The 104,720-nt window shown below is 36.8% G+C and overlaps 4 protein-coding genes and 1 pseudogene across 9 annotated transcripts; 1 reads left to right on the top strand and 4 right to left on the bottom strand.

The window, feature by feature from the left end:
• Positions 1-730: 730 nt before the first annotated feature.
• On the bottom strand, positions 731-24,739 carry LOC117412892 (type II inositol 1,4,5-trisphosphate 5-phosphatase-like; annotated as a pseudogene).
• Positions 24,740-28,794: 4,055 nt separating this feature from the next.
• LOC131699707 (mucin-21-like) lies at positions 28,795-38,152 on the bottom strand. 3 transcript variants are annotated; one of them, XM_058997486.1, is made up of 9 exons: positions 38,018-38,152; positions 33,996-34,042; positions 33,123-33,521; positions 32,379-32,422; positions 31,860-31,958; positions 31,182-31,347; positions 31,050-31,105; positions 30,127-30,222; positions 28,795-30,012 (listed from the first exon to the last, which is right to left on the bottom strand). In XM_058997486.1, exons 1-9 carry the CDS (start codon positions 38,041-38,043, stop codon positions 29,752-29,754), a joined length of 1,194 nt encoding a protein of 397 aa, XP_058853469.1. In that variant the 5' UTR covers positions 38,044-38,152; the 3' UTR covers positions 28,795-29,751. The 3 variants fall into 3 exon arrangements, with proteins under 3 accessions (XP_058853469.1, XP_058853470.1, XP_058853471.1); XM_058997487.1 differs by having other exon boundaries at positions 28,796-30,012; positions 32,379-32,419; positions 38,018-38,151; XM_058997488.1 differs by lacking the exon at positions 38,018-38,152 and adding an exon at positions 36,577-37,206 and having other exon boundaries at positions 28,796-30,012.
• A 3,155-nt stretch (positions 38,153-41,307) lies between these two features.
• Positions 41,308-49,584, bottom strand: LOC117412998 (splicing factor 3A subunit 3). The gene is made up of 17 exons (XM_058997485.1): positions 49,341-49,584; positions 48,718-48,765; positions 48,252-48,304; positions 47,802-47,907; positions 47,472-47,544; positions 47,275-47,366; positions 46,848-46,930; positions 46,301-46,439; positions 46,129-46,197; positions 45,899-45,966; positions 45,545-45,652; positions 45,276-45,345; positions 45,005-45,169; positions 43,204-43,314; positions 42,392-42,482; positions 41,882-41,937; positions 41,308-41,595 (listed from the first exon to the last, which is right to left on the bottom strand). The coding sequence occupies exons 1-17, from the start codon at positions 49,434-49,436 to the stop codon at positions 41,518-41,520; spliced, it is 1,506 nt and encodes a 501-aa protein (XP_058853468.1). The 5' UTR covers positions 49,437-49,584; the 3' UTR covers positions 41,308-41,517.
• Positions 49,585-50,362: 778 nt separating this feature from the next.
• On the top strand, positions 50,363-67,810 carry LOC117413656 (centrosome-associated protein 350). 4 transcript variants are annotated; one of them, XM_058997482.1, is made up of 9 exons: positions 50,363-50,592; positions 51,135-51,270; positions 52,197-52,253; positions 52,487-52,601; positions 53,742-53,923; positions 55,052-55,187; positions 55,657-55,846; positions 57,971-58,210; positions 59,788-67,810. In XM_058997482.1, the coding sequence occupies exons 2-9, from the start codon at positions 51,193-51,195 to the stop codon at positions 59,843-59,845; spliced, it is 1,056 nt and encodes a 351-aa protein (XP_058853465.1). In that variant the 5' UTR covers positions 50,363-50,592; positions 51,135-51,192; the 3' UTR covers positions 59,846-67,810. The 4 variants fall into 4 exon arrangements, with proteins under 4 accessions (XP_058853465.1, XP_058853466.1, XP_058853464.1 ...); XM_058997483.1 differs by having other exon boundaries at positions 51,129-51,270; positions 55,052-55,175; XM_058997481.1 differs by having other exon boundaries at positions 51,129-51,270.
• Positions 67,811-69,986: 2,176 nt separating this feature from the next.
• On the bottom strand, positions 69,987-79,984 carry LOC117413441 (ribonuclease ZC3H12A-like). Its single transcript, XM_034022642.3, has 6 exons — positions 79,830-79,984; positions 77,413-78,045; positions 74,307-74,446; positions 73,420-73,654; positions 72,784-72,890; positions 69,987-72,392 (listed from the first exon to the last, which is right to left on the bottom strand). Exons 2-6 carry the CDS (start codon positions 78,000-78,002, stop codon positions 71,314-71,316), a joined length of 2,151 nt encoding a protein of 716 aa, XP_033878533.3. The 5' UTR covers positions 78,003-78,045; positions 79,830-79,984; the 3' UTR covers positions 69,987-71,313.
• Between the last annotated feature and the right edge of the window lie 24,736 nt (positions 79,985-104,720).

The raw sequence follows: 104,720 nt of genomic DNA, 5'->3' as shown, positions 1-104,720 counted from the left end.
CATATAAAACCCATCACTGTGCCATTTGTCCTCTGTCTGTTTACCATCAACAACATTATGACAATTACATTTTCATGAAACAGCCTGAACCTCACTACAGTCAGATAAACCCAAGGTCTAGAACGCTACTGAAAAAGCATTTGGATCTTAAGTTTTCTACACCATCAGAAAATTAAACTTTTTTCAATGCCAGCAAATACAGTTGCTTTTGACTAGTAAACAACTCCCGTTTCTGTTTCAGATCAAGCATGCCATCATGTTTTTGGATGCACTGTACCATTCCAGTCATCTAGGAAATATGACCTTCCTCATACAGAAATTACTGTAAAGGGGCTCTACAGAGCATTAGTATAGGAGTTTTCTGCTCCACTGCTGATGTGTTTTCACTGTAATTCGATTGCATTCAGTTAACAATGGGGTCATTACATCACCAGTGGGATTAATAGGACCAATGTGGTTTTAAGATAGCAGAATAAACACAATTGTTTTACTGCAAAGTTTCTACTAATGTATATCTTTGATGTTGGGTTTAAAGTTATGGGTGAGTATGCAGAATAAACTATGACCAAATGTATCACTCCTTCTATAAATGAGTTTCAATAAATTAAATAGTGAATAAATATTGTCCTAATTCTTTATGGTCCCATAGTAGTTCTCTATATCAAATGCAGTTTTCATACAATAAAAGATATGTTATGTTTATGAAGTGTACATGCTGGTTTTACATCAATACATTCACATATCTTTAATTTCACAAACAAAATCAAATTAATAAAAATTGTTTATTTTTTATTAACCGATCAATATTTCCTAAAAACTTCTAAAAATGTCTGTTTTCTTTAGATGCTCCATTACTGATAAACAGGCTTACACACTACTGGCAATACAATAAAAGATAAAACAAAAAAGTAAAAATTATCCATCAGGTATAAGAAGAACCACCTCCATCATACACCCCACCCCCTTATTACATTTTATGTATATATAAAAAAAATACTTGAGAGACACTCATTTACATTGTTAAAATGTCAGTCTTCAGAATGACTCTCCCTCCCTGAGGAGGAAATGCTGTATGAATTCCTGTGCTTTCCTCTTCTCAACAGGGTCTTGTCTGGAACTCGAGGGAGGATGCCTTAACAGCAGGCCTCCAAATACACTTCCTGTGAAAACAAAAGTCATTAATAACTGAACAACTCTCTGTACAGAATGGATGAATATATACATACCACTTTGCAGTTATCCATATACCGGTACTGAACGGAAATCCAACATGAAATACTACTATTATGGCTTCCGGTAGACTTCTGCAATATCATTTTGTAGTTACTTTGATTACACAATGTTAAATAAAATATCTAAATTATGTTCTCATAGTTTAAAAATTATAATAATAATAATAATAACTAACGTCTCAATCCTAAAATTCTAGGTGATACAAAACTTTTCGCCACAGCTGTATATACTGAATGAAAAGGTTAGCATTTCTAAACTTATAAACATAAATCGCAGTAAAAAGAAAACTCTGTACTGTTGCTGTCATAATCTAAAGCTGCTAAATAATTCATTGTTGTCTATATGGGCCAGTGAGAAGGGATAATAACATCAATATGCGAGTACAGCTACTGTGCAGCACATTCTACAGCTCTACATCCCTCGAAGATAAATTCTAAGATCTTTTTTTTCTGTCCTGAAAGCTTTCTCAAACAGAACAATCAACATTAATATGACAAAAGGTAGCACTTGCAACCTGTTTGTTTTATACAACAGAGTCATCACGGTTTAGTGTTTCTTTATTTGACAAGTACTTAGTGATCCTTAAATGCAGAACAATATAAATACAGTGACACTTTCTTACACTACATTGAATATTGCTTTCTTTATTTCTTGTGCTCTTATAAAACGTTTCCTAAAATACAGGTAAGTCTAAAATAATGTATTTGTTGTTTCACCAGAAGAAATGTGACTAAAGAAATATTTGTATAAGTCCTCTAGTCTGTATTCAGCTGTTGATCTCTCTGCAGTCCTACATACAATAGGGTAGGCTGGTTTTGGAAAATAAATTTCCTAGGGGAATGCTGCATTTTAGAAATCATTATATAGGTCTATAAAGGTGGTCCTCTGAAACAGTAAAACCCTTTATAGCCTTATGGATGCAGCCTCATTTATTCCATCAAAACAGCAAAGCGGTTTTGTTCTATTGGTTATAGGCGGTTGGTTATATTTAGTTTTATTGGTTATTATAAATGGTGACCAGCAATCCCTTTCCCTCAGGACAGCCTTGAAATAAAAACCATCTCTGCTTACTGAGAATATCGACATCCAAGTGATTAAACACACAGTTTTTCAGAAGCTCTCGAAGGAATGCCATTATATAGTTGAACGTGTTTTCATGGCACTGAGGTAGCATGGAGACAACCTGCAAAAACAGGAACCAAAAAAAATATATATGATTAATAAAACTTGTAATCCCATCCACCTCCTGGAAAGTACGGTTTGTTTTGTATTTCATTTGTATGCACAAATGGTCGGCATTTAAATAGGGTATTTTGTGTACCACGGCTATGAAAATCAAACATCATTGTGCCCGAGTATCAAGTAAATCAACAGAATAGATCCCATAGATGTGTTTCTCACTGTAACAGGATCGGCTAGTCAGGTTGACTACTGAAGGAACTCAGGAGACTTGGTTTAAGCATTAAATGGTGCATTTCTATTTTTAACTATGGTGTAAAATGCCCCAATAGTCTTGTAGGCTCTCTGAAATACACTGCTGCACTCGTTTAGCGTTCTACAGAGACAACACAAGGTTCTGTCGCTTCCAGCCAAACACCATTTACACTGTGGGTGGCAAGGCAATTGATTAACTGAACAAGTGTAGATCCAGTCATTCTACACATTCTCGTGTGGGGATTTGGCAGATACAGGCAGGGAATTAACCCTTTATCTACCAAATAGTCTGCAGGGTCTTTCCACCCTGGGCCGTCTCCTCTTGTTTCATTGCTCTGCAGAGAATTGTTTTCCCACAACATCAGTGCAAACCAGCCAAATGGTTTTTACAGCACAACCACTTTGTACAACAATGGATTAAACACCGCCCTTCGTTTATGTAAAATCTAGGGACCCAAAACACAAAACTGGAAAGTATTCAAAAGCTGCCTTTTTTCTTTTCTTTTGTTGAAGTTTGTTGTTCATGAATCATAAAAAAAATTATGAGCTAACTGCACTTATGAATAAATATATTAATGAGCACATAGAGAAGAAAAAGCAGCACACAGCAAGTATAGAGTTTGGGTATTCTGTGATGCTTTTAGCGCAGCATATTCCATACCTTTTTGCAAAGTGTAAAACTACCCGATGCATCCAGACTCTGCTGGTAAAGGGAATAGCAGATGACAGGCTCCGGCAGGGCATCCAAGAAGAGCAGCAGAGCTTCAGCTACGGAGTGATTGCTGCCAGCTGGGCGGATTGTACATTAAGGATAATTACATTCAGTGATCTTCTTTGCTATGCAAATACACAAAACTGCAACAACTACACAACCAGTTATAAAATGCTGTGATAAGAACAGCTAACGTGATCTTGCAAAGTCTGGCTACTTTTTTTTTTTTTTTTTAACCCCAAAAGCAAGAAATACAATTATTTATTTATTTTTATACACATGAAGGATACGAAGAGAATCTGGCATCCCTGTGTCTATGCAGGCCCTTATTTCTTCAAATTCGGCTCTCAGTCCTGGCTGTTGAAAGAGGTCCTCCTACACACACAAAAAAGGAATAGCTACTTAATCTTTATAATCCTTATAAGGAATCATGCAGGGTATTAGTTTGCTTGCTAATCATTATTACTAGTAAAAGGGTTAACATATAAAGTAAAAATATAAGGCCAACAATTTGGGACAGTAGATCTTGGCATGTATAATTAATGGAAGACCAATTTTTCTTTCAGATAATGGCTCTGTGTCATGCACACTGCTTGTGTGAGCGGGTGGTGTATGCAGAACAAAAGCAACATTTCACCCTGGCCTTTGGTTTGAAGAGAGTTTAGATGCAAACCTGCTGGCATGCATTGCGGTATAGGTGATCCACCATCATCCAGATCTCTTTAGGGATTTCCAGGGGCTTTTCTGTTACAGAACTGATTCCACCTTTTGGCTGCAGAGGCATTAAGGTCTTTGTAGGGTTTAAGACAGAGAAGAGAGAAAACAGAAGTGTTAAATCTCTAGGAAGGAAATAGAACACTGGCACTGGTACTGTTCTTTTTACCATTTATCTTGCAAGTGGCATCAATGGATTGGTAGTAGTTTACATTGCTATTAAACCTAAATACTGCAGTAACCTTGATAACAAATAAACTGATTGGGGGGGGTTGAAAGATAAGGAACAGATTTATTCATTACGACAGCTGCTGTAGCCACTGCCTGCCTTTCAGGAAATGCATTTATTTATTTATTTATGTATGTTTTACAAAATATACTGTGTTAAGAACTATGTATGAAAACTGTACAAACTCCAGTAAAAATGTGGCCCAACATCTATTACTGTACCTAGAAGATCTGACTGCTGTTGTTACAAATGCAATACTAGAATATTCCACTGGGAAGATTCAACTATTTATCCAAACTAAGCCATCTATTGGTCCATATAATACTGCAGCTTGAGATTTTGATACATACATTACAGAATGTTGTAATGTATATGGTAACAACCACCCAGTTGTTGGGTCCTGTCCCTTTAGAATGTGGTCAACTAAAACACATTACATTGAGTACTGCTTTAATCCCCAAACTACATTACTGGGCCCAAAGCATACTGGTAGATCTCTCATGTACATTTTCAGACAGATTTGTAGGGTTCATTTGGATAATTATAACAAGGACTTTGAAGTGCTTTCCATGACTTCTCAAAGGATAATTTCCAGCATCCTTCCAAACAACGGCCTTAGCTAATTACTGTTGCATTTAAGAAAAATATAAGGCTAACCACTGATGCTACATGATTGAAGCTTTGTTGCCCAAATAAAATATAAAGTAGAAAGCAGGGTTTTTCAAGACCGGATTTTATCAAGCACTGGTATGCAGCCCGTTTTTAATCAAGAAAAACTGACCGAGACAAATGTTGCTTTTCTGCAAGCTTACCAGCTGACGTACTGTTTCTTCAGGCATGTCTTGAATGTGTTCCCTCATGTGGCACAGCGTTTGTATTGAGGCTCCAAAGCAACTGGGGAGATAGTTGCCTGACACAGCCACGAAATAATCTTTGCCCCTCTCCAAGTGGAGAATTAAAATATCCTCGAGTTTTTCTTCTCCTGAGTTTAATGCCGTAGCAGTGGATCTATTTACAAACATTTCAAGCTCAATGTCCACTTTACCTCCTGAAAAATGCAAAAAAAAAAAAAATACTATTAACCTCTGTAAAAGATCATCTCTTTGCAAATTCAGCACAATTTCCCTTGCAGTAAAGTAACAATAAAGTACATACAGACGTGCTCAAATTTGTTGGTACCCCTCCACAAAAAACGAAGAATGCACAATTTTCTCTGAAATAACTTGAAACTGACAAAAGTAATTGGCATCCACCATTGTTTTCTTCCATATTTAATAGAAATCAGACTTTGCTTTTGATTTTTTATTCAACATAATATTGTAAATAAGAAAACAAATGAAAATGGCATGGACAAAAATGATGGGACCGCTAACCTAATATTTTGTTGTACAACCTTTAGAGGCAATCACTGCAATCAAACGTTTTCTGTAGCTCTCAATGAGACTTCTGCACCTGTTAACAGGTAGTTTGGCCCACTCTTCCTGAGCAAACTGCTCCAGCTGTCTCAGGTTTGATGGGTGCCTTCTCCAGACTGCAAGTTTCAGCTCTTTCCATAGATGTTCGATAGGATTCAGATCAGGACTCGTAGAAGGCCACATCAGAATAGTCCAATGTTTTGTTCTTATCCATTCTTGGGTGCTTTTAGCTGTGTGTTTTGGGTCATTATCCTGTTGGAGGACCCATGACCTGCAACTGAGACAGAGCTTTCTGACACTGGGAGGTACGTTTCGCTCCAGAAAGCCTTGATAGTCTTGAGATTTCATTGTGCCCTGCACAGATTCAAGGCACCCTGTGCCAGGCGCAGCAAAGCAACCCCAAAACATAACCGAGCCTCCTCCATGTTTCACTGTAGGTATGGTGTTCTTTTCTTTGAAAGCTTCATTTTTTTGTCTGTGAACATAGAGCTGGTGCGACTTGCCAAAAAGCTCCAGTTTTGACTCATCTGACCAAAGGACATTCTCCCAGAAGGATTGTGGCTTGTCAATATGCATTTTAGCAAATTCCAGTCTGGCTTTTTTATGTTTTTCTTTCAAAAGTGGAGTCCTCCTGGGTCTTCTTCCATGGAGCCCACTTTTGCTCAAAAAGCGACGGATGGTGTGATCAGAAACTGACGTACTTTCACCTTGGAGTTCAGATTGTATCTCTTTGGCAGTTATCCTTGGTTCTTTTTCTACCATTTGCACTATCCTTCTGTTCAATCTGGGGTCGATTTTCCTCTTGCGGCCACGCCCAGGGAGGCTGGCTACAGTTCCATGGACCTTAAACTTCTTAATACTATTTGCAACTGTTGTCACAGGAACATCAAGCTGCTTGGAGATGGTCTTGTAGCCTTTACCTTTACCATGCTTGTCTATTATTTTCTTTCTGATCTCCTCAGACAACTCTCTCCTTTGCTTTCTCTGGTCCATGTTCAGTGTGGTGCACACAATGATACCAAACAGCACAGTGACTACTTTTCTCCATTTAAATAGGCTGAATGACTGATTACAAGATTGGAGACATGTGTGATACTAATTAAAGAAACTAATTAGTTTGAAATATCACTATAATCCAATTATTTATTATCTTTTCTAAGGGGTACCAACAAATGTGTCCAGGCCATTTTAGAATATCTTTGTAGAATAAGCAATAATTCATCTTTTTTCAAAGCTTCTTTGCTTTATTCTATGACATACCAAAGGCATGCAAGTATACATGATAAAATAGATTTTAATTTCATCGCTTTTCAGGAGGAATGAAGCATTATTTCAATGAGCTGTAAGGGTACCAACAAATTTGAGCACATCTGTAGCTTGTGCAACCTGAAAAATAAATAAGAAAAATATGCATTTTATATGAAAGGAGGTGTTATTTGGGGACCAGTGTTTCCTCTACAGAGAGATTGGATTTCCTTGAAGTATAGGTGTATTATTTCCGCTAGGCTCAGTACTAGACAGAAGACTTTATACACAGTAGAAAGGAGTTTTTATTAAAACATCAGATATCTTACCCAAACATTTCTCCTTGATTGCTTAAGATTTCCGAATACTTTTGATAGTGTAATACCTTGTAAATGTTTATTCTGGTCTGTTTACAAATCCAGTGTATTGTAGTAGTGCATTTGAATGAAACATTCAGAATGCATTTAGAGGTATAGTCTTGTCTAACATTTTAAAAGAATTATGCAAGGGCAGAGCAAAGTGATCTATTAGCTTCCCAGGTTGCCACAACACTAAGTATGATGTGAAGTACTTGGTCTTCTCTCCATATTAAATTCCTGCTATATTACAGGTAACAGGAGCCCTCTAGAACGAGGCTCAGGTCCTATAGCCTGTAACGCCGGAAGGAAGTAAAAGATAAATAACAAAAGACTTGTGATACGGTTGTTACGCTTCTAAGAGGCAAGAACATTATTTTATTAAAGCCAAAAGGGTTACAAATTTCAACTGGATGAGAGAGATTAATGTGATCACTAAGCAGATGCTATAAAGAAAGCTAACACCATATGCCGGTATATATTTTCATAAGCAGGGTATTTTCAGCCATTAATAACTCCACTGGTGTGCTCTGTTTGGTTTATCAATTAGAAAACTGAATTGGTGTAACTTTGTCGGCATGTTCATGTTTAATTCCTACCTTCAGCGAGGAATCCCTTACAAGGATTTGCACTGAGCCATGGTTTACAGTAGGCGGTCTCCTCCAGTTTCTGTATGAATTCAAACTGACAGGGAACCTGTCCGTCATTGTGAATGGTAAATGCTGCATAAACTTCACATCCTTAAAACAGAACTGGAAATAAAAAAAAGAGTTGGATTACCAATATATTAGTATTATTTCATTCAACGTATTGGCCAAAAAAACCAAAAAACAAAACCTTTAGTATGCATTGGATTTTATTATTGCATTTGGAATGTCAGCATGTTCTATTTTAAATGTCACCATGCATAGCGTCTGTCTTGGCTTCTAAATGATTCAATAACATTTTGAAATTGCATTTCCTTTCTTATGCAGTAGTAGTTCCCTGACACAACTGATTCATGGGCCTGTCTAAGCAGCTTGAAATCAGTTTTCTGTATTTTGGGGTTTTTAATAATAAATATATATATTATATATATATATATATATATATATATATATATATATATATATATATTGGAATTTCCTTGCACAAAACATTTCAGGAAAATCACAAATGAAATATTAGCCTATATAAGCTTAGTTACTGTATCTTTTTGGAATTGTGTGTTTTTTTTTTTTTTTTTTTTTTTTTTAATAAAAACAGTAGTTTTAACACAGCACTTGATTACTAAGCAATACAGTGAAATGTAATGATACATAAATTCAAAACACAATCAGTATAGACCACGTGCAATTCCATACCTCTCTTTCAGAAAGTGATACTGAAGGAATACATTCATTTTCCATTTTATCTATTGACCGCACAATCTCTTCAAATGTCTTCCGGTACAGCTCATCATTCACAACCTTTATCTAGAAGAAAACAGTATTAATATTCTATAGTCATGAAAGTATATTTTTCTATACAAAACAGAAGCACCAGTTTGTTTTTTAACACCTAAAAAGGTATAATTACAGTACATTACAGAAAGCATCATTCAGTAAAAACAAATTAATCTACTGCTATGGCCAAAAGTTTTGCATCACCTAGAATTTTAGGACTGATACATAATACAAAATAAAATTATTATTAATAATTATTTCAGCAGGTTTCATTCAACTTTAAGAAGCAATTCTTAAATTTAATTCTATAGGGTGGTGCAAAACTTTTGGCAATAGTAGAACTTAATATAACCTCACTTAGCATCCAAACACTATTCGGACTGTATTACTAGATGGCGTGTGTTGTATCCTATAGTACCGTCCCTTTTCTTACCCCAATCTCAAAATCAGAGCTGACAGGTTTGTGATCACTGGTTTTCAGAGCCATGTGACACTGATAATGCAACTGTTTGATGAGCTTTCCTTTCCACAAGATCCGATCACACCAAGCCAGGTCTCTGCATTTCTCACTTTGAACAAAAGTGAACAATGAATCAAGTTGCTATTATTATTATTATGAATTGGTCAGTTTGCAGATGCTTTTATCCAAAGCGACTTACAGAGACTATAGGGTGAACTATGCATCACAACTGCTGCTATAATTTACAATAGGACCTCAGCTTTACATCTCATCCGAAATACGGAGCACAAGAAGGTTAAGTGACTTGCTCAGGGTCCCCACACAGTGAGTCAGTGGCTGAGCTGGGATTGAACTGGGAACCTCCTGGTAACAAGACCCTTTTCTTTAACCACTGCACCACTAAGCCTCTTCTTTTTGTCAGAATATTTTGTTTGCATTGTTCAGTTACTGCACTCTCCCCTTTTATCAGCTCCAAACCAAACCAAAAAAAACGCCATCTACCTTGTGTCCCACTGGTCTGATCCTGTATCATACCTGTACGTCGGCTGAAACGTGATTTCTCCCTCTGTAAAGCCTTCAAATACTGCCTTCTCCTCTATTTGTCTCCTTAACTACAAAGAGAACATGTGCGCAGTTAAATAAAAAGCATGCAGGTACATTAACTACACTGTAATAACAAGCTGAGCAATGCAGCAATAGACACGTTTAATAATGCTTTTTCTGCACTAGGCGCGTAATCAACGTTTTTACCTGATCATACTTATAAAGTGTCTGAAAGTCCTTATCCTTAATGAGTTGTTTAACCCGTTCCACCTCCAAATCGCTGATTCTGTAGTTTAAGTCACCAAGCCACAAGACCACACTAGAACCAAAAAAAAAAAAATGTATCCACATTAACATTTATATTGCCTGCACTATTTTTTTAAATTATTAAAGCTGAATCATTTACATTTGGTAATTCTAAATAAATACTATTGTGCATTTCATTAATCATATGAACTTACATGTTCCCAAAATATTTCATTTTAAAGGGTTACAGTCATCCAGAGTAAATCTGTATCCTGATCCCTGGCTACAAGTTGTCATCAAACTAAGCTCAGAGCCACAGAAAATTATGCATAATATTTGACCTTTTACAGTTATTGATATACTAAGCTGTCTATATTTATGTTTTATTTATTTCTAACAAAACACCATCAAGTGTCCCAGGTAGAATCAATGGGTGAAAGCGTACCTGTGTTTCATGATTGGAAGGGGTGGTGACATGGGATCTTGCTGGCGAAACAGCAGCCGTGTACAGATATCTTTGTAATCCTGGTTTCGTCTCTCAAGCTCTTCTATATGAGCTGCCAGGTGAGAGTTCACAACACAGATTGTGGAATTGTGGAAACTAAACCTTATAGCCACGGCACCTTTATTACCCTGGAAATACCACAAGAGAAAAAAAGACGACATTAAACCTGGAGAATATGGGGAACAGAGACCCAGTAAATGACACCACACAACCCATAACCTGAAACATAGAATCGTCTTTCCCTTTACTGTTAGTTCCACTTTTGTTTAACCCTTTCATGCTTGAAATAGCATTGCAGACTAAAAAAGCACAGTATTCAAATATGCTTACATGCCTAAGCTTCACTGCATTAGTTGGAAAAAGCTTTATTTGGCCAATTTCCTTCCAACTCTAATGCACATCACAAAGCTAAAACCATAATCAATTTGATTGACAGAGGTCATTAAAACATAGCAAGAGGCAGCTGATCTATTCAGGCACTTTTACATTATGTTGTGCATACTGTTTTATTATGGTATTTAACAGCTGTAATTGAATAAAGCCTAATTTTATGTTCAGGTTAAGCTAATATCAATATGGTTGACCAGAGTCAGGGGAATCAAATAAAATGTAGACAACAGCAAAAAAAAACAAAAAAAAAAAACAGAAAGAACAGTTTACTGCACAGAAACAGCTAGTTTATTATCATGACAATTGTTCTGCAATTCGGGCTCAAAGATAAGTAGTACAATATGTTCTCTCAAAATGAATGTGGGAGCTGTACTTTTTCTTTTTGACATGAGACATTTAGGTCAGATTGGAGCAATATCACAGAACTTAAATAAACTATTTTAACACCGTACTCTCCTCACAAAACAATTTCTATACAGATTTATGGATTATTTCTCTCTCTACATATATACAGATTTTGTTTGAGGCCAAGCTTTCTAACAATTGCAACACGTCATCTATCTACTCCAGTCTTACTGTGAGAAATTATTATCTGCCCTCACATTGCCATGCTTTCTCTTTTGTGTTCCATTAATCTGTGAAGCAGAGGTAGCAGCTGAGTTTCATTGAAGCTTCACTGTATATTGCAAAACTGGTTTAAATTCACAGATAATCCCTGTGCCGTACAGAACTTCAAACCACAACGTCTTTGTGGCTTTGGGGGTGGAACACCAGAAGAACTTTAAATTCTAAAGCATTAATAAACTCTTCAATGGGTGCTACAGCAACGTGAAGAAATTTAAAGAAAGCAATACAATAATAAAACCCACATTAGAAAGACATTTGATAGTATAAAAGACTTTCAACAACACGCAGTTATGCTTATACAGCTAAAGAAATAATTGAGTGGGTTTGAGTCAGTATCTGGGGTTAATGACAGGCATATTGATGTGCACAGCACACACAGCCACTGGTGGTTGAATGTTGTAACTCTGGTTATTTCAAAGATTTCAACAAAGTGCAAACTGCCACCTGATGACCAAATGGAGAGAATCTTATCCAGACAATACACAACTTAAAGTAGTGATGAGAAAGTCAAAGCCACATTTTAGCATAGGAGGTGCATCTCTTACCATTCTTCCCATGATTCCAGTCCCTACAGATTCTACCTCAACGTCTGAGATGTACTCTGCATGCTCCTTCCTCACGTAAAATATCAGCATGATTCCAACCAAGCGGATCAGCTTGACCTGTAACAAAGCAACAGCCTTTTCATACAGGGAACAATGAAACAGAAGCAGTAGACCAGGGGTTCTCAAACTAGGGGGTGCAGCCAGGTTTCAGGGGGCGGTCGTGAAACAACCACCTCACAAGCAGACCACTTATTTATTTCTTTGTTAGTTTTAGATTTGCCAAGAATATTCTGTGGATAGTTGTGTTAGAAAAGTCCTTCCAATTAAGAAAAATCTGTTTGTTTGTTTTTCTCAACACAAATCTACATAGTTATAGGTGTACTTCTATATTGATATATTAAATTAGGGGGTGTCCCAGTTAGAACACCTTTGAGAATCTCTGCAGTAGACCAACAAATGTCACAAATCACAATAATGTTATTGCCATGCCCTATTGTTAATCAAGCTTGCACCCAATTTACAGAACTAATGGGGCGTCTGCTACAAAAATAATGCCTGCTAAATATGGTGCATCCAATTGTAAATCCACAATGCGTCCAAAACTTGCAGAAAACATATAATTACAATTGTATTTTTCTAGGAAAGAACGGCAAAGAAAGGTTTCACGGTTGCATTTGTGCTGGCTCATTCTACAGAAAGAGGAGTACATAACAGTGTGAATGAAAGTCTTTTTTACCATGGCGTACTTGGCACCCGGATGGAGAGCCTCAGACACAGCTTTGGACCACTCCTGCTCTTTGGGGGTGTCATTAAAGAAAAAAGCTTCTTTACTGAGGTCCAGCTCCTGGAAGCTGTGATGTAAAAGAACAGTGTCTTCAGAATACATTGCCACTGTTCTATGAAACACATCAATCCACTGGTAAACTACAATGCATAAAGTATTACAAATACTGTGACGCTGTTTCTATACGTTGTCCTGTGACAGATTGTGCTTCTTAATAATATGCAACTGACAGGTTAGATTGATTTGAAAATATATGTACAGTATGTCTTCATCATGAAAGCAGTGTGCAGTTGTGGTTAGGGCTCTAGACTCTTGACCGGAGGGTCGTGGGTTCAATCCCCGGTGGGGGATACTGCTGCTGTACCCTTGAGCAAGGTACTTTACCTAGATTGCTCCAGTAAAAACCCAACTGTATAAATGGGTAATTGTACATTAAAATAATGTGATATCTTGTAACAATTGTAAGTCACCCTGGATAAGGGCGTCGGCTAAGAAATAAATAATAAAAATAATAATAATAATAATAATAATTGTTATTATTCCAGCAAAGCTTTCTCCCAAAACACAGGAAACACCCATCCACTGGAGATTAATAGATCTAGGGGCACATTAGTCGGATTTCTTGTGTTAGGGAAACACAGCATTAGGTATTACAATCATAACAACTGTAATTATATTTGTTTCCATGCTTCAGGCGTCTAACTTCCTGCCCTCTGCTTATGTACAGTCATGGTGAAAATATGTGTTTGTTCACCAGATATATAAAAAGATTGATTTTCTTTTATAAAAACACCTACCCCACACAGTAGACATCTGGAGGATCAGTGCCAAAGCTCAGCCATGGCTGTAGACTGTCCTTTGGACACTGGCCATTAACATTGTAGGTACCAATAAAAAACCTGCAACGGAAGCCGACAAAACGGGAAGTTGGTGAGGTTGAAGATTTCATGCAGAACCTCCTACTGCTTCAATTAGTAGAAGGAAAATGCCTATTTGACTCACATAGTTTCAAGGTAGCGGGGGTGGTTGTAATGTAACTGTCAACAAGGCCTACTTTCTAATAAAGAACATCACACAAAAAGTCATATTTCAGTGCAAGATTTTACATGATTGTAGGGCTCTGCAGATTTAAATTAACATAACATTTCTTTAAAAAAAAGTCTGTATCTCTAAATTGCAGAGTAGCTTGGTGGTTCTAAATAAAGAGCTAGTAGATCATGGGTTAAAATCCCAACTCAGCATCTTGACTTGACCATGTGACCTTGAGCAAGTCTCTGTATCAACTTGACCTACAGTACAGTTCCACCCAACTGAAACAATGATAACATGCAAAACGTGTAAGGAAATGAGATGCAGCATCAGGAGCACGTGGATGAATTCAGCACTAGGACTGCTGGTACAGGAAGACCTCAGTCAGTTGTCATTAGTAACATGGTATGTAGATAAAATTCTTCTGCCAGCAGAGGGCATCATGTGTAAGAGAGGTTGCATACAGTACTGTATGCAGTATGTGGTAGCTGGTACTATGCAGAGAATCACAGTAGTGCACAGTATAAAAAAAGCATATATTACTCATTTGTCTCATCCTCTATCACAATAGCTACATTTTTGAAAACAGTGGTGGACAACTAGAACACATTTGCATACTGTAGCTTGTTTCACTTCTGTACCCATAGACCTACCTGAAGTTTCTGATGTAGGTATAGGTCTCTTCCCTTTTCAAGAGCTCACACTTGATAATGTTATCTCTCAGTCCAAACTGTGGCATGGCAAGTATCTGCGCTTTGTTTGAAACCGTGTGACTTGAAGATCGCACCATATCATTCCGTGCTTCCACTTTCACTTTTCCCTGCCTTTATAGCAAAAGAAAAGGGTTATATTCATTATCAATATGAAAGAGACAGCAGCACAGTTAATGCTGGTCAGTAGGTGGCACTGTGGTACTCCCACGGGGAATGAGACAACATTCTACTCACACCTTTTAAAAGATGGAGATTGAGATTTCGTGAGATATCAGCAATTTAGCGAGAATGTGATTTACAAAAAAAGTTTTCTAGTTAAAGTGTTTATATAAATGATATACTGGATTCATGCTATCCCTGCAGTGGTTACACTATTGTCCACCCTGCATTATCTTGCCTCTGGGTCCTTTCAGGGGACTGTGGCAGCTGTTGCTGGCCCTTCCCAGTCCGCGTGCGTTGCCAGTTGTACACAATGCATTTTTGAGGTGAACACCCAAATACCTATTTTTTCACTAAAAGCAGGGTGTACTTATAAGCCTTGAAAACAAATTCCTATGACATTTCTGGTTTCCCCAACGTGTTGGGAGCAATAGACTGCACACATGTGCCACTAACCCCTCCAGCTCATTCTGAGCATCTGTATAGGAATAGGAAACACACCTATTCTATTAATGTGCAGGTGGTTTGTGATTCACGGTTACTAATCACAAATGTAGTAGCCAAGTATCCAAAACACTTGCCTCTGTTCGAAAAACACTGTTTCAGGTAAGAGTGGTGTACACGTTATCCTTTGGGCACCCTCTAATGCAGAAAAGCACAACTCAACTACTGCTATTTAATCGAAGAAATATCGCACTACTCTCGCAATGTTAGAGATTTCGCTAAGATGACACAACAAATATTTAAATTAGTATATTGCGGCTCTCTTCATTAACATATTTTCTCTTAGTACATAAAACAAAATGTATAGTTTGCGACTGGCCCATCTTAGTACATCTACCCCTCAAACAGGAGTACTACATCTAAAAGAAACATGTTTCCTTAGAAATGTATCTGTGATTAATCTGTTTTACCTGTCGGCATTATTCTCTGTATTGTCGTTGATGTGTCTGTGATGATTTGACTGTTCTTCAGTATCCTTTATTTTTCCGTCTGTTGCAGAATTTCCTGAAAAAAGAAGACAGATACTGTAGAATAATACAAGCCACAGAGTCGGGCCATCTAATGAAGACACTGAGAACAGAGACAGTGTGTCCCAGTGAATCTCAACTACCAGGGAAATGTCTACAGTATCTATGAAAAGGCATGCAAGTTACAGTAAAGACAGTGACCAAAATAAACCTCCAGGTCAAGTCTGAGTTAGCAACAATGTATTATGTAGTACACAGAGAGCAATGATATTACTGTAACATAACAGATACTGTAACATAACAGTGCTGCAATGCAACATTCCAAAAAATGGGTACAGTATCACACAGGTTGAAACCACAATATGTTTGTCGGACAGCTGTTTTTTCATAGACAGAGCTAAAACAAATGCAAATCACTGCAAACGCATAAAAGACTGGCCAATTCAATTTCACATGCATTAAAAACCAAGGTAACCACCGATACGAATGAACACCCAGTAAATGGTTACGATACCACACGTTCCAGATAGTGATACTCTGGAGCACTACTGTTGGGAAGTTCCTAGAGACCCTGAAACAGATTGGAAGTATTTTAAAAGTCTCGTTGGAGAATGATTGTACAGCAAGTGCCAGCTTGTTTCATTAACAGCTTCCACACAGAGAACTAGAGTGTTTGTGAACAATAAGGCTCTAATTTTGTCAGATGGCAACTCCTCCCTTCTCAGACTGTTTGCTTTTCACAGCACACCTTTCTACCCATGAAACAATCCTGATCAATTATTTTTCATCCATCACAGCAATGACAAGTATTCATGACACATCTAGTATTAAGCCAATAATAATGTTCTCATGCGTCATTCCACGTTATTCTTCTTTCTGCAACAGTAAAGCCCACCGTTCTGCCAAACCATTTAAAATAAAAGCTTGTGATGATAAACTCTGGCTACGAGACTCATTCTATTACATACACTGTACTTTCTATGTATAGTGCAGCACAACATTACCACAAACACACTAATACTGGTGAGAATCACTGGCTCCCATGCAGTATTATTATTATTTGTTTATTTAGCAGACGCCTTTATCCAAGGCGACTTACAGAGACTAGAGAGTGTGAACTATATCCTACACCTTCTCCATTTTGTTCAAAGTTGCAAGGACAAGGGCAGGAAATAAAAGTGGAAATGACTGCCCCTATGAAATATGCATACCAGAAAACTAGCATGCCTTTGATAGCCTTACTAAGCATTTCATAGTGCTCCTGCTGTAGTTGTAGGTATGATTGCAATGTGTATGGGTAGCTGGTGAAAGCAGTCCTGCCTTACAGGCATGGACCAGGGATCTGCTTGATATTTTGACACTGAATAAGATTTCAAAGTCAGGTGCAGAACACTGTTAGTTGTGGGGTTTCTGTAATGGAGCAACAGCACATACTGTAGGTCTACGGTACACGTTTGCACAGCAGCGATACATCAAAACTACTGTCTACTAATGGTTAGTATTACTGGACAACAGTGTTTCAACAATACCCTGTAATTACTGCATGTCGTACCATCACAATTAAACCCTGTGAGTTATTAAGCACATTGCCTTTTAAATAAGAGTTGTCACACTAAGGTTTAATGTTTAATGTTTGAAAATCTAGCCGGTATGTTAATGCCCAAGCTCTTAGTGTACATACTGTACAGTTACATGCTACTTCTGTGACTTTTTCTCCCATCATATAAAACAAAACAGGGTTACCCTTGCACAACTGCAGAGCAAATGGTTTGTGAAGCTCATTCATTGTACAGTAAATGTAATAATTCATGAATACCTCTAACTCTCCTACACTGTAGCATATCTAAAAGATTGACTTTATTTCTGTGTATTTGTTTAAAAAAAATAACATTTATATTAGGTGAGCAACTTTAACTAAAAATACGGTTACTTCTACCAATATTTTATTTATAAAAGTTACATTCTGACAACAAAAGTGACACACTACACTTAGTTGATGTGGGTTTTATACTACTGTTATGGCTGTAATTAAAGTATCGAGCTCAATTTTATTTTAGCTGAATAAAGCGGATTCTAATAATCCTGTGCTTTGCCCAGGTCTCTCCCTTTGGCAACACAGCTCTGACCTAAAACAACCAAAAACTGCTGACAGTTTGAAATGTTGTTTTGGAAAACTAGAAAAGCACTATATAAAAAAACCTTAATAGGATTATTTTGTACATGTCGACAACGGATTGAAAACAGTGCATTTTTCTTTTCTTCTGTGACGGGCACGCTGAGATTCAGGTTTTTTCTAAAAACGGGTCCCAAGATTATTCAGCTTAGCCTATTTGTGACACTAGATTCCATGCAAGACATTTAACGTTTTATACCATGTTCAGTTAGCTCCTGTAATTCAAAGCTTCAATGAACTAGTGACCTGGATTTGCAACTTTCCATTATTAGGTTGTGCTTAAAATAACCCAGTTTCAAGGGATAAGCAACATAAAAATAAATGTAATGAAAGGAAAATACAAAAGATGTGTAATTACAGAAAGTGTGAGTATAATTACTGCACGGTGGAATATAGGGGCCTGTATCCAATATGATTATTAGCTTGTAATTTCAAGTAGAAAATATATACTGAAAAAATTCTGCATTTAACTTGTGTTTTGCTTCCCCAGCAACGACAAAGCTTAGAAAAACCTACTGCTCTTAGCAGAAGAAAAAGCAAGCCTATTTTCTTCCCATACTGTCATGGAAAGTTCTGCCCGTTTCAAGGGAGGTACAGCTAGAGCTTCTGCGGGGGAATGTAAAACAGAGCTGTCAAAACGGTTTCTGATGGAGTGCCCAAGGCTGTGGAAGAATGTAATAAACAGATACCAACGAATTCGATTTTAGTGAAACAAGACTGAATGGCACCCTTTAATAGGTTCACCTATTCCAACTCTCCAATTAACCTTTCCCTGAACAAGTTGTAAGTTATTTTACTGTACATTACATTACATCTCAAGCAGGCCAAGTTCTGTGGGGGCGTTTCCTCCATTTGTGACTGATGATACATGAACCACACGTCATGGACTCTCAGTGTTTCATTACAGATGCTAAATACATTCCTTAATACACTTTCATAATTAGACAGCTATTGGGCCACTTTTTTGCCATGAAACAGACCAGGTACTGTATAGTAATATCCATGCATTCTGAATGTGCTAGTAACCTAGTCAAAGCCAATATGCTTGAAATGAGACCAAAATACAGTAATGAGCTACACAATGTTTGCAATTTCACTGGTTGACTTAGACTTCCGATGCTACTGTTTGAGAAAAAGAGTGTTGGAAGTTTTTAGGTTAATGTGTAAGAAACACAAAGTGGTGACTCATAACGGGAAACTACGTTTGCTGGCACGGCGATATGATTTCCACAGTGAAGGAAATCAGAACGTTCAAGAGGGAATTCCAGAATAATAAAAATAAAAAATTCTGATTTTTTTTTTTTTAAACCCATATTCCCTGCTTGTTGTACGGAAGCTAAGAAGTAGCCTAGCCACAGCCTACATGGAACTTACAGAACACAATAGTCTTTTCTGGGAAACACAATCAGCTTTCGCGGACGAAGTCCAACCCAGTTTCCTGTTGTAAAATGAAATGGAAAATGCTGTTAAACAGCCTTTGCTGATGAAAGAGTCACAGCATATTTGCTAAGGTAATCCTCAGTTGTCTTGTCAATAAACTCAACGAATACCCTTCCACTTTTAATAAAATCAGTTAGCAGGCACGTGGTCAGATTTAATAAGAACTTGCTCAAGAACAGATCAGAACAAGCAAACAAAAAAATAAATAAAACGCCAACTATGCTGTGTCCCGTCAACTCAAAACTCCTGTAGTGTACTATCAAATATCTGGTGCAAACTTTGCATTAGAGTACAGTAAATTCTTAATGAACTAGGTCTAATGAGAATTGTTTAGTGGCAAAATGTCTGTTTAAAGGAATTCTAACCATTATAGATAGAAATAGACCTGTTTATTTGTTCTGTTGACTATTTGCTTTCCGCATTTTGCATGGGGTGAAACTGCACTGTGGGTGCAGGATACATGGATTTCACCCTAGACAAAATAAAAATGAATTCTGGGAAACTTAATGATCTACAGGATAATAATTAGGCATACTTCAGAATGGTTTTATTTAAGCCTTGGTTATAAGCCTAATTCAAAACCTGCTTCCTCCTACTGTAAAGTATTAACATCTTCTCTGTTGATAACACACGAACACTGGAAAAAGCTCTGTAGTGGGGCATGTTTCATTTGATTTTATCTGACAGGTTTGTACTTCATACAGGACATATTGTAGTCACTGCTGGCATTGATTGACAAACCACAGCGAACGTCTAGCGAGCGAACGGAGGCATGCATTACAGCAAAACGACTGGAAGCGGTGCGTGGAAAGATGTTTGTGGTTACAAGTGCCAGGGTTTGCCTGCATAATATAACAACGACGATGCTTGTACACTTTAGAAACGATATTGACAGTTTTATTGGAGCAGAATGGAGGAGGGCTGGTATTTTCTATTTGCCATACAGTATGTATCCTATGGAAACTCTTCTTTCAGACAATTTTGAAGTAATCCTGTGAAGTGTTACCTGTGTTTATCAGAAATATAAAGCAGATCCATTATTTTATTATCCGGTGGAGACTCCTGTGTTGAAATAATTGCTTCCATCACTTCCACTGGCTAAGTCATATAGTCCATATTTCTATATACAGAAATCAGTGAAACCACTATGACAAAGAGGCTACATGTAAAGTACCAGCATAATACAATTCAGAAAGGAGACATCCGCAAGATTTGAAATAAACAATTCTTTATTGCATTCTGACAACTGATCATGCCCATAATGAAACGCAGCATAATTTGACCCATGGCCACTCCTATATGCCGGCCGAACTATGATGCACTGTAATGTATATTGATTGATTGTTAAGTAATGCCAGCGGGCAGGACAAGGTGCACTGCAAGGTGGAGGCGAGAGGTCTATTTATAGGAACAGTTTGATTGCGTATGTGAATAATGGGTGGATTCCTCTTTCAGAAACACAACCTAGTTTCCAAAGCAACAACACAACACTGACACTGACATTGCTGGAATTGCAATAACAATTACAATGCTATTCTGTGCAATTACAATTACAATTACACTTATACTAAAAAGACTAACATAAACAACAACTGCCTGTACCCACATTAACATGTAAACTCTATTTATTCTAATTATCCAAGCAATAACCACAGGTACAAATACAGGAACATGTATTTAGCCAGTGCTGGTTACCTGGGGAACTTCCCTATTGGTCATGCATGTAGCAAAAGTCAGGCTATGCAGTCAGCAGGCACACCTGCATGATCAAAGGGTTGCCCTATCCAGCATTTGCCATGCAAAACCTGAAACCTGTTTTACTCACAAGTTCAGGTTTGGAGTTTTTTTTTTTTTTGAGGAGAAACAAAGTCTTATAAAATGAACTTACAGAGTCAAACTATTGCAAGTGCATGGGGAACATTACAACACTAAAGCATACTGCTTAGAACAAATTCATAATAGCACAATGTTTGATGAGAACCTTCAGTTAGCCAAAACAAACAAAGTCAAGCATAGGCGTTAAGGCCCGATGGCTGACTTACGTTTTGATTTTACATGTTTAAATGCTCAGAACTAAAACGTTTGTTAGTTGTTGTGCTTTCAGTCAACAACACAGATTAAAATGCAAGTCTAGTTTTACACTACTTACATAAATGAAAGCAGAATTCCCCCTCGATGAATCATCCTACCACACCATTAAATTGTGTCAGAATCCTCTGCTACAGTTAATTTTATTAACCCCTTAAGGACCACTACATCTATGGGTTTAATATTTAATGTTTTCTATTTTTTTAAAAGACTGGAGCGGAACACGATGCAATATAGAACACAGAACTGTTGATTTTGGCATATCCTGGATCAATGCAAGACATGCAGCAGGAGTCCACAAAAGGACAGATGTCTTTGCTAATTGTATGCAACTGCTGTACATTTCAACCACAAAAAGAGGGAACTCGAACGAAACCATTTGAATTATTGTACATGGTTATTTGTGCTGATTACTTGCTAAGAACTTGTGTTTTCTGTACTGATTAAGCCATGTCTCAGTACGTGCCTAACATGGGATTATTTTTATTCTCATCTCAAGTCTGCAAGAGTATTACGTTTCTGGCAGGAAATCACTTGGTTTTAGGCTACAGGCAGAAGTGTGTTGTGTTTACTGTATGTCTATGCTGGGCCAACACCAGGATTGACAGAAACCAAAACCCCACATATGTAGTGAACTGCTCAAATCTTAACCTAAGTTACTACTGAAGTTGTGCTAGTCAGAAAAAAAAACAGAAACCACTGAAAATAACGAAAAATACTTAAGTGTCTTGCGAAATAAACACCAGGTACAAACCTTAAATCTGCCAAACTAAACCCTCATTTGCAAGCTAAAGCTGTTAATCTGAAGGGAAGGGTCTTTGAATCACTGTACAGTGTTTCCAGAACCAAGCTCATGTTAGAATTTTGGAACATCATGTTCCTACAGTTTTACACCCAGCTGTTTCCAAAGTCACTGCAAAATCACCAAAAAATAAATGAATAATGGAAATAAATAAGTGATGTTTGAAAAACGTTCCAGTAATAGTGCCTACTGTATACTGTATTGGTAGAATGTATTTGCCCGATCCTTTACAGTTCCAGCCTATGTAAACACATTGTCAAAATTAATCACTGAGAATCCTCTGATAACAGCTGTATATGTAGTACTCCTGTTTGTGCCAGAATAACCTACTGTACTAAGTACAGTATTCCACGCTCAGTAAACCCTACTCTGTATTCACTTGGACATAGTTTCATGTACTGTACCATTTTTGTTTGCGTGGTAAACTCGTAAAAAATAACCTGCCAACATCAACATTCAGATAGAGGATTAGACGATAAACTAATTGAATCAGTCTAGTATTATAATATATATTACACGTGGTGTAGGCTAAACAAATTGTAGGCGGTTGTTAGGTTTTTATTTTATCGGTCGTGACTTTGAAATAGCACAAAGGTAAACAAAAATTAAATAAATAGGCTGACTAAGTAAAAGTTTGCTTGCAAAATCAAAACATCTCAATTAAATGCAATGTATAATTGTCAGGTTAACCAATTACACAACATACAGTTTGCAAACTCACGAAGTGCTGTAATACTAGTCAGTATTTTTAAAAGGGAAACTTTCTTATAAACGAAAACGAGGCACGTAAAAGAAACAGAAATAAAGAAAGTATTTAGTTACCAGATTCCTTGTTTACATGATACATTGCCCAGTTCTCACCCGCATTTTGTAAAGTTTTTCCAATCGAGGGACCTGTTCCTGCTATGTAAAGATTTCAGTGACATCACACCACTCGCCGAGGAAAAGTAAAGCACAACCTGACCAGGCCAGACCAATCAACTGACAAACTACAGTATATAGGAGATGTTAAACACAGACAGGAACTTGCTTTTAAGAGAAACGAAACCCGCTGTGGTACACACAAGAAATTTCGAGGCTAAAATGTTCTTGAAGTACAGTATCTATCTATCTATCTATCTATCTATCTATCTATCTATCTATCTATCTATCTATCTATCTATCTATCTATCTATATATATATATATATATCAAATGTTTGCTGAAAATCGAACTTATTAAGTCATGCATAGTGATATGCTTATCTCTGGTCTCTGTTGCACCAGCCTATAATAAACATATGGTAACTGTGATCACAGAATCAAACAGACCCATTAGCCAGCCATTTCATTAACAGCAATGTTTTTAGAACAAATATTGCACACTGGTGCTAATATTCCACTACGGTGTTGAAATGAATTACCTGAGTGTACTGGCTCATATCATTGAGATCCAATTGTATGTAATGATATCAATGTGTTGATATTCTACTATACCAAGGGCCTAGTAAAAGCCACAGCTTGTGCTACTATAGCCCCTCAGAATACAACCATTCCAATGACACTGCATAGCCCTTCGGAGATCATTTGATTTGGGTTTAAAACCTGTTTTTCAGTTCCAGTGCTATTTTAAAGTCCCAGTGGCTCACAAGTGACTCTGTATATTGTGTACCAGCTCTGTATACAGTCAAAACAAAGCGAAGTCAAAGCTGACAAAAACAGCAGAATGTAATTTTTATTTATTGTTGCTTAGAAGAAGATAATCTAAAAACAATGTATCCCCATTTTTTTTAAATTGTTAGCATTTAGGTTCATCTGAAGAACACCGATAAACCTGCTTTTGTCCTTCCTGTGCAGGTAGCCAACATCGCTGTGGCGCTCCTGGGTGTAAAGAGGCAATTGGTTTGGGGATCAGAGGACCCCCACTGACCTTCAGTACTTCTGAGCTGTTGTGGGGTTATATATAAAAGTAAGGATGGGTCCAGTGATAATATTAGTAAAAAAAACTTTTTTATAGAGAAGCTCAATTGGGCAGTGTTATATATGGAAGAGTGAAAATGTTGGGAAATATATTTCAAACCCTTAGGTCTATATGTTAAAGATTACAAATACTGTACAGTGTCACACAGCCAACTAAACAAGGGCACAGACCACTGCTTTATCAGCTCGACTTCCTTGCACACAGCTCCAGAAGATGCTATCTTACAAATTGGTGATATATATATATATTGCATTAAATGAAGCTCACAGTAAGAAGCACAGGATTTACTAGACTAGACATTATAAACAAAAGTGTAATTCTCATTCCTTTGTGTTCATATTCCAATCAGAAACTAGACATGGCACTTTAGAACATCAGAACTATATCTGTGATATGCATTATGAGGGATGACAATGATAAGCAAGCAGTTATTACTAGAATCATGACCTACCTTCTTCAAAGGTAAAGTCCTCAGTAATAGCAATTACTCGCTCCAGTGAAACATCATCTCCAGAAATTGCCATTCTTCTGTGAGTAAATACAAATACACTACAGAAAGAAATGTATAAATAGTTTATTTTCTGCTACCACAGAACATCCCTGTACTATAAGGTGGGCCGCAGTTCTTTATAGTCCCCCTCCAATCCACAGCCACTTGGGCAAACACTTTAGTTTGAACTAATTAAGCAAATAGCCTATGTGCAGCTAGCATTAAGCAAGCAAAAACACCAGCTGTGCATCTTTTGATACAGGTAATTTACATACTGCCAGTATTAGGAAGAACTACAGAAAATGACAGAACACACACTGCATAATTGCATACTAAACAGGCAAGACGGTAAGTTAGTACATGAGCAAAAACAACACTTTGCATGCTTGTGTTGTATACCAATAAACATTAAAAGGAAAGAAAAACAGGTTTGCTGCTATGATGCAGGAAGTTTGACAGCTATCTGGCGACTATTTATAAACAATCAGATAATACTGTGGTAAGAGCTGATATCTTCCCATGTCATGCACTACTCAATTCATAAGGCTTTTGTGTTAGGAGTTGTATTGAGTTGGATCAGTCTAATAAAGAATACCTACGCTTTTTCATGTTTGCATTCCACTAGCCCAAGCAGTCTGCTTTCTGTAGCATTGTCCAAGATGAGAAGACATTGAACAACATGGTTTTAGTTTTTTAATTAATGAATAAAACAACAGAAGGTTTGATAATATACGCTATTTTGATAGCCCAATTGTTCACACATTGCACCAGAAACCACAATATACTGTACATGGTTAAAAGCTAACACTGTGTTCTGTTGAACGAAAGGTGTGTTCTTCACAGTGAATTGGTGACTGCATTCACCCTCCGTTACTTGTATGGGCACTATGCAGACATTACTGTCTGTCCAGTTTGTTTCTATGTGTTAAAGGTAGTTTCAGCTGCAGGTACCTTAACGTGGTAGAAGTAGATTGAAAGTTGGAATATGTAATGTATTATTGACACAACACGGTTAAATTATTACAGTAAGCAAAGCAAAGCGCTGGTATGATGTTGCCATCTGCTGGATTAATTTCAACACTGCACATAAATCTGCTGGGAGTTAACAATTCTGATGATGTGCTACTGTGTTTACTGAGCACGCTCACAACACCCTACTTAAAAACTAATGAAGTTTATATATATATATATATATATATATATATATATATATATATATATATATATATATATATATATATATTATAATATTATTTATAGAAATGTAATTAACACGATTTACAATGCACAAGCAACAAAGCATGCGTCGTTTTAATAATGACATGTCTATCCATAGCTCATATATGAGCGAGATCTTTCGTGTAACTTAAACATCGTAGTTGGTCTTTGACCAGAGGCCTAGGCTGCAACTTTTTGTAACTACCCCTACAGAAAACCTGCTATTCCTCGCCAAATAAAACCTGCCAACTCTGCAGGGATTTAGCTGCATTCGTTGCTGACTGCACTTAAAATCTTTAGAATCGTTTCTTGCCCAACTAGTATGAAGAAAAAGTAAGGATACTGTACTGCAATTCTCGTCCTCCGTCAGGGTCTCCTGGATTGCAACAGACTGATCAATTTTTAAAATCGCTTAGAAAGTGTAAAATGGCAACGTTTTCAGTAGCAGATATTAGACAACATGCACTAGCCACTATCAATTCAACCAGTTCTTTTAAATGATAAAACTCGCTAACAAAAGGTTCCAGTTGCTTTCCGCTGTACATTTTGCAATATCCCACTGAGATGCGAGATCCAGATGTTCCGGTCTTCAAGTTCCATACGCCCTGCAGATGCCACGCTGGGGTTTGTGCAGTGACGTAACACAGTGCCGATAAGCATTCACCTTATTTCCAACAACATGTTTAATTGACTTTTAATGTAGGTTAATTACGTCACCTACCATTTGGGGTTTGCCACATCTAGATTCATATGCAAGTTTGCAACGTTGGAAAATCAGAAACAAGATTTAAAAATGACGGAAGCGCTACCAAAAACAAGAAACTATTGCGTTTGTGCAAATAGCCTAGAATTCACAGAGATTAAAGGAAAGGAAAGGACTATTAAAACTGTTATTGCAGACACTTTTTATATCACTTCACATATATTACATGTTTTAAACTAAAACAACAAACGTCAGTTTGAAAAGTTGCAAGTAACTTCACAATATATTACATATATATTTTGAAAAACGTAGTTTTTTTTTTTCCTGCTAGTTGCCAAAACAGCTACCCTGTTCGTCTTGAGCCTGGAAGAATTCATTAAGTGAAGACAGTGGCTCACAGACCTAATCTGCTGCTGTAAAATTAGAAGGGCGGGTATAATGGATAAAGAGTCTAGTTTATTTGCATTATCCAAAAAACTTTTAGCTATAGGCACATTAATGTCTCCCCCTGCTTGCCAGTCTGTTACTCTGTATAGCCAAATTATTATTATTATTATTATTATTATTATTATTATTATTATTATTATTATTATTATTATTATTATTGTATTTATTTATTTATTAGCAGACGCCCTTATCCAGGGTGACTTACAATTGTTACAAAATATCACAGTACAAATTTTCCGGCTACTACTGCTTTTGTTATGCTCATAACATTTTACAGGGAACACAACTAGGACTTGACTTTGCAACAATTATTTAAAAAGTCCTATCTTTATCCTATTTCAATAAAACAACATAGCTGGCCTGATAATAATATTTTTTAGACCAAATAGTCTTTTGCATTGTTTTATCTTTTTAAAAGAGATAAACACATACAAGTAAATAACTCTAAGTAATTCATTCTTATAATGAGCTGTGTGATGTCATTCTTTGGTGAACATAGGGTACAGTTTAAAAATACAAATATTGAATCTACTGTATTATAAATATGTTTTTATATAAATTGTGTTTCCTTTTTGGAAAGGCTAGTAAAATGTTTTAATGGGTGTTATTGAGCCATTGCAATCCAGTCAATGCAGATACAAAATTATTCAGTTAATTTAATTCAAGACTGCAGTAAACAACATATTTTTTTTTCCAGGTAAGGGATTATGCAATTGGATCTCTAGAGTTACTGGGTGCAGTTAAGAGTGCTTATCATTACCATGGTAGCACAAGCTAGTTTTATTTTCCCAGCTAAGTGACAATTAGCTGGCCCTGCTACTGTCAATCCCCATGCGTACATGTATTCTGTGGTCTGTACAGTGCTTGGGTTATTACTTATTACACACATCAGAGGTCCTCTGCAGCCACAGTCTTCCAGTATCAGCCACCTGTCGCTTCTGACTGAGGTGAATGATCTGTGGTTTAAGCTGCAGTGTGGGACTGTTCAGAAAAGATATTGATAAATAGGTTGTCTAATATTTATTAGTGATTTGTGAATGCTTAGTCAGGCACTCACTGTCATTCTACAAGTCTTTGTTGCTACCCATTTTACTGCAAACTAACTGCTCCAAGCCTTATATATGGTGCTGTCAAAGTCACACGTGACTTCAGAATAATTCTAAGGACAGGACTACAATGTGTTGCCTACTTCATTGAATTGCATATTTGACAGTGTTACAGAACACAACTTTTCCAGGTGGGATACATATATATATATATATATATATATATATATATATATATATATATATATATATATATATATATATATAAATAGTAACATGCATTTTTATAATGTTTGTAACCACTCTGCATGGGATCCAGGTGTGTCTTCAATTCTTTAGAAAAGCAAGATCCAGCGCCATCTAGTGGACTACCACTTTTGATTTTTAAGGCAATAGCTTGGCTAAGTTAGTAACTGCAATGGGAATTACCTAGACTGATAGCAAACATCATTAAAGTATTAGCTGAAATATAGGCACTTAACATTTACTATTGTTTTACCTGCGCAGCGCAACAGCACTTCCATTTATATAACAACACACCTGTTAACTGAACTACAATTGCAGCCAATGGAAGCAACCTTTAATTGAGCAAGCACATGACTTACAGCAAGAAGCAAAGACAGCATGCATAAGGGAAACATCTCTTGAAATTATAGATGGTAATTAACACTCAGGGGATTCAATATTCACAGCTCATTGCTGGTAGTAAACATGTTTTTTTTCCCCTAGTTTTCATTATCAAACTCATGTATTCACACTAAAGGTAGAATGGAACCCTGCCCACACACATGCAAGAATGGGATTAGTTTACCATTCATGGAACAATTTGATTTCACTTTTGTTTTTTTTAAACAAACTGGATTTGAAAAAGGCTGTGAACATCTCATCTGGAGACTATTTGTCTTCTAAATCATATACTTATTTTTAACATCACATGGCAGACACTTAAATAAGTCACCACATACCAATATTAAATAAAAGTTTTATTATTTAATAATTATACTCTCTTTAAAATAGTTCACTTCATTTTATTTCACAATTGCATTACAAGACAACAGTATTTGAAAAAGGCAATTGTCAATTAAATATGATAATGTAACAAATAATAATGCATAAGGCGGTACCATAAGAATGTATTTTTTGCTAAGTCATTAAACATTATTATTATTATTTATTTCTTAGCAGACGCCCTTATCCAGGGCGACTTACAATTGTTACAAGATATCACATTATTTTTTACATACAATTACCCATTTATACAGTTGGGTTTTTACTGGAGCAATCTAGGTAAAGTACCTTGCTCAAGGGTACAACAGCAGTGTCCCCTACCAGGGATTGAACCCACGACCCTCCGGTCAAGAGTCCAGAGACCTAACCACTACTCCACACTGCTTGGGGTATAAGTAAAAACATTTGAAGCATTTTCTGGATGCCATTGTACATAGACGTCTATAGCTTGTATCACAGTAAGATACAGGTAGAGAAAGTATCATTTATATTTACATATGTAATTAATATATTACATTTAAAAGCAATAGAAACTTTACTTTAGAAACTCCAGAAAAAATGCCCTATATATCTTTTTCTTAGTCACATTATTGCTTGCAAAATAAATAAATAGGACATGGACTGGTGTGCATCTAAAACAGCGTTAGTGGAGCTGGAGACTGCTGGAAATGAAAACGAGAAAAGCAACGGTTAGCAGGTTCATCAGTGGTACCGTGCTGAGCGTATCCGCGGCACCTTTGATGTTCACAGTGCCATCGAGTTTGAGACAGACTGTAGCAGAGGCATCGCAGCACTCTTGGAGGCAATCCGTGGCGGTGGAGGTGCAGCCGCTGGCTGTGGCTTGACAGGTGCTGCTGCAGCCTGCAGTCCAGGTTGTGGTGACGCCAGAGACCTTCTTTTTCAGCTGTAGGGTGGAAAGAAAAAACACGGCGAAGTAATATCTCAAGGCAATCGAAACCTTTTACTCCACTGAAGTATCGTCAATGTCAGTTCATGGACTTCCAAAGCTAGTTATTACCTCACAGTAGTTCATCCCAGTCTGACAGAATTTCGCATCGGTTTTTCCTTTGTAGCACGTGTCTCCGTTACATGTGAAGGACTGACAGCTCTTTCCCTGTTAGGTAAGAAGAGTGTTTGACAAGGTATTTCACATCGTTGTCTACAGGGACTCATTTTGACCATGTTTAATGATTTAAAACAGGAGTTTGTAGCAATTCTCCAACCAGTATACAAGACAACGTCTCCCTGGAAGATTGGCAACTGTACTATCCAAAATGGAACATATTTCCATACAGTTAAACAGCAATTGTGCATTCGTACATTTGTAAGCACAAATGTACAAAGGCCTGCAGCCTTATTTGATCAACTTACTGTTTACCTGCCAGTGAATAAGCTAAAATCACCCTGGATTGCATCAACTACCTTTGTGGACTTCCTATAATAAGTGGTTGATGCAATCTAAATGGATTCCCCAGAACTACAGTATGAAATATTCCCAAAAAAAACCTGCAGCATAATATCAAAGTGGGTTATAGATTGATCAAATCAACCGTTACTTAAATAATTATCAAATGAAAATGAATGTCTGTTTTTATTTAACAAACAATAGTGAATCAGGTCCACTGCTAATAAATAGTATTGTGATTATTATTATTAAACACATTTTTAATATGACATAATTAAAAAGCAATGGAGAAAAAAGCGGTCTTACATAAAATACCAAATGCATGATCAAAAAGCCATGTTGTACTGGGATCTTGGGGCCCTCGAGACACATGTGTCCCTTAAGTTAGCTGAGGTTGAGCTGGATGCAGCAGACAGTATTATTACAAAACAGCAGCATGTATTGGCAACATGTTTTTTGTTCATCTAATTGTATAATATGGTGTTATGGTCACAAAAAACTTTTAGCGTAAGAAGCCACACGTTCTGTTTACTTACATTGTTTGCGACAGCAACAGTTGTAGTTGTCATGTTAGGTGGTGGAGATGTAGTCCCTGGAAGGTAAATAATTTAATTGCTAAATATAAATGCATTGAAAAATAAACAGAAAGTAATATGAAAGAGGAATACCTGCAGTGGAGGGGATCCCCTGAATTGTTCCATTCAGTCTAAGACAGAGGGAGGTGGCACAGCATTCCATTATACACTGGGTCGAAGAGGCATTGCTACACATGTTGGCTGTTCCAGCACAGGTCTGACTGCAGCCAGCATTGTAGCTGCTGTCTGTGCGGTTGAGCTGCAAGAAAAACACTTCTCTTTTAAACTCACGACAAAAAAATATTGAGAAAAAAAAAACCCTTCTCCAAAAAGGACATTAATAACACTATCATACAGTACAGTATACATAAAAAATACTATGACAGTCTTGTGAAACAAGTTCAAATTAGAAAAGAATGTAATCATTGCTCAATATTTAAGCATTCATAGCCAACACAGTGTGTCACAGTAATATGTTTAGCATTAGTTGTGAAACATTGGCCCTTATTAAAAAAAGAAATATATAAAGAAATAAAAAGCCCCTATTCTTAGAACATACATATCCATCACGATAACAGCAGAACTTTTGTGGTGGGTAAGATGATGTGTGTTCTGCACATCGGGACATTTTTTGTAATTCAGAATTCCATTGTATTTGTGCAGAAAACTTAAATCACGCCACAGCAATGTGCAACAGTGAGTAATCGGAAATAAATCAAACAGTAAAGATTAAGTTAGATCTCAAAAGGAAAGGAAATGTAATGCATTTACCATGCAGTAGGAGTAATTTGTAGCGCACATGGTTGCATTTTGATTTGTGTAATTCGTGTAACAGTTATTCCCTGTACAGGCAAAGGTCTTGCAGTACATCTGTAAAAAAAATGAGAATAATCACAGTTATCATATATATATGTGAAACAACCTAATTGTGTGCAGATGAGACAGTGGGCGATATTACTCTCTTAATTTCAAATGGTTGTTAGCATTTCTTCAGAAAGGAACAGTGCACCCAGTAAGAAAATAAATAAACAACTCAGGCTTGTAAGTGGTCTTCATGTGTTTCTTGTTTCATTTAGAATGTGGTGCTAATAACATTTCTGAATTCATCACCTGTGCTTTTACTTCTCTTACACTTCCTATTAGTACTGTAATAGTAGGCAGGCTGTCTTGTGGACTTGATCAGCTACACAAAGAAGACTTGCATCATCACAGCGCTGAAGGGCTTAATGAGAAATTATACTGCAACTCCAATAAATGTAAGTTCACATTATCATTATATTCATCACTCACCAGACCTGCTGGATTGGTAGCTGAGGTCACTGCTGTCCCAGCTGCTGGTTAAAAAGTAAGCAAGCTGTGATGAAGCATTGAACTATACATTATTGTTATTTACAGATATTAAAGAGTAAGTAGTGGGGTTCTGAAAAACATAGCGTTCCACGTCCCCACGTGTTGCTAAAACTGTTTAAGTAATGTACCTGTAATTTTTATTTTCATTGTTAACATCCTGACAACTTTCACTTATAACTTTAATGTCTGTTTCAAAGCTCTTTTCAAAATGGCTGCTCTAGTGCACTGGGGCCTGTCCTCTAAATCACTGCAGGAAAGAAAAACAAAAAAAAAACATAACAACAGGTGCTCTGGCTTTTCAGTTCCGTACCACATCATGAATCGTTATTGCTACCTGTCTGACAATGTGGGCAATAATCCTTTCGCTATTTTGAAAAGAGCTTTGAAACAGACTTTAAAGTCGTAAGTGTAAAAGGTTGTCAGGGTGTTAACAATGAAAAGAAAAATGACAGGTTCGCTAACACGTGGGGATGTGTTACGCTATATTGTTCGGAACCCCGCTACTTACTCTTCAACATACTGCTCTAAGTCACTTTAATCATCCAACAAACACCCATATACCAAATATACTGCTTTACCGTGAATGGTAGTGACTTTTCAATTTTGAAATGGCTGACATTTTCTATAGAACACATACACAATTGTGTGAAGTTATCGAATATTATTAAATCAAATATTTCATACTTGAGTTATTAGTTGCATCTGTTGCCCCCGCAGCGGTTGTGGCTGCAGCTGTTGCCCCCGCAGCGGTTGTGGTTGCAGCTGTTGCCCCAGCAGCGGTTGTGGCTGCAGCTGTTGCCCCTGCAGCGGTTGTGGTTGCAGCAGTTGCCCCCACAGCGGTTGTGGCTGCAGCTGTTGCCCCAGCAGTGGTTGTGGCTGCAGCTGTTGCCCCTGCAGCGGTTGTGGTTGCAGCTGTTGCCCCCACAGCGGTTGTGGTTGCAGCTGTTGCCCCCACAGCGGTTGTGGTTGCAGTTGTTGCCCCCGCAGTGGTTGTGGCTGCAGCTGTTGCACCAGTAGTGGGTGTGTCTACAGTTGATTGACCAGTAGTTGTAGCAGACAGAGCGATGCAAACCAGGAAAAAGGCTGTTACAAAATAAAACAAACATTTTACTTTTGGCAGCACGTATCTGTTCCTTAGAATCTAACATCTATATTTTTGTAAAAAAAAGAACAAAAAAGAAATAATGAGAGGTAATGAGAGGTAACAGCATTAGAATTTTTTTTAAGGTGATAAGATACAAGATTTTAAATGATAAGATATAACTATTTTTCAGAAAAGTTTATGCTTTGATGGCACCTGGAGAAAAGTGGTCTCAAATAAACTCTTAACAAAAATACACATAAAAATGCATTAAAATTGTACCCCCTTCAATTATATATGTGATGTGGTTTACTGTATAATTGCTGTTTTTTTAATGTAGTGTCTGCCATTTACAGTAAACTTGTTTCATTCATATGCTATATTAAGCGTGTAACATAAATGTAAAGTTATCCAGGAGTCTTACATTTAGGCAAAAATGGGTTATAGAAATAGAAATGTATACATTTTGAAGTTACCTTTAAAAAAATGCATATTTTGATCCGTCATCTTTTTCCAGACCAATCTATAAAGCAAATATGGAAAATATAAAAAGTAATATAATGAAAATCAATTATCAGAAACTTGACACAGAAGGCATACATACTTGGGATTCAGATATACATGTATTTATCATGAACCAGCTTTGTGTTGACTTGAAGGTTTCATATAGTAAACTAAAACCATTTTGCTTTTACGTACACTTTATATAAATCATTAAGTACGAGATGAAGAGTGTGATATAATGCCCTCCAATATCTTCTAGGTTAAATAATGAACCAAGCCTAAAGCTAGTCAGGTTTAATCAATAAAAATAATTTACAATTGACAGTAAATGTTAGGTGTAATGTACCATTTACAGTAAAAAAAATCTTCTAATTTACAACCTCTGAGTTATTTGTTATGTGTAAGCAAGATAGTAAAACAAGGGAGTACGGCATTGTTTCTTAATATCGATTATTAAAATAGTACTCGTAACACACTATAAATACAGCATTTTCAGGACCCTGGAGAGTTACCAATACTTAACTTATTGCATAAGGTCATATAAAGAGTACATAGTGTGAAACTATAATATTTCTCATTTTTAGGGTGTTATTGTTTATCTTTGATTCAGATTGGGTTTTTACATAGCATTTATTTTTTTATTGCTTTAAGTACGTGCTTTTTGTATGCACAAGTACAGGAGATGATATAAAGCTTGTCTAATCATTTGGGGGCAAACTTTGCATTGACCCCTTCTAACACAACAATTTCACAGTCATTTTCTAGTTGTTCCATACTTTTGCATGGCTACTAAGCATGTAACATAGTTTACTACGGTTTGCCATACTTTTTAATTTGCTTCACTATACCTCTCAGGGATTTACATGGTTTACCAATGCTTTCACTTTGCTTTAATACCCTTTGCTATGCTTTTACTGTAGTACATTTTTATAAGGGCAATAAAAACCTTACAAAAACAGGTTAAAACATGTTGAATACCCTACCAATGATTTCCTAATGGTATATTTTGTATAAGGGTTATGAAACTTCTTCACAAATTATGTTTGTAGTTTATTCTAATGTTTCAAAATAATGTTATGGGTATTCAACACTAAAAGAAGACACTAAGACCTGTCTTTTGTTTATAGCAGAACGAATAGACAATAATGAGTAAAATAAATTGTAAAGTTTCTTTTGGGCCCACCGTATAGTGGATTCCAAGAAATGGAAGTAGGCAAGTTGTTTACTTTGTGCAAAACAAAACCCCTTAAAAACCTTGTTTTTCCCCCATTCTCCTGAGATTTTGATACCATTGAGAGGTTTCCGTGACGACAATAAACCTGCAAACACACAGGTACGGGGCTATTCAGCTATGATAATTGAGGACCAGATTGGGAGAGCAGTTGTCATGGTGACAGTTACTGTGGTGCTGTCCTCTCACTGGTACATTTTAAAATGCATTACCCCATGCTCCCCATAAAATATATCTATAATTTAAAACAATTCACATATTTCGCTGAGTGTACCATATTGTCCATAATTGCTGATAGAAATATATAGATCTTGTCACAACAAAAGCAAGTGAAATACTACCACACATGTTGTGGAAAACAAATATCAACTAATTAACTTAGTTTGGTTTTCAAATTATTGTTTTTTTTTTAATTGACTTACAGCTAACTACGGCTGCACATTATATATGCAACAGTTAAGTAGCTTAAACAATAATGCGTTTTTAAATTTTATTTATTGATATCCAATAGTTATATAAACAAAAGGCCTTGGTTTTATTTGTGTATTTATACCTTTTGTTTACTTTAAAAGGTTGTTTTTTTTTTAAATTAAAAGATATTCAAAATAGACCTCACTGTCTAGCATTGGATGCCCAGATGATGTCACTTATTCCATTAAAATCATGATGCAATACCAATTACCATATTATTTAAATGGGAACATCTTTGTTTACTTAACATAGTGTACCTGTAAGTAATATTAATAAACAATACTGTTTTAAAATTACTACTCCAAAGTAATTGAATACAGATTTGATAGACAGCGGGAAAAAAACATTACATTTAAACAAACATTTTGTGTACCTAAGAACTGTTTAGACTTTTATGGGGGGACAGTAAACCTTTGTTTCAGTTTAAATTAATTCCTTAATTCGTTAAAAAATGTAGATATTTCCACATAGACAATTGGAAGTCTAAAACACAATACTTAAATTCAAATAATTAAATTCTATGATGTTCATTGTGCTATCAAAGCAGTGCACAACGTATACGTTATGCCTTTGCAGTACATTGTATGTTTAAAAACAGTATACAAATCAGCATATTAAGCTTTTGACCACACTTTATTCAATTAATACACAGAAAGAGGAAAGGCTTTTATATTAAAATAAGAATAAGATTAGCTGACGCCTTTGGCCTAATTAGCCTATTACTGTTTGCAGAACATCCAGCAAACATTGAGATATAAAGTTTGGAGGATATTTACAAAATACAATATATATATACATGCAATGTACAAAACACAACGCTGAAGTGAAATCTGTAAGAAAGCATTTCTTACCTGAGGTCTAAATCCTAAAGAAGCCTCCGCAGAGATGCTGATCTGTGCAGCACAGTGCAAATAGATGTATATATATATACTGTACTGTATGTCGTGTGTGTAGGTCTCTGCTCTTTGTGACAACTGGAAAAAACTAATTGCAGAGAGGTATGTCTCACTTGTGGCCTCTACCAATTACCAGCTGCATCATGCACAGTGGAGGCGGAGACATTCTGCCAATATGAATTATGTATCTGGTTACATTTCAGGTACAGGTATTATGTATGAAATACATCCCTTCCAACCCTCCAACAATATTGAAACAAACACAGAAGAAAAGCTAGCCATTTTCTAGAAATACATGACGAAATGAAGGTTTTCCATTGGAAGATGTTTTTTCCCCCCAGTTTTGCTGAAAAAATATCTTGGTATTCCTGAATAGATAATCTTCAAATATGTGTACAAGTCCCAAAAGCGTACTCCAAATATTATCCATCTACTACCCAAAGGGGTTCTTCAATTGAGGCCAACAAATGTGTGCTCTGCCATGGTAACTGCCAAGAACATGCCACCAGTCCTAGCAATGCCCATTGCTGCTGATCTCATCTACCTAGCAGTACCCCTACACTGAGTGTCAAGCACATGCAACACATGTGAGACCAGCAGTGTAAGTATCTGTGGTATTGAGTATTCACAGTGGAAACAGGTAAACTGAATCATCCTCCTGCCCCAGATTGATCGATGTGTCAAGGTGTGGAAGAGGCTGCACTGAGAGTACGACCTCCCCCTGCTTTAGGACACACATTTTAGATGAGAACAGAGACCTTATTGTTTGAAATCCCCTGGCTCTCAATCCACGTGAGAATTGCTGGGATAAGATAACATGGGCACGATATTCATGAAGCCACTAGCCCCAAGCTTAATAAAAGATCATGCAAGCTAATCAGGTTCTGGGTAGTCATTATCCTACGGCATGATATGATGTCCCCTAAACTAAATTGAAAATAGTTAACAGTTTCAACAGCCTAATGCCATCCTCTGCAACCAATTAAACCAATTATAGCAAATTAAATAAATAAATAAAACAAACATTGTAATAGAATGAATACATTCTGCACGGGGTATTATATGCAGCCCAGTACAATTGAATATGTTCAAAATTAAATTGCCTAAGATCCATGTACCAAAGTTCTTGCGTAGAGTTCTTTCGCTTCCTTAGTAGCTTTATACTGCTTTGTAATTTCTAAACAAATTGCAATTGGCAAGCATTTACCAAAGCACTGCTAATAAAGAAACACTGCTGGTCATCAACACTATTATAACCCTGTCTGTCTTGCACGGTGTTGAGAAAGTATGTCTACAGTATTATCAAGCTTATCAAGTGTTTATCAGCTTCGTTTAGACGAGTACTATTTAAAAACAGCAGTGTGCAGTAGTGGTTTAGAAAGACTCCTTTACTCACAGGTATAATGCTTCAGATCCTTCCATATTCCAGTCTGGACCGCGTGTGAGTGAAGAGGCTGTGGGCTTTGAAAACAGGTTCTGAGCCACTTCATGATTTCTCTTGTCTAACAAAGTGAAATGAAAAACCTTTTTATTTGACATAAAAGCCGCTGTGCAACAATTGCCTCTTTATGTCTTTTCAGTAGTCTGGTATGCGAGATACCTAGGCCAGAGGCACTGATTGACAGAGTTACTTAGCAACAAATCAGAGCCATTCAATCATGGGAAGAATGTATAGACCCATACCAACAGTCTTCTGTGCAGTCAGAAGCATGTAAATGTTTAGATAAATTACACACAGACACCTCCATAGGCAGATTCAATTGCTCTACAAATAGAGATACACTGTAAATGTTTAGTGGGCACGGTACATTGACATCCTCAATTTATTTTAACATGTAATAAATGTTGATTTTGATAAAATGTTCTAAGTGGGGTTGTGATAAAATCGCAGGTTTCAATTTCACACAAGGTGTGGTAGAGCACAACACAACAGCCAGCCTTAGGGATTAGGAGGGACACACTGCATTGAGAATTTCTGCCTAATTTGAAAAAAAAATTATCACATAATATCAATTATGGAGTTGGAGATCTATCTATATATTTTACTAAACATATTATATGTTGTGCGTGTGCTAAAAAAAAAAAAAAAAAAAAAAAAAAGACTGCAATACGAGGAATAACCCTGACCTTGGGCCTTCCAGTCAATTTTACATAACTCCAAATTTGTATTTTAAAATAAGCATTTGCATTTTTCTTCTCTTCCATCTCCTGCACTTGTCACGTCCGCTTCCATTTCTTTTACATAATAAACGCATCGATTCAAACGGACACCTAATCCTTATGCAAAAGCTGCCTGTTTTGAATGAGATGGGAAGCATTTTTTTTTTCTTATAGATAAACAAATAAAGAAAAGCAGACTGCTGTTGATCATGGCACTTACATACATACTCAGGAGACAGAACGACGCTGCCTTCGAATGATTTGATTCATTGTTTTTTTTTGTCTGTTCTGTGCTACCCAGTGCTGGTTTCATAAAAAGGTTTCCCTGGCAACCAATAATCACTATCATAGGCTCTTTTGCTATTAGGTTACCTGCTGTCAACAGTGGAGCCTTTGAAGACACAGGTTAACCTGCCTGCAAGCCGAAAGCCCATGATGGAAATAATTAGCTGGCATGTTTTTTTCCGTTAACGGACCGAAGCATTAAACACAGAAGCAATAACCCACAAATACCTTCCAACTGCTTTTCCTGCTAAATTTACCTTTAGTGAATATAGATAAAGAAAGGTTTATTCCGTATGCAAAAACTGTTTTTCACTTAACATTAATACTATAATAATTGGACGACACAACTACAGCTTGTTTATGTTTGTAAGTTGGATATATATATATATATATATATATATATATATATATATATATATATATATATATATATATATATATATATATCTTTTTCCACTGCGAGCCCAGAGCACAATGAGTATAAACATGTGACAACACTGTCAGCGGACACCGTCACCTGTTTGCACTTTCCTTGCCTGTTGCTTCTGAACGAAAACGTTCTCGAACTGCATAATATGTAGAACCAAATGTACAAGAAATTAATAAATCAGTCACGGGTGAATACAGCTTAAATGAACATGAGAAAGGCAAGTCATCAATTTGGAAAACATTCCGATTACTTGCCGATGAAAACGGACACACTGTGGCTGGATACGTTGCCTGTATCTCGTGCAAGAAAAGTCGGTGCTTTCAATTGCCGTAAAACAGGTACATCAAACTTAAACAGAATCCGGATCGCGAATTAGGGCCGACGGTAGAGAGACTATAGGCGGCTGTCTTTTGTTGTTGTAGCTCTGCTTTGTGGCTGCCCAGATATTTCCTGTGCGTTTGTAACTCACACTTGAATTTGACAAAGTCGTTCCTAAGTTATAATTAAAAAGCCGAACCATGTAAAATGTCATGTGGTTTGCTTCATCTGTTTGCGGTGGTGCGCTGTGCTTTAAATCCTAGGTACATAACTTCAGCCATGCTTATGCACAATTTAAACATTGCTAGTGTGTACATACTGTAACATATGTTTACATATGATTACCAAAAAAAAGAGAAAGTTTTCCATGAACAAAATTCTAACCTAATCAAATCTGCACATTTTGCTGATGAAGCAGACTGCACAGAAGCAACACTCATAAGGAATTATTCTTTGACACTTGGATATTCAGTTCTATGCCTACTGTTTGTGTTAGTTGCTTTTCCATAGTTCTAGATTACATTTATTTGCGCACATGGCTTTCTTTTTGGGGAAAAAACACTTGCCCTGGGGACAAATTAAATGTTCTGAGACAGTACATGAGGGAACATGTGGGTGGAAAGGACGGGTCGCAGCAGCAACAATTACACTCACAGCCAGTGCAGCGAGCGCTTTACCTGTTCCCCTGTGCCCCTGTGCAAGCAGAGGTTTGTGATATCCCTGCACCCAGGTCCTACCATTACCGTCATACTTAATAATGTAAATTATTCCTCAACTCTCGGTTTAGTCAGAGGCCAGGATTTCAGACAGTCAGTGCAAATAAGTAGACTCACTCAGATGAGCCTTCAATGCAAGAATCCTGCTTGATGCTTTTTCTCCAAGGAACTGAGAGTGCAATTTAAAAAACTAGCCATGACCTCAACTCTGTTTAAAAATCAGTACAATAGTCACAGGCCAATCAGAAGTGGAAAAACACTCAAAAAAAAAAAAAAAAAAAAAAAAAAAAGATTTGCACAAATGTATTGCATATACAGATGCTTACTGTCTCATACAAAGCATTAACCTCTAGAATGACTTACAGCTATAAAATATGCTTCTGGATTTAGGTTACAGTGATGCTATATCACGAATCACAAATGGAGTTCTCTAGATATATGTAAAAATGTAAATGCAAATATGAATAGTATGTAAAGACAGACACTTCCTTATTCTTCGCTTGTTACACAACAAGCGTGGAGGTATCTAGCATCAAATAACTTCTTCATAGTCCTGAGTGTGTATCTGTTGTATCGATCGTTCTCACTTAAATTGAAAATCACTTTCTTGGAAAATGATGAGATTACAATACAATGTTGTTTTTCCAATCCCCATTATAGTAACTGTTTTAGGAGTTTTACAATATTTTAACTAGAAGACTGAATGTGCAATATTACTGCATAAAGTACCAAGTACCAGAAAAAAAAAATCCAAATAAATTTAATTGAGGACAACTGTACACATCTGGGTTTTAATAATGGTCCTAAAAAAGGGGTAGGGCAGGTAACAGTAATGATTTAATAATGATCTAAAACAAAACAAACAAAAAAATATTTCCAATTTAAAACAGGCTTGTACAATTTTAATGTCACCTCACAAACACATTTTCTTTAGACGTTCTTCACAAATGCTAAGGAAATTCTAATTTCCATTTCCAATAGCCCTGTTCAAAGCAGCCCCTGTCGTTTCAAGTCCTCGTATGTCTTTTTGTTGACTACATTTCCGCTGGAGTCCTCGTATTCCTCCTGTAAATAAAATGCACAGTTAGCTTCCTCTTGTGGTCAGTGTTTGCAGTGGTTCTCCAATACAACAGGAGGGCTTCCGTTACTTTTTATAGAAATATACTACAGGTTGTGGTATCTGATTCATAGGTTCTGAAAGGACCTTGTAAAACACAGAGAAGAAAAAACTTCAGTAACAGTTACACACAATTTTGATAGTGGTTTTGGTGCTTTTTTGCTCACCTCTTGAGTATTTGCACATTAAGCCGACTGTTCTTTTCAATATTAATATTCCTGAACACAAACTCACCTCTGTGTCTGGCTGCCATCGTTCAGATGCTTTCTGCGACTTCAACTTTGCCCATACTATAAAAAACACAATCCAATAAAATGAAATAATGTAAAGCCATATCAACGTGTGTGGCACATCTGTTGTCTTATTTTTAAACAACCTTTATTTACCATCCTTTTGCTATTTTCAATACATCTTTATGCAGAAACTATGTAAAATGTGTTATTTTTTTTATTTATTTATTTAAGAGTATGGTTTAAAATATGAACAAAACAAAGCAGCTATTTTAAAAGGTATAAACGATGACAAGCATATGTAGTCATTCGGAAAAAAAATATATAAGTGAAAACTTAAAGCAATACCAAACACAAATCAACATTGTACTTTAAGAATATTAACCGATTTAATATATCAAAAAACTTTAACCCTAGTTTCCAATTGCAGGACGTAGCCATTTAATATGTAGAAGCTTTTGTAGTTAACAAGTAATGAAGGCACGAGTGTTTGAAGTTCAGAAAATCTGCTTACATGAAACTGCATCCTCAATCTGAGTTACGTTGGCAAAGTGCGCAGTGTTGGGAATACCAAGACATCTCATGCCGTGAGCATGACGCCATTCCTAAAAACAAGAAGATCAATACAAATGATTACAGGTGCTGAGTAGAGGTGTAATGATACACTAATGTCACGATACTTCTCACAATATGCAGGACATGACATGCATCATGATACAGGTGATGGTCCTCTTGTGTGATACCTAATAAGATCAAATCATTTAATGATAGACTACAAGACAAAAATCAACTATAAAACACGCTTGGTGAACTACAATGATACACCCCTCTATTATGATACGACACGTAAAGAAAGCAGACAGATACACAATTCATTGTCACACTCCTATTACCACAACGTTAATGCACATTAACCGACTAGTTTTTAAAAACTTGGTTTGTAAATTAAGTAATTAAAGAGAGGAATGAATAATATATCAATGTCAAGACTTGGGTACACAGCACACCATCAGATAATTTGCAAACCTATTAACTAAAGCTTTACAGACAGTTTATTTGCATGTCTAAAGAACATAAGGAGAACTTCCTATTCTTAGAACGAACACCTGGAACATATTTTTATACCATGCTTTTTATAGACAGACTTTACATAAAAAAATAAAATAAATAAATGCTTTGATATGCTGTGAGCCTTATGCAGGTTTAATCTTGATCATACATTTATATTGCTTGAGATTGATTAATGAGCAAAAAATACATTAAAAATTTGAGCAATAGCATGCATCAACTGGGAAATACATAAGATTAGAGTTTAAAAACCCTTACCGCAAAATGACGCTGAAATGCTTTAGGTCCTCTGTAGGTGTAGTTACCACAGATCTCACAGTTGTAGTTGATATTCAAACCATGAAGCTTGTACAGCCAGTAAGGGATAGGCTAAAATAAGAAGGGGGAAATGTGATTTCAAAGTATATAGTAAAAAGTATTGTCTTCATTACCAAATCTAATAATTATTATTATGTTTATTTAGCAGACGCCTTTATCCAAGGCGACTTACAGAGACTAGGGTGTGTGAACTATGCATCAGCTGCAGAGTCACTTACAATTACGTCTCACCCGAAAGACGGAGCACAAGGAGGTTAAGTGACTTGCTCAGGGTCACACAGTGAGTCAGTGGCCGAGGTGGGATTTGAACCGGGGACCTCCTGGTAACAAGCCCTTTTCTTTAACCACTGGACCACAGAGCCTCCTTAATCATCACAGACACCTTGGTCAAAAAAGAACACAACTTTACCAACTATGCAAATATTGACTGGGGTTTAGCCTTGCAGTGGAAAACTGTTGCCCCAAAGGTTGAGATAGTGGGCTTTATTGAACACTGGAGGCTGCTTTTTCTACCCAAGCGGAATAGTTTTCCTCTATAAAAGGTGAAAAAACTACAGTCAATATCCGTTTTAAACCTGCAATGTCAGAAGATATTAGTTTTGACTATTGTCTTCTAAATGACAGAGGTCAATAGTTTTTTGACTATTGAGAACTAAAGCGACAGCTGTTTTCTATATTTTTGATAATTGTATTAGCGAATAGGGTTCCAAGTTTCAATCTAAGGGTTTACTATATATATTTAATGTCCAAGTTTGTTTCACCTCCTGGTATAACATATATATACTGTTCTGCGTTTCTGGTTTATTCCGAATTCTACTGAAAAATTGGATGCCGGTTTTTACTGATTTATACCCGATTTCTGTCTATTATTCAATAATCTCCTGGTACTATTTTTTAGGAAATACACAATATTTTGATTAAAATGCTGTTTTATTTTGACTCCCACATTGTAATAAGCAGCTCTACACTGTATATCCTAGGATACAGCAGACGTTTAGACGTCATATAATCAAATAATATTCAAAACTTAGTTCTCTGTCACTTCACAAACACATTATCACCTGATTATGTTGGCCAATCAAAGTCTTGATTATTGTGGCAATTGCTGGGCGTAGTAACTAGCTTGATAAACTAAATTGAAATACTTAGACAAATATAATATTTTTAGTGGATGAGGAATGGAGAGAAAATGTAAATCAGTTTATGAATATTCAAAAGAAAACAAGTGTTTCGAAGTATGCAAAAAGCAAAAATAGCAGAAGTGGATCAGTTGAGGCAGAGGATGCATAGCGCTGACAACAAAAGAACATACTGAAAAATAAGCTACACATTAAAACAAGAAAGTGAACTGAGAGACAAGCAATCCATTTATCCTGCTTTTACATGTGCTTTAATAAAAAGAAAGCACAGAATGACTGTGTTAATGAGTTTGTCAGAGCACTGTGCTTTGCTGGACAGCCACTGTTTATTGCAGAGAGGTATGTATTGGTGACTGTGCGACAGTACTGTCTGTAGTAAAACACTGCCTAACACCGACAATCTTAATCGTAAATATTTGGTGATGCTTTAGTTGTCAATTTTCTTTTTTTTTTATGATTTCGGCAGAACACCATTTTGGCAGAACACTGTAAACGTTTGGTACTACAGAGCTCATACATGCTGACCTGTTGCATGTGTTGTTATTATGTTTTATGCTACATGCAATGATGGCATGGTAAATGGCTTCACATGTTCTTTGTACCTTGCCGTCCCAGCCCAGCGGCAGGTTCTTGGGGTTGTAAATGATCTCGTTGTCCTCGTCCTCGCTCTCACTCTCACTCAGCTGCTCTTCATCCTCTTCCTCTCGCTCCTCACCAGTACGAGCCTGCTTCCGCTGCACATTCTCATGGGTCAGCTGTCTTTGTTCCTTTAGAGGAAGGAGACCAAATCATTACTCAAAGAAGGTGAATTGGATACCCCTGTAAACTTGTATATTGAAATAATATAGTAATGGAAGGACACGTGCAACTTACCCCAAGAATTTCCACATATTCATAGATCTGAGCTTCTAGGAAAGCCATTTCTTTGTTACGCTCGGTGTCCCTGCAAGTAAATTAACAGAAGCAAAAACAGCATTTTAGTCGCACACAACTACTGCTGCAACAGTGTTGATTCCTGTTTTCTGTTTTTACCTTAAAGTTTATTATTTTTAGATGCGTGTACAGCCATGAAACCGATAAGGCATGCTACAATACATTTGAACAGCGTGTGCTTTGCACTGGGGATGATATGGATTGCTTACTTTTTGGGTCCTTTGGATTTGGGATTCTTTGCAAAGAGTGACGGGTCTAGCGACTCCAAGGACTGCCCTTTGGTGCTGAAGAGTCTCTGTGCCCGCTCTTCAAGCGTCCTTTAAGAGAAGATACATTTAATTAGGAGATGATTAAGGGAAGCAATTGCCCAGAGAAGAATCACCTCTCTTGCATATTTGGCACACATTAATGCAACTGATGTCATTATTCCAAAAATACACTTATTTTCAAATGTTCAAAACATACCTTGGAGAAACCTGAGAAATAATCAGATCTACCGATATAATAAAGTTAATGGTTACATAGTTATGGGCCATCCTTTATATTGGAAAATCTGTACTTACCCTCCACATTTCAGACCCAAAGCCATCAGAGCAGATTTCAATCTGTCCAACCCCAAGGAAGCCAATTCCTATTGGAGAGATCATGACGTTTTTAGAGTAAACAGAAAGATAAATGAATTAAGGATTTGGGATTCAAAGGGTCCCCACTTATCAGTGGACATATCTGAATGCACAATCCCTGCAATATACATTGCTAAATTGCAAGTACAGTACAATTAGGTGATTCTTACCTCCCAAGATGAAAATGCAGAGAGATCCAAATGTGCTCCAGCATGTGTCAATGCACTGCTGGTCTCTTTCTGTTAGGAAAGAAAGTTAAGCATTACAAGCACTTCACATGAAGATAAACACACTATAAAATGTTAATATAATTAGTTTCCAAAAGATTTGATGAAAACATACTGGCCAGCCAGGAAAGGTGCCATTTTCCCACTTCTTTTCAAACTCAATGAGAATTTTTCCATAGAGTTCATTTTGGTCTTGTAAAGGTTTTACTCTGTCTGTGTAGTCCATGAGGTATTCCAAAAGCATTTCAAGATACCTAAAGGGAGAAGTACAAATAAATACAGTTTACTCCAAACCACACTCATTAACAAATGTAGTTTATTACTGGAGTCCATTACCACTGCCCTACATTTTTATTAAATAAATACATTAATAACACCTTCATGTTGTATATTTGGTCTTGAACAGTATTTAAAACACTCAAATTAAGTTAAGAAACAGGCCTTTTCATTTCAGTTTGCACTGGTAGTGTTGCAATCGTGGTTAAAAAGGTCTATAAGAAATTAAATTATTCCTGTGCAACAATGGAGCCACCCTCTGGCCACAAGAATAAACAGAAAGGAGGTGTGCCAGTTAAATTTATAGGACATACCAAGAGATTTATGGTGAAAAAGTCTTACTGCTTCAAAAACAATCTTGCAACATTTCTTACATGTTGACTTACTTTTTGTATTCAGCATTCTTCCTCTCTTTAGAAATATCGAACAGCTGATCAAACGTAGATAAATAGGTAATGTATTCAAGTTTCTGAAACAAAAATGAAAACCTTTAGATTATATTCAGGATAAGATCAAATCTAAATTGTTTCCATAAACCAATTTCAGCAACAAAATTGTATAGTTACAACTGAATTCCAAAATATGTTATCAATAAACAGCCTTATTTGGATGAACTCAATACATCTACATAGCAAAATGTACTTGTCAAAAATATCAATGAACTTTAAATAAGTTGTGTATGGTAGAGTAATAAAGTTGTCATGTGCCATGTGAAGGCAAAGCATGAAAACACAAGCTAAAAACATTTCCTGGTAGGTTTTCCAATGAAGTACCTGAACAACCAGTCAAAGATTAAATGCTCCAGTTTCTTACCTCCGACCCCTTTAGATTGGTGAACTTCAGGTAACAATCATGCAGATCCAAGTATCGACCATATCCTTCCTCATCCGTGAACTCAACCAAGTCTAGAAACAATTCAAATAACTTACACAACACTGACTGCTATGTGTGCCTGGTCAACACAAACACAAATAAATGAATGCAGCAACATACTAAATAATCACACTTACTTTGTGCTTCCTCACTGGGGTTGTCTCTAGCTTTAATTAACTCCTCAAACTCAACAGACATTGGCACACAGATCTGCAAACCAAAAAAATAATGTTGCAATGTACTAGTATCCAGTAGGTTAAATATCACTGCTTTAATGGCATTAATTAAGTTATTGTATTTCTTGCTCTTATTGTATTACTTGTATTGTAACACTTAATGTATTTGCTTACGATTGTAAGTCGCCCTGGATAAGGGCGTCTGCTAAGAAATAAATAATAATAATAATAATAATTAAGACATGGCTTAACAGAACACAACTAACCTGTCTGGCATACAAATTTACTCACCTCATTAGGGTGTTTCCTATGAAACTCTTTGATCTGTTTCAATCTGTTATAGAACTCTGCAAACTCATTTGGTCCTGAAATGGCATTCAGCTCTTCCTTTCTCATTCTGGAACATTGAAATATACACAACTTTGTTTACAGTCAAAACAAAGAAATGTATAATTTTGTATAAAGTAAATAAAGCATTTTCAGACTTTTTCAGAAGAAATTCCTTAATTGCAAAACAAACAGCCATAGATATAAAACAATTTATGAAATATATTTCATGCTCCTGGATTTGCCCAAAGAATTTAGATTTTTGCACAAATAGCATAAATTACCAGGTTAATAATTGGTCTTACCGATGATGTTTAATGCCTTTTTTTTCTTGATTGGAAATAGGCTGGACTGCAAAACGAGCAGTTAAACTAAAATGTATTTACTGCGAACAATGAAATATGAGCCACTTACCCATCTTTATCTTCATAAGAATCCCGTAAATTTGCACTCACTTCCATGTACCTCTGAACAACAACATATAATCTTTTAGAATCATGTATAAATGGGAGTATACAATGGATCATGTACCGAATCACGTAAACTCCACATGATATTGAATGGATTTATAAAACAAACAAAACCACATACATCTGACTTTTTTCCTTCTTTAAAAATGTAATTATAAATAGACAGTTAACACACACACATTATATATATATATATATATATATATATATATATATATATATATATATATATATATACACACATATATATATATATACATATATATATATATATATATATATATATATATATATATATATATATACACACATACACATATTATATATATATATATATATATATATATATATATATATATATATATATATATATATAAATAAACGAACAATAAAAGTTAGATAATACTTACATCCAGCATTGCTCTTGTGCGATGATCGGAATTGATCTGGTCTCGTAGCTTAAAAAAACAAAAAACAAAACATAAAACGTAACAAGTGCGAAGTTCTGCATAATTAATACAGTACAAGGTACCATATTCTTCAGAATAAAAAAGTCTTACCAAACTCAAAATATACTGTTGAAACTACTGACAGCGGGTCTAGAGCCTGAAGTTGCTTTAGTTTTAATCTAATTAACTGTGAACTTGGCAGACATCTAACGCAGCTGCAATGGCAAGGAGAAAAATGGCATAATGCCACCAACCAAACACAACAGAGGCAACGTCATTAACTAACCGAATACATCAACCGACTAAATAAAAGTATACGGACGATAGTCGAACTCGAGCAGTAGGATGTATTATCTAGGTCCCCGAACCAAATATACTGGTGTGCGCGATTTAGAAAGTAATGGTGAATATTTCAATAAACAGTAAAACAGCTCTAGTATTTGGCAGAAAGTAAACTTTACAGATGACAAACAAACATTTCTGATGCACGTTTGTGGGAATTCCATTAAATACTATTAAATCAATCTCGAGTCCTGATGCAGCAGGGGCCTAATGTAGTGCCCAGACCGAGGGATAAAACTTACCGTCGTTTTCTTGTGCAGCATTTCTTTTGTTTTGGAATCCATAAGCCTTTCCTTCTCCTCATGATAGCGCCGCTGCTGCTCCAAAATCGTCTCCATAGCTCAAAATGTAGGAGCTACTAGTATCTAAAGATTCAAAATAATGAATAACGCAAACAACAACAAAACTACAGCGCTCTGAGTGAAACAAACACGCCACAGTCCTACAGGAAGTATTATCCCGGAAATGTCGCGAAACGCCAACCTGTCCGAGAAACAAAACCCGTAGATAAAAGGTTCCGGCCATGCGGGGACTGCAAAGTTTTCTGAAGTAAATATATTATGAGAATAAACACGTAGTGCATTGTGTAGGTTCATTCAAAAGTTGCAGACAGTGTTTTCCCTTTACTTTCAAATAACCAGAGCTAAGTGCGGCGTGTGACACAAATTACTATTATTTTTTGATCTTGTGTATGCCACAACAGCAAAAAATAAATAAAAATAAAAATAGCATTTTGAAAGCAAATCCTCATAAATTACGTGCTGAGTTGTGGGGCATGTGTTGTTTGTTCTATTTCGCATTTATTGCGTAAACAGGTTATCGTTAACTCTTTAAAATATTTATTTATTTATTTATTTATATTTGCAATATTGCATCCAGTTATTCTACATATAAATAGTGAACGTCTTGGTGAACTACATTTAGGGGCATCTCGATTTAAACATTTTGCCTACTTTTGGCTAACTATCTACTGAGGGATAAAAAAAAAAAAAAAAAAAGTTCCTGAGGTTAATTAAAAAAAAAAAAAAAAAAAAAAAAAAAATCTCCCCTCCACCTTTATTTTGGGTAACCACTGCACTTGGTTATTTAAAACGCTTGCTTAAGAATACATTTGAAGAGCTGATGATGATCTGAGTGGGGTAAAACAGGCACCCCCTGCACCACAAACCAGCATAGACTTTTATTTTTGGGGGGCGGGGGTTCTATATAAGGAGGGAAAGCTTAGAATGTGTTCCATTGGATCATCAGTCGCACTAGACCAGAGGATTAGCAGGATTTATTTATTGCCAGAGAAGCACACACTGCTCAACAGTGTGACATAGCAACTGCTGCTAGTTTGTACACACAGTGTAACCCTTCAGCAGAAAGCCTGTGTCTCTCTGACTCAATACATTTATTTTCTTATTCATAAAATCTTTGTATTTATTTTATATTATGTTCAAGTGCTGGAGTGTAAGGATTTAGGATTATCTTCAAAGCAAACTGTTACATAAGGTATAGTACTGTTGTATATTGTTATTATATACATGTGTAATTCTGTGCGTATATTATACTGTGTTATATCATTATACATTTTCTGATACTGTGTAAGTTGTAAAACAAAATTTAAATATGCTTTAACAAGGTAGGATTACAGATAATAAACAGTAACAAATGATTGATTGAAATAAAATATGAGTTAATTTGAGCTCATAAGAAACATTAAAAAATATATTTACATTGTTTGTATGTTATGTATTTTTGTTGATGGATGTGTTTGGATTGTTTTTTATAATGTTTTTTTTTTATTAAATAGTCTAGGATATTGTTCTTTTTTGTTTTGTTTTCTTGAATATGGAATATAGTCAATGAAATGAACTGTAAACAAAAAAAAAACGAGATAAATAATAATATCATCAGAACCTCATTTTAAATGCTGCAAAAGCTGTCTGTGCGTGGCAGGGTTTTTGAAACGGAACAGATGGCTAGTCTGTTTCTGACACCTATCCTGAAAAGGATTTCTTTTTTTTTCTTTTTTGATATTTCTCTAGGAGCAGAAATGAACCACAGGTGTATTAGTTGTGTCTAACTCAATCGAACCCCTGCATAGGAAACATGGTCTTCTTTTTACTGTTCTGGTCAATAATAGAAAGGACGTTCAGGGGGATAATCGGCCTCTGGAGATTTGTTTGGGTAGGTACAGTACTCTTAGACTCAAACTGAAAGAACCACAAAAATTAGCTATGTCTGTGATTCATCTATACAGACATTACAAAAAAGGCTAGTCTTGTATTATATAGTATATGTATAACGTTGAACAAGAATCTGACAGCAACAACTCTTGAGCAAGTCCTGAATACAGTTTGCTGTACTAATTCACATTGACGTGTATAGAACAGTGGTAGTACAAGGGCAGTGCCAAGGTTCTGTACTAAAAAACAAAATGACAATGGAGCAAGTACACAAGGATACAGTTTATAAAATATCTACTGTGGAGTTGTGTTGGCCCGCCCTCTTGCAATGACGACCAATCTATTAGTTATGCAAGTGATCTGCCCTTAAATTGTGGCTCCCAAGAAATAAACAAACCAGCCTCCCGCCTTCGCATGGTATACTCCTGTTATTCCTGCAGCAAGAGGAGGTTATTCAGAATATATTAAAGGTAAAGCTAGTGAGAAATGAGAAACTGGTTTAAAAGTTTAGTTTTTTTAATTGCACCCTGGTTTTGAAATGTGGGAAACATTTTTTTTAAAGCATAAAATAATATTGTAGGGTTTTTATTATATTAAATGATTTTTTTTTTTCTGTTCAAGATTACCGACAGTCTTAATTGAAAATGTTTTAAGCAGGCCTTTTTGTTACTATCAGTTGCCTGCATTAAGAGGCATAGAAGAGCTTTGTTAAAATAATTTAAGCAGATTAGGTATCTAACGGCAGATGCTTCCTGAACCCAATTTTTGCAGTAATCTGTTTTGTAATCTCACCAACAAGTGTGTGTGTGTAGTAAACAGGTCCTATGTTGTAAAGAAGCACAGTGATTAGAATGATAGGTATAATTTTAATCACGCATGCATTGTGCTTTTGAAAATGAAAAGTGTCTTGGTTTGTATGTCTTATAGAAATGTGCATCTTGGTATATCAACACTGTGAAGGACATTTTACAATATTTATATAAGGTAAAGAATAAAACTAGACTCTGTTGTGTATCGTTGTTTGTAGCTGAAACATGTATATAAAATGAAACCTGTGTTACACTGTTTTTGTTAAGTCTTCATCAATGTTGTGTTAGTGTATAGCTTGGCCCTGGGCAAATTTGCTGTTGTTGTGGTGATCGTCCTGGAAACCATAGACAAGAACTGCTATTGCTTAATCTTGAGCTAACACTGCTATCGTTCTGCCTTTCTTCCAGCTGAACCCAGTACCTGCATTAACAGCTCTTGCTTTAAGTAAATCAGAAGACCCAAGCAGTGCAATAGAGACAGTTACTGATTCACAGCCCCTGCTTGGAAAGTCAGCTTTTAAAGGTATACTGTATAAAGTTGGCAGCCATACTTTCGTTATAAGTCACATTTACTTCATAATGTGGATAACCAGTCTCTGTCAGGCATATGTAGCACACACTTTTGTGAAAATGCACCCCACCCCTGTCCACAATAATCACAATAACTGACCGATTATTTCTTTAGTAAAAAGTATCATAATCATGTTTCCTGACTGGCGGCCCATGGTGGCCTGCCAAACCAAGAGTATATAGTTGCAGAACGAAGGCTCCCACAGCGTAGCTCTTGCAGGGTAGTGCTTCGTGCGCAACTCGTAATTTGCATCGTGCTTCATTCACCCTCAACACCGCTCCCACGTGAAACAGGGTGTGGGAGGGGGAGAACATTGAACATAGCGATTACCCTTTGAAAATTAATTAGTAATCCACGGCCAATACCCCATGAACCTTAGGTTTAGGTTATTGTGTGTATTTAAAGTTATGGCCAACACCCCACAAACCTTAGGTTTAGGGTTAGGTTATTGTTATGAAATAAACTCAGTTTTAGTGCCTAAATTCATCACTCTTCTCATGTGGGCTGTAACATATAATGATGACGTCTGTTACGAGATGTGCACGCAGCACTACCCTGTGTGAGTGATGAAAAAACTTTTGCTTTGTTCTACCCCTTTATACCCAACAGGGGGAGCCAATAGCTCTTATATTATCAATGATCATGTTCTATTTATTTTCAGAGCTCTCAAAAAAGGTTGACTAATTTTAAAGATTGTACATTCATTAATTAACAAATACATGCGCACACAAATGAAATATCTTAATGAAAAATACAGCAAAACAAAAAGGTAAAAGATCCTTTATTCAAAACTTTGACTTGCTTTCAGGAAGATTGCCAAAATATGTTTTTATTATTTTCAGGTTGCAAAATATTTACCAGCACACTATGTTTTTCACTGGACATTAGACCTACGTTTAGAAAATATTGCAACTCAAGTAAACATGAAATATACAATCATGTGGAAGAAAGATTTTGATAATTTAATAGAAAACACAATACAGACTGGTATAGTAAACGCAGATAGGTTTGCATTAGCAGAAAACTGGATTTTATGGACAGTGTATTGCCCCACCTGTTGTTTGTTCTTTAATTAAAGCTGTGCATTTGCAGAGATAGAGTGTCTGAAGGAAGAGGAACCAAACTCGCACGACTGCAGTAATCTAGCCCGCAAGAGACTATTCAAAGCAGAGAGTGAAATTCAGCTTCTGAAATCTCAAATCACCAAAGAAAAGGTGTTATGGGAAGGCAGGTTTCAGGAGCTGCGGAGAAAACAGCGAGAGCTGAAGGAACAGGTATGACAGAGAATTTGTGAATTGCCCCCAGTTAAGCTGTGGAAACACATCACATTGGTGAAGAACCAAAATAACAATTGCTTCACATTGGCTCTTTTTAGTGTATGAATTTGTATATTCCAGTAATGTTAAAATCATTGTGTATGTCTGTATCTCAGCATTTCATATAAAAAAGGATGCATGAAGGGGTTAATTGTGGAACAATGTAGAACTATCGAAACTGCAGGTATGGTGGGCAGTGGATGGTTTGACTACAAGGAGGGTGTAGCATTAAGCTTAAGATTATGGTTAAATATAGTGTACAGTATTATACTGGCTACTGTATATGTGCTGACATTACCTGTCTGACACAGACTCTAGACGAACAGACACAGTCTCAAAATGTAAAAATTGTACCGGTAACAGCAACATAAGGTTATCAAATCCAAACTAATGGTGTGATTGAATATTAGTATAAGAATGACGTGCTATACCAGAGTACACAACACTGACATTCTGTCAGACTTGCACTGCAGCGCATGAAACCCTTTCAAAACGCTTTGTAATACTTCATTCCAACTTAATAATTGATCATTTCGTTTTCCAGGTAAATAAGGAGGTGGGAGGATTGGGGGTTGGACTGAAAAGCAGCTAACCTGCCTCTATTCACTGAGAATGCTTATAGTCAAGTCTGAGTGACAGTGTAAAGCTAATGTTAGTACTGTATTAGTAGTACGGAAGTTACACAGAAATGTTCATATTGCAATAACATTTACATCAAAGTATCTACCGACTCTAAAGCCATAGATTTTTTTGGTAAAATTCACATGCTTGTGTGGGATAAATTTTGAATTAAACTAACCGGGTGGTATTAAACAACCTAAATTAACTGTAAAACCTGGAAAATGGTGCTTAGGACTAAGAAAGGTAAAATGTACACAAACTTTTTGTTTTGGATTGGTAACTATTTTAGACTTGTTAAAAACGGTTTGTCTTCGTGCAAAGAAAGATCCAAGGTATGTTCCCTTGAATGTAACGCCTACTTAGACAATTGAGCATGTTATGCCTTGCAGCCTGCAACCAGCATCAACAGAGAGAGCCTTTATCTCATTAATCATTTGCGTAAATCGTCTGTTGTCGTTCTTTCAGCTCAGATCAGAAGTGCAGATGAGAACGGACAATCTTTCTAAGGAGGAAATGAATGACATTGGCTTTGACAGGTTTGCTGTGAATACTGCAGATAAAGATGAAGTGGATATGGCAACAGACGAAGGTAGTTCTTCAAGTAAGCACAACACATTGCAAATACTGCTTCCCTTTAACGCTGTATTAACACCTCTGCAAAAAGACATTGGCGGGATTTAGAGCTACCCTGTTTAAAAAAAAAAAAAAAAAAAAAAAAAAAACGCTTTGGTGCACCAAATGTGCTTTGAGATGTTAGACATGTTGTAGAGCTGTTTTGAGGTCGCAGGGTGCTTTAAAATGTTTAAAAAGTCACCAAAACGTGATGACTGAAACATACATGGATATACCAAGTGAATCCATACAAGAAGAATACATACAGTATTATAACTAACATTTCATACTTGTACCAAGTTGCTCTTTAAGTTAATGAAAATAGACCTCTACATCTAATAATTCACAAATTCTTAGCAAAATAACCAGGTAGCAAAAGTAGGTAGGTTGGTTAGAAAAGAGTTTTAGAACCATCTTAAAGGATAAATAAGCCCCTCTATACTTCTGACTCTTTTTAGGTGGGATGACAGTTCCATGTAAAAATGTAGACCTGGAATTGATGTCATTGAAAAGTGAGCTTTGCAGGAATCGGAACATTTCCATTGGCTCCCAGTCACAGAGAGACCTGCCTGAGAGCCAGCACTCGTTATCCCTGCCTCTGAAAAGTGCCAGCTCCAGACCCTCTTCCTCTTTGTCAATGACATCCAGGTTAGTTTTCTACATTGTAAAATATACACTGCCCTCAAGCATTGGAGAGTATGGAGACATAAAGTACCCAATAACAAGTATTCGGTCACTCTTAAAGAAGTGCTAACCAAGGATTTAAAATCCCATCCTTACTGGCTTTTCTTCTGTTGAAACTCCTTTGTTTTTTTTTACTTGCATTTTATAATTTACAATTTAATTTAAAAGTGGCTTTGGTTTCCTGGTTTAAAATCTGAAGGTAATGGTTTACAATAACAATAAGGCCTGAATAAAATAAATTACTCTTCAACAGAGTAAAAGTAGGAAAGAAAATAGTAGATCATTAAAACCTTGGGTAACAGCTCTTTAATTACTTGGAACCAGCTCAGCTAAAAACTACTCTCTGTCCATGGATATTCAGTTATAAAACCAGGAGGGGTCAAACAATATAGGTGTATTGAAGAGAGCTGTCTAACTATTAATGTAAAATGTTATAAAGTTTACCATGGTATTTTTGTACAGTAATTTTGCAGCTCTCCCAGGCTTTTGCCATGGTTATACTTTGCATTTACCATCATTTGCCATGGTTTACCATGCATCTCTGTGTACTTTACAGTGCTTGTGTATGAAATCCTTTGGCCTTAAAACATCAGTTAAAACACAGAAAACAAAACATTGACATTGAAATGCTTCAAATAAATCATCCAGCAGGTGTAACATTAGCCGTTTGTATTTCCTGTTACGAAAAATTGAGGTAAACTTAGCAAAGGGATAAATTGCTTGCAACGAACTGGTCGGTTGTCTAAGCAATTACCTAAAAAGGTACCAATAACAATATATTAGGCTTTTAGAGGCATTTAGTACTGCAAAAATAGACCTACAGTAATTGCACTGAGGCAGTATCCTATAATGTGTCTGAATCTAAACAGCATGCTCGGGAAAGCTCAGGGAAAATACCCTGCTGATTAAGTTCCTTATCATCCGGCCAAAACAAATACAGAGGGAGAGGCCAAGAGGAACAGGGAAGAGGATTTTTTTTTAATAATACATGTATTTACAAGTATTATTTAATTGCAAACTGATAGTTTGAAGCCCTGAGGATTCCTGCACTGTAAAAACATTTTGTTTTAGTTCACATGTAATGATGTTTGAAAATGTCTTTGCAATGTAAAAGTATTAATGCAATGGGCTGTAGAAACAAATAAGACAGCCAGGCTTTACATTACATTGATAATTTAAAAAAAACTGCAACTGTTACATATTATTGTGAGCGCAGGGCAGTGGCAAATCTGTGCTGTGTGCAGCGCTAGTTACCCTGCTAATTAAGAAATCTGCACGGGCTGGGAGAAACTCTGTACCAAGCAGCCCACTCCCCCAAGTGAAATAAAATGAACCCAGGTGATGAAATGCTTTACAGGCAGGTGAAAAACTACCCTCCTAATATCATAATGTGGAACTCTTGCCCTGATCCAAATCTATCACTGTATTTATCCTTTTCAATTCAGTTTATGACCATGACTTTTCTTTGCCATAAGAAGGCGCTAGGAACCCACGGAATACTGTGTCCGCACTGTCCTGGTGTTCAAACGTATGCAGCAGTACGATTCAGTACTGCACCGGGTGTCACAGGATAATCTGCAGTACTTTACCCATGCAGAAAAGGCATAAAAAGTGCTCATGATAATATCTGTTTGAGTTCCTGCAACGGCATACAATTTGCATATGATAGGCTTTCTGTCATGACAGGAAAGATGGAACATTAAGATAACAACATTGGTAACTGATACATAAAAAAAGAGTGTGTTCCTTTCTTCCCATATGGTACTGTTTAAGTATTGAGCTCTGAGTTAAGTTATTTATTACAAGTGTGTGTTTTGAAACTGGGACAAATGCTGTTACCTATTTCTTTTTGTTCTTTTTTTTTATTCTTATTCAGGTCAGACATGTTTTTGTCAAACCTGCTTAATACCATCTGTATAATTAAAGGCACACTATCCAAGGCAGCACTAGCTATATTATCAATCCCCTTCAAAGACAATGCCATAGATTATAAAAACAAGTGCCTGAGCATCAGAAGAGGTACCAGTACGGTAATCCATATTAAAGGGTCGATTAGCACTCCGTTTAAAAAGGTTTTCTCTCTTGCAGTTTAGGGTCGCCCAGAAGAAGCAGCAAACCTAACAGGGTGTTTGTTCCGCACTCCCACTTGGACCTGCGGATCGGGCACAGAGTGAGGGTCCTGCTGCCTTCGGGCAGGATCAACACCGGGATAGTGCGCTTCCTGGGATACCTCAATGGCATGCAGGACTTCTGCCTGGGGGTAGAGCTGGAGACTCCAGAGTATGGACAACACGATGGAGTGTATGAGGGGCAATGCTACTTTCACTGGTGGGTACCTAAATAAAAAAAAAGCATTATGTGTGGGTAGTGACTTAGTCCTCCACTCACGTATCAAAAATGACTTTATTGGTTAAAAAACATTTAAGAAAAACTACGCCTTTCGGCTTAGCATTATCTCCAGTCAAGTATTTTTTGATATGTGAGTTGCAGGGTTTCCTTTACTTTATTTTGATATTGTTATTAAGCCTATGCAGCACAGTTGACTTTTGTGATGCAGCATCAGTTCTTATCTGTAGTGAAATAGTCTGACCAAAATATTACTATAAAATGTATAAGAATACATGTTCAACCAATTTTAGGCACCTCTTTTAAGCATTAGCACCATTATCACTGCATCCATTTTCTTGTGTTGAAAATCTTTCGATTCTTTGCTGTTTGTTGTCTATCTAATCGATAACTGTATAGGTTTCAGTAATCACAAAAATGTGTCAATTATCTATTAGTGTGTCTATTGAGACTTTTTTTTATTTAACTGTAAAACAGAAGCAAAGAACCAAAAGAAAGGGGAAGCAGTGATAAAATTGATAGATAAGAAAGAAAAATGATTTTAAAACCTTTTAAAAGCACAATTATTTTATTATTATTATTATTTGTTTATTTAGCAGACGCCTTTATCCAAGGCGACTTACAGAGACTAGGGTGTGTGATTATAAAGTATAATTACTTGCTTTAAGAAGCTAAAAATAAGCATACAGGGTCACATACCATTATTAACTGCCAACATGTTGAAAGATGCAGTCCTTAAGGTGTGCTGATTCTGCCAAGAAATTTATGCAAATCTACTTTTATGAAGATTTATGGCCCCGCTATCCGCACTGATTCCCATAATCAAAATATGTATTGACTTATTAGCTTAAGAAATAGACAGAATAGCAGTAGACACTGTATGGACAATACCGTTCCTAAATTTCCAGTTCCAATTCTAAAGCGAGTCACTGTGTTTCAAAGTCATACCTGACAGTGAATGGCTAATGGATTAGTGTTGCAGTACTTTACTAATGCTAGGTTTCAGGACCTGAGTGCTCTTAAGAGTGGCTGAGTGGATTGCCAAATTAGGTTGCTGTGTTAGTTTATCATGCTGTTCCACATGGGCAGAATTTTGACATGAAAGGTTGCTTGTAAGCGACTTCAGTGTGTTGTATTATATTGAGTTTACAGCGTATGCACGCTTAGCCAACTTGCGGTCATTTTCAAACCTTCTTAGTATGATTAAGATGTATTTCAAAATGTTGGGGAAGCATATTAACGTTACACAGGCTTCAGTGCTCAAGCCTTCAGCTATGGGCTTTAGTGCATCATTCACAACACACATGATATGTTAGAAAGAAACAGGTTAGAAAAACCCTAAATATTAGGAACATATGAATGTAAAGGATTCCTTTAAGTAGGCACATGTCTTCACACTCCTCCTAGTCTATCACAACACATTCCAATTACCCCAAATCATTTTGGTTAATTTACTGTGATTCATTGTGTAATACAATGAGGGTGTTTATTGACTCTGGTAATAAAACATACAATTTAGAACCTTTTTATTAATGCCTTCTTGTTTTATATCTTAACAGCAAGCCTGGCCATGGAGTCTTTGTCAGCTTCAACAAACTTTTAATGGCTTGGGAGTAAAGCTATGTAAGCCTATCCAATATACTGTCAGACTGGATGCCTTTAGTGAAAATCAGAAATGATTTAGAAGTACAGACTGAAGTACGATGCTTCATTACGATCAGATTACTACCCGGATCATACTGTTTTGTTGGAATTATGGCAGGAGATGCATTCATCCTATTGGGGTTCGTAGAATGAAAAAAAGATAAACACACTTCAAGCAGGATTTCTTCAGATACAAAGTACATTGGTAAACAATTAATCTGAAATGAAAATGGAAGCATTGGAAGAACATTTAGACATGCACTAATATGGGACAACTACAGTGTCCCCACATGAAACTCAGATCACTGGTTATGGAGGTCAGCTTCAAAGACATGGACAGCCCAAGACTGGCCCAGACAGAAAACGTCACCTAACGGAATGTAGTTAGGGGTGGTACTTCCTGTATCCAAGACTGTACAATGACTGGCATTTACGAGGACCAGTGTAAAAAATGATGACACTTCATGGGCCATCCTGGAGAACACCGTTCTCTGCAGAATTCTGCCCTGAACTTCTCTGGTTTTTCGAAGTGATACTGAAGGAATAGTCATGTATCCCTTCAGTACAATGTAATCACCTTGCACGCCTGCAGACACACAGTCTTGCTCTCCCCATAGCTGCCCTTTGGCAGGGTTAGGGTGTTTTTTAATTTCTAACAGGGAAACTGCATCAGAAACAAACTTGCAAAAAAACGCAGAAGAGGAATGTCAATGAAAACAATATCTAAAAATAAATTAAAAAAAAAAAAAAACTAAAACAAATACTAAAATACAGCAATGGACACAAGTTACTGTCAGGTGCTTGGCTAGCAGATACTTCCGTATACAAGAAAATAAAAATGAAAGAAGTCCTTCATAAAGACAGAACTCCACTCACAAAAGGAGACAGCTTTGGCATTGTTAAGTGGTGAGTTTCTGGAATGGGTTAACACAGAATGATTCGCTCAATACAACAACGAGTCAGTTTAATACTAATGCTTTATTATAGTTATAGAGAACAGCCAGCAGTGCAAGAAACAGAATACAATTCTTACCCCCTTGGATAATTCAGGGAGCAGTCTTTCTTCAATAGTCCCTCTGAATCTAACAAGAGGTCTAACACTACTCTTATTTAGAGCATTTGTTTTTCAAACTCAGCTGCTACTTCCTTTCCATAACTTTCCTTTTGACCGCCTAAACCAGTTCTGCTGACTTACATGTACTAAGGACATATATTTACACTAGTACAATAGACTATACAAATACATATACCAATACAGCAACAACAAGGTACATTTTCACTCTTGCTTACACAGCGTTAGAACAACATAGATTTTGTCTCTCAACAGCATAATCAGTCTGAGGCATCTGGTACTAGTCTATGGATAGGTAACCATACTTGCCAACATTTGGATAGCTAACTAAATGTTCACACGTTCCATTGGCTCCCACATTATACTCTGAATCATACAATCAAATTGCAGCACCAGGGAGGAAACAATATGCTTTTCCAATATGACTGGATATGAAATATGTCGATAAACTGAGATCAAGTCATGTGCACACAATCTCACACACAATCCCTGCAAGGCAGTGCAGTGCACAAGGGTCAGCAGCCACTAAAGAAAGAGAAAGAAGAAACACTACGGCCGCGAAAGCGAACACCCTAGAGCTGTGAAGAATTTCTAAAGGACTGAATATTGGGATTTTCTTCCTAAGCATCGGGATGCAGGGCATTTTGCTTGAAAATCGGGACAGCCCCGACCATATGGGGACCATTGGCATGTATGTAAACCTATTACAGAAACTACTATAGCCCAGCTGGGACAATCAGAAGCATGCAGGCAAACACATGCTCAGGAACTGTGGAAGGATAATTACCAAGCAGTCAGTTTAAACTGTCAGAAATCCCAGCCAGCCATTTATTAGCCCCAAAGGTCATGAGTACCTTTAGGCATTGAGCACAGCTAAGTCTTGAGTCAAAGTTATGCATAGTCCTTGAGTTTTATGATAATTCTTTAAATTATAAATTACTAAATCAGTAAGGACTAACGTTATTGAAGCCCACACACCAATTAAAATGCGCTAATTCACTGCAAAGGAAATAGAGATAATGCAAACACACTGCATTTTGTTGTTATATTTTCTTTGGGAGATGTGAAAGTATGTTTCACACCTTTCTGACAATGGTCCAATATTTTATGGTTGCCATATTCTATTGCTTTACTTTTACATTTCCAAAGGTATAGTTTTGCTCTTCATCATAGAGTCTTCATTTTCTAAAGTACCTAGCTTGTCACCAATTATCTTTTTTGAATTCCCCCTCATTCTCTGTGACTAACTAGTAAATACCAAAGATGCTGGGTGCATCTCATTATAAAACCCATGGGTTGTAAGTCAGCAATCAAGAATCTAAAACCATTATCTGAGTTTATTCTGTTTTACCTTAGAAAAGTGGAGTCCAACATGTGCAACATCCTCTTTGCTTTAGAAATTTGGCGGTGAACTGAGCTAAAAACAGGTGTTAAAGCAAAATGCAGGTGAGATGCTTTACAATGGCTATGTGATCCCTGTGGGGATCGTTGCTATAGAAACAAAAGGAGGGGCTTCAAACAGGAGAGATAAGGTTTTTGCTTATCCTTTGTCCCAATGGGATTAGGTGACAAGGCCTTTCTGATTGCATGAAGATCCTAAATCCACGATGTGTGTGTCAGAGTCTTGGTTATGAAAGAGGTACACAAAATAGGCTTAAAAACTATCCTTAAAATAGTCCTTAAAGAGTTACAGAGCCCCCTGCAGTGTTTACAAGAAACACGTGACTTTACCTCTGCTCTATGCTGTGTTGTCCACATGGCAGACATTTTTTCAACCTATTTCCAGTTGTTTTGATATTTTTATTCATACATCCAATGTAAATCATCTAGGGAATTCCTTTTGTTTGTTTGTTTTTGTTTTACTTTATTCTAAAATGGCGAGTTCTCTCGAGTAAATGTTGAAAAATATATTGCCCAGGTGATTTATGACCTCATGATGTGTGAGTAAAAATGTCAACAGGGTTGACAATAGGGTTAAAAATATAATGGTGTGATATGGACCATGTGACACAGCAAAGGTAACGTAATGCCTATCTTGTAAACTTGCTTTTCTGTAACACTTTCAAGTTGGGTTATAATTCACATGGATAGGATGATCATTCACAAGGTATCTTTTGATTCCCTACTTCCAAGGAATCTTTGAAACTCGCCACCTACAACAGGGATCGATTCCCGAGCAAGCATAGAGACAATCCTTTTAATAAGTGTTTTCCAACATTACCTCATCCTAACCCCAGACCTAAGGCATTTCAAGGAGAAGTGTTAAAGAACAGCAGAACGGTGTACTTTTTTATTGCTCAAAATCACTGCACACAGACATGAACAAGTCCAAACATAAAATCATCTTTTCATCCTGAGCCTCATTTGAATATACACAGGTGTCGAGAACGTGCTCAGACAAGACCAGGGCTCCCAGACAAACATAGAGAGGTAGTGTTGTTGTAAATGGCAGTTTTTGTAAGCTCTTGAGTTAACATATAGAAGACGATCTTTCATGCTGAAACGTGTGTTGGTTGTGTTCAAGTTAAAGTATCACGTGGGGATAATATTGAAAGCAGTAGTCTGCATTGTATTAATATTATTATTTTTAATTTAATTTTTTTTAGAAAATGTACATAGGCAGCAACTACTCATTCAAAGAAGATGTCTGTTTAAGTGTTGAGAGATCAAGCATATTACTCAAATCTACTGAGAGAATCTCATTGTGGGATCTCCCTTGCATTTATTCAAATCCAGTGATATAATTTAAGTCCACAGATTTTTTAACCTTGAGGCATCCTCATTTGACCTAAAAACACACAATCAGATGTATAATTATGTTATCAATTTTACCCCGTTTTTTTTCTGCCCAATTTGCAATACCCAATTCGTATGTCACCTCAACGCTGCTACCAATTACCAATTACCAATCACCAATCAGGAGAGACCTCCATTCACGTGTTCCAGCCAATCAGCTCTTTTTACGTGCCAGGCCTAATCAAAGCAACTGAACCCAGGCGACCCAGCCCTGAACTTGTTGTGCATCTGACCAGTAGGGGTAACAGCAGAGCATTGAGGTGAAGCACAAAGGCAAGTACAAGATTAGGAACTCTGCACGACCAGGATTCAAATCAGCAAGATCTAATCGTATGACCCACCCTGCCCTCCAGGGCAATAGTGCCTTTACTGGATGAGTAACAATCGAATTGTGCTCTTATGATTAAAATGTAAGTAGAACTGGAGCCTATGATGGGAAGAGTGTTCCAGAGTCAAGGATTTTAATGAACTTGCATCGTAATATTGTCACCCTTTAATTTATAAAGCACACGTTTCATTGTTTAGATCATTGAGTGCAATGCTTACATCTTTGTCTTTGATGTTACTAAAAAAAAAATCCTGAAAAATGATTAGGAACAACTTTCTATGCAAATCAAAAACTGCATCTAAAGTATTAAACTGCTGAACTGTATATCGGTGTAGGAATTGTTTCCCTTATTTGCATATGACTACATTACAGAAACAAGGAAGTGATCAGAATAAAAACATACATCCTTCAAGATAGAGGGTAGCTGACTGTAATTATCAATGCCGGCTTTTTGCCAGCACTGCATAGTGTTTCATTCACCAGTATCTTTCTTCCTGGTACTAGTCCCTTGTATTCAAATTATCTATCTAACTATCTCTCATATTGCAACCAGCTTACCAGTATTAAATGCAACAATTTTGAATATTTTGTACTTTTCCGCAGGTTCTGTAACAATGTGTGAGAAAGATTTGTATAGCCAACTAGTCCTCAAGTCTTCAAACAAGAATACAAAAAAAACATATTCAGTATTTTATATTGTGTACTAAATATATATGTATATTGTTTAATATTGCAACTTTCGAAAATAACTAATAAATAATTTGTTTTATATTTTCTAAGACTTGAAACCAGCTGAGTACAGTTTATTCTGCAGGTTTCACAGGTATAATTTCCTTGTCAGGTGCCACATGTTATTAAGTTAAGTATGACTACTTAACTTAATATTTTCCTTAATGTAGAAAAAATAAAATAAATGCATTTTTTTTTCTGTTATGTCACCAACCCCTTTAAAGACTGGAAAGTGAATATTTCTATAAGAAAACTATATTTAAAAAAAATAGTATTCCAGATCTATTACCTCTTGTTAGGTTTGGTTATGTTTATATAACCATAATGTTTGGAATATAATTAACGCTCTCTGTATAACATGCACCCCTTAATTCTGGGAGCTATATTGAGCTATGTCCTGGTTGTATTTTCAATGATTTGGACAGGAAATATTTACAGTTTTTTAAACTTTCATCTAAGTGATGGATCAATGAAGTAATTTATTTCACAATATACATGAGCGCCTACTAGCATTGTAACGGTGTGTGTTATAAAAGGGTCCCCTTCTTTTATAGTTAACCTATTCAGGAAGTTGCCTAGGAGACAACACGTTAAAATGAAGGGGGCCTTTTTAACTACTGCACCCCAACAAAACCGTGAAACTTCATTGATCCGTCACCAATCCGATGAAAATGAACATTTAAAACTACTGTTGCATGAAACAACATTAATATATAGTACCACATGCAGGGTGTGCGTGCATGGAGTATTCTGTTTATATAACATGTACAATCTATCAATCCATTTAGGTAATTATTTTCTTATTACTTTTATGTACTAGGATTACATGCTTTAAATGTGCCCATTTTGAGACTGCATATTCCTAATAAAATACAAGGCTGTCAAGGGGCTTGCAACCATAGTACAGTAATTGTGCTCCAAGAAAAAAAAAAAAAAAAAAATCCCAGTAATCAAATATTTGAGTGTCTTTTATGACAGCTCATGGACCATATTTTAAATAACCAAACAGAAAATTAATATTTGTACATGATATACTGAGTGCACACCCATCTCGTTAAGTACATAGGTTAGTGCCTTACAATGGAAACAAAATAATTTTCTTTGGTTTAATGACTTTATTACTGCAATTATATTATTATCAAGGTCTTAGCAAAATGTGTCATTTGGATATTGACCATGCACGTTTTAGCTTATTCTAATACACACACTCCACACACACACACACAGGTAGAGGAGTGATCTTGACTTGTCTTATCAGTGCTTTTTAGATCTATGAAAAAGCTTTTCCAACACTAAAAATTAGTACATATGCAATATTATAATTATTATGAAAAATTATTATGAATGTTATTTTATTTGATCTACAGTGGAGCATGCTACATTACTCCTGTCTTATTTTTAGTAGTATAATAGATAAAAAAAAAAAGCAGCAGGAAGTGAATTGCAAAAAAAGAAGCATGTTTATATTGTGTAATAGCCACTTGTAAAAACCACTCCACCTATATTCGATATACATAAGTACAGTGTATGAAAATGAACATATCTGTCAACCTAAAGAAGCTGAATTCGGGCAATTGTTTTCCTTATATTAAGCTTAGCATCTGCTTAGCAACATGATACAATTAGGAAAAGTGCAGTTCACCCAGTCTGTGGGTTGAATGAATTTAAAGATTCCAAAATTAGATCCGGTAAGAAAATTTTTTGGAAAGTTTGTTTGAAATGCAAACAAGGCACTGTTTCCAGTATCCAGTATATAGAATCCCAACGTCAGATTATTAAAAACATGCTGCTGCATCACTGGGTGGAGTTGTGGAGTTGGTAGTTTAATAAAGGGTGCAGTGTTCACACAGAACAAAGGCAAGATAAAGATCATTATACTACACAGACTGTGTTGTTAAGAATCACTGCCTAGATAATTAAAATAAGGTCCAATAATAGTCGCTTTGACAAGTGTGGGGTTTTCTAAATATAGGTCAAATAAATTGTGAAAGATTGAGGGTGGTGAATTAGTGAACAGTTCTTATACTTTGAAGTGTAATCTCAATATAACTGTGAGTCAAGCAAATGTGTGAATTAATCTCTATGAAATTCTGTACTGAGAGCTAGGGGGTTACTGCTTAAGTTCACTTTTTCTTTCTGCAGCGTCTGAATGTCCTTTTCTACCTCTCTGTACTTGTTTTATAGTCTGAGGAGGTTGCCTTATGCCTGACATCGATATGGGTGAATGGTTGATGCTGTTTCCCTATCCAGTAAAAGCACTGCTGGCATCTATTGATTCCCGCAATCAGTTGATGTAAGGTTGTTTTCCCGTTAGCTTTCTGTCAATAAGTAGGATGAACATAGATTGATGCGTAAATTAAAGCTATTAGTGCAATGTTAATTTAATGTGCCTCTTTGAAGGCTCTGTCAATTACAAGGAACCTTATCATGCCGTGCTAAAAATAAAGGTTGTCGCTTTTTGTAATTAAGAAAACAAAATATTTTTTTCTGGTCACGTTTTTTCTATGCAATTAAAATGACATCCTCATATGAAAATGGCCTTAATGTTGACCTGGGATACTGAGAATTATTACAAAGTTTTACACATCAATTGAAAGTACTCTCTGATGGCTTTTTCAGAGTTTTGGATTATAGGTGTCTACATCAATGATGGTAAAAGGTGATGAAGCCTTTATCAGAATGTTACTTCGACAAATATCTTGTGTTTATGTTTATAGACGTGACTTGCTCAGTAATATACTGTATTTCCATTTATTGGTTTAGAGCAGTGTTTCCCAACCCCTGTCCTGGGGACCCACTGTGTCTGCTGGTTTGCATTCCAACTGGGCTCTCAATTACTTAACTAGACCCTTAATTGAACAGATACATAGCTTAATTAGACCTTTTTAATTGTTTTCAGCTCTTAAACAGTTGCAGAGTTGAAGTTACTTATAAAATGTTATAGCTAACTTGAAATATACAACTATTAAGAGCTGAAAACAATTAAAAAGTTCTCATTCAGCAAATTATCAATACAATTAAGGCTCTAGTTAAGTAATTGAGAGCTCAGTTGGAATGAAAACCAGCAGACACAGTGAGTCCTCAGACAGGTTTGGGAACCACTGGTTTAGAGGCTTAAAATTAATTCAAATGAAAAAGAGAGGAATGCCCGAGTACTGAAAATATGTAACCTGAAAAATGACAGTGTCAGTTGCAAGCTGGACAAAGTAATAAAACATGATTTACAAGAACATACATGCAGTTGGTTGCTCTCTGCTGTTAAAAGTTTTGGAATATGATCAATTCTTTTTTTCTTTTTTTTTTTTTTTAAAAGAAAGCAACGTCATCATACAAATACCAAAGCAAAAAACATCTAGAAACCAGAGACACAGGGAAGTTGGAGACGTCTTTGTTTTTAACTTTTGTGCAATCAGTAATCATAAAAGATCAGACTTGCTCTTGCAATGAGTAATTTCAATTTGAACCCCATCCCCTCCTCCAGCAAAAAAAAAAAAAAAAAATTGCAACATAAAAAATGTTCAGATTGCAAAATGAATGTTCAGATTGCAAAATGAATGTTCAGTCTTGCAATGGGAGAATTGACACATTCTCTATACCACAGATGCAATCCAATGTGTGAATGCTCCTGGAACATTTAGTACCAGTCTAATAGCTTCAGTCTACAGTGACAATGTTATCTCTCAGTATTGTTTATACCAGCAGCCTTCCAAGGTGATTTCAGTGAGAAGATTTGCAGACATGTTCCGTGTGCCTTTAAAAAAAAAAAAAAAAGTCCCTGAAATAGTTTTAAATTACGCATTGCCTTGTTTATTGCTGCAGAAATGTCAACAAAACCCAGGGTTTATTGTAGACGTCAGCAGAGAACAGATGTTTCTCAAGATCTTTACAGAACCAGTTTATGCACGTGCTTCTGTCCTTCCTCTCATGTGCAGTCAGGCTGCTGTGTACATAACGTACATGTTGAACAGAACAATAACCTTGTGTTTATGAACTGTTTTCTTTCTACGATTAACTGATTTTGGACAGGCTTGTAAGGTAAATCTGGTGATCAAAGTACAAATGTGTATCCTGTTTCGATTTCTTGACTGTTGCTGTATACATAGTGCTATATGTTATAGGGACTGACAGGGAGAGCCCTGTCGCTGAATCTTGCGAAAATGCAGCTGGGATGCGGAACAGGAGATGTGTTGCTAGGCAACCAATTGAGCAGTTAGGGTTGCCCGGCGCTGAGCTGATCGGGAGGTGTTGATTGGCTGGGTGGCGTGCCCTGGGAGGCTGTGCGGAGCTCAAAAAGCGTCTGCGCCACAGCTCGAGGCGACTGCACCGACATGCTACACAGAGGGATGCTTTGTTGACACGAAGGAGGGGAGTGTCTGCTCCACAGGATAACTGCTGGGGAACCCTTCAACTGCAAGACGGTGCCTGTGAAGGCTCTGCTCAGCCAGGACCGCCACAACGACCCCGAGTCGCTGGGAGGCCGGGACTTCGGGAGCAACAGCAGTAGGTTAGTTTAGGGGATGTTGATCCCAAACAGTAGAGAGAGGGTTTGCATAGTGTAGTAGGTTCCTTTTAACGAGGCTAGTGCTCGCCTTGTGAGGCAAACTTATTTTTAGCTTTGTTTTCTTTATTAAATGTGACACTAGGGCTACCATTGCTGGTTCCCTAGTGTCAGCATTTGTGTTATTAAATCTGCACGCCTGTGCGCTGTGTCAACACCCACTGCTCTGTGTCTGCCTCATTATTATTCAGCGACGACCCACGCATGTAACACTTTAAACTTATTAAAGCATCTTTTTGTATTGCTGCCTTTATTAAATCAATGTTTTCTATAAGCACCTGTGAATATTATTATTATCATCAATAATAAATACCTTTGGGAAACATGGCATATAGAGGTTGAAAAATTACACAATGTTTTCTTTGGTTTGCATGTTCCAGTGTTGATATCTGTATAAATATTGATCCTTTGGTTTAAGTGGTGCTCATTTTCCATTGATTTATATAAACCATGGCAAAACCGTGATGGTTCAGCACGAATGAATAGGGGGAGATAATTACCTTACCAGACCGGTAAAAACACTTTAAACGCCTGTGGGGTATGACTAAGTAACACTCACACATATATTACAAGAACAGTTGATTCTCGTAAATGAAGTGTTTTGCACAACAAAAAAAATTGAAAGACAGTATGTTGCTATTTCAAGAAGAATTTATTTATAAATGTGTAACATCTGCTTTACAAAACACCTAATCGCAACAGCAAACTTAAAACACAGAACATGCAAAGTGCATACATTATACAGACCACTTCTTAATCTCTCTATTTTTTTTTTTTTTAATACATGGCAAAGATTTAAAATGGCATTGAGTATTAATCCAGAAATACATTTTTTCTGGAAAAGGCGTTTACTTCTGTTTAACTGTTAAGGTAATACGTACATCTGTAAACTGTAAAAAAAAAACAAAGAAACAAACAGTTTCTTTATAATTGCTATGCTTTAAAAGAACCTGAGAACTAGTGATCTCATAACAACCTTTAAGATAGTCTAAACACTTACATATATTCTCCAAAAGAAATAAAAACATTAAAAAATGATAATTACAATAGCATTTTTTGTATTCATATTTTGTTTTAAAAAGCAGTTTGCTTACTTGAATGAAACCATTACCGTTATGTAATGCTTCACAACTGAACAAATTGTATTTATGTTCATTAGGTAACTTATTTGTGGCCAACACCAAGACACACAGTGCCAATATAGCCAGTTTCAACACACATCCATGATAAACATTTTTTATGCAAACACATATTAGCGTCAAAGAAATTCATTTTTTGGCACATTAATGTTTATGAAACACAGATGTATTTTATTATTATATAAACTGCCTTAGCTTTAAAATACCACTGACTTTAATAAAAAGGGTAAAAATGCCCTCAATTAAGTAGGTACACTTTCTAGGGTGCCAGTATTAATATCCATTAATGAAGACCCCACCATATTATAGTTGCTTCTGCTAATTACTTCTTTCCTACTATCCACTTATCTGTATGCCAAAAATCTTATTAATATATGCAAATACAGCAAATCTAATGGATAGCAGAAACTATAGCTTTTTTCTGAAATACACCAAAAATCAGAAATGTTTACCTCAAGTTTATGATGTTGTGGCATGGTTTGCAAAGATACATGATATAAAATGAGAAGAGATACAATATGTACCAACGGACAACCACCTCTGGCCTCATAAGTTTCCTTACTTTAGGCCTAGAAGAAATTTTTCATCTGAAGTGCTCAAATGTACAGTAGAGTGGCAAGATACATGCGATTGCTACCTGGAACATCCTATGAAATTGTTTACAATCCTTGCATTGAACCTTTGTATTGAAAAGGACAATTTTCAAAGCAAGCTATATATTTTAGGATCACACATCCAAGTTTTGGGATAGTGCATTCATTTACTAAAACCGGTTCAGAACACCCCCTAACTGGCACAGCTGGAGGGAAGTGCTTTGTTTTACATCAGCTCGCCCCTTGACTTGAGCTTGAGGATTTCAGCAGCAAGGCTCTGGGGGTTGAACAGGTTTGGGAACATGCTCATGGCCTTGTCCACCTGATGGGGGTTAAAGATGGCCAGCAACTTTTTACGGACATCCTCCCGTTCTTTGGTATAGGGATCTTGCTGGGGCCACTGGTGCGATTGCTGATCATTGTACACTGTGCTTGGTAAATGCTGCTGGAACCTTTGGTGATCCTGTAGGCTGCTTGATCTGCCATGAGCAGCCACTTGAAACGGATCTGACCAGTATTCCCGCTGGGGGTGCACAGAGCCTGGGTTGTAGTCATCTGGAAGGCTGTAAGGACCCACCACACCCTGGTACACTGGCCTCCCGTACCCTGGATAGCAATGTCCCCCGTGACCCATCACGTTAGATGACCTGGAGTTTGGTAGCTCTGGGTTATATTGATGGAAGCTAGCTCCGGCAGTCATTGGTTTTTGAGAACAGTTGTACTGCTGATAGCTGTCATGCTGATCCAGGCTCTGAGAGTGCTGGTAAACGGGCCGACTATTGGAACAGTTGCTGTACCTGCCAGATCCCCTTTGCTCTGGATGGTAATGCTCACAGTGTCCCTGTGGTCCCCTGGGCATCATTTCAGAATACTGGCTCTCGTAGGATCCCAGGCCTGAATCCAAAGGTTCTTGTGAAGGGCAGGGAAAAGAGTCAATTTTTGTTGGGGAATGGTGGCTGCACTGGTTAAAAGCCACCTTTTTGGAAGGCCTCTTGGATAAAGTAGCCCCTTTTACCAGGAGTGAATTCTCAGTGATGTGCACTTTCTGCAGAGCGTTTCTTCGCTCCAGCATCAACTTCTGTTCCATTTCCTGCTCCAGGGATGCCATCGAGAGCATATCAGGTTGGGAGGATTTCCTTGACAAGATTGGCTTCTTCTCATCCTTCAGAGGGCTAGAGTGACTCATAGCCCTGGTTGTAGAAAGCTTAGCGTTCGCCCGGAGCTCATCAGCCACAGATCTCTGTGACTGGTTAATCCGCTCTGGGTGGTAGAATTTACACTTGATTCCATAAGTGCATTTTTTGCCTGATGGAACCAATGATATAAAATATAGGATTATTGTACACAAACTGCAGAAATCATAAAGCTTGCACTAGTTTTTGCACCACGTCAACTTTTCCCTGCTTATTCTGATATAAAACAGGTAGGAAACAGACTAAATGCTACTCGGAGTGTGTTTAGTTTTGATTTTTCAGGTCATTCACAGACAGTGAATTAGGCTTAAATGGACACCTGAACTAAGCAGGTCACCTGTTCTCACCAGCCAGTAAACCCCAAAAGGATTTTATTCTCAATACAAGAAAATCAGAGACACCATGAATAAGCAGCCACCAATATTCAATCCTTTTGACAATTGGGTTATTTGGTATATAGACATGACTTAAAGCATGCACATCTAAATTACCAAGGTTTTTACCGTAGGGGCAGTGTTGTCGTTTTTGTTCTTGTACAAGTGGTTTCTTCCTCAGAAAATTATCCAGGCTAGGACCATGCCGTCCAAGTGGATCATCGGGAGGCATAAACCTGCAAGGAACAAATTCCAGGCAACTTAGCTATGCCGTAGTTTCAGATCTCTATGTTTGAGAAATGGGCAATAGCATTTTTGGGTACTAACTCTGTACCCACATTTATTGTAATTAAGAGTTCAGTCAAAAGCAGATCAAAGATTAAACCTCCAACGAAACCCTGTTTACTGGTTCAGGTTTACAAAGTCATTCAAGATATTCAAGGTTTGAAAAGACTGCAAGGAAAATGTATGCTTTTCAATACAAGATATTGCAAAAATGCAATAAAATGTTGTTTTATATTATTATTATTATTATTATTATTATTATTAAATATTTACCAAGCACAAAATAGTGCAGCGTCTAAGGTGGTGCCATCAAGCTTTTGTTTTATTAAAAAACAAAAACAAAACACACACATCTTGGCTTGTAGTGGTCACGCCCCTATTAGCCAAAATGTTTGGACAGCTTAGCAATGAGTCAGTTTCCACAGTTCCAGTCTATACGGTTTGATTGCAGTAATGCAAGTCATATTACACATCTCTTACTTGTCATTGACAAATGAATACATCAGCAGGCGCTCCTCAATGAATCGCTTCCATTCTTGGCGTTCGCTCTGCAAGTCTCTATAGGTGTCGTTTGACACGATGATGCCATCGGATTCGCAGGCCAGCTTGACAATGAATCGATCGTCATAACAGACGACCCGCTTCCCACCGACCCGTCGCGATGGCGTGAACACCATGATCTTCTTCTTCTCAAGTTCTCTGAGAATATGCTGGTCTAAAAGGAAAACAAAATAAATAAGATGCAAATAAATGAAAATGGAATTGAAGAACTAAAATCACTGCAGAAGGGTTCAGAATCTGATATTTGTGACTCGTTTCAAACCTAAATTGGCTTTAAAAAGGACCGCGTGAATCTGATGTTCGCTAACAATACCGAGCACGGTGTGGAAAATAGTTCTTGTCAATCAGTTGTAAATATATTGCTTGCTAACTCTATGAATGTTACAGTTTTAGTTTTGAAAGATAATTGTATGTGTCATTTACACAAAACCAGAAGAGCAGAATTGCATCACACAGACACATTTTTGTTAATAAGATGACATTGTTCTGATTGGCTGGCAAAAAAAAGCAATAAGGAAATGTTGGGGAAAAAAAAAATATATATATATCCCTATTGAATATATTAAGATACACAGATCAAGAAACTCCCTATTCAAATACTTTCTCAAAAGCTGTTTCCGTCTGGGGTTTCCCCACACTAGATAATGTTTTCCTTGTTTATTGCTATACCTAAGAAGCCTCTTATGGCAATATATTTACTGACTGCTTCTACTTGTTATTTCTTTTGTGTGTAATGTGTTCCTTTAGATAACAGACAGATGCCTTTATAAAGCTCTGCAGTATCTCACTCTCTTATTATTGCTCACCAGTGATGGGGACATCTGGCCTAGGTTGTTCCTTTCTCCATGATGGTACAAAGACTGTGATATCAGTGTGTCCCCGGTCTATAAAATAGTTTACAGCTAGCAGGATCCCACGGCAGGAAAAGACCTCCTTATTCCCATGGCTGAAAAAAAAAATTAAATAACAAAAATAAAACAAATTTCCAACAGGTCGACAAGGACAACAATCACTTTTTATGGGATAGTGGTAAAATATGGCCCTTCCACTCTAGACCTTTATTTCAACCATGTCCTTAATTGTTAAATGGAACCAAATAAAACATAGGCTCAATGGTCCTAGTGCTTACAGTAATGCACTAATTGTATTAAGTCTGCAATGAAGATGTGTTAATTGAATCCAAACATATATTGCTCCATGTTCCCTTTGTGATGCTTACAACACTGTAGAGCACCCCTCTTCTGCAGGTGGTGAACAGAGAGTCCATTAGCTCCATGTTTTAATTAAACCATGCTGGCACAGCATTGGAAATGCTGAATTAATTGTGTAAATTGGAAACTGACTCTCTTTCCAGCACATAAAGCACTCAAAGTTGGTTCATACTTCAAATTGCACGACAGTTGCTCAGGGAGATTTCTAGTCTCTCCACTATTGCAACTTTCTGGTGAACCAAGGGAGATAAATTCAGCTTGGCTGATCATTCTCAGCTGTTGCAGATCCCGGTCGCATGACTTTTTGGCTGGCTTTTTATTTTTTTTTGCATTCTATTATTTTTCCTGGGTGGTGTTTCTGTATCTTTTGGCTTTGCTGTGCAAAATGATGGGTGTAACCAGGGTAAGATTAAGAATTTCAAGCAAACACCTCACGTCAAGATTTTTTCAAAGTCGAAAAAAAACTGTAAAAAAGCCCCTTTTTAACTGCCACTGTATCCATATTTAAATGCATGACGTAATGTCTATTTTGAAGTTGATGTAAAGGAAGAGAAACAAAATAATAAAAAAAAACAGCAACTGTATAAATCAAAAAACAGTTCCCTACAAATATAAATATGTATTATAGAATTACTGTCCCTGGTAGTTTATTGCTAAACTCTATATATGTGTGCCCGCATAAGAGGAATAAAAACAGTATCATGGACTTAAGTATTTATCTTCTTTCACTTGCTGGTCAGAAATAAATTAATGGTTTACTAAACACAAACATGAAACCGAACTATGAAATCCTAATCCATGAATGACTTTGGAGCTTGAAACATTAACATTAGCACACGCCACATGTTATGCAACAGGAAGCTGAAACCTCCTGTTACCAGGTAAATGTCCTCCTTATTTCATACCATAATTGCTAGTACATCCAGCTGGTACTATAGGTCACAGTATGAAGTTTGTTTGTGATAAACCTTTATGGCCTCCTTTATAACTGCCACTCATTTGGCTCAGATATTTACATACTTATCAGCCCCCTGGTTAAACATTTACCTTATACAGGCATTGCCAAGTTTCCTAAACCTTTAATGTCACATGTTATTCAAGTTAGAAGACCAGCAGACCTCATTTTACTGACTGATCATGTACTTCTAAGCAAGATACAAAGTACAATGGTATTTATGGAACACAGGTCAGGGAATTGAAAGGGACACTTTCCGGGATTTACTGTATATGCGGAGAGATACGTTTAATGGTCCTTTTGCCAGCAAAGGTGTGCTTCAATCTATGTAGTGAGACAAACTAAGTAGGGGTGGTGAAACAATTTATTGAGTAGCAATGAATGATGATTACATGATATATTGGTGAAGCGTGACAAATTTTAATATGCTTTCTTGTCAGTTGGGACAGTGGCACTATAATTAGATACAAGTTAAAGGCCAGGTAAAAGACAGATCTAGAGAAAATTGATACTAACTCAATATTGGAGTGACAGAATCCAGCACTGCACAGAATAAAATTACCATTAAGAAAAAGCAATTATTACGACATTTGAACCCATTTACTCTTTAAAAATAAAACAAAACTGATAAAAACAAAATACTGGGGCCACGTACATTCTCCAAGTGATTCTTTGTGCTGAAAAAGGCAGAAACTATGAAACAGTAACTTTTCAGGTAATAGAAGGTGTTTCCGTTTCACACCCAGCAAGCCAAGTATTGCGTCTCCCGTACTATTGAAGCTGCAGTTCATCTGACACAAAACACTGTGAAAAATTCCCAGACAAGGAAATGCTATGCTGATTTGCATGGCGATTTGCATACTAGAAATATGGGTTGAGCAGTGAGGCATTCAGAGCCTTGACTGGGTTAATCATCAAGGAACAATGAGCAGAACTACGGGAGAAGAAAATGCAGAAAGAGAGATTATATATATTTTTTTTTGTGCGGTTTAGTATCCTCCAACTGCAAATTGTTCCTGGCTCTTACACCCTAATCCTTTTCAAACTCGTGCCACTTTACAGTCTTTAAGGGTGGCCTTACTGAAGGCTAGTCAAAAATATATTGTTAAAAATAAAGTGTTTAACCTACAATGAAAATGCACGGTGGTCTCTTTAAAAAAAGTCTTGGTTTGATCTCAATGGGGAGTTGCAATGTCACGATACAAGTAATAACACATACAGAAAAAAAACATTAAAATAATGTATTTTAAACACTCTGACAAGTGTAATTTGATTTATGTCTACAGTAAATGGGACATTGCAAAAGTAAGCTTCCAATGTTGTTACAAATGACTATTACGTCTAGAGTTTACAAAAAACATATTTCTTCACCTACCAAAAATGTTTTAAAAACTGTCAAAATGACAAAAACTACTTTGAGAATAAGTAGGCCATCCTGCTGCAGTCGCTTACCTCTTGTATGGACCACACAACGTTGTATTACTGTAGCTTTTATTAAGCAACGTTATAATAAAATACAGCTGTCTGATGTTTAAAAATAAAGAAAGCGATGCATTAGTGATGATAATACAGCCGGAATACAAATGATGCTGCTAACCCTGTGCATCTCTACCTAACTGTTATTCTGCTCTTTGTAGTGATATTTCTTGCACTTGTACTCATTTCATACAAAAATAAATGCAGATATTTCAGGGAATTTATAGAATTTCCAACAGAAATACATCTGGTAATATTCACATACTGTACCTCATAGCCACGTTGCTCCCATCAATAACCACCGGTCTTAAAAGACTTCCCTCGTCCCTTTCATCCTCTTGTGGTGGGGGCGGTGTACCTGGCATGGTTGGAGAATTCTCCCCTTGGGACACCACTGCAGGTCCTGGGGGGTTTGTTGGGACCATCTCCCTTTCGGAGGCTGTGACCCCAGACCGGACCAGCTCCCCCAACACAGTGTTCGTGTCTGCATTCAAGCCCAGTTTCTGGAGTACAGCTCTGATCTCATCTGGGGAGTAGCCGAGTTTACAGAAAAAATCCACCTGCATCTGAAGCTCGTTAGGATCTAGCAGCGCTGCATCCACACACCCCTGCCCCTCTCTGGGAGACTGGCAGTGGTCTCTGTTCACCCTATCATTCATGTGTGCTCCTTTCTGAGATCTGGCTGGGACAGCAAGGTTGTTCATGCTTGGCTCATCACTTAAAGAGAGTTCTTTGAAGTCTGTGTTCCATAAGGAAGGACAAGTATCAGCAGATTTCAATGTTCGGGCTAGAGGCTTTCCAGACCAACTGGGGAAATCCTCTGCAGGGTTTGGCTTGTATTGAATGCTGTCTAGATTCATAGCTTCCTCCACACAGGTTATTGCCTTGCGTCACACTCTGGTTCTGCAACAGACAAAGACTACAAGTCAATATTCATCATTCACGTATGTATGTGTCACCAGAGCTTTCCCACCTCAATCCTGACCTGAACACCCCACTGCCATTCAGTCCAGGGTTTCTCTCTAGCAGAGACTAAGAAATTGTGTCTTAGTTTTATGATGTGAATTGATGTCAATTGGGAGCTCTGTTAATACTACCAAACTAAATTTCATGCGATATACTTTTGAATTCAAGAAAAGGTGACAGAAGATTTTCTACATGCATATTTATACAGTTATGGCCAAATGTTTTGCACCATCTCATAGAAGGAACACATTTTGCTTCATAAACTTGAATAAAACCTGCTGAACAATGTCAATTTAACATATTGAATTACATACCGCTTTGTAGTTTTCCCATATACTTAAACTGACAAATTGAAAAATGTGTAATTTTAAAATCTAAACTACTGTACTGCTATTATGGCTTCCAGTAGACTTCTACAATATCATTTTGTGAAACCTTCACGCAGGCGTGGCTGTTTGTTATTGGGTCGTTGGAACAGGGATAATCCAGGGTATGACCCCAGGTACGTACGTGGTTTCACACTATGCAGGACTGTGACCCTGGACCGCACACAGGTGTGAAAGGAGCTTAGACGTGAAATTGCAGTGGTTTCGAAAGCAAGCACGTCCAGGCACAGCTGTAGCAATTACTTCAGATACTATGAACATAGTCTCTGAACTTTGCAACTGTTCACAGACTGGTACATATGCATATTATGTTTTTTGAGATGTTTTATAGTGTACCCTTGTTTTGGTTTTAACTGTCTTCTGCCTCAACTCACCTGCACACACGTGCAAGGGTTTAAATTCACGCAAAAGTTCACCCTTGGATATAGGCACACAAGGTTATAGTTCAATCATGATAATACATTTCTGTTCTCTTAACCTAAAGGCATTTATTGATGACAATTTCCCAGTTCGGTGCGATAGTACTGTACTGTTTTTTGTATTAATAGTATCCAGTTGTTAATGCTTATAGCTACAGTACATAAACTTCCATACACAGTGTTAGCAAAACTAATGAGCATATAAGGAGCAGAGGGTCAAATGTATCATGTACCGTTAGGCACCAACAACATAGTGTTTTTTAAATATATTATCCTGCTTATAAAAAGTGTTAACTGTCTTTATATTTTTTATATCCAGTTTAAGTTTACAAAAAAAAAAGTAAAATTAATGCTTTGCAAAAAACAAACACCTGTATACAACAAAAACAACTGTATAATTAATCACATCGCAATTGATGACACCTGTACCAAAATCTCACAGCGTACCACTTTCAATGTGACAGCATATCATTTTCTAACATTACACGGGTCAAGGTTTGGTACGCGTACCACATTGTGACGATGTACCGCTTTATAACACTACAAAGCTAAGTAATTAAAGATTTACACTTCAGCCCGAGTGAAAATCTACAAGGGCGTTATCACGCGTAAGTAAAAATGCACTTAAAAAAAACTTGTAGTCTGGCACAGCTAAACATAACAAGCTTTTTGTAGTTGAATTGTCAATAACATTAACACTGTTTTTTTTTTAAAAAAAAAACGCAAACATTAACACCTTAACTCAACATACCAAAGAAGTTCCCAACAATTTCACGAATGTGACGCTTTTAAGATTTTAGTGCAGGCAGTTTGGGTAAAAGCTAGTTATAAAACCAAGCGCAGGTTACAGCAACTCAAGTAACATGAAGATTTCTTTACCGTTTGTAACAGTATAAATGAAACACACAAAACTTACCACCCGTTGTTTACGGAGCAAGTCTCCGTGTACGTACGGGCGTGCTTCTCCTCTGTGCATTCCACTCTGTAACAGAGTATTTTTCAATCTGCCTCGCCCTGCTGCATTTTATACCTGGGCATTGACTCATTTACGCTCACTGTCTCTGCACTGTTGCCAGGAAACCACACGCCAGAAAACAACATTTCTGGACGACCTTTACTTCCTGGTTTATAGGGTACATACAATTTGTCCAAAGTCAAAAGGAAGGAGCTTTATTGTATGCTGAGCCTCTTTCTGGAAAGCAGAACTGTGCACTGTGAGGTGGTGGTGGTGTTTGTTCTGCATTACTTAGTTCTCCTATTTAGATTGCATGTATTGTGTGTGGAATTTAAACAATGTAATTATACACACAAATGGTCAAACAACATTTTGTAATCCTATATTTTGTGATCGAGATTACAAAATATAGAACTGTTGCAAACATTATTTAGCAGACGGTTTTATCCAGAGTGATTTACAGAGACTTGGGGACGAACTATGCATCAACAACTGCAGAGTTATTTGCAATAGGACCTCAGTTTTATGTCTCATCCAAATGACAGAGCACAAGAAGGTTAAGTGACTTGCTCAGGGTCACACACACAGAGAGTCGGTGGCTGGGATTGAACCTGGAACTTTCTGGTGACAAGCACCTTTCTTTAACCACTGGACCACCAAGCCTGCCTGGGAGCAATATGCTGCAGGCAAATGGGGGTTGTGTCACAACAACCTGTATTTTAAAAAAGGTATCGCTTCCTGCATGCACCAAATAGTTTTCAGTTAGGGTTATTGTATTAGTGTATTTAAATGGTAACCCTTTTCTGTCACTTTAATATGTGCACAAAAGTTTTGCATCACCCTATGGAATTAATTAATGGCCTAGGATACTAAGGAGGCTGTGTGGTCCAGTGGTTAAAGAAATGGGCTTGTAACTAGGAGGTCCCCGGTTCAAATCCCACCTCGGCCACTGACTCACTGTGTGACCCTGAGCAAGTCACTTGTGCTCCGTCCTTCGGGTGAGACGTAATTGTAAGTGACTCTGCAGCTGATGCATAGTTCACACACCCTCGTCTCTGCAAGTCGCCTTGGGTAAAGGCGTCTGCTAAATAAACAAATATTAATAATAGGCTGGTTCCACAATCCCAAATGGCTTTGCGGAGCATATTAACCAAAATATGTAAATATCAATTCAAAGATTTGCATAAAACAGACAAACAAACTAGCATCCTGATAGAAAGCTGCTCTAAACAGCCGGGTAAGTGTGATACCTATGAATCAGTGACCCAGGCAGAGATAACTGTATGTACTGGTACTCTGAATACTCCACAAATCAAAACAAATATGTACCTCCTTTTAGCTGAGTGACAAAGTGGCAAGAAGGAATCAAGGAAACACTAAAGGAAACTTAATACATTCATTGACAAACTATTTGCTACATAATATTGACACGACTAAAGTTTTGGATAAAAAAATGCAAATTAAAATGATCTATCATAACAGATGTATCAATATTGTGGCAACAGCTTCCCCTTAGGTTAAACAATTTAACAGCATGCTATGTAAACTAACATGACACATCGATGCCCTTATAGGCAAATTAAGGGTGTACAAGTGTTTACATTATAATACTGGTTAAGCCAGGAACTCATTTGGAGATTTCTGCAGTTAGAAAAACTTATTACAGAGAATGTACCGACACACATAACATGTTATATGCTTATATATTAAATGTGTAGGGCTGAATTCTCAAAACTATTTACTCCAACTCGTCATGTGTGCACTTCTTTTTTCACATTTTCCTTTTGCCTTTAAATTACATTCATTGTCATTGTGGATGTGGGTGTATAACTTAAAAGAAGGGCATTTCAGAGGATATGGGGAATTCAGCCTAGGGTACCTGCACTGCTGCTGTTTGCTAATTCTTGTCCTCCTGATTTCCTGTAAATCTTTAAGGAGTGCAACATTCATGAATGCATTTCCTTATTACTCATCTATATTACAGCCAAGTGCGCCTTTAACACACCACATAATATCACCACTTAATATCACTTTGGGCAATAGAAGCATATGATTAAAAGGTTTACAGGTAAGTAAGTTGCTGTACAGTATTACAATGTTTTGACATACAGACTATAGTATGTATTAGTTGGACAGTAGACTGCATTTTGTTTTTTATTGAACACTATTAAATTGCAGTACTTGGTACTATATTTTAAGGTCTGTGTTTTAATGCTTTTTTTTCTTGATTGAAACTGAACACGAATGTTGGACAGCTTTAAACAAAAATCTGTTTTGGGCTGTTCATTTAATTCCTTGCAGTTTTGAAGTAGACAATTACTGCTGGGGTAAAACTGTGACAAATGATACCAAATATATTGCTTATGAATTCTTGCTTTTCCATATGACGAAATACATCCAATTGTCAGGGCTTGGAACTCACAGGTTTCAGAAACTTCCCTTGTTTAGGTATATTATGTAAATGTCCAGGTGCCACGAGTTTGAACAATCAGGCCCTTGGTAAATCTGATCGGAACTGATCGCATGACAAAATCAGTCTATAGGTTTACGAATAGGAGTTGTTCATGCAGCTATAAGGGAGGAACAAACTAGGTCCTGTTAATTTATTTTAAGGCTTTTCTGAAAGCCAAGACTGTGTGCATGTTTCTGCGAGTTTTTCTTATTGATTTTTTTTTTCTCGTTTAAATTATAGGAGGAGTGGAAATACATGCAAAGCTTTACATGTCATTTTTCATAACATGCTCACACTGGTGTGCTATCCCATGCCTGCCCCGCCCTTGGAATGTAAGTTAGAGGTAAATCAGGAAATCTTAATAAGACATGCCTCAGCAAGACAGCTTTATGTCCCCAGGTTATATTAACTACCTCCATAGCTGATGTCAGATTCATGGACTATTGCTAGGTATGAGTGATAAATTAAGAACAAAAAACAAAATCACCTTTAATTACAGTGATGATTTGTTTGTATCAAATGAACAAGCCCAATGTGTAAATTATTTTTAGGTTCTTTCTTACAGGTAAATGAAGTGTGTTCTTCCACTGCGCCTACACCCCCGTATTGATTTTTTGGTTTTGCGGCCACATTTTTATCATTATTATGTCTACTCTAGACATGAGGGCGCTCTATTGTCAAATATTTCAAAGGTGTAATTTTCTCTAAGTCATTGTTGTTGATTTCCAGCTACACTTAGGTATTAAAACAGCCCTCAAGCATGTATTGATGTGTGATTTTAGAGCAGCAATTTGACTTACGATAACTGTTAGACCTGTTTTGTATGTATTTTGTGACACTGTGATGTCATTGCATTGTTAAATTCAAGGCCTGGACCTACTAGGCCAAGGCCAAGGTCTAATGCCTGCAAGGTGAATGGGGCTGAGGCTGAAGGCCCGTGTCAAGGCCAGAATCTTCCAGGCTAAGGTCAGTGTCTAGAAATCATATAAAGTCAAAGTCAAACATGCAGGTTTACATACGGTATAAATATGGCCAGTTTTCATCAAATTAATTAATTCGTTTATGTAGTGCTCAAGAGTTTTCAAATGACAAATGTGGAGAAATTGTATCCTAACATACTACACTGATAAATTAAATCTAATTAAAGTGCTCACTATAGTTTTACAAGGATTTTATTTGGGCATCCTTGAAGTCCAATAACCAAAGAAAGGTCAGCTGGAGCAATTTCCTAAGCCTTTGACATGCTGCACATTTTGAAACAGTAACGCATCCTTTATTTTTTATTTTTTAGACAAGACAGTTAATTTCATGTACTTTACTGTATGTCCTTTCATATTTCCTCGCTGTCTTAGTGGTAGAATACAAGCCACCTTGTGGCAGCAGCAGGATATTACATCACATAGAAAATGAACCTTGCTCTATGTTTCTGAGTTCATCAGAATGTATTATGCTTTTGGCGCCCTCTGCTGGTGTTGCTTTCTGCTTCCTGTTTTGAAAATGAACAATGCAACCTGACTTGATAAACTATAGGGTGCATTGAGTTTACCAGGAGACCTCTGAATGGATACAATCCGAGACAAAGTTGAGGTTTTAAACTAGTGACAGTTGTCTACACTTTGGTGAGTCCCAGATGGGTCCTTTTCTTTTTCCAAGGCCATTTTTCCACATTCTGACACCTATCATTTCCACTACAAGGGTCTGCCTGGCAAAACAAAAAAAAGCAATCAAGGCCACATTGTTTAAAATGTCAATACTGTTGTTGTGCTGCTGTTACTGTGGCAACACTCCATGTCTACTGCTGGGCACTGATATGACAACAACAATAACAAAGATGTGGTTTCTGGTAAAGTCCAACAACATTGCAGTTCAGTGAAAACATTATTATTATTATTATTATTATTATTATTATTATTATTATTATTATTATTATTATTATGTGTAAATTGAAATCACAGTCACTAATGCACAGAAATGTTTAAAATTAAAATAAAATAAACAGATGCTCCCTCAATACTTCCTTCAAAAAGATGTATACAAAAATCGCTGGATCCCATTTGGCTGATACGATACTGAAGTCAATTGCTGCATTTTGAATGAGAGAATCAGAGAGAGACCCATTGAAAATACCACATTGTAACGGGGGGAATTCTGCAGGACTCATACAGCAATGTGTATTATTAAAGAATGTCCACTAGATGTCACTGTGACCTTGTTGTAGTACACTCTTCATTCCCCTATAAGGGTGCTGTGTGATTTGCACATGTACAGCTCATTAGAATGGCAATTTAAATCATTTGTGCTTTCTTGAATAGCAGGATCTAATAATCCATTCTGGTATGAAAATGTTGGCTAACTACACAGATTAATTTAGAATTAGATAATTGTGTAAATCTGTTTTTATTTAGCAAGTTGGTACAGAATGTGCTTCAGCAAGAAATTTGTATTGTGCATGCAACACTTTTAAAGCCTTTTTAAAGGAGCTGCTACAGTAGCTGAAAAAGCAAACCCGAAGAGATATGCTAACTTATTTCCGTGTGTAGAACTAGTTTCACAAGGCTCTATGAACTGGAATTCCTGACCCTTAGAATTCTATTTTCTTCCCTTGAGATCGCCTGTATTTTCCTGTTTAGTCTTGATAGGTTACCATAGGAACTGTTGAAGCCAGGTAACTGGAAAAAAAGATTGATTTCTGCATATTTCTTACAGTTCTATTAATGCTGGGGTTGAATCTGTTAAATTGAAAATTAAGTAAAAGGCTACTGGTTGCACAGCTTTACACAACCCAGCTAATGTGGGCAAAGTACATTGGTGAGACCAAGCTGTTATTAAGCTCTACAAAAATAAGCATTTGTCATCGACTGTGCTATCAACTACAAAATCTACTCAGTATAGAGCCAATGGAAAGCAGTGCAAGGTTCTGGAACTCAGACACTGAACTAAAACACTTGCAAAAGACAAAATATGAACTCGAAAGCAACTTTAATGTACGTTTTTTTCTTTTGTATGACTGCTAGGGGTTCTGTGAAAGATGTTGTCTATGGTCTGAGATCAGGCATTTCCGTCAGGAAAAACTCCCATATGCATCCAAATGTTTGTGCTATTTAACCCTGTGTGGTCTTAACTTATATACACAATGATCAGCTGCAGTAGCTGGCCTTACTTACTGTTTATCAGTTCTTTTTACTGGTGGAGCAGAGAGTAAATGTGATTCTAGCGTGGACTGTAAATTCATCACCCATTTACATTGCATTATTCCTGTAATTGTCCTGGATTTTGGTGTGTTTAACTTGTGAAATCTATTTTTTACTCTGTCCTCTAAATGGCTAAACATTGCCTCCCACAGTCAGTGTAACATGATGTTATTTACTGAACTGCGTAGAGATCGCTTAGAAATATCAGTATCAGTATATTGCTACTACCTGTAAATAAGAGTCACTAGCTTCATTTCATTTTTAGCATCACTACAAGCTATGGCTAAACACGATTAGAAACGAAACATCTAAATCTTATTACTTCTTAACAGTAACTATAGTATTTAGGTCCTGGTCCAGCCAATATATATATATATTCAATAAACATGTGGTTGATGCCTTCTGAATAATCAGCCGCGGCAGCTGCAGATTTCCAGTTGAATTCAGGTTTTGTTGTGTACCTTGTCAATAATTATTTTAAAAACTGCGATAGATTCTGATTCTTTGAACACAAGCCCAGTGGGGTTCTAGAAAATCTATGACATCATTTGGGGTCACATAGCTTTTCTTTCTGTCGGGTGCCAGTACACCGAAGTGCACATGTGCAGAAAAGATTGAGCGTGAAGGTCCTGTCCGAAGACATTAGGCATGGAAATGCAGGCTTCCACAGTGGGCATGTTGCAAATGATATAGTGGAGACAGCGTGCGCTTATGCCTTTTTAAACCCAACATATGTACAAGCTTGGTCATAATCCTTACCAGCTACTCTTCATAGCGCTGTTTCATACATTTATTCCAGCTTGATATTTTTCCTATTGTAGGTGACAATCTTTTTTCCCCTCCAGTCCAGGTGTCGTATTTAACTACTGTTAAATACAGCAGCCTAAGTTCAGAACCACTAGTTTGGACTTTTATTAAGCAGGGCTGTTAGCTGTGATAAATTGATATACTGTTTCAAGCTTAGCGAATGGATGCATAATCCTCGCAGGGATCTTTCATATTGGATATCCAAACTGGCGACCTCAAAGATCTCCCCCAACCCTGTTTGGTGACCTACAGCTCCAAGTCCTGCCAACATCTAAAAAAGGTTTATTTATTTGGTCCAGTTCCTATGTCTGCGGTCCAGCCCACCTGACTCCGGAAACACAGTCCACACCATAATATACCGTATTACAAATCTGTCAACGCTTTCAAAAAGCTTGTGGTACAGTGTGGTTAATACAGATTAGAAAAATAGGCGTGTAGTGAAGTTGCTAAAGTTGTTTCAGGTTCCAAAAAGTTTTTTTTTTTTCTATTTAATTTTCTTTAGCTATATGAGGTTTTAATTGCTAGTATCTCATAAATTCGCTATGTGCTTTGCTAAAATTTGGATTTGACCACCCTAAGGTAAATAATACAACCTTAAAGTGATGACAGGAATTCTCCCATACATGGCCACAAAAACTACAATGAACAATGCCCAGGTTGCTTTTACATGTATTTCTGAATACTCTGGAGCCTGATAGACAGTTTAGAGAAATTGCCTGCAATTTTGTTTTTGTTGCAAGGGACCAGATAAAGAAAATGTGTGTAATGATAATTACTAGCTAAATCCTTCTATCTGTAGCTGTATTGTTAATAAGCTTCTCACAAAAGCTAAAATGATGAGCTGCAAGACAGTGAAAGGGGCTTTAGACAGGACTGAATAGTAAACAGACTCTTAAAGAGACAAGTTATTCTTCCATATGTGAAAGAAATGTATAGTATTATATAGAATATTTGACAAAACAGCATTGTGATGTACTGTATAAGAATGTCAGGCATTTTTTTTTACTTGGGTAATGAAACAGGCATCTTAAAAGTACCTTATAGGCGTGCTTACCAGTCATTTTAAATCAACCTGTTATTGCCTTTTATTATCATGATAACTAGCACCGCTTTGACCAGAAGAATCTTTTGGTTGTTAATTTATTGTTACATAAATACATAATAAGAAAATACATATATTTTCCAAAATTTAATAAAAATACAAATAAACAACCAGAAGGTCACAAACTGAAGAAAAGGGGGGGACCAGAGATAATATTGCCAGTGCTGATAAACGGTAAGGGACTGTAAAACATAGCTCTTCTGGAATGGTTATTCACACAGTTCTTATATAGTCACCTGATTCCAACAGTTTTTGAACTTTACATTTCGGTTCTGGTGTTTTTTTAACTGGGTTTTAGACCTTTCTACAAATCCTGATGGAGGATAGAATGTCTGTTCTGTTCCATACTGTGAAATTGAAAAAGACAGAGGATTTATTCAATAGTAATAAGTTAACGCCTTCCTACCTGGCCTATGGAAACAACCAGCAGGAACTGATAGGCAAGAGGATGGATGCTGGCATATGTAATCATACGCAGACTGGCTTTGAAACAGGGCACACTGTGGGAAGATCAACAGGCCTGGGAGCTTGGCAGCAGCTGACGTGTATAAATTCTCCAAAATGTGACTAAAACTCAAATAGCCACCGGCCTGATATGAGATGCCACTTCAAATATTACACAAACAATGTATTCAAAATTACGTCTTATTGAAAATCTCTTCATCTTAAACTACGTTTCCAGATGCCACTGGTATTAAGCGATCCTAAATCAGACCTCTTCGGGGGAGCAGTTCAGTCTTCATGCCCATCTGATCCGATATTGACTGCCTTGTAAAAAGTTTTTGGAAAAATGAGGTTATTAGAATCAGGATTAAGAAGGGGTCTCTGAACGTCTCTTGTGAAACAGTTGCAGTGCTGCGGAATGCCTCCAGTATATTACAGATAAACTGGAAGACATAGAATACAAATTCTGCCATGGTAGTTTCTTGGCATAATCATAGTGACAGAAAGTACAAAGGCTTGAGTAAAACCAATTAACATTTGGCAGATTAAACAGTAGGACCTTGTGAAATTAGATGTTTGTTCAAATGAAAGAAAACAAGTCATGAACTGGACTACTCAAGCTGGCACCTGTATTGTGATCAACAACGCAGTGATCCATTGCACTTTGATTTCTGCCTCAGAACCTCTGATTGGCTGTTCATACTTCACTGTTAAAAATAATAGGTGACTGTTATTTCTATACAGGGTTTCTGGATTTATAATGCTTAATGCACACGTCTCTATATATCCCTTGATTGTTTGGTGCAGAGTACTCAAGATTTGCTTGGTCGAAAAATACATTTTTAGATGCTGTTCTGGAAAACAGAAAAGGGACATTTCTATATTGCCTGGTTGGGGCAAAAACCTGGTCTGATAACTGGAGTGGAAACAATAACGTAACAGTTTGATGGAGGACATGAGGCGTATCATGAAGAAGTCAATTGTTGATGCCGCCGCACGACCTGCTAGCAGTTGACCTCTATATTGATTGTTCGTGGTTTTCTCTATACGCCACAGGCATTTCTGCTGGATGCGAGCCATTACATTGGGAGCACATTAACTGAATGAGCATCATGTTACCTAAAGCGTTACCCAGAAGGGTATTGATATGGTTTTCAAATTCTTGTGGTCATTGTTGAGACGGCTCACGCTGGCCTTCACCAGCCAAACACTGACAGTGACACTGAAACACTGACAATGACACCAGGAAGAAAGAACAGCACACAGTTCTCTTCCATCAAGAAAGACAAACTCTTCAACAAAATGTTAGTTGGGCAACATGCTCTTTTTTTATATAGAAAAGACTTTCTCAATACAAACTAGTTTTTACAGTAGAGCCCTACCAAATGTACTTAGGAAGTAGCTTGATGTATTATTCTATTGTAGGATTAATGAAGGTTAAACAAATATTATGAGCACACTGGAGAACACTGTGGCCCAGCATATCTGTAAGCTAAGCAGTTGTGGGGGGATGTTTTCAGCCCAGGATACAGATGAACAAGGAACTGGTAAGGTGGGGTAAAGCTGACCTTATGCAGAAGATGGTCTGTGCATGAAAGAACATTGCTGAGAAACTGATAGTGTTGAGATATTGTTCAGAAAAGAGACAGCATGCCAAGTTCAGCTTCAAACACACAACTAGGCAAGACATAGAAGACAGGCAGTCATTCGTGCTAGTGAGAACAAGCTACATCAATCCTCTATTGACGACAGACCGACATCTCCGTACCTGAGCTTTCTCCCAGAACATCAGGTAACTGATCCTTATCTGTTTATAACTAGATGATACATTTTTGTGTCTAAATGATAAGCGATAAGTGTGTAACATTTGAATATTGGAATCAATAAAGGAAACTTCTTAACACATCAATTGGCATTGTGCACTGATTCACAAGCATCATGCGTTTGTTTATTAGTTTCCTTACACTATTGACACCCGTTAAAGATTAAGCAACTTCAGACATCATTTGAATTGCTTTTTTACAGCTCCCTTACTATTTAATGGCATTTGGTTTTATGGCGTATTTGGTGAGTCTGGATCCCATTGCATTAATATTACTGTCAAGTTACTACTATTTTGACAGAAAAAAAAAACACCCAAGCATTTTAGAAAGTAACCGAAAGCACTAATTTCAAACAGCATATAAAAAGCTAAAGCCCTGAAAAAAAAATAAAAAAAAATAAAAAAAAATAAATTACATAAAACTCGAAAATAGCAAAAAATAAGCACTGAAAAATGAAATGAATAAAAAAAAAACGAAAAACAGAAGACCTAGTTATATTGTATTTAATCTTAAACAGTGGGCAACTTTTGTTAACTTTTATGAGAACAACACAACTGTACACAACACAACTGTAATATACAGAACAGTGGATACTGAAATGTACAATGACTGTCTGGTCACTGTACAAAAGAGCCTGTTGAATTTCTTCCAAACCAGTTTATTCTAGCTGTGTTGAAATGTGTTTTCCCTCACTCTCTCTCACACTGTTGGAGAGATAAGGTAATTGTTGATACAGGTGTGAAATATCATGTCTGAAACACTTTATTGGCATTCTTTTATATGGAATCAAACAGAACCCCCTGCACAGATACAGTCCTGTAATTTCATTTCTGAAATAACTTCCTGTATCACATGGGTGTTTCTGACTTCTACAAGGTTAGTTTAACTGAGACAGCAGATAAAATATTCCTACCACCCCACGCATTACATGAGGCAGTGAGTTCATTTCACAGCCACTGGAGACTCCAGCATTCATAAACACTCTTTGTAGTGTAAAGCCACGCAATGTGATTTGATCTAATTTGAGTGGTGACTTGAATCGTCTGTCCCGAAAATTAATTTTCTTATGATTCTGAAAAACAATGAAAGAGAAAAGAAAAGGCTGCTTAACATAGGTAATCCATCTTGGACTGCGGGTGGCAAAATGATTCATGATTTCCAATTTAGACACGGCTCGAATCTAAAGTAAATCAGCCAAGAATGTTCCGTCCTTTGTGCGATCGGACGGCTCACATACACAAAGGGGACTTTCAGATTAACATATCCACAGCATTCATCTTGTTCATTTTTCACTTCCTGACTTCAACACTTGTCCAACACAGATCACAACAAAACAGTTCATTTTTTTTTTTTTTTTGTAAATCTCAAAGGCGGTAAAAACAATAAGTATTCCTTTAACATTCTGTTCACCCCTGCTCTCGTAGGAAGAGAAAGCCACCCTTTCACACGGGAAACCGTGGAAAAAAAAGATGTATCATTATATTATAAGCGCTTTGTGATGGTGGTCCGCTATGAAAGGTGCTATATAAAATAAATATTGATTGATTGATTCATTATATATATATTTTTACAGGTACAGAACGAGAAGAGTCTGTGAACCTTTTTTTTTTGTTTGTTTACCGTATATATATTTTTTTTAAATCTCAAAAAAAGAGAAAAGGGTTTGTTAGCAAAGGAAGGATAGTTCAGCTCTAGGGCTTCTGTTGGAGAAAGCATGCTGGTTTGCTGTTGGCTTATGTATCTCTCTGACTGTAGGAGGCACACTGGTACAACGTTTGATCATTCATTGTGTTAAAGCTAGGTGGCTTAGAAAATCTGCTGTGCTGTCTTTCAGCTGATCAGGAAGGTTCGAGAGATTTTAATACTGGCTCAAGAACTTACAAAGAACAAAGCAGTGCTTTTTAAAATTCCAATAAAGGAGTATTGCGTATTAGACACCACTAAATAATACAATTGTTTGTATTTTTTATTTCCCTTTTGACTTACTGATGACTGTATCATCTGTGTTTGAGTTATCCAATAGAAATCTAGGTTGAGAGAGCACCTTAATAGGGATTGGCTGCTGAAGCTGATATAAAAAGTTGCTAAGTTTGTATAATTCAATTGGGTACAGTAGGTAACCAAGCCAATCCAGGTCCTGATTTTTCCTATTAAATCAGCAGTTTGATTCCTTAGTAATTGATGTTGTCATTCCCTTACCAGTTCTGTGCACCGGTCCCTTTAAAAACAGAGAAAAAGCTTTGACCAACATGTTGTAATGATCTGTGGCAGGGGTGAAATTCTCAACAAAAAAGTGCAGGAACTCGTATGCGCAGCCAAGTGTAAACATTACAAAAAATGTAGACAATTTGAGTGACAATTAATAAATACTTTTAAAATGTATACATATCGGTACACAAAACATTTATGAATGCAAAATAAGCCTTAAAAAATACCTTATAAAATATAAGCAATTCACAATAAAAGATAAGCTGTAAATACTGAAAATGTTGTACCCTCTGCATGTAATACTCAGTCCTGTGCTGTAATATAACACTTAAGTTAAACCTTAAATAATATTGAGAAATATTACACCATGCAGTAACCGCTCTAGAGAAGGAGTTTTGTTTCCAGATATCCTAAAAAACGGATATTATAAAAAAAAAATATTAAAAAAAAAACTGTGTTATGAAAAATGATACAAAAAATGCAGAAGTGCTAATATACTCGTCTAATTTTTAATGTACCAGGCAGTATTAAAATACATGATGTACTTGACTTGGTCATTTTATTCTCTGAAATCATCCCCATATATTCCAGACCCTGGGTATTCACACCTGCAACAGGACCTGTCCAAGCTGCATTTAACCTTGGATTAGAACATATATCCCTGTTATTTATTTTATTTATTTATTTATTTATTTATTTGTTTACTTATTACTTATCCTACAATAGTATATTATGTGTGCTTCTCTGTTGTGTTTATGTGTTGATCTATTCCAGAAAAAGGTTTGTATTTCAGGTAGAAACAGTATAAAAATAGTCATCACAGTTTTTTTTTTTTTTGTTGTTGTTATTTTATTTTTTAATCCCTGGCATTGTGGTTCCTACACAACAAGCAAATTGGCAAAAGACACATTTTCATCAAGTGATATACTGTGGTTTACTTATGCCTTTTTAAAGATGTACACAGAAGTGAAAACTGAAATGTAACTTAAATAAACTCTTCAAAAAAATGCAGAAAAGGGGGTATTGTACAAAGAAAAAACACCAAACCGTTTATTACAGTTAGAGTTGCCAACCGGCCCCATAATTCTGGGAAACTTTAAAACAGGTCAGGTTTTTTAACTCTGTACCACAAATGAATCGATTTTAAACCAACAAGTAAAGTGGGTATGAATCGCGTGAGCGGCGGTTTTGAATTGTTTAATTGCTACTGATAAACAATATCTAATGATAAACAATATCTATCAAAATAGTGCAATTCTGTAGTTACAGAGAATTTTGCATTTACCTGCACTTTTTCTCGGTTAAGGTTCTATTTATTTAATATTTATTCCTGCTTCACACAGTCCCGCCCCAGTCAGACAAACACAGCAAATCAGCAAGCTGTAGAGGTCTGATTGACGGAAACGATCCTCACAGGAAGTAATTCCCATCCCCGGACAGGTGTGAGCTTTTGGTAACTAATAAGCAAAACAATTCAGTTCCTTTAGCGACAGTTCACACAATTCACACTCGCTTTACATGTTCAATAAAATCAATTCATTTGTTGTTTAGAGATGTACCTTGCAAGTTGGGCCAGTGTTTAGAAAACGTGACACACACCTGCATCTCTGTATCCCTGACTTGCCAAATCTGAAGCAGCACTTTGTTGATCCTGTGGCTGTTAAGTAGTTAAGACAAGTTTAGGATTTCTTTCTTTTTTTTTTTTAAAGTACTGTTAACGCCAGGCTGATTATAGTTTCTGGTAAACATGGATGGCAGAATTGCTGCTTCAGCTCAGCCACTCGAGTTCACCAGGTCAGCCATGTGAATGCCTTGTTCCCCGGGTTTGTGATTTTGATGTAGTGCTGTATTGTTCTTGGCTGGTAGCCAAGGTTTGCTGCCTACCCTAGTACTATGTGATTCCTGACAAAACATTATTGCTATTAAAAATGCCCTATTTCAAGCCGAAATGACTGTCCTACTAAATTCTAATTGGGACACATATTCTGCAAAAAAAAAAACCTTTTTTTATCATCACAAATTACAGCCCCGGAGAAAACGATGGTGCCAAGAGCTGTCAAAGTTAAATCAGTGTTTCGGGAGTCAGATAGCTTAAGGCAGAATCATTGACACTAATTCTTCCTCTTTTAATTTAGCACTGCAGTACGAGAGTCTGCAAACCCATGAGAGTTGGCAGCATCATTTTTTGTTTCAGTATGGAAATTTGGTTCTGTTCTTATGGTAACTGTGTTTTCTTTACAGCCTACAGTAACACGATTTAAATTTCAGCTGCACATTTTGTAAGGTACATGTGAAGGATACATGTAGGTTAAACACTAGCACAAAACCACTTTCACTTGTATCTTTCTAGTTTTGATCAGTGGTGTTTCTAGGAATTTTTTTGGTGATGTCACATACCAGAACAACTACCCCACCGAGTAGCTTTGGGTCCAAGTACCCCTGCAGGTAATTAACAGCTGGTCTCCCACCTCTTAAACACATTCTGAACTATCGTTAACCAAGCAGCGTATTTCAACTTGTGACTTCACAGATTTTCTGAAAGTTAGCAAACTGAAAACTTACCTTAACTTGGTGTACAAGCAGATATCATGCTTTTCTTTCAATACTTCACATTTGAGACCTATATAGTGACTAAAAGTCTATTACATGGAATTATTATGCTGACTGCTACCATATGAATTAAACTGAAATGTATAAACCCACATTAAACACATACTGATACTGAAATGGTTTTGCATGTAAGGCACAGTACCCCTCAAGCCTTAAACATTCATTTATTTTTATTCAATGGGCTTTGTAACTTCTTGGTATGCTAAAGGGATAATACTGAGTACACATTTTCAAGTGTAAACCTCGTGGGGCTGTTTTTTTTTTTTAAAGCATTTTGTCCTACTGCAAAGTTAGCAAAAAAAATAATTCTGAAAATGTAGAAATAAACATCCAAGAAGGTTATTTTAAGTGCATCTCAGTTGTTTCTTATTGGTTTTGTAAAATTTGCAGACATTTATTCCATTCAGAAAATACAGTTCAAATGAAAAAGCAGTGCTTTGTACATATCAGTGTTCTGTGCCAATGGAATTCTAGGGAGCTCTCACGCACTGGTTGTGAAACACTGTCCTTCACCATACAGAACAGACATGTCAGCCATGCTACTGAGGTTTCTTCATTATTCAGTTCTTGTTCATTCCATCCCCCTGCACATAGTTTCACTCACTGCTTTTATTATTCTTGAAATGCAGCTTTCCTTATCTGGCGCAGAATGGTCTTGCAATGATTATTTAAAGTAGCAAATCTACAAGAAGTAGTGTGCAAATAATCTAATCTCCTTCCCTCTGACAATTTAAGCTCTTGCTTATCTATGAACAAGTTCTGGTTGAGATTAGCTGTTCTGGCCACTGATCTGTCTCTGGCTTTTCTGTTTTTCCCATCCATTGCTATACTTATAACTCAATTATTTATAATTTTAGTCCTGTGGAATTCAATCAGAATGTGGTAGGAACCCACATGGCACTTGCACTCATGCAGTACTGTATTAAACTCCTTTAATTGAGTTGGCTCTGTAGACCAATGCCTCGATTTGGCATTCACCTACCTATTGTTCAAAGCTGAGCATGAATAAAATGTCTGATTATGTACCTGGGAATAAAAGTTATACGGAATACACAGGACGCACCAACTAATCTGTTTCACAGCCACTTGTGGATGTTGAAAAAAAAAAATATATATATATATATATGATCTATTGTCGGGTATAAATGCGCATGTTTCCCAAACTCCCACTGAAGTTTTGCCATGTAACAAAATATCTCATCATTAATGCAAACTTCTATGGCACCAGCCCATCTACAAGACGAGGTGGAATAATGGGGAGTAATGGGACTGAGGTTCTATGGTGATTCGAAGGCAAAATCAGGGCTCATTGTGCAGAAGGGGTGCCACAGTAGTTTTCACTCCAATTTCCAGAAATCGTTTGAAGCATACACTAATAAATGACAGGACAACTACTGTATGCTAATGTTCCAAGGATAACAAACTTGAGATTAAATGTTCTCAATTTTTTTTATTTATTTTTTATTGTGTGTACAATGTATTTATTATGCTTCTTTAACTTGGTAAATCAATTAATTAACTGTCAAAAACTCTCTGCTGCCTGTTATGTTTAATTTAAAAAAAGGCTTCTGGTTACTTTCAGAAATATTCGGTATCTGCAAATGTCCTTTGTAAATCAAAAAGACTTTTGTGTGCTATTTATGGCTTTTTGGCACATAGCTACAAAACCTATAGAAAACATGGTATTTTGAAGTGTGTTCATATTGTACTAGAATGTATTACTATAATATATACATACAGCATATGAAAACTACAATATTGTAATGGCAATGTACCAACTGTTGACCAGCACAAGCAAAGCTTTTTTTTTTTTACAACCGCCAAGGGTTATGTTTATTCTTCTATCCCATAATGCCCCAATGAAAATGATACAAATAGGTTAGTGAATATCACTTCAGTTTAAATGGCAAGGCAGTACCCATACACACATGTCATGTACATGGTTCACACTTTTTATTTTGTTGTATTTATGTATGTGCCGCTCATGGTTTGGTACCCCTGCATTAGCAAAGAAAAAATTCAGAGGTTTCCTTGGAAATTCACTCCACTGCTCCAGAAAATGATCTCATTAATCTCCACAGAAAGGCAGATGGTAGCAGTGGCGCTCAAATGCACCGCTTAATTGATTGACAAGGTTGAGATGCTGTGACACAAGGGTTAGGAAATCACTCCTAATCTTGAAACCCACAGGTTTGCTTGTTTAACACATGGGTAATTAATGATCACATTCCCGATCAGCAGTGACGCACTATTCTGCTCGTAGATGTCCAACTTTGCAGGAGAAGAGGAACAGGAATGCTTGTTGAAATGCTCCCTACAGTACATGCAGAGCTGGAGGAACTGCAACAGATCCTAAAAGGTTTCACAAACAGTTCTGATAGTTAGGCCAGGGTATTCCTCAGCATCAATCCAAGAGAAGACCACTTCTTCTAGTGGTATGGTCAGATGATTTGGTGGCAGACTGTAACCAGCACCATGGAAACTGCCATTGCCTTGGCTTGAAGACTACTTCTCTTTTTTCCCTTCCAGGCTGAATAGAGCACAATAGCTCTTCTAGAAGAGGTAAGGACAATGGTGTTTTCCAAAAGCGGAGAACGTTGACAGAACATTCTTTGTTCAGCTGGAATCTAGAGAAGACATCTGTAATGAAGATGTGGCCTCCTTTTTTATCAACATTTTTTACATCCACTTTTGATTTATTTCAATTTTTTTTTAAATATATTTTCTTACTGGTATTGCTGTGTTGCCAGTTTGACTACATTTTCACAAATGGTGCAATATCACTCTCAATCTGATCTGGCCAGTCCTGGTTGCAAAAATGGTTGATTTCTATTCATTCTTTCACCCCTGTGATACAATTCATCAGTGTGTGATATCAATAGCAGATACGGTTTCCAATAATCTATTCGTAATGACCAAATTATTTAAAACAAACCTTGCTTTAGAAGACTTTAAAATGTTCTTTAACACAACAGCTCAGATTTATTTTATTTCCTGGTATCTTCTAGTTTCATCTAGCAAAACATGAATCTTATTCATTAACTATATTTATACAGTCTTTATTGGTTACCTCTTTGTTTTAATGAACCAATGCCTTTGCTACCCCCCCTTCTGCATTGCATTGGGCTGCACAGATTGGAAATGCATCCCTGCAAAACCTATGCAAACGTTCTGCTGAAAGTTTTGAAAGTAGTTTGTTTTAATCACCTATATTTATGAATTATTTGTACTTTGTACGAAAAAAAAATCATTCTAAAGATTTTTCCCATGGACAACAACTCGCTGTCCCTTATGTCCCCTCTTTTAGCAGCTAAAAGATAAAAAGAATACTCTGCTGTTATTCAATTCTGCATCTTCTTTTTCTGTGTAAATACATTTTTGTATCACCCTCTTCTTGTTCTGAGTTTCAAAAACACCAAAACACTTCCCACACAGTTTAGTTTCCAAAACATTGTGTGAATAAAATAAACCAAACAATATCATTATTCCAAATATATTTTGTTAATCTAATGCAGTGTAACATGGTTCCATATTTGGGCCAGTGTGCAACCATACCATTGTACAATATTTTTTTTTCCAAATCCCTTATGCTGCCATTGATGGCAGTGCTAGTGTTTCTTCAGGGTAATATACTGGTATTATAATGGTATCTTTTTCATTTTTACCCTCTCAAGGTTCCAATGCAATCCAGTGGGAGTGTTTTAAAAACGCAATTTATAAACATCATTATATATAAACTCACTATTTTGATGGCATAGTGCTGAGGAAGCCAGGCTCAGCAGTAATATGGTGTTGATGTGTTATTCTGTGCTGTGCATCATTAGTTTACCCAGGGTAGCCTAACTATGATGCAACCTCTCTTTTCCAGCAGGGCTCAGTTTTCTACTCAGTTTTCAGCTGGGATAACTGAAGCACATCAATGTCAATTGATTTGCCTAAGGTCATACAGTGAGTCATGGGCCGAGCTAGGATTCAAAGCAAAACAATGTTCTTTTGATTCTTTGTGCTTTATCTTTACTTTAGATACTGGCTAGATGTCTGAATAGATGGACGGGCTGATGGATGAAAAACAAACAACCTTACCATTGCATAAATCTTTACAATAAATGAGGAACCACTGGCACTGTATATATTTTCAGTAGCACAGTACAATAGAAAGCTATAGGCTATATTATTGGCTATGGAAATGTGTGCTATGTTTATAGATGGAACAGATACCACTGTCATTTGAGTCATTAAAAGAAGGCCTGGAATTCATTTTCTTTGTCTTTCATTGTAAAATGCCAGGGCTGGCAAATGGTGTTGCCTGAGTAAAACACACTGTTACTTTAGTATATCTGTGTTTTCAGCATTGCAAACAGCCTTGGTTTTGCTATATGGATTGAGCCTTTCTGCTTGCTCTCTCGTCTTAGATTTTTACTCGGTTAATAATTTGACATTTTTACTTTTCCATGAGCAGAATAAAGCATAATCTAATGTCTTTTTTTCCTGCTTATTAGATTTTAATGGATTCGACTAGTATCAAAAGGTAGATAATACAGTACATTATGTTCTCCAGATTTCGATGTGGGACTATCTTTTATTTTTTTTATACATCTCATTCTTCTGTCTGCGTGAATGGGGACATATTGGAAATGAACAATAGCACAGTCCTATTGTGATGTTATATTACTGTACGTGTGAGATTTCTAAACCACATATACAATTGAATTCATTCTGGAAGTGAGAATAGATTTTCCTCATGTTTGGAACCTGTTGAGTTTGGTTTGATGTGGTCTCATAAAATCTCACTGGATTTTTACAAGAGGTTCATATAGACATTGTAAAGACCATATTTTCAAAAATGTTCAGTGTGCTCTTACATTTAGACTTTGTTATTGCTGTAAGCCTCCAAATGATAGCTTCCTAGTTTGTCTAGAGTTTCATTAATTAACATCAGGGCTGAAGAAATTGACATTTTGATTGGCATTTAGAAAAAGGGACACAGGTTGTCATATTAACAATTCACATGAATTTGTTACCATTGTTTTGCTTAAACAGAAAATATTCTTGGAGCATCCTGAAGAAAGACTGATCTGCACTGAAGTACTGTAAATGTGTTCAGTTTGTCTCTAGGTATTGTCTGTAGGAGTAGCGAATTTCCGGGAGCCTTTTTCAGTGGATAAATTGATAACCTGTTCAAATTTCAGATATTGCACACTCGTGATCCTTATATAGACATTTCCCTCCTTGTAACCAGTTCCAGATGAAAACCAGTCACCTTTTCAATTTGAGAATAGTCCGAACATCTCCATTTTACTCAAACTAGGAGAATGACCAGATTAGAAGAATTCTAAAGCTCTTTCTTCTGCTACTTTTTAATCTTTCATTTAAAAGTAAATGTCAAAAAAAAGAGAGAAATACTGAAATTCTACTTAAAAAACAAGAGCCTGATAAGAGCTAAATTACAGCATGTTTTAAATAAAAAATGCCTTGAAGTAATTTTATTCACAACTTTACATTTGTTTTGCAGTGTTGTTATATATTCAGATATTCTGTACTGTAAAAAAAAAGGAATTGTTCAGCATATATTATAGCGATTTGACCTGCGGTACAATGTTGGCCCGTGGCTAAAATTATTAGGATAGACTTTCTTATGTCAATAACATATTGTGGAATATTAAAACAAAAACCAGAGCATCTTATTAAAAAAGCACTTCAATTCAATGGTACTTGCAAGAAAAAAAATGAATAAGAGAATTGCAAAACGTGGTTTAATGCTGTATTTTATTAAGTGAACCATATGCCTAGTTAAAGACGTAACTTGATTGACTACCGCTCAAGGGCACGTCTTTGACATTGAGTGCTTGGCTTTTGTTCCAGAAGATGACTGTGTGTGGATTTTTATGCTTAATGTGAATTAGGATGGCTGTTCAGCGTAGCAAGAGGGGCATGCAAAAGAGATCACCCTAAACACAGGATTCATTAACGAAGGCTGGAGTGACTGTCAAGTATACTCAGAGTCTCTTGGAAATGTAGACCATGGCATCTTGGTTTCCTCAGGCGCCCCTCTTCCACAGTGCAGACCTTCTTAAACATCCTTGATATAAAATTCCAGAGCTGGAACAAAGCATACTGTATACTCGAAATCAAGCAGGGGCCTCATGCAGTTTATCTTAGCTTCTGGGTAAGACATGACATGAATGATTTATACCGGTTAGCAGCAGGAGACACAATATTTATGTAGACATCATCTTCCCACCACCCTAAGGCAAATCTCTCTTCCCAGAAATCTTGGTTTTACCAAAGCAGGGACTTGTAGTTTTCTTTTAAAGGGACCATCGTTTTTCACCCCTCCTACTGTGAAAAACATGAGCATAATTCTTTGCTGTCATTCAGCATAATACTAAAAATAATACCTCCAAAAAAATTAGAAATTCAGAGTCTAAAAACTTATGGCATATGAAGCAGTAGTAGAACCGGTTTAATAATTAATCATTTACTTACATGATATGCAATGGCATGTTTCACTGCCAAAATATTAACAAATAGGCAAACAAAACAAACAGAATGAAAGATTTCTTTTGTCTTCAAGTTTGCATATCATACAATTGAGTGTTTTATAATTATTGGAATGAAGACTAATATTATGACTAAATCTATACCATAGACTACCCTGACTACATCAGTCACCAATGTTCACAGGTACTGTATCTCTTTATTATACAAATCACAGTGAAACTGCTTGGCCTTTGTCCCTCCTCCTACACAAATAATTGAATACGGTAAGCTATACAGGAAAGGGTAAGCGTCGAGGAGCAGAAAGAAAGAAAAAGAAATCAACTCAAGTAGGCTGTTCTGGATTTAAGTTACTCCTCCAATGGATTTTTCATTGTCTTCGACGGGATATGTAGTACCATGCTTTTAACCATGCAGCACAGTAAGATGATTCGTTATTGCAGGGCTACAGCAGGTCTCTGCAGTACAGTAGACTCTCGATGAGCCAAACCAGTTGAACCGGTTCTAGTTCAGATTACTTATTTATTTAAAATGGGAAAGCCATATGAACTACAATCAGCTTGTTTACAAAGGGAGGAGTTACAGTTACATACAAGAATATAGCAAGCACACTATTTCACAATCCATATATTATTATATTCATTTCACATCACATGCAATCACAAGGCTGGGTCAAATGATCAAGAGACAATCTCTTAAAATGATAAAGTGACTCTGTGGAGTTCTATGGGTAGTTTATTCCTGTCTGAGAGGGCAGCAAAAGCTTTCCTTCCAATAGTACTTCTCCTGTCGGTATGTGTGTGTGTTAGTTAACGATGGTCTGCAATGTATTATACAGTGCTGGTCACTCTTCAGTTACATTTAAGTTCTGTTTCTGAGTGCGGTCCACATTGCGTGGCTCATCACTTCGTACTGTCAGGGTTTGGGTTAGTGAGAGTCTACTGTACATCCAGATGAACATCTCTGTAAGGTATCTGACAACATCATCAGTACTTAATTATTCAATTAGGAATATCCAACCTATAACAGCCCTTTAATAGCTCATTATAAGAAGGTTTCCTTATAGTTATTTAGCTGTGATTACAATCTGAATAATCTGCTTCACTATTTAATAGTCTTGATTTTTGTATTGGTGTTTAATCTGTTACTTGGGAATTCGCATTTATATCATTTTTCTACACTATTGCATTTTGACTTTCAATTGCAATACAAATGCCAGTCATACAACTAAAGATGATCCATGTGGAATGAACTATCATTTATCATGACAAAATGGCCAAAGTTCACACTAAGAAACACAGAATCTGGACTTGTGCTTTGGTTTGTATTCATGTCATCAAAGCATCAAACTATCCAGTGAAACAGAAAACTAACTGCTACCCATTGATTTATCACAATGGTTGGAGATGCCCTGTCTAGCTAATGGCTATGAACAGCAATAGTTTGGTGAAAATGTATGTATTCAATGTTGGAATCGTATAGCAGGAGTAAAGTGTGGTTTTCTTCTCAGAGGGTGGTTCAGTTGAGATGAACACAAGAGGAACCTTAATACAGTATTTATCCAACATTCTTTCAGAAGAGGTTCCCTGCTGAAAATTCCAGCATCTCCCATTGAACTGGTGACAAGCGAGGGTTGGGAAACACACATTCTCCAGGTTTATTACTTGATATTCAGCTGGTGTATAGAACCCCAGCACAGATTTACACCAATTAGCTTTCTTTAAGAGTGATAACGCTCCCAAGTGGCACATCCAGTAAAGGCGCTCTGCGTGGAATGCAGGATGCGCCCTATAGCCTGGAGATCGCAGGTCCAGGTCATTGTAACTGGGGGTTCCTAGGGGCGGCGCACAATTGGCCGAGCACCGCCTGGGTAGGGAGGGCTTAGGTCGGCAGGGCAATCCACGGTTCACCGTGCAGCAGCGACCCCTGTGGCTGATAGGGCGCCCGCGGGTCTGCAGCGGAGATCCTCCGGCGCTATAGGTCTGGTGGATTCGCGTGTTTCAGCCTCCATTTCCTGAGTCGCCGGGGGGTTGCAGAGGTGAACTGGGATAAAAATAATAATTGGACATTCCAAATTGGGGAGAAAACAGGGTTAAAAGCCACTGGCGATGACTAAATTAAAAAAAAAGAAAAGAAAAATAAGAGTGATAACGATCACTTGACTTTTAACGCAAGGAATGTAAATCGACTGAGGTTCCATAGCATTGTTGCTAGATGAGCAGCTAACCTTGACAATATCATTGGGTGATAGCCTTAGATTTCAAAGAAGGGCTGTTTAATGCTATCCCCATGTTGTATGTTTTGGAATCAGTGTAGCAGGATTGGTCAATATCATCGTCTGATCATGAAGATGAGCCAGAATAAATCTGTGAACCGTAACAGATGTTGTATTTATGTGATATTATAAATCTCATATATCATTTCTGCCAATCTCATACTGAGTAGAGCGCTCATTATCCCACTGGTAGAAACCCTTTAAAATAACTTTAGAATTGTGAGAATCACTTGAAACAACGACCATCATATCGAGCAGCCTAAATATATAACATGTAGGTAACACTTTAGTTTAGGTATCTATTACAAGCGATTAGAAACAATAACAAAAAAAACAATGGCACAAGTGTATAATAACTGTATTGCAAAAGCAAAGCGGCCCCATAGAAGAGACAGACATAGAAAGACAAACAGACCTGAAAGTCTAGGCAGACAGGTTATACCCATCATAACTGATTATAAACAATAGCAAAAAAAAAATAAAAAAATTGGCAAGTGTATAGAATAGTCTTCTTATGTCTAATAATAGCCTATAATTATTAATAGCATAATTAATAATATGTTTATATATTGTTTATAATCACTTATAGCTGATAAAGTGTTAACAACACTTTTTTATTTACAAAAACATTTTTACTGTTTATGCTACTCCATAGTCGTCATTGAGACACTTAACTGTCTCCATGGTCAATTCTCTAGCAGGTAGTATGAAGGCTGGGATCAGGGCAAACACAATATATTAGACACAGGTTCTAACAAAGTGGCCAAGCAGTGCAGTCGTTTCTATTTTTGTTTTTGTTTGTTCCAATCTGGTCAAAACTTACAAGTAACATGGCCGGTTATATAAATCCTGAATAAATAAACGCTGTGTTCAGTTTAAAGAACTATGTTCTCTGTTGGTTGGTATAATACAAGTTTCAGGTTAATGTTGCATCTTTTGTGTTGGGAAGTAGAAAGTTATTTTGTAGTTTGAAAGATAAGTTGTTGTTTTTTTTGCTTTGTTATGATGAAAAGTTAAAATAGGCCATTTCATTCCCATGGGGCCAGTGAAATAAGGTAAATAAAAAATAAAAAAAATAACGATAATATTTTTTTTAAATCTTTCATTTAACGCATCTAGACACATTTATTGATGAGCTACTGCAATGGAACATATTACGACCAGATTTAGTACTTTTCAAGAAGCTGGGTATTTTCCTGTGGATTAGTTGCAACAAAAAGCAAAGCACATATCTAATTAAAAAACCCTACCCCCTTGAGATCACCACACCACAGACCACACTGCTATGAGTGAGAGGCATGTTATACTACTGGGGAGATAGAAATCTCCAATCAGTGAAGGATGTCCTTCATGCAGCACAGAGAACATTTCGGTTTGATTACTGAGTTATTAAAGCGATGTTTCAACCAACTCTCTGAGAAGAATATGGTGATAAGAGAGCA

Source organism: Acipenser ruthenus, chromosome 23 (assembly GCF_902713425.1).
Source record: "Acipenser ruthenus chromosome 23, fAciRut3.2 maternal haplotype, whole genome shotgun sequence".
Lineage (NCBI taxonomy): Eukaryota > Metazoa > Chordata > Actinopteri > Acipenseriformes > Acipenseridae > Acipenser > Acipenser ruthenus.
Note: the sequence above shows the minus strand (reverse complement) of the source record. Positions and strands in the feature narration are given on the sequence as shown.

Coding starts and splice junctions, on each gene's coding strand:
- LOC131699707 (XM_058997486.1), bottom strand. CDS start 38,043: ATGGAAGGATCTGAAGCATTATACCT. Junction 32,423..33,122: donor AGATGCAACTAATAACTCAA/GTATGAAATATT, acceptor CTTTTTAACCAG/CAGCTGGGACAGCAGTGACC. Junction 31,106..31,181: donor GGGGATCCCCTCCACTGCAG/GTATTCCTCTTT, acceptor TTTACCTTCCAG/GGACTACATCTCCACCACCT.
- LOC117412998 (XM_058997485.1), bottom strand. CDS start 49,436: ATGGAGACGATTTTGGAGCAGCAGCGGCGCTATCATGAGGAGAAGGAA. Junction 48,305..48,717: donor GCACAAGAGCAATGCTGGAT/GTAAGTATTATC, acceptor GTTGTTGTTCAG/AGGTACATGGAAGTGAGTGC. Junction 42,483..43,203: donor CATTTCAGCGTCATTTTGCG/GTAAGGGTTTTT, acceptor TCTTGTTTTTAG/GAATGGCGTCATGCTCACGG.
- LOC117413656 (XM_058997482.1), top strand. CDS start 51,193: ATGGTCTTCTTTTTACTGTTCTGGTCAATAATAGAAAGGACGTTCAGG. Junction 53,924..55,051: donor AGCGAGAGCTGAAGGAACAG/GTATGACAGAGA, acceptor TCGTTCTTTCAG/CTCAGATCAGAAGTGCAGAT. Junction 55,188..55,656: donor AGACGAAGGTAGTTCTTCAA/GTAAGCACAACA, acceptor GACTCTTTTTAG/GTGGGATGACAGTTCCATGT.
- LOC117413441 (XM_034022642.3), bottom strand. CDS start 78,002: ATGAATCTAGACAGCATTCAATACAAGCCAAACCCTGCAGAGGATTTC. Junction 74,447..77,412: donor GGGAGCAACGTGGCTATGAG/GTACAGTATGTG, acceptor TTTTTTTTTCAG/CCATGGGAATAAGGAGGTCT. Junction 73,655..74,306: donor GCCAGATGTCCCCATCACTG/GTGAGCAATAAT, acceptor TTTTCCTTTTAG/ACCAGCATATTCTCAGAGAA.